The sequence below is a fragment of the Sinohyriopsis cumingii genome, chromosome 2 (assembly GCF_028554795.1).
Source record: "Sinohyriopsis cumingii isolate HCF-2022 chromosome 2, ASM2855479v2, whole genome shotgun sequence".
Lineage (NCBI taxonomy): Eukaryota > Metazoa > Mollusca > Bivalvia > Unionida > Unionidae > Sinohyriopsis > Sinohyriopsis cumingii.
The window spans coordinates 27264649-27369273 of record NC_142962.1 but is presented as its reverse complement, the minus strand read 5'-3'; the positions used below and the strand labels follow the sequence as shown (position 1 = coordinate 27369273).

The 104625-nt window shown below is 38.1% G+C and overlaps 2 protein-coding genes across 3 annotated transcripts; both read right to left on the bottom strand.

Moving 5' to 3' along the window:
• Positions 1–1149: 1149 nt before the first annotated feature.
• On the bottom strand, positions 1150–78311 carry LOC149804522 (uncharacterized). 2 transcript variants are annotated; one of them, XM_089941057.1, is made up of 4 exons: positions 47364–47426; positions 23121–23209; positions 8349–8414; positions 1150–7944 (listed from the first exon to the last, which is right to left on the bottom strand). In XM_089941057.1, exons 3-4 carry the CDS (start codon positions 8368–8370, stop codon positions 5276–5278), a joined length of 2691 nt encoding a protein of 896 aa, XP_089797183.1. In that variant the 5' UTR covers positions 8371–8414; positions 23121–23209; positions 47364–47426; the 3' UTR covers positions 1150–5275. The 2 variants fall into 2 exon arrangements, with proteins under 2 accessions (XP_089797183.1, XP_089797192.1); XM_089941066.1 differs by lacking the exons at positions 23121–23209; positions 47364–47426 and adding an exon at positions 78275–78311.
• Positions 58817–66084, bottom strand: LOC149804523 (uncharacterized). Its single transcript, XM_089941078.1, has 3 exons — positions 65965–66084; positions 65529–65594; positions 58817–65098 (listed from the first exon to the last, which is right to left on the bottom strand). Exons 2-3 carry the CDS (start codon positions 65548–65550, stop codon positions 62430–62432), a joined length of 2691 nt encoding a protein of 896 aa, XP_089797204.1. The 5' UTR covers positions 65551–65594; positions 65965–66084; the 3' UTR covers positions 58817–62429.
• Positions 78312–104625: the final 26314 nt, after the last annotated feature.

Below are 104625 nucleotides of genomic sequence, written 5' to 3'. Positions count from 1 at the left end.
AACCGAGAGCCTTAATGTCTCTTAGCGCTGGAGCATGGATTACTGCAATGGCTGGCAACCATACTGGCACCTCGCCTTGCTTTGTGCGCTTTGTTTCGCAGTGTTGAATTCCATCAATGTTGTGCTGTCAAGCTTGGTCAACGTGAATTTGTCAGCAGGGCAATATTAAAAGGGGCGACATCCCTATTTCACTTGCTGGGAGATTATACGGAAAGATACACTGCATGGTGCAGAGAAACTTAGTGGCTCTTTTCTAACAGGTTATTTTAAATTCCAAGTTGGATGAATGCAATAAAACTCTACATTTGGAATTTCCTGGAAGTTGATTCTGCCAACTGTTCTTTCATAGTGGAATTAACCATTTTGGAACGTTGGTCAAAATCGTCGTGTATAGATCTTTTATGATTGGTGTTACGATTATATGGTCTTAAACTAAGTAACAGGAAAGAGTTAAAAACAACAAGTTTTGTAAAATTCAACAAACAATTTTTTCCCTCGAATACAATGTGTCACAATGATATAATCCAAAATGTCTTTAAATGCATTTAAAATAATTGCAAAATAATTACTTTGTCCAAGAAGTATTAATGATGACTTTTCAATTCCAGTTAGCAATTTAAATAAATAAATGCTCTCAAATTAAAAACTGAACATAAACAATAAGACCTAGTCCACTTCAGATGTTGAGGTAGGAATGAACAATTCGAATAGAATCAACCTTAATATTAAAACCTAAGAACAATTTAAGAACCAAGATGGGAATCGTTTTCCAATCAAAATCATTTCCAGAATATTCCAAGCTGTAATTAAGGCCAGGTCTCTTCTTAAAAATGTAGTGTTGTTCGTCCTTCAAGTTCCAAGGAGACCTTAACATCAGAGACCAGTTTGGTTTCAAATATTGCGTGAATGGGTGATCAGGCCAATGTGTACACTGAACTGTCTGTGACATAACTAACGTAGCTTTATGGATCAGTAGTAAGAAAAAGCTATAAAAAAAATCAATAAAAAGCTAGTAACAATATAATTATCTTCAGAGTAAAACACACTCAACCAGACTGATTAGTAAAATGTCATCTTCAATTGTCTTCATCGTACGATGGTATATGTTATTTGATACAAAGGCAGAAAACAAACTGGAGACCAGAAACAGAGAATTTAAATCAAGTTCTTAATCGGCAAACGTTGTGTTTACATTTCGGAGAACATAACGATGATAAATTAGTGGTACATTTAATAAAGAACACTATGGTTCTAATAGTCTCCAAATACAAAAAAATCGTTATGATAAACCACCAGACAGTATATTATTTAGTATATTTTCTGTCTGTTTTCGTAAAACTAGAGCAAGCAGTTACTTTATTCCAGTGTCAAATGAATATAATGCGATCTTTTATTTAGTTGGAAACACAAATATGTTGGTATTCAATTTGTTCAAATATACAGTGTACGATCTCTAAGTATCAGTACAATTTTTAATTCATGCCACAACACTCACATATTTATAACGTACAGGGATACCCTGATAAATATAGACGAAAAAGATTTATAACGTACAGATACACTGATAAATATAGATGGAAAAGATTTACACCATAAGCTATTATACTTTAACAACAGGAGATACAATCAGTAGTATATATCCGACATTGTGGAAGACAAAATAGAGCTCGAGAAAAATGTATGTATGTTTTATTCCAGACTGTACACAAACAACAGAATGTAAAATACAGAAGGAGTTGGAGGAAGAAAAAGTTAAAGAATTTTGTAACATTACATAGGAAAATATCGATATATTATCAATGTTTAGTGGGAAACTGGATTTTCTCTATTATTATATGGAGTCAGATATTGCAACAGAGTAGCCAGATATTAGTACTCAATTTAAGATTAAAGTCTAAGATATCAGACAAATAATCCAGCCAGGAAGAAAGAAACAAAAGTGATTCTTGCAGCATGTCCAAAGAGATCCAAAAATGCTTCTAATTCAGGAAATAAAAAGACAATTTTAAAAGCATCTTAACATAGATTAATATATTAACAACTATTTAAAAATAACTAATCCACAGCAATACAAGTAAGTGTCTATCTTTGCATACAAAAGCTTTCTCTCCGACACAGGCAGTATAATATTACAATTCGTTTCACCATGCTATTACTGTTGCTAGACAAATGTTACATTCATTACAAGTATTTGAGATTTATACATTTCTTTTTTTTCTTCTAACTTATCTGTAGTAATCATGCCTGGATTATTTTATGTGGAGAATTCGACGTTATTTTTTCAGATATTTTATTTTATAACTGATGAAAGTTAAAAGCAAACAGTAGCAATTTTAGATTTAGTTTAAATCGATCTATAAATTACATTACTGACCATAAATTACATTACTGATCTATAAATTACATTACTGATCTATAAATTACATAAATGATCTATAAATTACATTACTGATCTATAAATTACATTACTGACCTTAAATTACATTACTGATCTATAAATTACATTAGTGACCTTAAATTACATTACTGATCTATAAATTACATTACTGATCTATAAATTACATTAATGATCTATAAATTACATTACTGATCTATAAATTACATTACTGACCTTAAATTACATAATTAAGAAAAACGATAAATATCACAATCATAGACAAAGGACATCTCTCCATAAATTCTATTCAAGTATGAGCTTTCTTTTTAGTTCTTTCCACTCTTTCTTTTTTTTAGCTTAATTTGGCCATGCTGTCCTTCATCTTCTGTTTTCCTTTTCTTTCGATCTTTTGGTACTTGGTGTTGTATAAAGTTAAACATTTGTTTAGCTAAAACTTTTGTTTATCTTGTAAAATGTACTTCGAATATTTACTTTTAGTTTGGTTATAGTTCGTTTCAAATGTAAAAGCAAATGATTGTTTTAAGGTTGTCTAAAGTTAATTTCTACCTTAGCTTAACAACTTTTTATAATTAAGGTTAAATGTGTCTAATCTTACAACATTGGTTAACAAAATTTCATATTAATTTAAGCTTACTTTCGTCAAGTCTTACAACATTGTAAAGTTTCCTTGCGGTCACTTGAATTTTATTTTTAAAAAGTGTTCTTTTGTCATTGAATAGCACGCATAATAAATAGGTAGACATAATATGGCAAGTCACAGAGATAGACTACACTAAGATATAATCAGGTAGGCAGAATATGGCAAGTCATAGATATTGACTATTCACTAAGATATAATCTGGTAGGCAGAATATAGCAAGTCACAGAGATTGAACTATACACTAAGATATAATCAGGTAGGCAGAATATGGCAAGGCACAGAGATTGACTATACACTAAGATACTTTATATCATTTTTGTATTAGTTTGCATTTACAGTTCATGTACAATTACTCTGTATTTAGTTTGCAAACACAACGCAGCACATGTCCTGAGTACTACCATATCTCGCCTACCTAACCAGATATTATTTATTTTACATATCAAAGCTGAAATAAAAGTCAGTTATTTATGTTACCTATTAAAGCTGAAATATATTATAATTCAGTAAAGATTTTGTACAGTTACTGACTTTTAGTATCTAGTTAAAGTACATATTTCAGTAATGAGTATAATTTTCTAGAATTCGACTAAACCTATCTTTAAATGGCGATTATTAGATACTTTTAGAACAATGACTAATGTTTCATTAAATCTGCAAAATACGTCTTCATGACCACACTGATATACACTTTAATTAAGGATTCGTTAGTGCAGTAAGAAAGAATAAACAAAAATGGCACGGAGCAATATCTGCTGAAATCATGAGAATATGTTTATTAAATTCGCCTTCTAAACTTTATATAAACTGCTGCATAACCGGAAGAATATTTAGCAAAGACGTTGTATTTTTAATATTTTCCTTGCAAAATAAATAACGCGCGCCCACGTTTCAAAATTGCTACGCATACCCATCTTGCACTGTAAAGGGTATATATTGTTGTATTTAATAGTTCCGTTTATTAATCATTTACCTGGTGATCAAACCAGCCCTTACAAAAATATATTTTATTCTTAAATATTGAATATAATCAACCCGATGTTTCCTTTGACCACTTGATATAGCTGAAATTAACTATCATCCAATTTTTTTAAAAAAACCAAAAGGTTCGAATTCTATTTGATCAAATGGTGAAAGTCAGGTACGTTTTTAAAAAATCGTGTTAACATATTCAGTTAACAACTTCATAATTTAGCGAAGGATATTGTAACTGTCCTTGTGAACGAAATTTGGGTACCAAATAATTATTGTAACATACCTGTATGACAAACTGTTGCCGTATTAAAATTAAAAGAATCACAAGCAATTGTACAATGCTTTGTAGTTACAACTCTGTAACACTCGACACAGTGATCAACACTCATTCGTACCCATTAGTGTTTTAGAACGATCGTTTAAAAAGTTTTGGGAGGAGGTGGGGGGGGGGGGTAACTCGTTTCCAGGATTAACATATCAGTATACATTTGAACTCGTGAACTGATATCAGCAAATATATATGAAACCTGAGGGTCGGTCGAAAAGGGCATACACAAATGAACAATGTTTACGGTTACGAGTTTGTCGTTCGAGGTGTGTAATTCAACATGTGTCTTCAAAAGCTGAAAAAAGTAAGTGCACCATTACAAAGAGTTCAAGCCGGTCTTATTCTTTGGGAAAAATTTCAAGCATTATCTTCATGGAGGGTGGTTCTTGATCAAGTTAGATCACCGCCCGCTGAAGTAGTTATAGCTTTCAATAACACAAAGGACAAATCTCACGATGGATTAAGTTGTGACACAGAATCAGTTTGAAATTCATCATCGTCTTGGAAAATTGCATCACTTTGGTCAGTGTAGTGTCATGATAAGACAGAAAACCGCCCAATCGAAAATAAATATGCAGTTTTTAAATGAGAAAAGCGTATCCAAGCACAACCAACTTTACCCCGTCCTGAATCATACATTCTTTTTAATAATACAGATTTAGTTCTTTGACAACCTGATATTAATCAGCAAGCAGTAAAGTACGAGGAAGGCACGTATGCGACATATCACAAAAGAGTGCCAGTACAAAAATTACAGGCTGTTGTATTAAATCAACTACAATTTAAATTAGCTGCAAATATCGGTGACACACAAATCTCAGAAATGGGACTTGAAATTATTACACATTTGGTAATATATATATATATATATATATATATATATATATATATATATATATATATATATATATATATATATATATATATAAAGAAGTCAGTTTTCACTTTTTTCTCTAAGAACACATGCTCTGCAAAAGTCATAGGACCTGTTGCCTGGTCCCCATTTCTGCTCTCCAACTCTGCTCTTTGCACGTTTCATCACTTCTTCTGGTGGGTACGCGTATTCTGGATCTGGATGATAGATATAAAAGCTCTCCTTATTTAGGTTCACTTTCCTCTCGTCTTCCAAGATTGTTCTGTTGGCGAAAATATGTTTTGTTCCATAATGAACGACCTTAATTTTCTCATGCCTGGGGTTGACTTCTGTCAAGATACCTTGGTGCCAGATGCAGTAGTATTTGAACTCCACGATGTGTCCCGGAATGAATTCATCCCACGATCTAACCGGTTCCATATACATTGGCCCCTTTTCTTTTCCAGTGATATTACTTAAGGATACAATTTGAGCAGCCTGCTGAATCGACGTTTGGTTCTGGTTTTCATCTGGGCAGTCTAGAAGAAGGCTCATTTCTGTTCCCCTCAAAACAAAGTGAATATCTTTACTCTGGGTATCAACCTTTGCCCAGTGTGCCAGATGGCTTGAGTTGTTGGAGATTGGGTGAAATTTTTGTTCACCCAATCTCTTCCGTGCTCTTTCGACAACAATATATCCTGGATAGGTAAAATATTCCTGAAAATTGACTTTACGAAGATTATTTCCTGCCAAATCGATAGAGAGGTTCTCTTCAACCACTGTCCGTTTGGCCAATAAACTACTTGCAGCATAGTGGATCACATTTATCCAACAATTCTTATCACTGGGGATTTTCACTATGGACACTAGTATAGCTCGATGACGTATACCCCAGTACAGAAAGGATACGATGTCGCCTTCGCCTAATTCAGATGGGTTGTTGATGACTTGCTCCTTATCTTTCAATGTTATTTCCTCTACCAAATGGCCCGAATTTCTATGTAACATGCTGTACTTTTTTTCTCCAATTTTCTTCCGGGCGCGGTCTATAATTTTCGTCCTACTGTATCGGTGGGCAGAATGATAATGAAAAATGTACACATTTTCGACTGACAGGTCAAAACTGAAGATCTCCTCTTTCACTTCTGGGATATCAAATGGTCCTTGGTATGCATAATGGACGACTTTGGTTGTCAACTTTCTTGCAGTATCAGTGGAGTGAACTTCTGTACAAACCCCATTGTGCCAGTGTCCATGATACCTAAACTGTATCGGATCACCGGCCTTGACATCCGATTTTATCTTGATCCAGGTTTTGTCGATCAATGGTGTTGAAGGAAGACGGTTGGCTGATTGATCTGTGGAAATCTTATGTGGAAGATCCGCTAAATCAAATGACGGGTATTTACCATGGTCAAGGGTTGAGACGGCATCAAAGCTCTCATTTACTTTGGCCCAATGGCAAAAATGACATGAACGATTGGTCAAGACTCCAAATTTTCTTTCTCCAACTCTCTGCCTCGCTCTTCTAACTACCTCCTCAGGCGGATGTACTGTGTATCTAGAATAGTCTAGCTTGAAAATTTCCATTTTATTCAAGTCAATTTCAAGCTCCTCCTCCATAATTTCTCTCTTTGAAAACAGCGACTGTAGGCCATAGTGAATCACATGAACCTTCCCAAGTTTGCAGCCAATACGATAATCCACCGACGAAACAATTGCTTCATGTAGCATATTCCAGTATCGATACTGAATGACGTCTCCCTCTTGAAAGTCCCATATATCCTGCATTCGTGTTTTTTCCCCTCTGAATGGAGATGTAGCAGTTTTATAAACTTTGTTGCTTCCCCACACTATGGCGAGCGACAGGATAGAAAGTGGCACGAGTATTCCAGCTAATGGACCACCAAACATGTAGAGGCCAGCTAGAATGCTAGCAATCGCTGGAACGCAAAAGAGGATGAAAGAGTACCAACTGCTTCTAACTTCAAAGTTGTAACAACTTTTGCATATTTGACGTTTCTTAAACTTATTGTGTAATATTGTATGTTTTACAATGTTTCTTATTAAGTATACAATTAGAGCCACTCCTGTAATTGCGGTAGCCACTTTATTCATTCTAAGTGTATGACTGCCGACATTTTCCACTGCGTTTACAACATCATCTGCTGTGATACCAACAAACTGCATGATAAGTTTCGCAATCTTTGACCCAGCTCCAAGCATAGAGTCAACTATATTTTTCATTATCTCCTTAGCTCTTTCAACCTGACAACTAAGTTCTTCTCCCGTAATGCACCATGTACAAAAATGTTCACAATTAAGGAAAGGCAGAGAATATTCAGGATCATGTTCCAATGCCTTTTGAGCGCGATCCAGTACCTGATTTGGCTGAAATCTGGGATACCTGTATCGAACTGTATATATTTCGTCCAATCTAAGATCTCGTGTTTCGCTTGTTTCTCGAATCTTCAGATTCATATCATATGGAGTGGTGTAGTAATGTATCAAAGTCACAACAGCACTGTGGTCGGTTCCGTTCACACAAATCACGTCTTTGACAATAGAATGGTGTGTGTATAAATACTTCTGGTTTCTGCCAAGGTATCGCATAAATGATCGTCCGCCTTGACAAATATGATCTCCGGGTTTTAGTTGCTTGAAGGAAACCAATCGAACTTTATCTGAACAGTAGGCACATCCAGTTGGTGTTGGCACGAGGTTTAGCTGTGCTTCATCTTCCGGTATGGCTATAAGGAAAGGAATTGTGGGTTAATGGGCCAATATTGAAGCCTCGTAAAGGCAGACACAAAACTAGACATATACACCAAAATGTTAACTAAGCAACACATTCAGTGTTTATCTATATATATATATATATATATATATATATATATATATATATATATATATATATATATATATAAATGCAATACTAAATTCGAAAGAAAAATAAAATTAGCCAATTATTTGGAAAACACAACCGTCACTAAATGGTCAAATTTAACAAGTCGATTTAATAACTGATTTAGTTTACAACTTATTTGTCCAACCATCCATCTTTGTAGTTCCTATCTGTGCACGTTTTCTGGCAAGTGAGGACAGGGATGTTATATGCGTGCAATTGGATCAATAGTAAAAAATGAAAACAAACCTTTGTCAAGCACGTTCCCCATTCTTTGTTATCAATAGAAAACGACCAATAATCTTTCCTTGGTGTCTGAAATAATAATAATAATAATAATAATAATAATAATAATAATGATGATGATGATGATGATGATGATGATGACTAAACGATATCAATATATATGTCCGCTAAACTTGCACTCATTAGATCGCTTTATTTGGTGTTTTGATCATCTAGATAAACAAGGTCTACTCGAAGCGGAAGAGAAGGGCTGTTGACAACAACGTTGAGGAGAAAGATGGGTTATCTGCTAATCAGTAAGATTAATTCAGATTTCGTTGTTGATAAAGAGAGAATCCAGTGTGAATAACATTGATATGCAATACAAAAGTAAACAATTTTATCTCATTCGTGGAGCCTGGAATGTCTGGATCCTAGTCAAGGAAAAACTCAATAAACTTTCACCTACTGTTAACAGATATGTTGCCAAAATGGGTCTGAATTAGATGTTTCGGTCCGGACAATAAAATCGTCACCACTGACTGAAAATGGAATCTGGACTCGATACACGCGTGCCTCTAAGCTTCAATGGAAGTAAACTGGAAAAACAGAAGTCATGAAATTCTGGGATTCAATTAATATCAGTAAAGAATATATCATATGGATAAGAAAATACTTGCCTCAAAGGGCAGGGCAGAGAAGGAGGTTTATTAGAAAATAAAAGACGAACAACATATATTATGGAAAGCAATACAAAGTTCATCTCCGTCATTCAGGAGGAAAGTTTGCGAGAATACAATTCAGAAAAGTACGAGTACAGCGTTTTCACAGAAGGTGTATAGAAAGAAAATCGTAAATGAAAGAAAGCCAATCCGTGAGATGTTTATATAAGAAACACAACCGGTCAGGGCAATCACGTTGATGGCTTGAACATTAAAAAAGTGAAAAAGAAAAAGACTGCAGATAAAAATGCAATACCATGGTCGACAAGTAATGAAAAAAGTAACAAAATCAGTCGCAATTTTGCAGATGTCCAGACCTAAAAATTCCAAAGTCTTTTATCTTATCAGTGTCGCATTAACCACGTGTGAGTACAAGAATCTAGTAATATCGGTAAACAAGCAACACGTTGTACGACTGCAGAGCAGCAAAAATTTGAAAACACCCTGGTGGAAATCAACTACAAAACAGGGTATAAAAAGCAAGATATGGGGCTACTATAGCTTTAACTTTTATGTCGAGTACAAGATACAATATAGAAGACAAAATATAGCGATGGTCCAACTTTAACTTGATGTAGAGTAAAAATCACAGTATTGAAAGCAAGATGTTGTCTTAACAGAACATCAACTTCCATGAAGACAAGATACAGGAGAAAGGGTAAGACATAGTCGTGGTGAAACTTCAACTTCCACAAAGACTTTAAGATGGCGCATAGAAGACAAGGTATAGTGCTGATGGAACTTTAAATTCCTTGTCGAGTACAAAATACAGTAGAAAAGACAAGACAGGTAAAGGTGAAACTTCAAGTTCCATGTCGAGTGCAAGATACAATATACGAGGAAAGTCATAGTGCTGATTGGCAAAACGAGAAGCACCGAATGGACATCAAGACCGGTGAATGTGCGAGTCTAACGCAAACGACAAATTAAATGACCAGAGAAAAGTCAGAAGTCACTTTAGTGGCATTAACATTTCACCAACTCGCTTATGCACAGTCTTGTAACTGTTTCAGCAACTTAAATATTCCCGTCCAGGATAAGCATGCCACACAGACCTTTACATACGTTTGAATTGAGAATATGTTCCGTAAAACAAAAAGTTACTGCTTTCACAACAACAGTAAATGCACTTTGATTGTTGTAGTTTTCCCCAAAACAGTAGTTTCGAAAGGTAAGATATCATGATAAAAGAATATATTTTATTTTAATTTCAAATTAAAGAGTTTGATTTGAAAACTTAACTTCCGGTAAGATATAGGAATGTGAATTCAGTACTGTACATGATTCCAAACAGAAGTTTCCTACATAGTACCAGACCTGACTGCCACCAACAATATATTATAAACTAATGGCACCAGATCTTATCTGAATAGGAAAAAGAAAAAGTTCTCTGTCCCAACTGGACGCATGCCATGTGTTCCAAATCATGTTCAGTGTTTTAATCAGGCATACTGTCCTAAAATTCTCTATGTATATTTAATTGGTTTAAAACTAAAATTATGTAATTTAGGATTTCCGTTAGTGTAGGTCTTCAAATTGTATGCCATATATTTATTAGAAGTGTCTCCGACATAGGTCTGAGCTTGGTGTGAATATCATGCTCGTAAGGGCATTTTATAATGCACAATGCAACAGAGATGGGTGTGGGATGGTACTCTGATGATGATGAAATGGCTAGAAAAGATTATGGTAATAGTGATGTCGCATGTCTTTCATTTAAATAGCATGCAACATTTTCAAGTGAGTGTGTGAAAGAATAACATATAGTAAAAACAATTCCATACCATTTTCCCACATACTTTGATGAAGTATATATCAATATGGAGTATGTATGTGGTGAACATGAAATGACTCAAACACTTTGAATAATTCATGTAGTTGCAAGGAGAAGTGGATTTTGAATAAAACTTGGAGAAACTGAGCATGGGCTGTTTTACTGCACACACTATTGCAGAAAAAAATGGATTCTAACCAGTTCTGAACAACTTTGACAGCAGTTCTTAAAAACATGTATGGAGACCTGTATAGGCCATAAGCAGTATTGTTTGATAAAAACAATAACAAAATTATCCATATATTATGGTAATAATAAAAATGACAATACTATCACTACTAATAATAAAATTAATAATAATAATAATAATAATAATAATAATAATAATAATAAATAAAGTCTCAAGCAGGCTCATTACCATCCACCTGAGGGCAACTCCTTTCATCATCACAATCATACACTCCTATGCACCCACATCTAACTATGATGACAACGAACTAGAGAATTTGTACAACCAAATGCAAGATGTCGTTGACAACTCACCCAAGAAGGGCATTCTGTTTGTACAAGGAGACTGGAATGCTATGTGGGAGTTGATTCACAGACAAACTGGCAAAGCACATGTGGACCCTTCTGCAGTGCAAAGACAAACGAAAGAGGACTCAGACTCTTTGAGTTTGCTGCCTACAACAATCTTGTGCTAGCCAACAGGTTCGGCTCTTACAAAGCATCTGGAAGATGGACCTGACACAGTCCAGATGGATAACATCACAAACAAAGTGACTACATCTTGGTGAAAAATCGATTCTGCACAGGAATTAATATTGCCAGAACACGAATTTTTCCAGGAGTAGATATTAGAAGTGATCATGATTTATTAATGAAAATGTTTCGCCTCCACTTAAAAATGATCGAAAAACCTAACCAACCAAGAAAAATTGAAAGATCCAAAAGTCGCAGAAGCCTTCTAAGCAATGATGGGTAGTAAATTTGCACCTTTGATAACTCTGGACAACCAAGACACAGACCTCGAGTCCTTAACAACCACATTCAACACAGATGTGACTAGCATATATCGTCGAACAAAGAAACTTTGGGTCACAACATATGTCCTTAACTATGCGACAAAAGAGGAGAACTGAAAAAGGGAAACAGAGACCATAAAGGAGCTAGAAAATTCAGAGAGATAAACAACATGATCAGGAAAAGCATGAAAAGGCAAAGGAAACCTGGACATTTAGAGTGGCCAGGTTAAGCCCCTTCTAACCCTGGAGATAAGGCCGGGCTGAGACTGCTAACGGAAGATTGTTCTAGCCAGGGAATCCTGCCACAAGGGTGGATAAAGCCGGGACGTCCAACGAACGTCGGGACACGGGACTCCATGTCAAAAGTACCCTATAATTCACTATTCAGTGGAGACGATATAGGAAGGCGCACCTACACAATGAAGGAGCCATTGGAGGGCTTATTTATGCAGTGAATACGCCATTGGAGGGCTTACCTATAATAATAATTGTTCAGTGCGAGAGTATCATTGAACATAAAGGTGCTCTTAAGAACTTTAAAAAAAAACATATTTAAGAACGATTTAACTGCAGTTATTTATTTTTCACATATTATTGTGCAATATGTTTGTTAAATTTCATCATAGTCATCTAATTAAATCCTCTTAATTTTTGTCTTTGTTGTGTCTAATTTCTCCATAATAGGCGTTCCATTCGTCTGTTCTGTGACGTTCGTGAAATTATAAATAGGTATAACATAATTAATAAACTGACACTTAAAGAAGCGATTATTTAAAAATGTTAGCAATTAAAACAATTGACAAAAGTAGAAAATATTTAAGACTAGTTTTGAAATAATATCTATACAATATATATATGTGCACATGCATAGCTGTCTTCAAACCCTGCTGTTCATCTATTCAAACCACAGTGGCCATCTATTCAAACCACACTGGCCATCTATTCAAACCACACTGGCCATCTATTCAAACCATAGTGGCCATCTATTCGAACCACAGTGGCCATGTATTCAAACCACAGTGGCCCTCTATTCAAACCACAGTGGCCATCTATTCAAACCACAGTGGCCATCTATTCAAACCATGGTGGGCACTGATGTTAAGGACGAGTAACCTCAGCATTATAATTATATTGTCAGGGGTTAATACAAAGCTAAATGTGAATCTTCGCTACTTTTAGTGATGTTTTAAAAGCTAAAAAATGTATTGTTATAGTGGCAATTGATAAACTATTGATTTTACAATTGCAATGATGCTGTCTATGTAGTTCTGTTACTTAGAACTAATTATAATGTTTAGTTTCTAATGTGCTCGCGTTGAGTCATATGGATAAATTATGGTCACCATAATGACTATGAAGAGCACGCTTAAATCTTAACTCACGAAATGGAGTACACCTAAATCTGAACTCACCAACTGCAGCACACTTAAATCTTAACTCATGAACTGAACACAAAAATCTTAAATCACGAGCTTGAGCACACTTAACTCTTAACTTCCGAACAACAGCAGCACGCTTAAATTTTAACTCACGAACTGGATCACACAAATCTTAACTCGCGAGCTGGAGTACACTTAAATTCTTAACTCACGATCCGGAACACACTTAAATCTTAAGTCACGAACTGGGCACCTAATAAAACCACGTGCAACTACAAGAAACTGAAACTCATGAAAGCATGTGATATATTTTCAAGAGCAAACTAGGTTAAAATTTGTGTATGTGGATGACAACGACATATCAAGCATGACAAAAATGGGTGAATCAAAAGCGGCACCGAAGGAAGATATATCCTTTTTAATGTAGTTGCTAGTGACGATCCTATATATAAATAACTTATTGTAAACAAAAGTTATAGCAGCTGCTTTTTGAAAGTCTGTGGTTTATAAAATAACTTAAATTAGTCTGAATGTAATTAATGCATAAGCAAACTTGATCTTTAAAATGTCTTGCTGAAACCAAACTGTGCGTTGGTGACGAATTCTATTATCATCTTGAATGTAACTATTTGAGACAACAAAGAAAGCAATTACTACCCAAACACTTTTCATAGTGGTAGTTGATTAACTTTAAAGGTTTAAGAATTAATGAGTTCTGAGAAAATGGCAGTTTAAGAAAACTCTCTGAAAATGTTGATACATTTTGTTAATTTCTTACTCGATGTAGATGTTCTTCTCATCTTTTCAAGAAGAGAAATATACCAATGGTTCACCAATTATAGATTAAGTTGTGATCCATTTATAATAATTTTCCCCTTTATTTCCAATTATCTGACCATCCATGCGGAGCGGCATGAAGGAATGTAAGTTTGTTTTTGTCGTATTCCGATGTGATCTTGCTGCCAATCTGAGAAAAATTATCTGTTCTATGTAAAACCTTGTATTACTCAGGGAATGTACATGCATGCTTGAAATGTTATGACCACATATGTTGCGTATATGAACCCGAGGGTAATAAAGATTTTGGTTATGTAATTGACTTTTGCGACACGAAGGCAAGATATTGTTTTACACAGAGATTATAAAGGTAGCAAACTATGAGGTAATTAAGATAAATATAATGATTATAGCGTGTGATCTCATTTCATGCGATCAGGTCGGACTACGCCTGCTACCGTAAATATCAGTAGACGATCCTACCTTTTACTGTGGACTTAGATCAGACAACTACACACAGCAAATTCGGGAAGTTTCTCTCTGGCAGAAATGGCGGACAAGCGGATATGCTCATCCTCCTGATTGCGAAGGCAGAAGACAAGGGCTGTGTGGAGAGCGCAAGGGACATTACTGTGTCATTGTATTCAGACAGGTCTGGACGAGCGATTGTGAGTCTTCTGAGCAACTTTCTCTCCTTTAAATCCTAGTCGGGCGCAATTTATGGCATCATTCCACTTTGCACGACCAGATACCTTCAAGCCGTATGGCGATGGGTGAGTGGCAAAGCAACAGGTTTGCATACACTTAGAGCTGTAGCTGAAGACCTGCACACAAGCGGCTCATGGCATAAGGTCATTTTTCACTGTGCTGAAGCAGAAGTGAAAATTGAGCGACTAAGCGGCCCCTTGTAGGACCATCCTACTCACCTCCTGAGCCTGAGAATGTAGCTAGAAAATGTGCTCTTAACATTACATGTTTCATCTCATCCATGCTCAGTATACTGCGGCTCACGGGGATCCCAACACGAAGAGAACAGTGACAAAACTAACCATCGGTGCCTTGAAAATGCGCACACTAATGGATAGTACATTAGCAGAGTGCTCTTGTTGTTGAAGGACTGATCAGATTCAAAATCAGATAGCATTCCTGAGTGAAACGTACCAAGCTGAGGAATGACAACGCACCGAAGAAAACAGCTGAACATTCTTCCGGAGTGACCAAAGTGAAAAAGATCAGCCAGCAGCTCGTATTGGGTTTGCTATCAAATCACGGGTATTCAGCAAGCTTACAAATCTCCCAAAGGGTGTGAATGGCTGACTAATGCGAATGGTCTCCCACTGTCCGATAAAAGACATGCAGCTAGCATCAGCGTAAATGAACCCACCATAAACAACCCAGATGAATTCATGGATATATTTTACGAAGACATGGAAAGGAGCAGTACTGAAGGTAGACAAATGTATCATCCTCTGTGACTTCAATACTAGAGTTGACACAGACCGGAATACATGGCCTAGTGTCACTGTCAGAAATGTCGTTGGCAAATGCACCAAACAACGGACTCCTCCTAATAAATGCTCTGAACATGACTCCCTAATCACCAACACAGCCTTCCGCCTGCCAAACCGGAAGAGGACGTCCTGAATGCATCTACGCTACAAGCTCCGGCATCTTATTTACTAAGTCATCCTCAGGAGAGGAGAAAGGTAGGATTTTAAAGTGATGAGACCCATGATAAGTACAAAATACTGGACTGACCACAAGTTCATAGACTCTAAGCTCAATATCCAGATGACCACAAAGCAAAAAGTGTCCTGAAAGCTCAATGTCTAAAACTGAAACAGAAGAATGTGAAACATGCATTTGTCGAAAATTGTGCAGTCACCTAGAAACAACTGATGTGAGTTCCGTGAATATTGAGGAACAAAAGGCTTCCTACAGAGAATGTGTATTTATCTGCATCCAAAACTCTAGGTCCCACCACACGTAAACATCAACATTGGTGTGATGAAAACAATACTACCATATAGAGATTACTAAATGAGAAACACAATCATCACAAGGCCTTTTTTGAAGGCAGCACATCATCAACTAAAAAGGCAGCCTTTAACAGCATCAGGATTGTCCAATGCAAACTCTGGGAGCTTCAGAAGAACTCCTGGCTAAGTAACATAACGGATGCGATTCAGTCATGCGCATACAAGATTAACATTAATAATTTATATGATGCTTTGAAGAAAATCTATGGGCTGCAGTCATCAGTAACATCTCAAATACTGAGTGCTGACAATAAAACAGTGCTCCCAGACAGAACAGATACTACAAAGATTGGGAGAACACTGCAGCAGCATCCTCAGTCTACAATCATCAATTAGTCAGGAGGCAATTGATTGAGGTCCCCATGTGGAAATCAAAACAAATATTGTACCAGCAGAAGTCTACTAACCCGAAAATGACATTAGAACTGACTGAACCCTTCCAGCCAATGTGAACTCAAAGAACTGTACCTTGGAGTAAAAGGATGCATTCATCATCCACTTGTAAGTACGGAAGGCACAGGTCAATTATGCAACGTCAATCTGCGCATCTCCTTGGTGTCAATAGGATGTAGAATCCTCGCCAGAACTCCACTGAACTGTCTTTTACATTGTTACGTTGTGACTTGCTCCTAGTGTTGCGTCACTGTGGCTTCAATAAATCACGAACGACCACATTTATGGTGTTTGTATCTTGTCAAATCCAAGAGATATACCAGGAACAGCATTCGAAATGCAAACGACTTTCATCGACCTGACATAAACCTTTGACACAGTCAGTCATGACAGCCTTTGGAAGATCATGACAAAATTCAGTTTTCCAGAGAAAATCGTAATGATTCATCAATTCAATTATGGCATGCTCGCTCGTGTCGTGGACAAAGGCGAATAACAGGAACCATTCCCAGTCGCAAAATGTAGTTAAATAAGACTGTGTTCTGGCCTAAACCATTTCAGGAAGATGTTTTCTACCATACTTACTGACGCCTTCCGTGACTTTGATTATGTCACTGGGATTGATTTCAGACACTGGACTGATAGCAGGCTTATTAATGCGAGGTGACCACGAGCAAGGACTACGTTACATGAAGTAACCGTTTATGATTCTAATTTCCTGGCGAATGTTCCTGATTGCTAAATCCAAGTCTAACATGCAACACAGTACTGAACGCTTCTTTTCAGCTTGCGACAATTTCGGTCTCGCAATCAGTATCAAGAATACAGAGGTAATGCTACAAAGTGCACCAGAATGACCTTACACAGAACTCACAACAGTAAATGATCATGTTCACAAATCTCGGCAGCACAGATACGTGCAGTCTACATTGATGATGAAAACAATGCAAGAAGTTATAAAGCAGGTGTGGCCTTTGGCAGACCACAAGCATCAGACGACAAATAGAAATGAAGGTCTGCAAAGCCATTGTGTCGCCGACCCTGCTGTATGCATGTAACACCTGCACTGTGTACATACGTCATGCCAGAAAGCTGTAATATGTTCACGTGGTCTGCCTGAGGAAAACGATCAGGATAAGATGGCAGGACGGTTTCCAAGACTTAGAGGTTATCACACGGGCATGCATTCCAAGGATACACACTCTGATGATAAAATCACAGATGAGATGGTCAGGTCACGTCACCATGATGTCAGAAGACCGACAACTAAAGAAGAGTTTATACGGCGAGCTTGATGGGAAAGCGATGTTGGTCAGAAGAAACGATTCTAAGATTCCCTCAAGTAATCCTTGCAAAATTCAACCAGATTCTGAGTGTTGGGAAGATCTCACACAGAATCTCTCCACCTGGAACAGGTTCACTAGTCCCATTCATACTGGAGCTACCACATTTGAACAAAGGAGAATTGCAGAGGCGGTGCAGAAGAACGAGCAGGGTAAATCTCAGGAATGCAGCACGTCCTACATTATTCAAGCAACCACAAATGGCATCTCATGTGCAATGTGTCACAAACGGTTTAGACAACAAATTGGTCTGATGAGCCAATCGCGAACTCACAGAAACTAAACCACTTGGGAATGCCATGGTCATCTCGAAGGACGAACATCATTTTTAAATAATGCTTAACAGAGATTATAAAATTCGGAAAACACAATCTAAGGTCCAACAAATATTTTTCACATATCGTGCATTACATGTATTTATCAGTTGCTTGTAAACTTTACTCCTGGAAATGCAATAATGAGGTATACATTTTTGTTTTTCATGATGAGAAAAGAACACAACAAAAGATAACTACATTCATCGCCTGTTTTGTTTTTGCGAACGAGGGAAAGAATATTGATTTACAGTTATAAACTTAATTAAGGGTTTTGATTTATTTTTTATAATCAGAATTTGATGTTCTTTAAATCCAAACTAGTTTAAATAACACGCAATTAGACCTTTTAGATGGCGCTTTTCAGTAAAATGGATTCGTCCGGCCATTAGATAACTTCCCATTTATGCGAAATACATGACCCAAGTACCTGTATGCATTCACAACATCAACATACCCATTTGTGTATCTTAAATTTGTATCTGAGATAGTTTCTGAACATTATTTTTCATTTTCTCTGTATTTGTTGTACGTTTCTAACATCTACAAGACATATAAAGGGTACATTGCATGTGTGCATGACTATCTGTCACCAGCGTGTAAAAGCAACATAACATTTTTACCTCTGTACAAAATCAGCATGTTTAGATAGTATTGCACAGCCTCTAAACCCATTTACAAATAAAAATGATTCAATGGCATTAGGTGATAAGGTGACCAATAATGGAGATAAATTCTCCCTTTGCCTTACACCTTCTTCACTTAAGAACAAAAACGGACAGTCATTATTTACACATCACATTATTTCATATAACATCAAAACTCTTTTCTTGATACATACATACATAGATACATAAACAGATAGCTACCTACCTATATACATACCTAGATACATACATGCATACATATATACTTTGTAATATATGTCTATATATTGTGCTAAACTTTTGTCCACCATTGTAGACTGTAAGGGTTATTTGCAAACAGCATATGGCATAACGAACTTGTGCTCATGATTGTAGATTATACTTGTAAAAATGATTATTTGCAAGCATGTTTACTTGGATTTGATGTCATGTCCTTTTTTTATTCCTGAAAATGATATTTGTCTTTCCTAATTTAAAAATTTAGAATGTTTCTAGAAAGCGAACTTAATGAATTTGATGGGTAAATGACCTACATCCTGGCATCTTATTGTGCCTTATATATATATATATAAATTATTAATTTCCATCTTAGCATCGGTTTTTTTGAGGAATCAACTTCAGTTGTATTTAGTTATTATTACAAAGGAATTATTATTCAAATTATTCATGGAAATTGCAAAATGCTTATTAACTATTCGACAAAAACACTTTTGTGGGAATATTGTAAATTCATTCAAGGCCATTGTGGATCATATCAATGTGATACATAAAAACTGTTGATACATCAAACTAATCAAGGCTACTGGTCCAACAGCACATTCAGGGCTAATGGAATTTATTCAGACACTATAATTTTTGAATTGTGATGATTATTTGGAATTTTGTTCACAATACTGTTAGTTCCTCTTAAACTGTCATTTTATAAATTAGAGAATGAAATTATATGTTGGCTTTTATGAAACATATTGGCTTTGGTTTTTCTGTTACTTTGTTTAAGACCATATTGTCGTAACAACATACATACATACATACATACATACATACATACATACATACATACATACATATTAATTGCAATGCCAGTAGCTGGTAAAGGAAAGTAACATTTCCATTGGTCAGGATGTTACCACATGAGCAAAATGAATTGTGTTTATTTCTATATTTACTGTAAGGAAAACTATTTTTCTAAGAATACCCACTTCTATAAATAGGCAAGTGTACAGCATAAGATAAACACTGCCAGTGAAGGCAGACAGGAAGTAAGCATTAAAGGAAAAGAACATTCTTACAGTTTAAAAACATAATTGAATAAATCTAATCTGAAACACTAAAGCAACCAATATTTCACATCTTTTATGAAGAAAATCATTCTTTCTTAAACATAAACAACAAATGTGTAACATTCTTTCCAATGTATCTTCAAATGTAGCATTGTCTGCTCAAGACTCTTCAGCAATACGATCTCATGCAACTGTAAATGTTCAAATGACCCCTACAAACCCAAACAGTACTACTCAAGAAAATGTTCAAATGACCCCTACAAACCCAAGCAGTACAAATCAAGTAAATGTTAGTACTGAATCTGCTCAAAATCCCTTACAAGCACTGTCACATAATACAATGAATTATATGACGGGTTTCATTACACAAGCCACCTGTCATTTCAGTAACTGCACCTTCCAATTTAGTTCCAGCTAAAAAGTGCAAACAAGTTAAGGAAATACATGATTAACAAGTTAAATGCCCTATCTCAACTATCAAGGCTAGAATAATAATTTACAAAACATCATGTACAACTCCTGGTTTTTATTATATTGCAATTTCCAATGAATAATTATAGACAAATTAAAAAAATGCATAACAAATAGTTAGATAAAAGTATAAATATTAATGTAGTAAATACATGAATATGTCCTACAATTATTTCATTTTTATAGTGATATTACATTACTGTATTGTAATTATTGTTACACTATACTCAATAACAATAAACAAAAAATTCAACAAATTAAATTGTCTTGCTGTTTTGAACCCCAGAGTTACAAACTCATAACTTCTTCCACCAAGAACATTCTATATCAGCCTCTGTTTGCATCTGTCCTTTTGTGTGTCTATTTTCTACACTGATGTCACACATTTCATGAGGGATCAGGTTATGAACCATTGTCACTAAATAAATCATGGAATAACTAGAGGGATAAAATAAGTACTCGATTATTTTATAACTGTGTGTGTATGCGTATGTTTGAACTAACAAAACTGATCACACACTTTATATAACCTAACCTCATACACCTACACGTATTAGTCCAGCCAGTTACACCGCTCTGGTGGCCTAGTGGTTAGAGCGTCCGCCTCGGATGCGGGAGGTCGTGGGATCGATCCCCGGTCGAGTCATACCAAAGCCTTACAAAAATGGTACTAACAGCTGCCTCGCTAGGCACTCAGCATTAAGAGGTTAGTGTTAGGACTGGTCGGCCTGGTGTCAGGATAATGTGACTGGATCATGCTACACGTCTGCGGCATGATGCCCCAGTGCTAGACATCACTATAAACTGTCACACTGCAGACATCGTAGCGATATGACTGAAAAATTGTTAAAGCTACGTTAAAAATCCAAATCACACATACACAAAATCGTACACACCAGCCTGTTTATAAACACGAAAATAGGTTTTGAAGAGCGAAATTAGATCACTCACGTGTCAGAACAGTGATGAATCTGCCAAATAAGATTCAGTGAGTCTACGAACGCATACATTCTTACAGCCATGACATTCTGACTTTAAATATTGAGCTCTCGCTTTGAATACACGTGTCCATTAAGGCAAAATATGAAAATCATGGTAGCATTGGTCAAATTCCTTACATGGGCTTCCATTGGTTGAAGGACTGGTATTATGATGACCTTATTGCGATCAAGCAGGACAATTCCAACTGCTATAAATAGCTACATAACAGAAAACCCCAAAGATGTATTACTACACTCAATGAATATTTTTGTTTTTTTTAATGATGCAAACAAAATAACATAACGAATAATTGAAATTTCAATTATAAGAGTTTAACGTTGCTTTTTCTGAGTGTATCGTGGTATAAACTGTCAGCTGCCGACTCACACAGTTTACATAACGCTCTTCGGGTGTTATATGCCGTGTGAGACGGCAACTGACAGTTGATACCACGATAAACTCAGAAAAAACATTAAACTCTTAATTGGTTTCGGTTTTTCTGTCACTTTGTCTAAGACCATATTGTCGTAACAACATACATACATGCATGCATACATACATACATACATACATACATACATACATACATAACTGAAACATAAATAAAATGTAAACTAAATTTTCAAAGATAACATTTATTTGCACGTTATGATTTTGAACTCTATAAGAAGCAATCTGTTTCTGTGTCTGAAAGATATCCTTCTTCGAATCCTTACCCCAAATAAAGATGTTCCTCCTGGCATCATTACCCGAACAAAAACAATACCAATAGTGTCTGTATGAGTTGACTGAGTCGACTCATGACCATGAAGTATTGTATTTACGATGATGCCCAATACATTCATAATAAAATGAAAGTAGTTATCGACTCTCAGGTTTATTCGAATTCAGTAAATTACATTACCGTCGTCAAGCTGAATTTAATGGCGACGATTTCCACATGTCAGAAAAGAAAAAGCATTTGTGCTGTTCCAAGAGACCTGGGGTTGTTGTCGGCAATGGTTGGTCTGGATAAATAAATCAGTTTTTGGTATAGAGATGCTAAAATTGGTGTGGATACAAATGGATCATCATATCTAAAATTAGATAGCAATGTTTCGCTAACAAGCGTTCCACTGAATGCCCTGCCTCGCCTGTGAACGGCTTCATGACACAACTTATGACAGACGATACAATACTCTTTGGTATAGCGTATCAGGTTATAACTTTAGACGGGCAAGACAGCTGGTCTTTGAACTCGCACATCGGGTTACAAACTTTCGACATATGTTAATATTCTACTAACCGCTACAGCTAAATACAGCCTCTTTAATGATGAAAACTACGGCGTACAGACTCCCTAACATTGCACCTTAAGATTACTGAGGCCGCAGCCGCCGAAAAGGTTATACGTAATTCACGCCTTTCCCAGACGAAACAATACCAGCAGGTAATAATCTGAAAGGTATGTTGGTGCCATATTGTTGGCGATCCGATCACTCGTCCTTCTGCAAGCTTCTACCAAATGGTTTAAACATAAACCGTACCATTGATGGCAAACTATTTCCGCGCCTCCCACCCCCAAAACAAGGTTTTCATCAATAAAGCAACATTAACAACAACAACAATTAATAATAATAATAATAATAATAATAACAAACAATCTACTCACCTATACTGTATCAAGCATAGTTTGCTCAATATTCAATGTTCAGCCAGCTATCTATCCAGTGACAGGTGTCAAGGCAGTCTAGCAATCAGCTGGGAAAAATCCAGAGAGGTTATCATGGGGTTCAGAAAAGACCTTCTCGAAAGAATGTTAAAAAGAAAAACAATAATCACAAACAAATACAAGGGTACTAGTTGTAAATTTACGACCCTGCAATTTTAGCAGTAACTGTAACATAAAAGCCAGGAGTAAAAGTAGTTAAATCTGAATAGAGCTTGTATTTATATATTGTAAACACTTAACCCGACCTTAAATATTGATTTTACTTGAACTTATGTCTGACGTTTTTACTAAATACAAACATACTCTCATAGACTCCATGGTGAAACACGTATATGGGCTTAGCCGCAAGCGATATGATACGAAAAAAGGATGAGTTTCATTTTTTATTGAAATGTCTGTAATACATGGGCTATAGATGCAGGTATATACCTAAATATTATTGGAGATATCCAATTATTGCCACTGCTTTCTGTAATTATGAGTGGATGATACGAAATTTCATCAATTATACTTTTATATTCTTTAAACTTCGTGGTGAACTATTAAAGTCAGCAACATAATCATTAAACAAATTTATTGAACATTTAATAAATGGTACGCTTTCTCAACCAGCCATATTAGCTACTACAACATTTCATAAAAGGTACGCTTTCTGTACCAGCCTCAATTAACACCTTAATATAGTTTTTAAAAATACACTTTCTAAACAGGTATTATTTAACACCATACTATTTAAAAAATAACACTCTTTCTCAGCCAGCCTTAATCAACTACGATATCATTTAATAAACGGTAGGCTTTCTCTACCAGCCTTAATCAACTACGATATCATTTAATAAACGGTACGCTTTCTCTACCAGCCTCAGTTAAGCACTATAAAATTTATGATATATTTAGCCTTTGCTGCTTCAACTGCTTCGGTTTCTAATAAAGAATACACATTTCGTTGTTTTTTACTATCGTTATTTTTCTTCTCTCATCACTATGTTAGCGAGCTCGTATGCAGTAATTTAAACCGATTCACGAATCATAATAATACAGATTTTTCACGCATAAAGTTGAAAGTTTTGACTATGATTCATAGTATTGCTTTTTATATAATACTGTGTGATTTGAAGATGCTGATTGATATCGTAAATTATTAATTATAGATCAGCCATTATTTCCTTTTGGTGTCAATTAACATTGTATATTTGTATTTTGAATACGGTCGATAGGCTAATATGCAATGACGATTCTATATAATTCTTGCCAAGAATCTAAAAATTAAATTTTATAAACGGAAACCATTTTTCTATTGCCGCCTCTTGATTCGAAAAAGGCATTATATATATATATATATATATATATATATATATATATATATATATATATATATATCTGTGTGTGCGTGCGTGCGTGTGTACTGTCATTTGTTAAAGATGTACTATTAGACTATTATGTATACATAAATCACCGTTGAATAGTAGCGTTTTATCAATCTTTCATCAATAACGGCTTTTTGATGCCCTTTTGGTCGCCCCCCCCCCCCCACTCAAGAAAAGTTTTACACCTAAGTAGGACACGGCATAAAGGTGCTGTAACTAGTACGCATGTATAGCTAATATAATTTCGTATGGCAATACATTGGGGCCCTAGCGTTAAAAGAGATCAATGTTTTAGGCCTTTGAGAAAGTTGTTGTTGTTGTGGGGTTTAACGCCATTTTTCAGCACACGATTGACTATGTATGGTGGCCAGTATTAATGGTGGAGGAAGAACCCGGGGAAAACCCAGTGAAGAACCACCAACCCACGAGAAGCTACTGGCAAGCTTTCTCACATACCCACATTGGTCGAATCCTAGACTCGAACCCACTCAGACAGAGATGAGATGGCAGTGATCCGTAACGGAGAGCGCTTTAAACCACTCGGCCACTCGGGGCCCCTCTTTGAGAAAAGCACTAGTCGCATATATATATATATATATATATATATATATATATATATATATATATATATATATATATATATATATATATATATATATATATATATATGTGTGTGTGTGTGTGTGTGTGTGTGTGTGTGTGTGTGTGTGTAATAAACTGACAATGAACAGTCCGAAACAAGTATCTAGCTAGCCTGAGCGCTTTTGACTCTAATGAGTTTATTCAAAGGGAAATACAAAACATAGACAAGACAAACAAATAAAACAGAAAACGGTTATGCCACCATATATATATATATATATATATATATATATATATATATATATATATATATATATATATATATATATATATATATATATAGAGAGAGAGAGAGAGAGAGAGAGAGAGAGAATACGAATCATATGGCGAATAACAATCCTTTCAAGTGCACTGGATCCAGCAAGGAATCACGTGTGTCAGGGATTGATTAAAATAAATGCAATGTACTGACAACGAACAGTGCGAAACTAGTATCTAGCTCTAATTAGTCTTTTTTAACGAGCTTAAATAAACTATAATACAAATATTTTCCAGTATCAGCAACAAGCTGAAATAAACTCGTTGACTCATAATATAGTTAAAAGTTAGAATTCCTGTAGAAATAGCCATGTAAAGTTTAGCAAACATAACCGTTGTGTATTGTTTTTGTATTGTCAGTGCACGAATATACGCTATTTCGCCTCTCTCTATCCCTCTGCATCATGTTTTAGTTCAAAATGAAATCTAAGGGATGTTTTCCTTCACGTACGCACTTCAGACACAAACAATTTGTCAGTCTGTCCATCTATCATGGTTACTTCTTGATTTTTTCTAACCACTTTAGATAAATTCTCACACACATTCTCACAAATATGTATGGGTATATGAATGGGTATATGTATGGGTAAATGAAGTTAAATGGCTGTTTTGCAAGACTGGAACAAACTTATTGAAATAAGATCGTACGTTTCTGACTAAACAATACATCGAATGCCATTGGTAAACACTGTTGTCATCATGATCATTTATTTTAGCAATGAACAATATTTTGCTAATCTCTCTCTCTCTCTCTCTCTCAGCAGCAGGGGGGGCGAATCGGACATTTTGTCCAATCGTCATTTGGTTTAATTAATACTTTCTGCACTCAGCGGATCCGGTGTCGTCAGCGCCTGGTAAAAAAAAAACGACGCGGTCGTCGGGGGGATCGTCCAAACGTCATTTGGTTTAATTAATACCTTCTGCGCGCCGATCCCAGCGTTGTCAGCGTCCGGTAAAAAAGCGCGACGACCGCGTCGATGTCATCGCCCCCCCTGCTGCTAAGGGTTACAATGATCTTATAAACAGAGTAACCACTAACTCTTCATCCTGTAAATCAATTAGATTATTTGACTGATCAGTAAGTCTGAAATTAATTCTCGTTAAAAACCGATTATGGCATCGCATATAGACCGGGTTAATCGGACTCTCAACGATTAAAAATCCCGGAGGGGCTGTTGGTGAAAATGAATAAAGGATATACTCCTGTTGAGCCTGATTTGATTGCTTGGTATCCACCTGGTAACTCCCTTCGATAACATCACACACTAGATTGATCGCTATCACAGACGTAATATTTACGTTGTATGGAGCAATATGCCTACCATCCTCTCCGTTATCGTGTCTGAGGATAGTTGATGGGGCGAGAAAATCATTAAGAGATTTTCTTAGTTCTGGCGCGTTGTATCCTGGAAACTTGAAATCGGGTAAATTGGCTTCTGTGATATTATACTCGGTTAGGAATTTTTGTTTATTATCATCGCTGTTAGCAGATATTGTTTTAACGATTCGCTCATTGATATATTCTATGTCTGATATAAGTTGATTTAACACCTCAACGTGTTTTTGTGCTTTTGTTTTCTGTAGCTGTTCTAGTTGTGATTGGTAATTACGATTAATCTCGGCAAACGCATCAGTGATATCATTTAAACTAACTGTGACCACGGCGGATGATTCAGGAGTTTCCTTATGCGGAAAATACCATTGCATGGTATTCCTGTCTTGAAATATAAACCTACTGGGTAATAACGCGCTTTTTATAATAGACAAACCATCTCGATACCGGGGGGTAATCTCATGATACGATTGCGCATTCGTGTGCAAGTCCTCGGGGATTCCATGAGGTGGATTCTTAGGCCATCCTAGTATGGTTCTTATTGAACTACCATAAATATCAACCATATACCCCGGTGTTCTTATTTCAATCGTCGACGATAACGTCGGTTCATGAACCGTAATAGCGATTTTTGATTCTTTTCCTGTGATCGATTTTATTCTGCGTTGAAATTCTTTATTGATTTGTTCTATTTGGTATGATCCAGTTGGTATTGTAACCTCCTTCCAGTCTGGGGTTCCATCGGGTTTATTTGTCCATGCAAAAACCAGCGAGTTATTAGGTTGTTGTCCGTTAAATGCGTCCGCTCGGATATTAGGCCAACTGTGATATATTCGCAATTTTGCCAGCGCTATTTCCTTCACTGGAACCGGTGATGGGAAGTTTACACTGAATTCGGGTTTTGTTGATGTTATCGATATCATACTTGTTTGTACCGGAGTGGTGTTTTCCGCGATCCGTTGAAGTAATTGAAACCCTTCGGTGTTCAGCGACATTATTATTATTCGTTGTTTTTAGTGTCTAATTTTGACACCGAATATTAACAACCTGCTTGTTTTCAGGAGAATGTTTTAAGCCATTGAAGTGGTTTCCGGCTTCCAGTTGAAAATTTTCGATTTTTGACATCGCGGAGCCATACAACTGGACCATCGTGGAGAATTCAACATCGGATATGAACGAATTATCAATCGACAACGAGATCAACCCGGATAATTTCGAGTACGCGTCGGATACTATTTGATGTTTTACTGTATACTCGTTGAGTTTTTTCTGAGAACACGATGATATCTTTTTAGTGATTGCGTTGGCGACTCCAGCAATTGTTGTCGCCGCGGAGATAGCGATTGGAACAGCGATCGGGGCCATCATGGTCACCGTGGATAAAATGACACCGGTACCAGCTACTATACCGGACACCGAGTACACGGCCACGTCGATGGCGGTTATTCTTCGGCGGTATTTTTTTATTTTTATACGGTATTGTTCGGAAAGCGTTTTTAAGCTCGCGGAGAATTCTTTTGCGGTATCGAATCGATATTGATGTGACGTCGGTGATACCTCCGATTCAATTGCCTTGGTGGTCATTTCTATTCTAAAAGAACTATTGTTTTCAATTACCTACCTAAATTGTTGCCACGAATTCCACATACAATGTAATGTTTATCCTAAATAGATTGCTATCAACGGCTCTAATTATAAACCGTTCGGTTGCATCCTTGTCAACGATTGTTGATATTGTATTGTTAAACCCGGATGAACTCGACGATGATATACTGAACTGCATCGCTGAAATCAATGTCAATCGATAAATGCCCTTAACAGTTGCGGTGATATTTACTATATTATGCGTAGGAGTCCAATCGAATGATCCGTGTTGAACCGTGTATACGCTATTGCCGATGCTCCCATGAGGTGTTTTCATTTTTTCGAGTTGCTCTGTCATTCTAGGTAGTCTGTCTTTAATCGCTGTAACATCAGTTTTGATCGTTCCTATTTCCTGTGTATACGCGTCTATATTATTCTTGTTCGCTGTAACCTTAGCAATGAGTGTATTTATTTCCCCTCCATACGCGTCTACATTTTTTTTGTTCGCTGCAACCTTAATAATGAGTGTACTTATTTCCCCTCCATACGCGTCTACATTTTTTTTGTTCGCTGCAACCTTAGTAATGAGTGTATTTATTTCCTGTGTATTCTCGCTTATACTTTTTTTGTTCGCTGTAACCTTAGTAATGAGTGTATTTATTTCCTGTGTATTCTCGGTTATACTTTTTTTGTTCGCTGCAACATCAGTTTTGATCGTTCCTATTTCCCCTCCATACGCGTCTATACTTTTTTTGTTCGCTGCAACATCAGTTTTGACTGTTTCTATTTCCCCTGTATGCGCGTCTATATTCCTTTTGTTCGCTGCAACATCAGTTTTGACTGTTTCTATTCTCCATCCATGCGCGTCTATATTATTCTTGTTCGCTACAATATCAGTTTTGATCCTTCCTATTCTCTGTTCATGCACGTCTATACTTTTTTTGTTCGCTACAATATCAGTTTTGATCGTTCCTATTTCCCCTGTATGCGCGTCTATATTCCTTTTGTTCGCTGCAACATCAGTTTTGATCGTTCCTATTTCCCCTGTATGCGCGTCTATATTTCTTTTGTTCGCTGCAACATCAGTTTTGACTGTTTTTATTTCCCCTCCATACGCGTCTATACTTTTTTTGTTCGCTGCAACATCAGTTTTGATTGTTTTTATTTCCCCTCCATACGCGTCTATACTTTTTTTGTTCGTTGCAACATCAGTTTTGATTGTTTTTATTTCCCCTGTATTCGCGTCTATACTTTTTTTGCTCGTTGCAACATCAGTTTTGATTGTTTTTATTTCCTGTGTATGCCCGTCTACATTTTTTTTGTTCGCTGCAACATCAGTTTTGATCGTTCCTATTTCCCCTCCATACGCGTCTATATTCCCTTTGTTCGCTGCAACATCAGTTTTGATTGTTCTTATTTCCCCTCCATACGCGTCTATATTCCCTTTGTTCGCTGCAACATCAGTTTTGATTGTTCTTATTTCCCCTGTATACGCGTCTATATTCCCTTTGTTCGCTGCAACATTAGTTTTGATTGTTTTTATTTCCTGTCCATACGCAGTGATATCATTTATAGTTGTTGTAATCTCATCCAGCTTGGTATTTTTTTACCAAAGAATTTATCAAAGTTGTCATCGATCCTGTTAACATTTTTTCGTAACGTGTAAAATTGGCCCGACAGCGTTGTAAACTCCGAAATAGTATTTTTTATCCCCGTAAGATTCGGTTCGGTTACCGTCGGGGCCCCAAAAAAACTAGCGGTAGTGAGTTGTATATCGGCGACAGATTTTTTCACCTCGGTGACAGATTTTTTCACCTGCGTGTCAAGTTCGGTCACCGATCTATCTAACCTTGTAAAACCGTCTCGGATTAATGTTATCGTCGATAGATGTTCACCCGGTTTGAGTCGTCCGTCGCTGGTATACAGCGCGATAGCGTTCTCGGCGGCGTCACGCTGTCGTGTTAAAACGTCATCCAGCGACACATTACTGGATTTCAATTTACCCTGGCGGTCTTGAAATACAACTATTTCACCTGGGTCAACACTGGTTAGATTCAACGTTTCAGCGATTTCATCCTCGATTAGTTTTTTTATGTCATCGGTGGCGGGCGTTTCCGTGGATCCTTTCAGCGCCGAAATAGGTCGTCCCCAAATATCAATCATCGTTATTGTAAAAAAAAACGGTGTTTTTAATTAACCCGCCGGGCCTCTACGACCCCACTAGTGTATTCGTTTACAACCACATGAGGTGGTTTCCGCGATGATGAAATCGCCGCGAGTACGTTCAATACCTCACGGCCGCATATCGGTGGGTCACTTAATCGCTGTGTTGGCAGCGTGGAATAAAAAACCGGGGCTGAACACGCCCGGATATACCGCATGAACTCGTTCGGCGGGGCTAACCCGTATGAATCAAAATAGACGATTGCACGCGGATCAATCGCGTACGCAACCCAATGAGTTCCCGCTCCGGAGGACCCATCGAGGTTAATTATGCCGGTTTCAATATTCCTTGGTGCCGCCGGTAATTGATCCCTCATAAAAACACCCCTGAGGTTTTTTATCGCTAACGCGTCGGCGGCATCTATTAAATCAAAATTAGACATAGGAGTCATTAAACGGTTCCCGGTAGTCTTAGACCCTTTCCCGAGTACCATGAATACGGGGTTCCCGGTAGTCTTAGACCCTTTCCGGCCACGGATCGTTTTTTTTTATAGCCTTTCCCGGTTGCCTTCTTCAATTGCATCCCCGCCGCGGTTCCAACGGCCCCCAACGCCGCCGCCTTAGCCACTGCTGGTGCGGCCGCGGCAATCAACGCTGGAATCGCAGCTAACAGCGGAAATATCCCACCGGTCTTTTCCATGTTTTTAATCGCTGCGGCCGAGAAATCTATTTGAATACCCTTTTTATTCTTCATCGCATCATTGAAATGTTTTATTTGACGCGCCGTCAACGATATCTTATGATTACCACCCGCCATCTGCGACGGCTTCAGCGTTATTGTGGTCCCGCATTGTTTAGTCGACTTTGATCGTAATTTCTTGACTTGACCATCGGTCAACTCTACACTGACAACACTATACGACATTTTATTGTAAACGCGTTTGTGTTTTCAATTACATGTTTTCCACTGGCGCATCAACGATTCTCATTCGTCCACCAACACCTTCTAGCAGCATTGATTTATCGCCGAGAATGACAGCAACCGCTCTATAATCGGCACCACCCGGGGCTATACGAGCTCGGAAGTGTATATCAACGACGGATTGTCTCGTTAAATCAAGATGTTCCAACGAAAAATAATAAATCGGATACAGGTTTTTAAAATCAAGTTGTGATATTTGCAAACCAGTGTCGACGTTTTGATCACGACCCATATATGACAGCAATCGATGGTACACACGTGCGACATGATTGTCGCCGTAATTAAGCTGTATATCCTCGGATGGTTCCTGTTGTCCGTTTATTCTCAGCGAAACATCCCTGACTCCTAATTGATCAAATATCATATGGCTGCGTTCTTGATTACCCAATCGATCCCTATTCTGTAGCGCTATAAAAATGTGACGCGGGGCTGAAACACCCTGTTTTGATGCCAGGTGCCATGTAAATGTATCAGCGACATTATCCTCTTTAGCATCAGTTGGGGCTGAAACACCCTGTTTTGATGCCAGGTGCCATGTAAATGTATCAGCGACATTATCCTCTTTAGGATCAGTTGTTACCGCTAGCCAACTCAACAACGATTTTCCCCCCTGTTCCATAAATGATAACAATCGTGCTTCCGTGGTAACTGATGGAGTCAACACCGGCATCCACAATGCTATTTTAGTTAAAACGACTTTACCGTTATCGACGCTAGCAGCACGCCATATTGCATTGTTATCATCACCCCTTCGCGTTAGCGCGATTGTATGCTTAGCCCCATAGATAACTTTTCTGACATTTATGCAAAATCCGAATATGTGATGGAGTGGAATCGCGCATGAAAACTGTCGGCGTGGTCTTTGCAACATCCCTATTCGTGTTGCGAATCCTAGATTGTAATTATTGTTGATACTTTTTATAACAGTGAAATCAGCGCCTGGTTTTGCTCTGCGATCTGGATTGGCTGCTTCAACCTGATCAACTGCGGTATTTTCTTTTATCAGCACGTTAATGTACTGAAGATGATCAGCGTTATTAGTGGAATCCTTCGCAAACATCATAGATGGGCCCGCCGATCTTGTATAATCATCCGAGTATCTCGCTAACCCAATTATCGTCGTTGCAACATCAACCTCGCGTTCTATTGATTCAATTTCTCGCCCGTCAATAAGATATCTGGCACTCTCAAATAACGCCATGATACCGTTGTTAACAAAGCCAACTCGAACACGATCGTCATCTGCGTACGGTGTATTAGCGGCAACATTTGTCACGAGTTCTCCCTCAATTTCGATAAACGCTTCACACGGCAAAAAGTATTTACTGGTATCTTGGACTTGAAGTTCAATTCGCGATCGTAGGTCGGCTTGTGGTGGTTGATAGGAATAAAATTGATAATCACGGACAGAATCATCCCTGCGCACTGGGGCATCCATATCAAACGCGGGATCAGCGGTTCGCGCAAACATTTTATTATTTATCATGTTGATGTTTTCAATTGCAATTCATCAACGTCGTTTTCATCGTAAATTCTTTGAATTCTGTTTAAGACCACTTCCCGCTATCGCGTTCATGAGCGCGTTGGTTGACGCATCGGCGGATGGCGGAGTCGCCATTGGCGGAGTCGTCATCAATGACTGAGCCGCCAACGACTCTAGTTTTTCTTCCACGGCGTTATTTATTACCCTGCTGACATTTGCAGGCATCACTGTCGTTGATGGCATCACCGGTGGTTTCTGTTTTCTTTTTCTCACCAACGACATTAGTTTGTCCTTTGCTGCAGAAAACGCCTTTCCGGCAACATCTCCAATAGCACTAATTCCCTTATCACGAATAACATCAATAGCCTTCATTCCTAATTGTTTGGCTAACGGCGCTACTTTTGGAGCCATTCTTGTAAATAACCCCGCAATGGTATTACCGAGACCATCTCCATAGTACGCGCGGTAAACAGACAATCGCGAGTTTACCACGTAGACGAGTACTGGTTTATCATGGTTGTAGTGTATGATCATCTTTATTATAAAAACACCAGTTTTCCAATTAGTGATTGATCACCCCCCTCCCCCACCACCGAATTATAAATTTTGTCAAAAACATCGATTTTCTCTAAATGATTTCCTGGGGTTTTCATCGGCGGTAAAAATCCGCGTTTTTTGTCAATTTTTGTCAATTTTTGTCGTATTTTGTCGATTTTTGGTCGTTTTTGGTTGGTTTTTGCCGGTTTTTGGTAAAAAACATCGATTTTCTCTAAATGATTTCCTGGGGTTTTCACCCGTAAAAACTAACCAAAAACGACAAAAAAACGACCAAAAACGACCAAAAACGACCAAAAAACGACCAAAAACGACCAAAAACTAACCAAAAATTAACAAAAATTAACAAAAACGACAATTTTATAATTTTTTTAATCATCCACTAACTCGTCTATGAGCGTTCGATATGCATTAATGTCCATGATACCGCCTGCAAATAACCGCTTGCAAATATCAGCGGCCTCATTGATTATTTCCGGAGAGTTATTTCCGGCTCGTTTTCCTCCGATTAGTACTTCCAGCCGTGATATATCACTGAGAACACTACCAGGACAGGTAACGCCGTAGGATTCTTTACCAACAGAGTATCCCTTTCCTTTTTTTGGTTTTTTACTTTCAACTTCCTTGTGGAATGCGTCGTAATCGGGATCACCACGATGTGGTAATGCATTCTCATGTTTACTCGCTAAATACACTATTCTTGTCCAATCCTTTAACGTCTTTATATTTTTCTCGTAACCGCTATTGATATGCTTTTTATCTCGTATGCTCTTAGCAAAATTAGAGGCAGTAAAATTAACTAATTCTTCCCTGCTGTTGAAGGCCCTAATTTGATCTATTGTGCTCTTTTTAAGTACATTACGGGGTATATTCCCCTTTATCTCTTCTTGTTCTTGTATTTCTTCCGGTATTTCTTCCGGTATTTCTTCTTCTGGTTCTCTTGCGGTAGCACCTAGTTCTTCTTCGTCGGCCATTGTAACATAAGGTTCTTGTGGGTCCATTATAGCGAGTGGTGGTGGCCTCCGTGTTGTTTCTAAAGACCTCTTCGTTTGTTCGGTCTGAGCCGCTATCTTTTCAAGTACGCCAAGCAGTGACGCCTTTTTCTTTCTTTCTTCGTCGGGAATATCCCCGTATATCGCTGTTTTCACATCCCTAGTCGCTTTAGTTACCGGGGCAAACAGTTGTTCGCTTCCAACAGTAAAATCAGTTTGTAGTTGCTACCGCGTTTGAAGTTGTTCTCGGACCCTGTCTCGTAACGGTATGAACTTTTTAAGCGCCGCCAGCCGCTCTCTGGCTAGCCGAGTAGTAAGTGATTCACCTACCATTATTGCAATTGCTCCGCAATTTCTAATTTCCCGCCGAGTGTACCATCGGGGGCTCCACGGAGTTTTCGTCTATAATCCTTCTAATGTTTTTGATCCTACTAGAAATCTCCCGGCGTCGTTCATAAACACGTCCAAGTTTTTTTCGTATTATTTCAACGGCAGTGAATAGTCCAATGAATGCATTTACGTCATTGTGGTACAAGTTTTCATTAATCGTATGTTGTAATCGTTTTATAAAAAAGTACTCGCGGGCCAGGGTAAAACGCCCCCGTTTCGATTGTTCGTTAATAATCTCATAATCGGATAATATTTTTTCGCTGTCGAGACCATCAGATAATTCAATTCCTTGATTTTTTAATTTTGAAATCTCGGCTAATATATTATTAATGTCTTCGATATTCATTATTCTTATAAAACATCTTGTTTTTAAATAAAAAAAAATGTTTTACAAAATGAACCCTGCGTATCAATCCCGAGGTGTGTTAACATTCGATGAAACATAAAACAGAATATTACAGTTGTTTATAAAGACAATTTATTCCATCAGTTTTCTTCCGGAAGAAACAATTTATTGTAGCGTTCGCACTGTCATGGTGACTTCATCAGCGCCATAGGCGCCGGTGACCTTGTCACTCGCTGATATTTGTGTACGAAAATCGAATTCTGTGCCCAGTCTTTTTTGAGATCACTGTTTGATATACTCGTTCTGCAACAAATCGTACCGAGGCTCTACAAATGTCGAAATATTTTCCTGCTTCATTCATCGACTGAAATATTTTTTCCTCGTGCGTTGATGTATTAAACGATTTGACACCCTTTGCTTGCTTTGAAAACTTACCAGTTTGGCCTTTTTTATTATTTTCACTCTGAGAGATGGCTTGCAGATTACACAGTCTGTTATTTTGAGGACATCCATCAATGTGATCAATAACAAGACCGTCGTTGATCAATCCGTTAAACGCTTCATAGATTATTCTATGAACAAGATAAATTTTCCCCCCGGCACCAAACACCAAGTATCCGTGATTATTTACGGTACCAACCGGCTTCTTCAGCCTGCGGTTTCTAACAATGCCGTCGCGAGATGCCTCGTAATTAACGAGCACAGGATGAGGTCTGAACTCTTGGTCCATTTGTATAATAATACTACTTGTCTAATTCATTATTTGGTTTAATTATAAATCTTTCAATGTAGTCCTGAGGAGTTTTGATGACGGAGTCAGCGGTGGGGTCAATGACGGCGTTTTTAATTCGTTTGTCATAATAGCGTTTTAACTCCCTGTATCGCTTTCCGCCACAATTGATACATAATTGTGATTTACCACGCACCCCAACGTGGCAAACCAAGCACGGGAGGGGGCCAAGAGAACCATTACGAACGCTTTGTAAATGATACCCGCAGAATTCACCTCTACATGATTTATTGCACGGGGTTGTCGACCCAATCATCAACCATTTGCATTTATTCATTATACTATATTCTTTTATTTAAATACTTGTTTTAATTATATGGATGAGTTCGAGAGATTAGCAGCAATTAAGCCCTGGAAAAATATTAAATTCAATCTCGATAGAGTCCTCAAGGACACACCAAAAGCGTTAATAAACGATAGAACCCTGTTGAATAAAATACGCGATTGTATCGATGAATTCAAGCGTGATGGTGCATCTCATAGTTGGTCAACATTTCGAATTGATGGCGTTGTTGATGCTACCATGAACGACAACCGCGCAGCAACGATAATATCACAACTTGGCTCCAGCAAGTATTTCTTCAGAGTAAAATTCATTGTCCGGGTGGAATCAGGTGATTGGATCATACGTGATAAATTTGAACCAGTTCTCAGCGACAAGAAAACAGTCACTGTTAGCCGCGACTCCAAGCCGGGGTTGTTAACCGGAATTGACAGACCATACTATGAACGAGCGTATCCTGAAACAGCAGTTGTTTATGGAATATACCCGTTAAATAAGAAACCTGATATCCGAAAACTGAAACCAATGAAACAGTCAACGGGGATAAATTGTGTAGCAGAACGAATAATAGAGCATTTTACAAATGCATGTCGAGGAAACAAATTGACTGATTTACGACGTAGCAAAATCAACCAGTGGGAACTAACCGTAAAAGAGCGTGGAGCAACCATCAGCGACATAGCGAGATTAGAAACGTCGTTGAGATTTCCAATAACCGTTACAACGATAACCGGTGAAGTATTATACGAATCGAAGTATAAATCAAATGGGGCCCCAATCAAAATTATTGATCATAACGAACACGCATGGACGCCCGCGATCACAATATTTCCACGGGATAGAACAGTAAAGTATATCCCGGGGAAATTTATACAGGACGGTTTTTTCGCGGAGAGGAAACTATTTGATGCTATTGCTTGTTTGTGTAAAAACGACCCTGTATCAGTGTGGTTACTTCGCAGCGCTGAAAACGATGCGGATACCTTTGATCAGTTTGTAAGACCAAACGGCGAATTATATCGCACTGAAGCGTTTCACAACAAGATGAAAAAAACCGCCATAGAATTTGAGGAGCATGATGAACAACTGCTAACAAATTGTTTTACGATTCCATCGGTTGCGGCTCATGTTGCAGCAAGAAAAAATGCGTGGAGCCCAACACGCAAGGAATTTCTACCGGATGTACAATCCAGTTGTTTGGAATACTATCACGGTGGACTATGGAACACTGAATACAGCCGCGACGCTATGATCTCGGTTGATATGGTTGCCTGTTATCCAGCGAGTTTTCTCGGGTATGGATCCGCCGCTGAGTACTTTAAACGATTTGGACACCCCAGACATGAAATGACTCGTGTTGCTATTAATGGACCACTGCCTGATTTTGATTTAACCGGATTCGCTCGCGTAGTATCATTTGAATTCGCGGCAGGACTTCATCGCTGTTGCTATATTTGGATCGGTAGACACATGGCTGAAAAGAGATGGCTTCCAATAGCGCTGCTACGGTATATGATTGATTGTAGCATGCTTGTATCGTTGATTGTCAGTGACGCGATTATATCATACCGGGCGCAGACTGAAGTCTGGTTACCAGAACCGGAGCGTCTAGATAGCATAATTGACGAATCCAGAAAACACATCGATGCCGACGAGGAATATATCATCGAATGGTCCAGGAGGATATTCAACCAACGAAACCGCGAGGCAAAAGATCTCGGTAGAAGAATAATTGGTAAGTTCACACAAGGTGGAAAAAACTGCGACTACAAACGATATTGCTCACGGCTGATTATAGATGACGCAGAATATGATTTCGTAATCAAGGACGCAGTGGCAAAAAATAGATACGTGAACTGTGAAGCAGCTTTCTTGTCCAATTGAACAAGGTTGGGTACAGTTGTTACCTACAGCGATGGAGACAGCCCAGCATACCCGCATTTGAGGGCATCTATGCTGGGTTATGCCGCTATCAATTTATTCTCGATGATAAATAGATTTCCTGACACCGCGGTTAGAGTAGCCGTTGATTCGTTTTATATTAACGTAAAGTATAAGGAAAACGTAGCCGAGTTTACTAGTCCGGACGAGAGTTGGGGTACATGGAGAATTAAAAATGAAATACGACGCGATTATTCCCCGTCAGCAGATGTCACCGTTGAAAACAATTACCTACGCGGTGATAAATTGTCAGAATGGTCTAATGCACCACCGTGTTCTGATCCAATTTGTAGACACAAAACAGTTTATTTAAGCGGCTGTGGCGGGTCAGGAAAGACGACTCGGGCAATTGAATTATTTCGAACGCGGGCAAGTATAATCGTGCTTACACCGACCCATAGACTAGCGCGAGAGATAAAACAACGAAATGTTGACGCCGTTACTTATCACAGCTTTTTTCGATACAGCGGCGGTGAGTGGACTCCTGATCGAATGGGTGAAAAATTTATTCCTGAGGTTATCATCTGGGATGAGATATGTACTGTTTCGTTAGACGTTTTACAAATGTTTCTTGAGTGGTTGCTGCTCGCGAATACAGCGGTAATCATGTGTGGGGATCATGGTCAACCACCACCATTTGTCGGCGAGGGTCCACATGATTGGTTAAGGGGTTTTGTGGACTATTATGAAGAAACCGATACTGATTACCGAGCACTTGATGAACAACTGCGCGAGGTTAAAAAATTAATCAGATTACAGCCGGATAGAATTCAATGTGAAATAATTCGCGAGGTGATTCCGGAAACGCCGTTAAATGAATTCTGGGAAACATGGAAACCAAACGATTTGATTGTAGCGAGTAGAAAGATAGTCAGAGACACACTTCAGCAAAAGTTGTTTACGTTGCATAAGGAAAAGTTTCCAACGCGTCCAGTGCCGTTATGTTATAGACCCGCGGATACACGGCGACAGAACATTGAAGTTGAAATCCCGGCCCCGACAGCGTCAGGGACAAAAAAACAAATTCTCGTGCTGAATGATATCGTGCTCGTTGATATCAGCGTCGTCGAGGACGCGCTACGTGCTGATAAATCCCCGTGGACGCTAGGATACGCAACAACAATACATTCCTCGCAGGGACTAACCATCACGGACACAATTGTTTGGATGGTTGATAATCGCATCGAATGGTCAAATCTAGTCTATCTTGCAGTGTCCCGAGTACGAAGGATAAATCAGCTTCGAAGAATTGTTATTGACGAAGCCAGTGACGGAGTCACCAACGACAACGACATCATCGATGCAAGCGTCATTGATAGAAAACTCTCGGGTTACCGCCAACAGGATAAAAAAAACAGCGGCGTTTTGATATTGATGCCGAATTAATAATTGCGTTACGACAACAACAGAATAATCACTGCGCGAGTTGTAATTGTGTAATGCGCTGGCGTTATTCGGATAAAGACGCTCGCCAATTTACCGTGGACAGGATCGATAACAGTCTCGGTCATGTCAAAAACAATGTAAGATTAACCTGTCTTGAGTGGAATAGACGCAACGGCGCTAGTTAAGACCACGCGGGGGTAATTGAATATCGTCAGGTATCACTTGTAGTTGCTCGCGTGTAAACCCCCGCTGTGGGGCAGTTGAATCCAGTCTATAGATCGGTGGTCTACCAGTTGATCGTGTTATCGTTGATATGTTATGTGTGGTAACACTCCAAATAGGATCAGTAGCTCTTTTTTTACCGCCTTCAAGCTCTCCTGGTTCATACAGATATCTAACAGTGACATCGCCGAGAATCGGCTTGGAAACACTATCTATTTTTGATCTTCCGGGTATATACTCGTATTTAATCGCGTCGCTGGGCTTCATGTTGAATGCTCGGGTAATCTCGTTATTTAACGCTGCAATTACGCCTGGCAACCTTTTGACCCATTCACGAGATCGTTTTTCTTGGATGAATTCCTTCGCGTATTGATATCCAAATAACCGTTCAGCAAGAGTCCGATTGAATCGTTCAACAATTGCCTGATCACGATGTAGCGCAGTATGACCTCGTCGTATCGCGACGCTATGATGTTTCAGCGTTGATAAAACAGCGCCGCGAAATTCACTACCAGGATCAACTTGTAATAGATTTGGCCAGCGCAGAGGGCCTCTTCGATAAATCCGCTCAAACGCAGCGGCTACTTCAGTTGCTGACTTTGTTTTTAACGGCTCCGCTTGTTTGTATCGACTCGCAACATCAACTACGGTTAGCGCGTATTTGTGACCGTTGTCATGCGGCAGAAATAGTATATCAGCCTGATGAACTTCATTAGGTACGCTGACATCAAAGCGCGAGAAGTTAATTTGACGGGGCGGTGGTAGATAAATTTGCCATATAGCCTGTTTGGATAACCAATTAGCCGCAGTGGCCTTTGTTACTTTTGCAGCGCTTGCAAGCTTACCAATTGCGGCCTTCCCCTTCCAGTATCCTCTCGGAGAATAATAGATGGATTCCATGTTGTTATTAATTACCAGCGCCCATCATTAATTTACCTTTCATAGCCGATTTTACCAACCATGAGGCCAATTTTTCTTTGACGGATTTATCAGGAATAGCATTTAACGCGTGAATTAATTTTACGTCCGCGATATGACGCTGTTGCAGATCGCTACTTTTGTAAGCAACATCATGAGCATGACACGCCTTATCGATAGCGTTTATTGGATACTCACCGGGTTTGGGCTGATTTTGATCATCGAGTCTGATATCTAATCGTGTTCCGGGGCCACAGTAGCTATATCCTGGGAGGTGCTTTTCTCCTGGATACTTTGCCCACGGGGTTCCGGGGAGTTTTGATAACCTGGCTGCAATATCACCTCCTCGCTTTTTTTTAAAACATCTCCGGGTCTAATAGAAATAAATCTAAATTTCTTTGTACCGCATTGTGCACACTTACCAGTAAGGGCCGATCTGTTATTTCTTGTTGTAGCGGTTGTCATATCATTTGTGCCAGTACGTACTCTACACTTCACACAATATAGATCCATAATTTATGTATAGAGATATGAATATAATTGATTTTTCGGCGACTAAAACAAGAGAACCAGTTAAGCATGTTGCAGCGTTACCAAACTCGATCCGGATGATTATCATCGGACCATCTGGATCCGGCAAGACGCAATTGTTACTCAATTTAATAATGAGATGGATGAAGTGGGATAAGTTGTATTTGGTTGCTCCTAGCGTAGATGATCAACGATGCTACGAGGTGTTGAAAGATTTCAACGAGAATGCATCAGCGATCGCTAAAAAAAATGTTATTGAGTTTATTACAGATATCAATGATGCACCAGGTATTGATGATATTGATGGCGACGTTAACAATCTAGTCGTGTACGATGATGTTATGTTAGACAATCAAAAAAACCCAGCTAGGATATTTTCCAGAGGCAGGCATAAAAACACTGACGTGATATATGTCACTCAACGATACACTCAGATTCCAAAAGTAATCAGAGACAACTGCAATATTCTTGCTGTATTCAACGGCGTTGATACACACACGCTACGAAATATTTGGCAGACATGGTGCGGCGGTGACATGGACTTCAATGTTTTTCGAAACTTTTTTAGTCATGCTCAGTCGACCCCACATGGATTCGTAACGATAAATTTACATGATCCTCGGACACGATATCGTATCGGACTTGACCAAATATTCGGTTAGTTGTAAATAATTTTCATTGTAAATAACCACTTAGCAGCAGAGGGGTCGATGACAACGACGCGGTCGTCGATGTGCTTACCGGACGCTGACGACGCTGGGGATCGGCGCGCAGAAGGTGTTAATTAAACCAAATGACGATTGGACGATCCCCCAACGACGACGTCGTTTTTTTTTTACCAGGCGCTGACGACACCGGATCCGCTGAGTGCAGAAAGTATTAATTAAGCCAAATGACGATTGGACAAAATGTCGGATTCGCCCCCTCTGCTGCTTTTAGTCTTAGAGGAATAAGATCTTTCGATTCAACAGTAAGTTCTATCATATAGTAAGTCTCTATTCTTTAGTACTTCCATATCATATTCGATTTTTTATTTTTATTCTGTAGTACGGTTCTGTTCTTTAGTAATTCCATATTATATTCTATTTTTATTTTTATTCTGTAGTAAGCTTCTATTCTTTGGTAATTCTAAATGTTATTCTATAGTAAGTTCTATTTTCACTTATTTTCAACGACCTTGAATATACAAATCATGATGCTTTCATATTTTAAGTCCATATGTATGCAGACGGCCCGTTACGGATCACTGCCAGCTCACCTCTGTCTGCGTGGGTTCGAATCTCGGGTTCGGCCAATGTGGGTATGTGAAAAAACTTGCCTGTAGCTTCTCGTGGGTAGGTGGTTCTTTTCGGGGTTTTCCAGGGTTCTTCCTCCATCATTTATACTGTCCGCCATGTATAGCCTATATTGTGCTGCAAAAATGGCATTAAACCCTACAACAACAACTTTCATTCTGAGCTGAATTGTTTTAATGAGAAAATAACCAGCATTATTTTGTCCGCGCAAAGTGAGATTTCGTCTTCATCTAATGTACACGCATGCAATGTGAGATATCGTCCTTGGTTAATGTACACGCATGCACTATGACATAATAATAATTCATCTCATATGCTGTGTATTCCAGCTTGAGTTTAATCAGTATTTTGTCACTGTCATTTACTACTAGTACAGAACAGGTCTCGGAACGTACAAGTATAGCCCTATTCATGATTATGACCCAGTCATGTACATAAAACTGAAGTGAAATGGCATCTATTCATATACCGTCTGGGCATAAAAAATGCATTGAAACTGGAGACACGTTCCAAACATGAGCACACATTAGTTATCCCCCATTAGAAAAAAAGCTCTTACATGTATATGTTTGAAAAATGTTTGGACTAAATGATGAAAGAGTAGAAAAGTAGAAAATATTCCATTTCCACCCAACGATCGTGCAAAGCTGATTATATAAATGAAAACTAAGGCATGTGCATTCGTAAAAACTGATGAAATGTAGTCAGTGACGTCAAAAGCACACACACACACACACACACACACACACACTCATATATATATATATATATATATATATATATATATATATATATATATATATATATATATATATATATATATATATATTGTAACGGCCAAGCTAGGTCCTGATAATACTATCTTGGAGTATCGCACCAGGGATGAGTATGCTTCTTATCAGCTGACTGAGGAGGGGGAGAATGGAGTAAACTCGAACTCTTGATTTCTTTTCAACCATAACACAAGATGATTCATTTATTAAGAAACAGCGAATAAAGCCAGTTCATGACCATGACAGTCTTGTTGTTTTTGTCCTAAGCCAAAATATTATCATTGTTTGAAGGTACTGTATGGTATATGATAATTTCATGCAAGGTCAGGATACACATTAGCACTATGCTATTAGTTCATTATATTATTTCTTCTGATGAGTAAAAATTATATTAGAGTTACCATATGTGAATTTAGTTGCATTAAAGGTTACTACAGAAGAGAAACTATGATTTGATTGTAATCGTGAAATGTAAAAATCTGCAAGGAAAACACTTGCTTGACTTTACACTTCAACCTTCGCGTAATACTTATTTGAAGTGTACTGGTATGAATGGAAGTAAATTGGATATCAAGTCAGTGAGGAAAACACTCACAATGACTTTGACAACTAATACATTATAAAATAGAAACATAACTTACATTGTTTAGATTGCCAGCATAATCAAGTATTGTTGAATTGAATTTAGAATGTCAAGTCGGTGAGGAAAACACTCACAATGACTTAGACAACTAGTAAATTATAAAATAGACAAATAACTTGTGTTTTATAGATTGCTAGAATAATCAAGTATTGTTGAATTGAAGTTAGAATGTCAAGTCGGTGAGGAAAACACTCACAATGACTTAGACATTTTATTTCCCCTAAGAACTTTGTGGGACCAATAATTTAAGAAAAAGGAATTATATATTTGTAATGTAGCAAAACTTTTCTGTATGTCTTTAGCTTCATAAAACTAATTAAATAAAGAAAATAAATAAAGAAATGAATAAAAGTACTGGTCTGTGAGGACAACACTCACTTGACCATATAACTGAATTTCAAATAACAAATGATAAAACAATATCTATGTCGCTTGTAAAATAAATTAGAAATGACTAGAATGTGCATAAGTTGGAAGAGAGAAAGGAATTAAAAATAATATAAAAAAAAACTTAAATAAAAATTGATTTGCACTTAAATAAACTTTATAAAAATATTTACTGTCCAAAATATTGCCTAAAGTTACATAATTCTCTAATAAACTAAACAAAACAAAACTAAAAAAAAAATAAAAAAAATAAAACTCACAATAACTGTGATGTACCTAGTTTGATGGCTGCTAGCTGACTGAACCCTCTCAAGCAGCCCACAAAGCCTTATATACTCCTGACAAAACCCACAATACCCACAAAACCCACAATACCCACAAAACCCACAACGCCCACAATACCCACAAAACCCACAATACCCACAAAACCCACAATCCTTGTTGGAATGTTCAAACCATCAGGCGCTAGTATTGAATGTATACATTTAGTAAATTTTCACAGTGATTATTTATGGAAATTACCAGCGGGATATTTTACACATTGCTACATTGCGAATGAATTGCCATAAGTAAAAATAGAAAAAGAAAAAAAATTCAGTTTTGCATTTCGCGGCACATACCGTGTTAGTCTGTCGCTATAGCAATGGTTCGGAAACCGTGTTATGCACTCTTACAATATTACCGAGGTAGACCGCATGAAAGGGTAGTCAACAGTTATGTACCAAATAAACAAAGAAAAGGAAAAACAAACTTAAATGCAATGACGTATACAAATGAAACCCCAGGGACTATAAACACATTGAGTATGTAGTGTACAGTCTTAAGCTATTAACTAGAAATAGCCATTAATCGAATTATCAAGGATGCCAGCCGCCGGCATGATACTCCCTATTTTCGCTATCACAAAAACACGTAGACTATACCAGCTAACTATTAATCGACAAGTAAACAAAACACAGGATCCTAGAAAATAGTAATGTCAACTCATTTGAGCAATTCACTGCTAATGCACAGATTTATACTTTAAAGAAAAAAATCTATACCGAATTGGACGGCTTGTTTGAATAGTGTTTACCGTATATATGCATGCATACCTCACTCCCTAAATGCAAGTTATTACAATATATATATATATATATATATATATATATATATATATATATATATATATATATATATATATATATATATATATATAATTTTCCTGCATTCTGCAGTGATTTAAAATATTTTAAACATCGATTTAATTACTTGTGATCCTACGCTTGGGATAGAAAGGAAATATGGGCGTATAAAAAAGTACTGAACACACACACACACACACACACACACCGAAATCTGCATAAAATAAGAAACTGTTTATCGGAACGATTTATGTGAACGTTATAAATTTTAACCTTGATACGTAGCAATTTGTTTCTGCATCTCAAAGCACTAGAGTCACTAGAGGGTGCGAGGGATACCGACCGCACCGGGTGACACCATCAGAGGAGAGTGACACCGAAATGACATTACTAAGGATTCTGTATTGTCTGTTACAGAAGGAGGTCCATGGGGGTGACACCAATCCTAGAGACGCCACTGACTCATTGACATTCTTCTTGGTACCAGTACCTCCAACAAAAGAGTGCACAGTCTATACCAATCCCACACGATAGAGTGTGCGGTCTATACTAGTCCCAAACAAAGAGTCTTCGGTCTACACGAGTCCCAAACAAAAGAGTGTGCGGTGTATACGAGTCCCAAACAAATGAGTATGCGGTATATACGAGTCCCAAACGAGAGTGTGCTGTCTATACGAGTCGATTGAATCGAACATTGGCAAATATTTGAATTAGGATATTAAAATTATGATGATGCCTGATACATTAAAAAATAAAAATTAAAATAGTTTTCAAATGATGAGTCACATGAACAGGCCAGTTTATGCAAGCTTAGAGTACTCATTGCCATCGTCGAGTTGAATGTAATAAAGAAGATTTCCACATTTGAAGAAAAAAATGTTGGTGTGATATCAGGAGACCGAGAGACAGTTATTTCAAAGCTCCGTCCTTCAAGATCGTTCCACAAAATTGTAGTTGGTGGTGGGTGGGAGGAGAAATAAATCAGTTTTGATATAAAGACGTTTAAATTGGTATGAAAGCTAAAATTGATAGTCATATCTCAAAAATATAACACGCACTTTCTCGAACAAGTCTTCCAGAGAGTGTGTCGCTCCGCCTATGAACGGCGTCATGATACAATTTGCGCAGTCATGACAATAGCTCCCTGGACTTGAATACTAGGTTAGAAACAAGGCAGACATGACAATGCTCCATGGACTTGAATATTAGGTTAGAAACAAGGTAGGCATGACAATAGCTCCCAGGACTTGAATATTAGGTTAGAAACAAGGCAGACAAGGCAATAACTCCCTGGACTTGAATATTAGGTTAGAAACAAGGCAGACAAGGCAATAACTCCATGGACTTGCATACCATGTTACAAACTTTAGACATATACTGTAATATAATAACTATAATATAGTAATATCGACGTAGGTATGTTAAGAAAAATTATGTCAATTTTGATGCAGACGATATATCAACTGTGACATTGCGACTTAAAAGTACTAATGCCATTGCCGCCAAAAAAGGGATACCTACCTAAGTCAGGCCATTCCCAGACGAAATACAATTGGTGGATAATGCAACGTATTGTAAGTTGGTGCCATATTATTTGGTTTATAATGCTATGTGAAGTAAGTTGGTGCCATTTTCTTGGCGATCCAATAGAATGTACCTACCGCTCGTCTTTCTGCAAGATTCTTCCAATCGGTTTAAATATAAACTATACCTTTACTGCAAACAAACTTTTCTTTATTAAAAATACCCAGACCGAATAACAATACTAATAATAATAATAATAAAATCTGCTCACCTATACTGTATTCGGCAAGCTTTGCTCAATGTTTACCGTGCAGGTATGCTGTCTCGCGATTACGAGAAGAAAACCCAGCGAGGTTATCATGGGGTTCAGAATAAATTATATGGGAAGATTGTTAAAAAAGAAAAAACAACAATTGCAAAACAACAACAACAAACACCCCACAAAAACAATAACAAAAGAAGGGCAATGTAAAATTTACAGCAAGCAATTTTTGCAGCAATTACAACATAAACGCCAGGAGTAACAGAAATTTAAGAAATTTTATACTTACATCCTGTAAACTCTACAGTGAATGACTGAATTCTACAGCATAACCTCTCAACAAACTTATCGACCATTTAAAAAAAGGTACTGTTTGTCAACCAGATTCAGTCAACCACATTAAAAGATGAGAAATATATATTTTACATTTGTTTCGTAACTACTTTTGTGAATAAACATTTACTCACTGTATCGTTTTCTTTTTAATTTGTTTGTTTTTATTTGCTCCTTCCTTCTTTCTTTTATCTTTGTCTTCTCCAGATTGTTAGTTAGCTCGTTTGTAGTAATTGATCTACATTGACAAATCATAATGATTCACATTTGATGTTTTCCTAGAGAAGATTTGACTATAGTAATATTATTGTATTTTTAATTGCAATGTGAAAATAATCATTTACGTTCCATATTGTTAATCTATGACGGTCATTACTTCACAAGGTATTAATTAATATTGTATATTTATATTTTTCAAAAGGCCAACAGGTGCCTGTACATTAGTGGCAGTTAGGTTCACGGGGTAATATGTACAAATCTTTGACCTAACCAAAGTCTCTTGTATACCTATTGTGAGCCCCACACATAACAAATTTAGAATCGAAAGTAGAAAACAGAATAATGGTTATGTCAATGTTACAGAAGGATCTGTAATTACTCAAATTCTGAGTGGACAAGCCATTAGTGCAATAGCGAGATAACTTAAAAATGTACATAGAGATTTCATACAATCTCTAAAGCTGGAGGGAACAAGACGAAGGCTGGTAGAACATGCCGAATGTTAATGCAGCATGCTTTCGTTCCTAGATGATATCTAGTTGCTAAAGCGAGCACACTCTTCAGCATTCCAGAACATGTCATTGGCATCTGAGCGAAAATCCCAAACAGGTTGCCCAAAGACGGCCTAAGAGTTCCCGATTACATCTATTTGACGGAATATAATTATGTGCATAATCTTCATTAAACGAAGTCCCAGTTTGTCATAGTGCAATGCCGAGTCCTCCGTTCAAACCACTCTGTCAAACTAATAGTTATATAAAGTATAACAAAACACAAGTTTGAAAGAAAGTTATCGTTAAAACCTCACGTATATAAAATGCAACACATGCGCCCAAAATCACGCTTGATCTCGTCAAACACAAATTTTCAACTGATTCTGAGTTCCATGTGTGCAAGTCAGTATTACTTTTATTATTCAAGTTGGTGACGTTTATTTTCAGCATGGAACATTAGATGCTGTCAGAGAAGCTTTCCTCCAATAGCAGAGCGAACAACCTATTTTTTATTTCCTTGGTACTCCAGTCTGTGACATTTGTGACCTAAGCGGAACAAACATAGTATTGTATTGTATTGTATTGTATTGTACTGTATTGTATTACATTACATTGTATTGTATTGTATTCCATTGTCTTGTATTGTATTGTGGAAAGGTGCCTTGTGTAAGGGTACTTGAAAAATGTCGCTGAATAATATGAACTGAGAAAGGGTGCCTTGCCTATAAAGGGACTTGAAACGGTTGAGTGAACAATCTGGACCGAGAAATGATGCCTTGCCATACATTAAAGGGACTTGACACTGTTGAGTGGACAATCTGGACTGAGCAAAGGTGCCTTGCCTACAAAGGGACTTGTATCGGTTGAGTGGACAATCTGGAATGAGCAAAGGTGCCCTGCTTAAGGGTACTTGAAGCAAACAGATGGGTCAGAGGCTTCAGCTTCACATTTAATTGAAGTGTCGGATATAAACATTTATTATATGGCTTTCTCTCTGGAAAAAGATAGCTGTATTTACAATGATGGGAAATTTAAAATATTTTGGAAAGCGGTCAAATATGGGTGAAAACATTGAGAGCGTAAATTTGTATATCGAGGACTTTTTCAGGTTTGTTGTAAGTTTAAGGAAAGTCCACTTCCTGCTGATCAGGGACTGAAATCCTTATATTACACCACTCTAAGCGTGATGAAGAGCTGTCGTTATAACAGGTGGACCGAATTCGATTTATCTGAAACATATTTGCATGTATCTTAAACTTTGAATAGGAAAGGTGGAAACATTTCACATTAGGTAACGCAATAGATTGTAATCAACATGGGATATTTATTTGAACGAAGAAATTTCAATCGATAATATATTGGATTAAATTGTCAAACACGTACAATTGAATACATTGAAGTTGTTATGATAATATGTACCAGCTGTGTATTAACAATATATATGATAAGCAATTGGATTATGATACGATTGGACTTTGTATTTGGTAATTGATTATAAATAATTTCATATGTTCTCAAAGAACGATTAAGAAATCATTTCAAAAGTTGGAATTCATATTTTTTTGAAAATTAAATTAATAGTTTTTTTGCAGATATTTTAAGGACGACTCGTCTTATAATATCATTTGCAAAACATGTAGTCAGATAATTTCAATAAACTTGTTTATAAATTTCTTTCTTCTTGTCATGGTCTTCTCGTTGAAATCGGCCGCTTGACCAGATTGGCAATGCTAAAGAGAATACATATTTTGTTTGCAATATTGATGTCACTGAAGAAGATTCTCGTATCATTTTCTTGAATATCCATATTACTAAGACGTAGAAGATAAGTGCATCAGTATATTGTTATGTACATCTGTATTTTTGTAACTCCTTACAAATGATTTTTTAAAATTTTGTTTCAATTTTTATTCATTGCTGGAAATTGTAATAATTTCCCATTATCTTTAGTTAGATGTTTCGTACGTATCAATAGTCTGTTTTAGAAATATTAAAATCGTAAAATTACATAGGATCTATAAATAGATACTTATGTATATATTGAAAATTATTAATAATAGCCTTAATAATAAGACTTGTCGACTTTGCGGTAATTTCTCATTGGCTGGTGGGGCGTGGAAGGTTCTAGAAGAATAAAGTAATTTCTCATTGCTTGGGCTCAGTCACATGATTAATTTCGAAAGAAATTGAGTAATATGATCTGTCACATGGGGACTATGTTGTGAAATATAGTCGTAAAAGAAGATGCATATAAGGAGAGAAGTGAGCAATCAGATTGATTCATATTTAGGAGTCATTTTTATTTCTTGTGTTCCTGTTGTAAGTCTTCAAACGTGTTTTATGTAGCACTTAGATATTATTCGAGAGGAGAAACATTTTCATTCGTAACGTTTGATAATTAAATTATTTGTTAAGTTTTAAAAAACTTGTTGGTTTTGCTTCTTTCTGTTTTATATGTTATGACCACAGAGTCGTAACTATATATATATATATATATATATATATATATATATATATATATATATATATATATATATATATATATATACTTTCATACAGTTTTTCTTTTGGTCTAATATCGAAAACTGTTTGGGAGTTTGATGGTTCGTTAGAAATAGTACTGATACACATTACACGGCAAAAAGCTATTAATAATTTTTATATTAAATTCTTTGTAGCTCTTAAAATTACCTTTTCACAACTATTTGAATGGTTTTATTAATTTTCGTTTTTATGTCTTTCCCATTTTTATTTTTCTGATTCTTGTTTTTAAAAAAATAAGTTCGTTTTTGAGCATCTGCCTAAATTAACTGGGGCCAAAAGTTTTAAAATTACTAGAAATGACAACGTAGTTTTCCTGTACTATCGGATTAGCAACACGATCCTTCGGAAAGGCACTTAGAAAGATACCAGTATACTGAAACATTGCAAATATGGCAGTGATGGGTGCTTTCCAAGCATGAACAAGCTTACTTTTAAAAAAAAGGTTTACCAAGGTTCGGAAAAAAATCTAAGGAAGCAAGTTACTCCGGGCACCTCGTGTTCATTGCATGATGTCGCACAAATGTCCTGTGGCATCTTAGACAAAATAGTATAGTATGGGGTTGAGAGAAATGAGTGTGGAAAGTGGAGGAGAACAAGCAAAGGTCCTTGATAGCTTTTAACCACTCGCGAATAGCGCCAACTTGGATCAATCCGTCGAATAACACGGCGAAAGATCAGATTCATCTCTGTTCTTTTATGCATACATTTTATGCGAGCATTGAATATCTGCCTTAAGTGATGGTATATATCTGTCATCGGTGTTTGCATTTAGAGGCGTTATTGTACGTGTAACTCCGGTAACAAAGAAAAGGGTGAGGAAAATGATGCTGTGCTCCTTTTGGATTTATATGTATACTTGTGATCAGAATTTATATTTAAAAACGAATCTTCCGTTGATACGCTTTATTTTACACACGTTGGTGAAACGGATATAAAGACAAAAAAAACTCATATATATTATAATACATATAAATGGGTGTGAAATTCGAAGAAGAAAAACGATTGACTAAACTGTTGAATGCAAACATGTTGACACAAGTGTTACGAAACCATGGTCTTAAACTAAAAGTGACAGAAAGAAGCGAAACAAACAAGTTTAGTAAAATCAGCAAATAAGTTTATTTTTCTAAGTTACAATGTAAAACTTTAAGAGGAACTTATAATATTATGAGTAAATTCCCAAATAATTTTAATCAGGTGTCCAAAAGTGTCTTGATGTATTACAATGATATTATCTAAAATGTCTTTGAATGAATTTACAATAATCCTGAAACGGTCTTTTGGTTTAAAAAGTCGATGAGAAATTTGTACTTTCAATGAATAGTTTTAAACGAATGAATCCTTTCAAATTTTATCTGAAAACAATAGTTAAAGATTCCACAGACGGAACTTAAAAGAGTTGTGAACACTTTTGTTTACCTCGCTCTTGCATGCTAATTTTACGTGACCTAACATACAACAATTTACCAATTCAATGGGTCACAAGTTCGCTTCCAGAACACTCCAAGTTTGTAGATAAGGCTAGACATTGAATAGAAAATTCAGTAAACAACCTATTTATAACTTACAAATATGGCAAAGGTCAGGTACACATACAACTATGTCGTCAATCATGGACAAAGGTTAAACTCACAATATAAATTATATATACATAACACAAGGCAGCACTTTGTGTCTTGTACCATGTTTCCTTTGTAGCGCTAATAGCCACGCTTGTTGACTATTGGATATTGAAATAAAAATAAATCTATATTTAGATATTTTGTGTTGAGTGTTACATGTACAACTCATATTTTACGAATTGTAATATGATAAAGGATATAAGAGTTTAAGCACAACAAACTATTTTCTTATTTGCAGAAAATGCCATACATCTTACATGCCACTGAATGTTGTCCAAGCAGACCGGATACCTAGAGATATCCATCAAAGAGAACTTTTGACGTTGAAGTTGCATAGCCATTGATTGATCCGGATAATCAAAAACAGAAGTTAGAATCTAATTGTTGTAATGGCTTGACAAACAACAGTTACTTACATCACTCAAAGCAGATATATCTTTCTGGAGACATAGATGTCAGATGGAATAGCTCTCTATTCTGTTTTGTATTGTGTCCCATGGAAAATGCTTCTTTTACACTGGACAACAAATTTTTACAAAAGTCATGTTACTGAAATAAAATTAGTCAATTCTTATCAATTTTTATATGCTGAACACGAATATGACAGTCAAATTGCAAAATTGGCTCTAGTTTTTTTGTAATCTGCAAGAAATTAATGTTTACATAACGAAATGCATTCCAATAGTAAAAGGTCAACTGTAATAGCCTACCTATAAAAAATCAAGTCATTGACTACATCTTAGATTTCTTCGCCTGTCTCTTGTACAGCTGTTCGGGAGCATCTCTGAGGAGTGTCCAGCAGTAGTCAGCCAGCATTGTAGTGGACCATTTTCCCTGGTATCTTTGTTCCATTGTTGCGATATCTTGATGAAAACGTTCGCCGTGTTCATCACTAACAATACCACAGTTGCTAGGAAAGAAATCCAAATGGGAATGAAGGAAGTGAATCTTTAGAGACATATTGCAGCCAAGTTTCTTATACTTCATCAACATGTCTTCTACTAGTTCCTTATAGTTTTCTGCCCTAACATTTCCGAGGAAGTTTGTAGAAACTAGGCGAAAAGCATTCCATGCTTGTTTCGCGTCACCTTCCAGCAAGTTGTTGAACCGGTCATCTTTGAAAAGCTCTCGAATCTGAGGACCCACAAAAACTCCCTCTTTAATCTTTGCTTCGCTGAGTCGAGGGAATTTTTCATGCAGGTATCGGAATGCTGGCAAAGTCCGGTCAATGGCTTTCACGAAGTTCTTCATCAAACCTAGTTTGATGTGAAGGGGTGGTAGCAAGATTTTCTGAGCCTCAACCAGAGCTGGGTGTTGGATATTCTTCTCTCCAATGGCTACATTCTGCCTGTGAGTCCATTCCTTCCTCATGTAGTGCATTTCCCTTGCTCGGCTATCCCACTCGCATAAGAAACACATGTATTTTGTATATCCTTGCTGCAGTCCCATTAAAAGGGCAACTACCTTCAAATCACCACAGAGGTGCCAGCTGTACTTGTTATACTCAATGGAATTCAGTAGCTGCCTTAAGTTATCGTATGTCTCTTTCATGTGGACAGCATACGCTACTGGAATAGATGGAAGAATGTTTCCATTGTGCAAAAGCACAGCCTTGAGACTCAGTTTCGAAGAGTCCACAAATAGTCTCCATTCTTGTGGGTCATGAGTGATTTTTAAAGCATTCATGAGGCCCTCAATATCGGAACAGAATATCAGATTACTTTCCTTTCTGAAGAAAGGCTCCAATTGCTGGTGGCGCTTTCGATATGCAGTAATTGTGACATCTTCTTCTAGAAGATTCCATTGTTGGAGTCTTGATCCTAGCAATTCTGCCTTGTTCTTTGATAAGTCCAAATCACGAATCAGGTCATTTAGTTCTTCCTGTGTTATTCTGTGTGGGGTTGATGATGCACCACAGTGAAAATCTGGATCACTGCATGCTGATGGACCAGGAGAAGAACAGGTCGACTCACCTTTGTCTTCGTCAGATGAATCAAGAGAATATTCTGCTGGAGGTTCTGGAATAGGAAGTCCCTCACCATGTGGAACTGGTCTCAATGCAGACGGAATGTTTGGGTAGACTATTCTCGACTTCTTTCGCTTCGTTATTCCGCCGGAAAGAGGAGAAACCAAGCAGAAGTAACAGTCATTTAGGTGGTTGCTTGGCTCTCTCCATACCATTGGGACTGCAAACGGCATTGATGACCTTTTGCAATTCAACCACTGTTAAAGCTGTGTTGTACATGTAGCACAGCATATATGCGGAGCCCAAGGCTTGTCTTGGTCACCAACCTTGCATCCGAAGTAAAGATGATATGCCTTCTTCACTTGAGAATTGATACTTTTCTTCTGGTTGGCAAATGTCACTTCCCCACAAATATAGCAAAAATTGTCCGCGGTATTAACACACTTTCGAGGCATTACTGTTCTTTATTGTACGTAAATGGATAAAATAATAAGTTTTATGTAACAGTAGCTTGAACTGTCTCGCACAACGTCTAAAATATTTTAAATGCTGAACCTATCTGATTGGGCTTTATATAGTACACTGCTTACGTCAGCTTCAGCAGCCGCCTGGCATTAGTATAATAGGCCTACACATGTATAGTACACTGCTGACGTCAACTTACTTCAGCAGCCGCATGGCATTAGTATTGCATTGCATCAGAAAATGATGCAATCAACTGTGGATGATGTGAGCATGATGGTATTATGCAATGTTACATCATTATTCCGGATGTTGCTGCAGTCCTACTGGAGAAATTTACACAGTGAAACATAGAAAATGAGGTATATGAATATCTTCAAAACGAGAGCCAATACAAATTGTTCACAGTTATATTCGTGTTCGGCACACCAAAATACTACAGATTAGGGCCTTTTCAAGTCAGTAATGATTTCACTGTTGACCAGTGTTATCAGCTACTACTACTAGTATTTTGGATTAAAGTCGGAACGTGCGACTGGTTGGTTTGTACACGTTTGTGTACTATTTGATTTTTGCGATTCTCCGCTATGAGTACAATGCCTCCCAAGCAAGCAGCAGAGGGCAGGGTTCCAGTGGGGCTCCCCAAATGATTCCAAGGCTGCCACCAAGTATACTTTACGATACATATTATTTAAAATCTATGCCCAGTTTCCTAATTTGCCGGGTGGTCCCTAACTTAATGCCAAACATGTAAAAGTCACATCCGAGTCAAATATTCTTGAGGTGTGAATTTGACTAATGTTCAGTTATATAATTTTCGTGTACTATGCGTACTTGTATTTTCGACAAAAAGATTCCAATCGGTTTGGCTCATAGTAGCCATGACATTTTTGTGATCTCCATTAGGGTCGCGATTCATGAGTTATTCAGCACCTTGCTAATCAGGATCTTTTCAGGGCCAGATTTTTCGCCTAAATGGACTTTTTTTTGGGGGGGGGGGGGGCAAGATGGAAGCCCTATGTAGGGATTTCTCCCCTAAGAGGCAATTCTGACTATGTCAGCAGTCTGAATGTATTTCAGAGGCTCTCATAGCCCCAGGTTTCAGCCACTGTATGTTGCTCCTCATACGTCTCTTTGGGTATTGCCTCATACCCATACGATTCTGCTAACGCTTGGGCTAAGTTATCCAGGTAAGTGAGCGGGGATTCCTCATAGGCTTTTGGATAATACTGCGATAGTATACGTTGAGCGAACAAACACTGCTGGGGTGTATGTCTTTTCTTCTTTCTAAGCGACCTCCAGGCTATGTACTTTACCGAACTGATAAAATTCTCGGCCTTTTTGGAGTCACTTAGAGTGTCCTGCAAGCCTTGTTTTTCTGATCGCTGCTCAATCGTAGTCTCCTCTCCGTTATCCTCACCAGTGTTTTCTGCTACCGCTGATATCTCTTCTGGGTGCTCTTTTTCCAATTTTGACAAAGTCTCAGTGATAGTAGTAGCATTCTTGGTGGTAATTTCCATCTGCGTTTCTGCATACTTCCGTTTCCTTTGCTGGTGACTGCTAGCATGGGTAGCTGTAGAAATTCTATCATTAGGGGCGCCTGTGTCGAGCGTTGATGTCCTTGTTTTCCACTTGAGTTAGTAGCCGGGGTATCAGAGTGGCTAGCCGCTTTGTTAAGGGCGGGTTTTCTCATCTGGTTACGTTTCCGTTTCTACTTTTTCGTCTGGCTAAACAATAGTCACCATCTCCACCGATTAAGTCCTCTTCCTCAATGTTTGAATATGAGACTAGAAGTAAAGTTGTTCTTTTGGTCCCAGCTCTCAGGCTCCAATTACAGGCTTGTTTTTTTTTTTTTTTTAAACCGAGAGCCTTAATGTCTCTTAGCGCTGGAGCATGGATTACTGCAATGGCTGGCAACCATACTGGCACCTCGCCTTGCTTTGTGCGCTTTGTTTCGCAGTGTTGAATTCCATCAATGTTGTGCTGTCAAGCTCGGTCAACGTGAATTTGTCAGCAGGGCAATATTAAAAGGGACGACATCCCTATTTCACTTGCTGGGAGATTATACGGAAAGATACACTGCATGGTGCAGAGAAACTTAGTGGCTCTTTTCTAACAGGTTATTTTAAATTCCAAGTTGGATGAATGCAATAAAACTCTACATTTGGAATTTCCTGGAAGTTGATTGTGCCAACTGTTCTTTCATAGTGGAATTAACCATTTTGGAACGTTGGTCAAAATCGTCGTGTATAGATCTTTTATGATTGGTGTTACGATTATATGGTCTTAAACTAAGTAACAGGAAAGAGTTAAAAACAACAAGTTTTGTAAAATTCAACAAACAATTTTTTCCCTCGAATACAATGTATCACAATGATATAATCCAAAATGTCTTTAAATGCATTTAAAATAATTGCAAAATAATTACTTTGTCCAAGAAGTATTAATGATGACTTTTCAATTCCAGTTAGCAATTTAAATAAATAAATGCTCTCAAATTAAAAACTGAACATAAACAATAAGACCTAGTCCACTTCAGATGTTGAGGTAGGAATGAACAATTCGAATAGAATCAACCTTAATATAAAAACCTAAGAACAATTTAAGAACCAAGATGGGAATCGTTTTCCCATCAAAATCATTTCCAGAATATTCCAAGCTGTAATTAAGGCCAGGTCTCTTCTTAAAAATGTAGTGTTGTTCGTCCTTCAAGTTCCAAGGAGACCTTAACATCAGAGACAGTTTGGTTTCAAATATTGCGTGAATGGGTGATCAGGCCAATGTGTACACTGAACTATCTGTGACATAACTAACGTAGCTTTATGGATCAGTAGTAAGAAAAAGCTAAAAAAAATCAATAAAAAGCTAGTAACAATATAATTATCTTCAGAGTAAAACACACTCAACCAGACTGATTAGTAAAATGTCACCTTCAATTGTCTTCATCGTACGATGGTATATGTTATTTGATACAAAGGCAGAAAACAAACTGGAGACCAGAAACAGAGAATTTAAATCAAGTTCTTAATCGGCAAACGTTGTGTTTACATTTCGGAGAACATAACGATGATAAATTAGTGGTACATTTAATAAAGAACACTATGGTTCTAATAGTCTCCAAATACAAAAAAATCGTTATGATAAACCACCAGACAGTATATTATTTAGTATATTTTCTGTCTGTTTTCGTAAAACTAGAGCAAGCAGTTACTTTATTCCAGTGTCAAATGAATATAATGCGATCTTTTATTTAGTTGGAAACACAAATATGTTGGTATTCAATTTGTTCAAATATACAGTGTACTATCTCTAAGTATCAGTACAATTTTTAATTCATGCCACAACACTCACATATTTATAACGTACAGGGATACCCTGATAAATATAGACGAAAAAGATTTATAACGTACAGATACACTGATAAATATAGATGGAAAAGATTTATAACGTACAGATACACTGATAAATATAGATGGAAAAGATTTATAACACACAGATACACTGATAAATATAGATGGGAAAGATTTATAACGTACAGATACACTGATAAATATAGATGGAAAAGATTTATAACGTATAGATACACTGATAAATATAGATGGAAAAGATTTATAACGTACAGATACACTGATAAATATAGATGGAAAAGATTTATAACACACATACACTGATACATATAGATGGGAAAGATTTATAACGTACAGATACACTGATAAATATAGATGGAAAAGATTTACACCATAAGCTATTATACTTTAACAACAGGAGATACAATCAGTAGTATATATCCGACATTGTGGAAGACAAAATAGAGCTCGAGAAAAATGTATGTATGTTTTATTCCAGTCTGTACACAAACAACAGAATGTAAAATACAGAAGGAGTTGGAGGAAGAAAAAGTTAAAGAATTTTGTAACATTACATAGGAAAATATCGATATATTATCAATGTTTAGTGGGAAACTGGATTTTCTCTATTATTATATGGAGTCAGATATTGCAACAGAGTAGCCAGATATTAGTACTCAATTTAAGATTAAAGTCTAAGATATCAGACAAATAATCCAGCCAGGAAGAAAGAAACAAAAGTGATTCTTGCAGCATGTCCAAAGAGATCCAAAAATGCTTCTAATTCAGGAAATAAAAAGACAATTTTAAAAGCATCTTAACATAGATTAATATATTAACAACTATTTAAAAAATAACTAATCCACAGCAATACAAGTAAGTGTCTATCTTTGCATACAAAAGCTTTCTCTCCGACACAGGCAGTATAATATTACAATTCGTTTCACCATGCTATTACTGTTGCTAGACAAATATTATATTCATTACAAGTATTTGAGATTTATACATTTCTTTTTTTTCTTCTAACTTATCTGTAGTAATCATGCCTGGATTATTTTATGTGGAGAATTCGACGTTATTTTTTCAGATATTTTATTTTATAACTGATGAAAGTTAAAAGCAAACAGTAGCAATTTTAGATTTAGTTTAAATCGATCTATAAATTACATTACTGACCATAAATTACATTACTGATCTATAAATTACATTACTGATCTATAAATTACATAAATGATCTATAAATTACATTACTGATCTATAAATTACATTACTGACCTTAAATTACATTACTGATCTATAAATTACATTAGTGACCTTAAATTACATTATTGATCTATAAATTACATTACTGATCTATAAATTACATTAATGATCTATAAATTACATTACTGATCTATAAATTACATTACTGACCTTAAATTACATAATTAAGAAAAACGATAAATATCACAATCATAAACAAAGGACATCTCTCCATAAATTCTATTCAAGTATGAGCTTTCTTTTTAGTTCTTTCCACTCTTTCTTTTTTTTTAGCTTAATTTGGCCATGCTGTCCTTCATCTTCTGTTTTCCTTTTCTTTCGATCTTTTGGTACTTGGTGTTGTATAAAGTTAAACATTTGTTTAGCTAAAACTTTTGTTTATCTTGTAAAATGTACTTCGAATACTTACTTTTAGTTTGGTTATAGTTCGTTTCAAATGTAAAAGCAAATGATTGTTTTAAGGTTGTCTAAAGTTAATTTCTACCTTAGCTTAACAACTTTTTATAATTAAGGTTAAATGTGTCTAATCTTACAACATTGGTTAACAAAATTTCATATTAATTTAAGCTTACTTTCGTCAAGTCTTACAACATTGTAAAGTTTCCTTGCGGTCACTTGAATTTTATTTTTAAAAAGTGTTCTTTTGTCATTGAATAGCACGCATAATAAATAGGTAGACATAATATGGCAAGTCACAGAGATTGGCTACACTAAGATATAATCAGGTAGGCAGAATATGGCAAGTCATAGATATTGACTATTCACTAAGATATAATCTGGTAGGCAGAATATAGCAAGTCACAGAGATTGAACTATACACTAAGATATAATCAGGTAGGCAGAATATGGCAAGGCACAGAGATTGACTATACACTAAGATACTTTATATCATTTTTGTATTAGTTTGCATTTACAGTTCATGTACAATTACTCTGTATTTAGTTTGCAAACACAACGCAGCACATGTCCTGAGTACTACCATATCTCGCCTACCTAACCAGATATTATTTATTTTACATATCAAAGCTGAAATAAAAGTCAGTTATTTATGTTACCTATTAAAGCTGAAATATATTATAATTCAGTAAAGATTTTGTACAGTTACTGACTTTTAGTATCTAGTTAAAGTACATATTTCAGTAATGAGTATAATTTTCTAGAATTCGACTAAACCTATCTTTAAATGGCGATTATTAGATACTTTTAGAACAATGACTAATGTTTCATTAAATCTGCAAAATACGTCTTCATGACCACACTGATATACACTTTAATTAAGGATTCGTTAGTGCAGTAAGAAAGAATAAACAAAAATGGCACGGAGCAATATCTGCTGAAATCATGAGAATATGTTTATTAAATTCGCCTTCTAAACTTTATATAAACTGCTGCATAACCGGAAGAATATTTAGCAAAGACGTTGTATTTTTAATATTTTCCTTGCAAAATAAATAACGCGCGCCCACGTTTCAAAATTGCTACGCATACCCATCTTGCACTGTAAAGGGTATCTATTGTTGTATTTAATAGTTCCGTTTATTAATCATTTACCTGGTGATCAAACCAGCCCTTACAAAAATATATTTTATTCCTAAATATTGAATATAATCAACCCGATGTTTCCTTTGACCACTTGATATAGCTGAAATTAACTATCATCCAATTTTTTTAAAAAAACCAAAAGGTTCGAATTCTATTTGATCAAATGGTGAAAGTCAGGTACGTTTTTAAAAAATCGTGTTAACATATTCAGTTAACAACTTCATAATTTAGCGAAGGATATTGTAACTGTCCTTGTGAACGAAATTTGGGTACCAAATAATTATTGTAACATACCTGTATGACAAACTGTTGCCGTATTAAAATTAAAAGAATCACAAGCAATTGTACAATGCTTTGTAGTTACAACTCTGTAACACTCAACACAGTGATCAACACTCATTCGTACCCATTAGTGTTTTAGAACGATCGTTTAAAAAGTTTTGGGAGGAGGTGGGGGGGGGTAACTCGTTTCCAGGATTAACATATCAGTATACATTTGAACTCGTGAACTGATATCAGCAAATATATATGAAACCTGAGGGTCGGTCGAAAAGGGCATACACAAATGAACAATGTTTACGGTTACGAGTTTGTCGTTCGAGGTGTGTAATTCAACATGTGTCTTCAAAAGCTGAAAAAAGTAAGTGCACCATTACAAAGAGTTCAAGCCGGTCTTATTCTTTGGGAAAAATTTCAAGCATTATCTTCATGGAGGGTGGTTCTTGATCAAGTTAGATCACCGCCCGCTGAAGTAGTTATAGCTTTCAATAACACAAAGGACAAATCTCACGATGGATTAAGTTGTGACACAGAATCAGTTTGAAATTCATCATCGTCTTGGAAAATTGCATCACTTTGGTCAGTGTAGTGTCATGATAAGACAGAAAACCGCCCATTCGAAAATAAATATGCAGTTTTTAAATGAGAAAAGCGTATCCAAGCACAACCAACTTTACCCCGTCCTGAATCATACATTCTTTTTAATAATACAGATTTAGTTCTTTGACAACCTGATATTAATCAGCAAGCAGTAAAGTACGAGGAAGGCACGTATGCGACATATCACAAAAGAGTGCCAGTACAAAAATTACAGGCTGTTGTATTAAATCAACTACAATTTAAATTAGCTGCAAATATCGGTGACACACAAATCTCAAAAATGGGACTTGAAATTATTACACATTTGGTAATATATATATATATATATATATATATATATATATATATATATATATATATATATATATATATATATATATATATATATATATATATATAAGAAGTCAGTTTTCACTTTTTTCTCTAAGAACACATGCTCTGCAAAAGTCATAGGACCTGTTGCCTGGTCCCCATTTCTGCTCTCCAACTCTGATCTTTGCACGTTTGATCACTTCTTCTGGTGGGTACGCGTATTCTGGATCTGGATGATAGATATAAAAGCTCTCCTTATTTAGGTTCACTTTCCTCTCGTCTTCCAAGATTGTTCTGTTGGCGAAAATATGTTTTGTTCCATAATGAACGACCTTAATTTTCTCATGCCTGGGGTTGACTTCTGTCAAGATACCTTGGTGCCAGATGCAGTAGTATTTGAACTCCACGATGTGTCCCGGAATGAATTCATCCCACGATCTAACCGGTTCCATATACATTGGTCCCTTCTCTTTTCCAGTGATATTACTTAAGGATACAATTTGAGCAGCCTGCTGAATCGACGTTTGGTTCTGGTTTTCATCTGGGCAGTCTAGAAGAAGGCTCATTTCTGTTCCCCTCAAAACAAAGTGAATATCTTTACTCTGGGTATCAACCTTTGCCCAGTGTGCCAGATGGCTTGAGTTGTTGGAGATTGGGTGAAATTTTTGTTCACCCAATCTCTTCCGTGCTCTTTCGACAACAATATATCCTGGATAGGTAAAATATTCCTGAAAATTGACTTTACGAAGATTATTTCCTGCCAAATCGATAGAGAGGTTCTCTTCAACCACTGTCCGTTTGGCCAATAAACTACTTGCAGCATAGTGGATCACATTTATCCAACACTTCTTATCACTGGGGATTTTCACTATGGACACTAGTATAGCTCGATGACGTATACCCCAGTACAGAAAGGATACGATGTCGCCTTCGCCTAATTCAGATGGGTTGTTGATGACTTGCTCCTTATCTTTCAATGTTATTTCCTCTACCAAATGGCCCGAATTTCTATGTAACATGCTGTACTTTTTTTCTCCAATTTTCTTCCGGGCGCGGTCTATAATTTTCGTCCTACTGTATCGGTGGGCAGAATGATAATGAAAAATGTACACATTTTCGACTGACAGGTCAAAACTGAAGATCTCCTCTTTCACTTCTGGTATATCAAATGGTCCTTGGTATGCATAATGGACGACTTTGGTTGTCAGCTCTCTTGCAGTTTCAGTGGAATGAACGTCTGTACAAACCCCATTGTGCCAGTGTCCATGATACCTAAACTGTATCGGATCACCGGCCTTGACATCCGATTTTATCTTGATCCAGGTTTTGTCGATCAATGGTGTTGAAGGAAGACGGTTGGCTGATTGATCTGTGGAAATCTTATGTGGAAGATCCGCTACATCAAATGAAGGGTATTCACCATGATCAAAAATTGAGACGGTATCAGAGCTCTCATTTACTTTGGCCCAATGGCAAAAATGACACGAACGATTGGTCAAGACTCCAAATTTTCTTTCTCCGACTCTCTGCCTCGCTCTTCTAACTACCTCCTCAGGCGGATATACTGTGTATCTAGAATAGTCTAGCTTGAAAAGTTCCATTTTATTCAAGTCAATTTCAAGCTCCTCCTCCATAATTTCTCTCTTTGAAAACAGCGACTGTAGGCCATAGTGAATCACATGGACCTTCCCAAGTTTGCAGTCAATACGATAATCCACCGACGAAACAACTGCTTCATGTAGCATATTCCAGTACCGATATTGAATTACATCTCCCTCTTGAAGGTCCCATATGTCCTGCATTCGTGTTTTTTCCCCCCTGAATGGAGATTTAGCAGTTTTATAAACTTTGTTGCTTCCCCACACTATGGCGAGCGACAGGATAGAAAGTGGCACGAGTATTCCAGCTAATGGACCACCAGACATGTAGAGGCCAGCTAGAATGCTAGCAATCGCTGGAACGCAAAAGAGGATGAAAGAGTACCAACTGCTTCTAACTTCAAAGTTGTAACAACTTTTGCATATTTGACGTTTCTTAAACTTATTGTGTAATATTGTATGTTTTACAATGTTTCTTATTAAGTATACAATTAGAGCCACTCCTGTAATTGCGGTAGCCACTTTATTCATTCTAAGTGTATGACTGCCGACATTTTCCACTGCGTTTACAACATCATCTGCTGTGATACCAACAAACTGCATGATAAGTTTCGCAATCTTTGACCCAGCTCCAAGCATAGAGTCAACTATATTTTTCATTATCTCCTTAGCTCTTTCAACCTGACAACTAAGTTCTTCTCCCGTAATGCACCATGTACAAAAATGTTCACAATTAAGGAAAGGCAGAGAATATTCAGGATCATGTTCCAATGCCTTTTGAGCGCGATCCAGTACCTGATTTGGCTGAAATCTGGGATACCTGTATCGAACTATATATGTTTCGTCCAATCTAAGATCTCGTGTTTCGCTTGTTTCTCGAATCTTCAGATTCATATCATATGGAGTGGTGTAGTAATGTATCAAAGTCACAACAGCACTGTGGTCGGTTCCGTTCACACAAATCACGTCTTTGACAATAGAATGGTGTGTGTATAAATACTTCTGGTTTCTGCCAAGGTATCGCATAAATGATCGTCCGCCTTGACAAATATGATCTCCGGGTTTTAGTTGCTTGAAGGAAACCAATCGAACTTTATCTGAACAGTAGGCACATCCTGTTGGTGTTGGCACGAGGTTTAGCTGTGATTCATCTTCCGGTATGGCTATAAGGAAAGGAATTGTGGGTTAATGGGCCAATATTGAAGCCTCGTAAAGGCAGACACAAAACTAGACATATACACCAAAATGTTAACTAAGCAACACATTCAGTGTTTATATATATATATATATATATATATATATATATATATATATATATATATATATATATATATATATATATATATATATATATATATATATATATATGCAATACTAAATTCGAAAGAAAAATAAAATTAGCCAATTATTTGGAAAACACAACCGTCACTAAATGGTCAAATTTAACAAGTCGATTTAATAACTGATTTAGTTTACAGCTTATTTGTCCAACCACCCATCTTTGTAGTTCCTATCTGTGCACGTTTTCTGGCAATTGAGGACAGCGATGTTATATGCGTGCAATTGGATCAATAGTAAAAAATGAAAACAAACCTTTGTCAAGCACGTTCCCCATTCTTTGTTATCAATAGAAAACGACCAATAATCTTTCCTTGGTGTCTGAAATAATAATAATAATAATAATAATAATAATAATGATGATGATGATGATGATGATGACAACTAAACGATATCAATATATATGTCTGCTAAACTTGCACTCATTAGAATGCTTTATTTGGTGTTTTGATCATCTAGATAAACAAGGTCTACTCGAAGCGGAAGAGAAGGGCTGTTGACAACAACGTTGAGGAGAAAGATGGGTTATCTGCTAATCAGTAAGATTAATTCAGATTTCGTTGTTGATAAAGAGAGAATCCAGTGTGAATAACATTGATATGCAATACAAAAGTAAACAATTTTATCTCATTCGTGGAGCCTGGAATGTCTGGATCCTAGTCAAGGAAAAACTCAATAAACTTTCACCTACTGTTAACAGATATGTTGCCAAAATGGGTCTGAATTAGATGTTTCGGTCCGGACAATAAAATCGTCACCACTGACTGAAAATGGAATCTGGACTCGATACACGCGTGCCTCTAAGCTTCAATGGAAGTAAACTGGAAAAACAGAAGTCATAAAATTCTGGGATTCAATTAATATCAGTAAAGAATATAACATATGGATAAGAAAATACTTGGCTCAAGGGCAGGGCAGAGAAGGAGGTTTATTAGAAAATAAAAGACGAACAACATATATTATGGAAAGCAATACAAAGTTCATCTCCGTCATTCAGGAGGAAAGTTTGCGAGAATACAATTCAGAAAAGTACGAGTACAGCGTTTTCACAGAAGGTGTATAGAAAGAAAATCGTAAATGAAAGAAAGCCAATCCGTGAGATGTTTATATAAGAAACACAACCGGTCAGGGCAATCACGTTGATGGCTTGAACATTAAAAAAGTGAAAAAGAAAAAGACTGCAGATAAAAATGCAATACCATGGTCGACAAGTAATGAAAAAAGTAACAAAATCAATCGCAATTTTGCAGATGTCCAGACCTAAAAATTCCAAAGTCTTTTATCTTATCAGTGTCGCATTAACCACGTGTGAGTACAAGAATCTAGTAATATCGGTAAACAAGCAACACGTTGTACGACTGCAGAGCAGCAAAAATTTGAAAACACCCTGGTGGAAATCAACTACAAAACAGGGTATAAAAAGCAAGATATGGGGCTACTATAGCTTTAACTTTTATGTCGAGTACAAGATACAATATAGAAGACAAAATATAGCGATGGTCCAACTTTAACTTGATGTCGAGTAAAAATCACAGTATTGAAAGCAAGATGTTGTCTTAACAGAACATCAACTTCCATGAAGACAAGATACAGGAGAAAGGGTAAGACATAGTCGTGGTGAAACTTCAACTTCCACAAAGACTTTAAGATGGCGCATAGAAGACAAGGTATAGTGCTGATGGAACTTTAAATTCCTTGTCGAGTACAAAATACAGTAGAAAAGACAAGACAGGTAAAGGTGAAACTTCAAGTTCCATGTCGAGTGCAAGATACAATATACGAGGAAAGTCATAGTGCTGATTGGCAAAACGAGAAGCACCGAATGGACATCAAGACCGGTGAATGTGCGAGTCTAACGCAAACGACAAATTAAATGACCAGAGAAAAGTCAGAAGTCACTTTAGTGGCATTAACATTTCACCAACTCGCTTATGCACAGTCTTGTAACTGTTTCAGCAACTTAAATATTCCCGTCCAGGATAAGCATGCCACACAGACCTTTACATACGTTTGAATTGAGAATATGTTCCGTAAAACAAAAAGTTACTGCTTTCACAACAACAGTAAATGCACTTTGATTGTTGTAGTTTTCCCCAAAACAGTAGTTTCGAAAGGTAAGATATCATGATAAAAGAATATATTTTATTTTAATTTCAAATTAAAGAGTTTGATTTGAAAACTTAACTTCCGGTAAGATATAGGAATGTGAATTCAGTACTGTACACGATTCCAAACAGAAGTTTCCTACATAGTACCAGACCTGACTGCCTCCAACAATATATTATAAACTAATGGCACCAGATCTTATCTGAATAGGAAAAAGAAAAAGTTCTCTGTCCCAACTGGATGCATGCCATGTGTTCCAAATCATGTTCAGTGTTTTAATCAGGCATACTGTCCTAAAATTCTCTATGTATATTTAATTGGTTTAAAACTAAAATTATGTAATTTAGGATTTCCGTTAGTGTAGGTCTTCAAATTGTATGCCATATATTTATTAGAAGTGTCTCCGACATAGGTCTGAGCTTGGTGTGAATATCATGCTCGTAAGGGCATTTTATAATGCACAATGCAACAGAGATGGGTGTGGGATGGTACTCTGATGATGATGAAATGGCTAGAAAAGATTATGGTAATAGTGATGTCGCATTTCTTTCATTTAAATAGCATGCAACATTTTCAAGTGAGTGTGTGAAAGAATAACATATAGTAAAAACAATTCCATACCATTTTTCCCACATACTTTGATGAAGTATATATTAATATGGAGTATGTATGTGGTGAACATGAAATGACTCAAACACTTTGAATAATTCGTGTAGTTGGAAGGAGAAGTGGATTTTGAATAAAACTTGGAGAAACTGAGCATGGGCTGTTTTACTGCACACACTATTGCAGAAAAAAATGGATTCTAACCAGTTCTGAACAACTTTGACAGCAGTTCTTAAAAACATGTATGGAGACCTGTATAGGCCATAAGCAGTATTGTTTGATAAAAACAATAACAAAATTATCCATATATTATGGTAATAATAAAAATGACAATACTACCACTACTAATAATAAAATTAATAATAATAATAATAATAATAATAATAATAAATAAAGTCTCAAGCAGGCTCATTACCATCCACCTGAGGGCAACTCCTTTCATCATCACAATCATACACTCCTATGCACCCACATCTAACTATGATGACAACGAACTAGAGAATTTGTACAACCAAATGCAAGATGTCGTTGACAACTCACCCAAGAAGGGCATTCTGTTTGTACAAGGAGACTGGAATGCTATGTGGGAGTTGATTCACAGACAAACTGGCAAAGCACATGTGGACCCTTCTGCAGTGCAAAGACAAACGAAAGAGGACTCAGACTCTTTGAGTTTGCTGCCTACAACAATCTTGTGCTAGCCAACAGGTTCGGCTCTTACAAAGCATCTGGAAGATGGACCTGACACAGTCCAGATGGATAACATCACAAACAAAGTGACTACATCTTGGTGAAAAATCGATTCTGCACAGGACTTAATATTGCCAGAACACGAATTTTTCCAGGAGTAGATATTAGAAGTGATCATGATTTATTAATGAAAATGTTTCGCCTCCACTTAAAAATGATCGAAAAGCCTAACCAACCAAGAAAAATTGAAAGATCCAAAAGTCGCAGAAGCCTTCTAAGCAATGATGGGTAGTAAATTTGCACCTTTGATAACTCTGGACAGCCAAGACACAGACCTCGAGTCCTTAACAACCAGATTCAACACAGATGTGACTAGCACATATCGTCGAACAAAGAAACTTTGGGTCACAACATATGTCCTTAACTATGCGACAAAAGAGGAGAACTGAAAAAGGGAAACAGAGACCATAACGGGCTAGAAAATTCAGAGAGATAAACAACATGATCAGGAAAAGCATGAAAAGGCAAAGGAAACCTGGACATTTAGAGTGGCCAGGTTAAGCCCCTTCTAACCCTGGAGATAAGGCCGGGCTGAGACTGCTAACGGAAGATTGTTCTAGCCAGGGAATCCTGCCACAAGGGTGGATAAAGCCGGGACGTCCAACGAACGTCGGGACACGGGACTCCATGTCAAAAGTACTCTATAATTCACTATTCAGTGGAGACGATATAGGAAGGCGCACCTACACAATGAAGGAGCCATTGGAGGGCTTATTTATGCAGTGAATACGCCATTGGAGGGCTTACCTATAATAATAATTGTTCAGTGCGAGAGTATCATTGAACATAAAGGTGCTCTTAAGAACTTTAAAAAAAAAAACATATTTAACAACGATTTAACTGCAGTTATTTATTTTTCACATATTATTGTGCAATATGTTTGTTAAATTTCATCATAGTCATCTAATTAAATCCTCTTAATTTTTGTCTTTGTTGTGTCTAATTTCTCCATAATAGGCGTTCCATTCGTCTGTTCTGTGACGTTCGTGAAATTATAAATAGGTATAACATAATTAATAAACTGACACTTAAAGAAGCGATTATTTAAAAATGTTAGCAATTAAAACAATTGACAAAAGTAGAAAATATTTAAGACTAGTTTTGAAATAATATCTATACAATATATATATGTGCACATGCATAGCTGTCTTCAAACCCTGCTGTTCATCTATTCAAACCACAGTGGCCATCTATTCAAACCACAGTGGCCATCTATTCAAACCACACTGGCCATCTATTCAAACCATAGTGGCCATCTATTCGAACCACAGTGGCCATGTATTCAAACCACAGTGGCCCTCTATTCAAACCACAGTGGCCATCTATTCAAACCACAGTGGCCATCTATTCAAACCATGGTGGGCACTGATGTTAAGGACGAGTAACCTCAGCATTATAATTATATTGTCAGGGGTTAATACAAAGCTAAATGTGAATCTTCGCTACTTTTAGTGATGTTTTAAAAGCTAAAAAATGTATTGTTATAGTGGCAATTGATAAACTATTGATTTTACAATTGCAATGATGCTGTCTATGTAGTTCTGTTACTTAGAACTAATTATAATGTTTAGTTTCTAATGTGCTCGCGTGAAGTCATATGGATAAATTATGGTCACCATAATGACTATGAAGAGCACGCTTAAATCTTAACTCACGAAATGGAGTACACCTAAATCTGAACTCACCAACTGCAGCACACTTAAATCTTAACTCATGAACTGAACACAAAAGTCTTAAATCACGAGCTTGAGCACACTTAACTCTTAACTTCCGAACAACAGCAGCACGCTTAAATTTTAACTCACGAACTGGATCACACAAATCTTAACTCGCGAGCTGGAGTACACTTAAATTCTTAACTCACGATCCGGAACACACTTAAATCTTAAGTCACGAACTGGGCACCTAATAACACCACGTGCAACTACAAGAAACTGAAACTCATGAAAGCATGTGATATATTTTCAAGAGCAAACTAGGTTAAAATTTGTGTATGTGGATGACAACGACATATCAAGCATGACAAAAATGGGTGAATCAAAAGCGGCACCGAAGGAAGATATATCCTTTTTAATGTAGTTGCTAGTGACGATCCTATATATAAATAACTTATTGTAAACAAAAGTTATAGCAGCTGCTTTTTGAAAGTCTGTGGTTTATAAAATAACTTAAATTAGTCTGAATGTAATTAATGCATAAGCAAACTTGATCTTTAAAATGTCTTGCTGAAACCAAACTGTGCGTTGGTGACGAATTCTATTATCATTTTGAATGTAACTATTTGAGACAACAAAAAAAGCAATTACTACCCAAACACTTTTCATAGTGGTAGTTGATTAACTTTAAAGGTTTAAGAATTAATGAGTTCTGAGAAAATGGCAGTTTAAGAAAACTCTCTGAAAATGTTGATACATTTTGTTAATTTCTTACTCGATGTAGATGTTCTTCTCATCTTTTCAAGAAGAGAAAGATACCAATGGTTCACCAATTATAGATTAAGTTGTGATCCATTTATAATAATTTTCCCCTTTATTTCCAATTATCTGACCATCCATGCTGAGCGGCATGAAGGAATGTAAGTTTGTTTTTGTCGTATTCCGATGTGATCTTGCTGCCAATCTGAGAAAAATTATCTGTTCTATGTAAAACCTTGTATTACTCAGGGAATGTACATGCATGCTTGAAATGTTATGACCACATATGTTGCGTATATGAACCCGAGGGTAATAAAGATTTTGGTTATGTAATTGACTTTTGCGACACGAAGGCAAGATATTGTTTTACACAGAGATTATAAAGGTAGCAAACTATGAGGTAATTAAGATAAATATAATGATTATAGCGTGTGATCTCATTTCATGCTATCAGGTCGGACTACGCCTGCTACCGTAAATATCAGTAGACGATCCTACCTTTTACTGTGGACTTAGATCAGACAACTACACACAGCAAATTCGGGAAGTTTCTCTCTGGCAGAAATGGCGGACAAGCGGATATGCTCATCCTCCTGATTGCGAAGGCAGAAGACAAGGGCTGTGTGGAGAGCGCAAGGGACATTACTGTGTCATTGTATTCAGACAGGTCTGGACGAGCGATTGTGAGTCTTCTGAGCAACTTTCTCTCCTTTAAATCCTAGTCGGGCGCAATTTATGGCATCATTCCACTTTGCACGACCAGATACCTTCAAGCCGTATGGCGATGGGTGAGTGGCAAAGCAACAGGTTTGCATACACTTAGAGCTGTAGCTGAAGACCTGCACACAAGCGGCTCATGGCATAAGGTCATTTTTCACTGTGCTGAAGCAGAAGTGAAAATTGAGCGACTAAGCAGCCCCTTGTAGGACCATCCTACTCACCTCCTGAGCCTGAGAATGTAGCTAGAAAATGTGCTCTTAACATTATATGTTTCATCTCATCCATGCTCAGTATACTGCGGCTCACGGGGATCCCAACACGAAGAGAACAGTGACAAAACTAACCATCGGTGCCTTGAAAATGCGCACACTAATGGATAGTACATTAGCAGAGTGCTCTTGTTGTTGAAGGACTGATCAGATTCAAAATCAGATAGCATTCCTGAGTGAAACGTACCAAGCTGAGGAATGACAACACACCGAAGAAAACAGCTGAACATTCTTCTGGAGTGACCAAAGTGAAAAAGAGCAGCCAGCAGCTCGTATTGGGTTTGCTATCAAATCACAGGTATTCAGCAAGCTTACAAATCTCCTAAAGGGCGTGAATGGCCGACTAATGCGAATGGTCTCCCACTGTCCGATAAAAGACATGCAGCTAGCATCAGCGTAAATGAACCCACCATAAACAACCCAGATGAATTCATGGATATATTTTACGAAGACATGGAAAGGAGCAGTACTGAAGGTAGACAAATGTATCATCCTCTGTGACTTCAATACTAGAGTTGACACAGACCGGAATACATGGCCTAGTGTCACTGTCAGAAATGTCGTTGGCAAATGCAACAAACAACGGACTCCTCCTAATAAATGCTCTGAACATGACTCCCTAATCACCAACACAGCCTTCCGCCTGCCAAACCGGAAGAGGACGTCCTGAATGCATCTACGCTACAAGCTCCGGCATCTTATTTACTAAGTCATCCTCAGGAGAGGAGAAAGGTAGGATTTTAAAGTGATGAGACCCATGATAAGTACAAAATACTGGACTGACCACAAGTTCATAGACTCTAAGCTCAATATCCAGATGACCACAAAGCAAAATGTGTCCTAAAAGCTCAATGTCTAAAACTGATGTGAAACATGCATTTGTCGAAAATTGTGCAGTCACCTAGAAACAACTGATGTGAGTTCCGGGCATACTGAGGAACAAAAGGCTTCCTACAGAGACTGTGTATTTATCTGCATCCAAAACTCTCGGTCCCACCACACGTAAACATCAACATTGGTGTGATGAAAACAATACTACCATATAGAGATTACTAAATGAGAAACACAATCATCACAAGGCCTTTTTTGAAGGCAGCACATCATCAACTAAAAAGGCAGCCTTTAACAGCATCAGGATTGTCCAATGCAAACTCTGGGAGCTTCAGAAGAACTCCTGGCTAAGTAACAAAACGGATGCGATTCAGTCATGCGCATACAAGATTAACATGAAGAATTTATATGATGCTTTGAAGAAAATCTATGGGCTACAGTCATCAGTAACATCTCAAATACTGAGTGCTGACAATAAAACAGTGCTCCCAGACAGAACAGATACTACAAAGATTGGGAGAACACTGTAGCAGCATCCTCAGTCTACAATCATCAATTAGTCAGGAGGCAATTGATTGAGATCCCCATGTGGAAATCAAAACAAATATTGTACCAGCAGAAGTCTACTAACCCGAAAATGACATTAGAACTGACTGAATCCTTCCAGCCAATGTGAACTCAACGAACTGTACCTTGGAGTAAAAAGATGCATTCATTATCCACTTGTAAGTACGGAAGGCACAGGTCAATCATGCAACGTCAATCTGCGCATCTCCTTGGTGTCAATAGGATGTAGAATCCTCGCCAGAACTCCACTGAACTGTCTTTTACATTGTTACGTTGTGGCTTGCTCCTAGTGTTGCGTCACTGTGGCTTCAATAAATCACGAACGACCACATTAATGGTGTTTGTATCTTGTCAAATCCAAGAGATATGCCAGGAACAGCATTCGAAATGCAAACGACTTTCATCGACCTGACATAAACCTTTGACACAGTCAGTCATGACAGCCTTTGGAAGATCATGACAAAATTCAGTTTTCCAGAGAAAGTCGTAATGATTCTTCAATTCAATTATGGCATGCTCGCTCGTGTCGTGGATAAAGGCGAATAACAGGAACCATTCCCAGTCGCAAAATGTAGTTAAATAAGACTGTGTTCTGGCCTCAACCATTTCAGGAAGATGTTTTCTACCATGCTTACTGACGCCTTCCGTGACTTTGATTATGTCACTGGGATTGATTTCAGACACTGGACTGATAGCAGGCTTATTAATGCGAGGAGACCACGAGCAAGGACTACGTTACATGAAGTAACCGTTTATGATTCTAATTTGCTGGCGAATGTTCCTGATTGCTAAATCCAAGTCTAACATGCAACACAGTACTGACCGCTTCTTTTCAGCTTGCGACAATTTCGGTCTCGCAATCAGTATCAAGAATACAGAGGTAATGCTACAAAGTGCACCAGAAAGACCTTACACAGAACTCACAACAGTAAATGATCATGTTCACCAATCTCGGCAGCACAGATACATGCAGTCTACATTGATGATGAAAACAATGCAAGAAGTTATAAAGCAGGTGTGGCCTTTGCCAGACCACATGCAAACGTGAAAGTGCAGAAGCATCAGACGATAAATAGAAATGAAGGTCTGCAAAGCCATTGTGTCGCCGACCCTGCTGTATGCATGTAACACCTGCACTGTGTACATACGTCATGCCAGAAAGCTGTAATATGTTCACGTGGTCTGCCTGAGGAAAACGATCAGGATAAGATGGCAGGACGGTTTCCAAGACTTAGAGGTTATCACACGGGCATGCATTCCAAGGATACGCACTCTGATGATAAAATCACAGATGAGATGGTCAGGTCACGTCACCATGATGTCAGAAGACCGACAACTAAAGAAGAGTTTATACGGCGAGCTTGATGGGAAAGCGATGTTGGTCAGAAGAAACGATTCTAAGATTCCCTCAAGTAATCCTTGCAAAATTCAACCAGATTCTGAGTGTTGGGAAGATCTCACACAGAATCTCTCCACCTGGAACAGGTTCACTAGTCCCATTCATACTGGAGCTACCACGTTTGAACAAAGGAGAATTGCAGAGGCGGTGCAGAAGAACGAGCAGGGTAAATCTCAGAAATGCAGCACGTCCTACATTGATCAAGCAACCACAAACGGCATCTCATGTGCAATGTATCACAAACGGTTTAGACAACAAATTGGTCTGATGAGCCAATCGCGAACTCACAGAAACTAAACCACTTGGGAATGTCATGGTCATCTCGAAGGACGAACATCATCATTAAATAATGCTTAACAGAGATTATAAAATTCGGAAAACACAATCTAAGGTCCAACAAATATTTTTCAGTTATCGTGCATTACATGTATTTATCAGTTACTTGTAAACTTTACTCCTGGAAATGCAATAATGAGGTATACATTTTTGTTTTTTAGGATGAGAAAAGAACACGACAAAAGATAACTATATTCATCGCCTGTTTTTTTGGCGAATGACAGTGAGAGAATATTCATCGACAGTTATAAACTTAATTAATGTTTTTGATATATTTTTATAATCAGAATTAGATGTTCTTTAAATACAAACTAGTTTAAATAACATGCAATTAGACCTGTAGATGGTGCTTTTTCAGTAAAATGGATTCGTCCGGCCATTGGATAATTTTCCATTAATCGAAATACAAGGGCTAAGTATTTGTATTCATTCACAACATCAACATACCCATTTGTGTATCTTAAATTTGTATATGAGGTAGTTTCTGAACAATATTTTTTATTTCTCTGTATTTGTTGTACGTTTCTAATATCTGCAAGACATATCAAAGGTACATTGCATGTGTGCATGACTAGCTGTCACCAGCGTGTAAAAGCAACATAACATTTTTACCTATGTACAAAATCAGCATGTTCAGAGGGTATAGCACAACCTCTAAACCAATTTACAATTAAAAATGATTCAATTCATTTGGTGATAAGGAGACCAATAATGGAGATATATTCTCCCTTTGCATTACACCTTCTTCACTTGAAACAAAAACGGACAGTCATTATTTACACAAGCATATTATCTGATATAATGTCAAAACCTTTTCTTGATACATACATACATAAATACATACATACATACACACACACACACACATACATGCATACATACTCAGATACCTACCTACCTAGATACCTACCTACATACATACATACATACATACATACATACTTTGTAATGTATGTCTATATATTGTGCTAAACATTTGTCCATCATTGTATACTGTGAGGGTTATCTGTAAACAAGATATTACATAACTAACTTTTGCTCAGGATTGTAGATTATACTTGTAAAAAATGATCATTCGCAAACATGTTTACTTGGATTTGAGGTCATGTCCTTATTTTGTCTTTTTGAAAATTATATTGTCTTGCCTAACTTACAAAATTTAGAATGCTTCTAGAAAGCGAACTTGACAGCGAATTTAATGGGAAAATGACCCACATCCTAGCATCATATTGTCTTTTAGTTATATATATTCATTCCAATCTTAGCATCCGTTTTTTGAGGAATCAACTTCAGTTGTATTCAGTTAATATTTGAAAGGAATTATTATTCAAATTATTCATGGGAATTGCAAAATGCATATTAACTATTGGAAAACAATTTTGTGGGATTATTGTAAATTCATTCAAGGACATTGTGGATCATATTATTGTGATACATCAAAACTGTTGATAAATCAAACTATTCAAGACTACTGGTCCAACAGCACATTCAGGACTAATGGAATTTATTCGGACACTACAATGTTAGAACTGTGATAGAACTTTCATGATTATTTGGAATTTAATTCACAACACTGTTAATTCCTCTGAAATTGTCATTTTATAAATTAGAGAATTAAATTATATTTTGACTTTTACGAAACATATTGGTTTTGGTTTTTCTGTTACTTTGTTTAAGACCATATTGTCGAAACAACATACATACATACATACATACATACATACATACATACACAGTGAAGTCTAAAGGCATGGGTACACTGAGCAGTTGCCCAGGGCCTCAAGCTTCTAGCCTTTTATTCCTGTGGGTGAGTAGGGCCGGTAGGAGGCCCCAGTGCATTGCTTTGCCCAGAGCCTACAATGTTGTTAAAACGGCCCTGCATACATACATACATACATAACTGAAACCTCACCTCTGTCTGCATGGGTTCCAGTCTAGGATTCGGCCAATGTGGGTATGTGAGAAAGTTTGCCAGTAGCTTCTCGTGGGTCGGTGGTTCTTCCCGGGCTCTTCCTCCACCATTAATGTTGGCCGCCATGCATAGCCTATCATGTGCTGAAAAATGGCGTTAAACCCCACAACAACAACAACATAACTGAAACATAAATAAAATGTAAACTAAAATTTCAAAGATAACGTTTATTTGCACGTTATGATTTTGAACTCTATAAGAAGCAATCTGTTTCTGTGTCTGAAAGCTATCCTTCTTCGAATCCATACCCCAAACAAGTTTATTCGAATTCAGAGAATTACATTATCGTCGTCAAGCTGAATGTAATGGCGACAATTTCCACATGTTAGAAAAGAAAAACCTTGGTGTTGCACCAGGAGACCAAGAGGGTAGTTGCCGGCAATGGCTGGTCTGGATAAATACATCAGTTTTTGGTATAGAGATGCTTAAATTGGTGTGGATAAAAATGGATCATCATATCTAAAATTAGATAGCAATGTTTCGCTAACAAAAGTTCCACTGGATGCCCTGCCTCGCCTGTGAATGGCTTCATGACACAGCTTACGACAGACGATACAATACTCCTTGGTATAGAGCGTATCAGGTTAGAAACTTAGACGGGCAAGACAACTGGTCTTTGAATTTGCACATCGGGTTACAAACTTTCGACATATGTTAATATTCTACTAACCGCTACAGCTAAATACAAACTCTTTAATGATGCCAAGTATGGCATACAGACGATCTCTAAAATTGCACCTTAATATTGCTGAGGTCGCAGTCGCCGAAAAGGTTTTACGTAATCCACGCCTTTCTCAGACGAAACAGTGCCAGCAGGTAATGATCTGAAAGGTACGTTGGTGCCATATTGTTGGCGATCCGATAGAATATACGTCTGCAAGCTACTTCCAAATGGTTTAAATATAAACCGTACCATTGATGGCAAACTATTTACGCGCTTCCCACCCAAAAACAAGGTTGTCATCAATAAAACAACATTACCAACAACAATTAATAATAATAATAATAATAATAACAAACAATCTACTCACCTATAATATTTCAAGCAGGATTTACTTAATGTTCAAAGTCCAACCAGCTATCTATTCAGTAACAGGTGTCAAGGCAGTCCAGCGATTAGCTGGGAAAAACCCAGAGAGGTTATCGTGGGGTTCGGAAAAGAACTTCTCGAAAAAATGTTAAAAAGAAAAACAACAAACACAAACAAAAACAAGGGTACTAGTTGTAAATTTACAACCCTGCAATTTTAGCAGTAACTGTAACATAAAAGCAAGGAGTAAAAGTAGTTAAATCTGAATAGAGCTTGTATTTATATATTGTAAATACTTGACCCGACCTTAAATATAGATTTTACTTGAACTTGATGTCTAACGATTATTACTCGTAAAAATATTAGAATAACTAAAATGCGACATACTCTCATAGACTCCATGATCAAACATGTATATGGGCTTAGTCGCAAGCGATATGATACGAAGAAAGGATGAGTTTCATTTTTGATATTGAAATGTCAGTAATACATGGACTAGAGATGCAGGTATATACCTAAATATTATTGGAGATATCCAATTATTGCCCATGTTTGGTTGTAGTTATGAGAGGATTATACGAAATTTCATCAATTATATATATATATATATATATATATATATATATATATATATATATATATATATATATATATATATATATCTGTATGTGCGTGCGTGCGTGTGCGTGCGTGCGTGTGTGCTGTCATTTGTTAAAGATGTACTATTAGACTATTATGTATAGATAAATCACCGTTGAATAGTAGCGTTTAATCAATCTTCGATCAATAATGACCTTTTGAGTCCCTTTTGGGCGCCCCACTCAAGAAAAGTTTTAAATCTTATTAGGGCACCGCATAAAAGTGATGTAACTAGTTATTCCTGGTTATACTGGCTATTTAAAAAAAAGACCTTGTATATCTTAGGTATTGTTCAAGGAAACGTTCATTACTTTATTTTGGTGTATGATTGATGGTTATAATATGGGTCATATAGTATACAGGTTGACCTTACTCCAGATGTGCTCCATTCAAAAACTGCTAGCTCCGCGTGGTCATTTTCACTTCCTAGACTTCAGAAGTAAATTTTTGAAAAAAGAGCCGATAACTGTTGTTACACTGGACAACAAATTTTTACAAAAGTCATGTTACTAAATAAAATTAGTCAATTCTTATCAATTTTTATGTGCTGAACACGAATATGACAGTCAAATTGCAAAATTGGCTCTAGTTTTTTTGTAATCTGCAAGAAATTAATGTTTACATAACGAAATGCATTCCAATAGTAAAAGGTCAACTGTAATAGCCTACCTATAAAAAATCAAGTCATTGACTACATCTTAGATTTCTTCGCCTGTCTCTTGTACAGCTGTTCGGGAGCATCTCTGAGGAGTGTCCAGCAGTAGTCAGCCAGCATTGTAGTGGACCATTTTCCCTGGTATCTTTGTTCCATTGTTGCGATATCTTGATGAAAACGTTCGCCGTGTTCATCACTAACAATACCACAGTTGCTAGGAAAGAAATCCAAATGGGAATGAAGGAAGTGAATCTTTAGAGACATATTGCAGCCAAGTTTCTTATACTTCATCAACATGTCTTCTACTAGTTCCTTATAGTTTTCTGCCCTAACATTTCCGAGGAAGTTTGTAGAAACTAGGCGAAAAGCATTCCATGCTTGTTTCGCGTCACCTTCCAGCAAGTTGTTGAACCTGTCATCTTTGAAAAGCTCTCGAATCTGAGGACCCACAAAAACTCCCTCTTTAATCTTTGCTTCGCTGAGTCGAGGGAATTTTTCATGCAGGTATCGGAATGCTGGCAAAGTCCGGTCAATGGCTTTCACGAAGTTCTTCATCAAACCTAGTTTGATGTGAAGGGGTGGTAGCAAGATTTTCTGAGCCTCAACCAGAGCTGGGTGTTGGATATTCTTCTCTCCAATGGCTACATTCTGCCTGTGAGTCCATTCCTTCCTCATGTAGTGCATTTCCCTTGCTCGGCTATCCCACTCGCATAAGAAACACATGTATTTTGTATATCCTTGCTGCAGTCCCATTAAAAGGGCAACTACCTTCAAATCACCACAGAGGTGCCAGCTGTACTTGTTATACTCAATGGAATTCAGTAGCTGCCTTAAGTTATCGTATGTCTCTTTCATGTGGACAGCATACGCTACTGGAATAGATGGAAGAATGTTTCCATTGTGCAAAAGCACAGCCTTGAGACTCAGTTTCGAAGAGTCCACAAATAGTCTCCATTCTTGTGGGTCATGAGTGATTTTTAAAGCATTCATGAGGCCCTCAATATCGGAACAGAATATCAGATTACTTTCCTTTCTGAAGAAAGGCTCCAATTGCTGGTGGCGCTTTCGATATGCAGTAATTGTGACATCTTCTTCTAGAAGATTCCATTGTTGGAGTCTTGATCCTAGCAATTCTGCCTTGTTCTTTGATAAGTCCAAATCACGAATCAGGTCATTTAGTTCTTCCTGTGTTATTCTGTGTGGGGTTGATGATGCACCACAGTGAAAATCTGGATCACTGCATGCTGATGGACCAGGAGAAGAACAGGTCGACTCACCTTTGTCTTCGTCAGATGAATCAAGAGAATATTCTGCTGGAGGTTCTGGAATAGGAAGTCCCTCACCATGTGGAACTGGTCTCAATGCAGACGGAATGTTTGGGTAGACTATTCTCGACTTCTTTCGCTTCGTTATTCCGCCGGAAAGAGGAGGAACCAAGCAGAAGTAACAGTCATTTAGGTGGTTGCTTGGCTCTCTCCACACCATTGGGACTGCAAACGGCATTGATGACCTTTTGCAATTCAACCACTGTGAAAGCTGTGTTGTACATGTAGCACAGCATATATGCGGAGCCCAAGGCTTGTCTTGGTCACCAACCTTGCATCCGAAGTAAAGATGATATGCCTTCTTCACTTGAGAATTGATACTTTTCTTCTGGTTGGCAAATGTCACTTCCCCACAAATATAGCAAAAATTGTCCGCGGTATTAACACACTTTCGAGGCATTACTGTTCTTTATTGTACGTAAATGGATAAAATAATAAGTTTTATGTAACAGTAGCTTGAACTGTCTCGCACAACGTCTAAAATATTTTAAATGCTGAACCTATCTGATTGGGCTTTATATAGTACACTGCTTACGTCAGCTTCAGCAGCCGCCTGGCATTAGTATAATAGGCCTACACATGTATAGTACACTGCTGACGTCAACTTACTTCAGCAGCCGCATGGCATTAGTATTGCATTGCATCAGAAAATGATGCAATCAACTGTGGATGATGTGAGCATGATGGTATTATGCAATGTTACATCATTATTCCGGATGTTGCTGCAGTCCTACTGGAGAAATTTACACAGTGAAACATAGAAAATGAGGTATATGAATATCTTCAAAACGAGAGCCAATACAAATTTTTCACGGTTATATTCGTGTTCGGCACACCAAAATACTACAGATTAGGGCCTTTTCAAGTCAGTAATGATTTCACTGTTGACCAGTGTTATCATGGCATTTATGTTGTGTGGTCTGTTGCTACAAAGATCTAGAGCAAAGTGCTTAAGTGTGTTTAGTTTTCTTTTTTCAAGACCTACAAAAGAATACCAAGTTTATCTTGAAAGAGGATTGAAACTCGGACATGAAAGTTACGCGGACGTGATGGAAAATTCCCCTTTGTCTCGAGAGTTAGCTGTCTATGTGTTCATTCGAATCATGATTGCCTTATATCTTTGTGTTTTAAGGGTCACATTTCTTCTTAAGTAAATGCATGCATTAAGAGACAGACAGTTTGGGTAATTATCCCTGACGTTCACTGAACGTTAGCTTCCATACTTCATACAAACCCCAAATTTAAAAGTTTGACCAAAAAAAAAAAAAACACAAAAAAACCATGCCACTCAATACTGTACCACTTCTGACTCTACCAATGTGAGTGCGAGTGTGTATCTTAAAATGTTTAAGTGAGATATAAAAAAAATTGTCAGCTTGAAAACGCAAACCAGTACTGTGACCGTTTAGTATTTGATGTGGTAAGAAGAAATGGTATAATACACAACAGAGGAATTGTAAGTTCACATTCCAGCCTGTCTGCAGTGCAATGATAACAAGGCAAGAGCATAGGCATTATTTTGCCACACTATCTTTGAACAAAATAATGGATCACTCACCATAAACTATTTCGTTGGCTAGATTTATTTTCTTACCGCTTTCGCTTCGAATAGACTTAAGTAGCTCTTCGCACAGTAACGTGATAGGTCGTGCTTATCTGCGTCTCACCGCTAGACGATTTACCAACAAAAAAATAACAATCAAAGCTGACGCACGAACAATCGTAATCTGGGTGATCCCATGGAAATTGTGTCAGTCTTATGGCCAAATACATCACAGCATATCTGGATAAACTATTCTGTGAGAACTTTACATCCACGTTATCAAAAAAAGGAAGAAGTTGTAGTTGCCTACATCTTCAGTTCACTCTTGTGATATTTTATAAAGATGTATTTTTTATATGGATGTAATTCTGTTAGTGGAATGTTTCTTTGAAACTTTATGAAAATATACCATAAAACAAACATGTCGTGATTTTTTTACAGTAGGGATAACTCTCTCTCTCTCTCTCTCTCCGTCATTGTGGTTTTGATTGATATCCTAATGGTATATGTTCCCGTTTGAAGATACCTCTCAAAAATGTTGATCAGTGGTCACCAAAATTATGTGAACTGTTCCGTTTGTCATGTAATTTGTTTTCAAAAACTTACACCCGTAAAATTGTAATTCAGTAACTCGCTGGATGAAATAAAATCTTAAGTTGAATTGAGCCTGTACAATTCAGGTATCTTAGCTTTATCCTTATTTTGGCACTGCAAAAATGCAGGCCCGGCCCTAGGGCAAGGCGAACAAAGCATCCGCCTTGGGCCCCGCGCTTTCAGGAAATCAACTCTGCAATGCAATTATTTTGCTTGGGGCCCTAGGCATCGCTTGCTGCCTTGGGGCCCCTCATGCTGCCTTGGGCCTCGCACATCCTAGGGCCGGGCCTGGCAGTGTGTCACGGGAATTTGTTTTCTAGCATTAGGCCTTAGATTTAATGTTTTTCAGAAAGGAAACAAACACGATTTTTTTCAAGAAAGACGCGAGTGACATGCCAATGGTTTACTATGAATTCTAAAACTGAAACAGGCGTTGAGAAAAATGTAACAATGTTCAGCCTACTTTCTCTCAGTTCAGACTGTCAATTCAACAAGGCGCATTTTGGTGCTGCTTGTTTTCATTATTTTTTGCCCCCATAGATTTGTGAAAACCTTGCAACATTGCTTGTAGCGAGTGCTGCAAAACACAGGACATTCCTTAAAGTTGGAATATACAGCAAATGTTAAGCAGTCAGACGACAATAAATATCATATTAACTTTGTATGAAATTCATAAAATGAATGAAAATTCATACATAAAATGTATGGTTGTCTTCATTATCTTTGTCATATAATACCGCAAGAAAACAACAGAACCAAAAATGGTGTGCTTCTTTTTTTTTACCATTCTTTCTTTCTTTCTTTCTTCCAGTGATGCTAATTATGTCTGTCCATCTCTCAAAACACTAGTCTCCAGACTTACTGTCACCCAATGCAGTAACACTTGTGTGCGTACGTATGTGTGTTAGCTTTCGCTTAAACACATATTGTTTGTACACAAATATAATAAACAAAGAAATAGCAACCATTGACGTAAACTATTTAGTTTCACCGTGTATGTGTATCTCATTGTTCTGAATTTTTCTGCAAGTCACTTCTGGGGTTACTAGATTGTACAAAATAATCTTCATGAGGTACCAAGCGAATTTATTTCTTTGCTGTTTTTTTTTGTTCTGTCATTCTATCAGATTTACCACCGTTTATTCTCTCAGTCTCACTCTGTAATGCACATGGTATTGGATATGAGACAATCATGTCTTCAAGATCGCTAGTACAAACTTCTACCAACACATTTTGAAACGTATTGTGTGACAGGATTGTCATTGTTGCTTGGTGTCTGCATTCATCTTGATTACAAACTTTAACTAAGTTTTGCACACTACTTGAATTTATTTACATGTCATGGTGTAGGTGTAAGCCTTCGTTCTCAATTTTATGCAAGTGCATTTCTGCGTGTCTCAATTGTCACAGTACTTTTAGGGGACGAACAAATTTATTTTGGGATGAATCAGGACTCTCTTGGTTTTGTGACAGAAGTGCAGGACATTGATTCAGGCTCGCTCGTGTCATCTTCAAATGATATAGAGCTAACGCTTCAGCTCCTCTGTGTGTGTGTGTGTGTGTGAGAGAGAGAGAGAGAGAGAGAGAGAGAGAGAGAGAGAGGCGAGAAGTTATGATGTTGCCTCTTACTTTCTTTAGGTTTCTCACCGCAACCAATTCATCTTGTTTGCAAAAATTTTGTTTGACTAGGTTTCTCACGCAGCAGGTCACTATATAAGATTAAAGTTTTTAGCATATTCCTCCAGTTCTCAAACAGTCAAGAAGACGGAAGAGTCATCACAGATCGACCTGCTGATCAAAGATTTGCTACGGGTCATACGAAAGCATAATTCACAAGCAAAAGTGTCAACCAAAACTTACCATTCTGGTCTATGATTTGATGAGATTCACAGAAAAGTGTATAAATCCTGATGAAGTTTGCTATATCTGTAAGGTACATGGGCATTTGTCTCCAAGTCCACTTCCTCCAATAAAGAGAGACAAAAGTCAAGATACATGTTATCGTTGTGAGAAGAAAGGACACAGGGCTTCAGAGTGTCTTAAGAAAAAGAGAAGAAACAAGAGGTGAAAGTGGAGATGGGTTAAGAAGAAGAAAGTGATGATGATAATGAAGAACATGTGGCAGTGAAGAGATGGAAATGGAAAAATGGACAATTTGAGCCAATATGTTGGCCTTTAGCTTAAAAAAATGGGAAATGATGTGATGTGAAATTTCATTGCAAATTATAAAAAGAGAATATACCAGAAGAAAAAAAAAGTGTCTCTTGGTCTTGATTTTAATATTAAGAATGGTCAATATTGTAATGGGCAGGAAATCTAGCCTCTAATTTTTGTTTAAAACAGTTACAAATCAATTTCATTCGTTGTAAAGCTTTCGGTGGTAAAGCAGCATGAGTGGTAGTACTAATACTAGTAGTGCCTCTACTTCGTAGACGGGGTTACAACATCGCAGCTAGATGGGTGGGTGTTGTCAACACTAATGGACAATATTAATTTATTCATTAATAACGTTACCTACTGTTATTCAATACCAAATGACGATTGGTATGATTCTCGAGTATATTTCATATTCCCATATAAATTGTTAATAAATCATCCATTTAACTCTTTCATTTCATGATGTTATTATGCCAGGAATGCATGTATAACTTTCCTAGGTATTGGAATCGGTTCACAATTAATACGTCCAGTTCAGTACCCACGAGTGTAGTTCTAGTCTATTTTTAGAACATTTTTTCCTCTCATTTTGGTGGTGATAGAAAAGTTTTATTTATGCATTTTTGGTAGGGGTTTAAAGGTAACTGTTTATTCTTGATAATATGAGCTCAGGGTGTTGTTGTCTGTGTGTATTTCGGCAACAGTGCACAGTGAGTAATAAGGCCTTGGTGATGATCCGGAAGTGAAATCTGTGTTCTGTTTACATGCTGCTATGTTGACAGTCCAGCATCTAAAAAAGAGCAGGTCAACCTATGACGAGAACTTCACCGTGAAGTCATCTTTGAAGGTATTTTAGATTAACATATGATTTGTATTAATTGGCACACAGTGGAAAGGTCAGTACTGAGAAACATATGTAGAGAACATATAGTAAAATTAATTGTGTCCTTTGTCCTATTTGCCTCGTTTCCAATTTTGGCACATCTGGAGTACTCCAGTCGTTATCTCGCATAATAGTTAGGGGTCGCTTACGACATCACTAATTTTTAAAGCTAAAACATTTATTCGTACTGCAAATTTTGACCACTGAGGAATAAATTAGTTTTGTATGCACACTTTAATAACACTCTGGGTTATATGGGTTTTCAATTACAATTTTTAATTTAGGTGTAGTTTTGTTGCTATCAGTAGCAGAGTACAGTTGCGCTTGCAGAAGTTTTCCTTGCGGTTGCTACTCAGCGAATGGCAGAATTTTCACTGACAAGCGCAGAATTCTGCAGAAGGTATAAAAGGCTTGTCAGTGTCAACACTAGGACCTGTTCGGGTTTTTTAGGGTCACGTTACGAGCTCCGTACATTCAGAATACCATATAAGGAAGTACGCCAAGATAAGGTAACTCTTTTGTTTATTATTTTCCGCGAATCAGAATTCATAGTTATTTCACAATATCTATCTAAATAAATGCTGAGAAAATAATATTTCTTTTATAGAACATTTTGGATAGATCTAAAACTAAGTTTTGAAATCTACATCTGTGTACAAAATACCTTTATGGATATTTATTCATTCATTATCATGTTTTAAATCAGCAACTTCAGGTTACATATCTGCTTATCAGTTAAATAGTATTCAGACAGTATTTTTATGATCCTGTGAGGTCAAGTCAAGGGTTTCTTGTAGACTTGTTTTGAATAATGATGTTTATTACAATTCAATAGGAATAGGATATCAAATAATAATAACAATAATAACAATAATGATAATAATAAGTGCACGTTTGAAAAGAGAGCAAATGAGTGTTTCTCAAAGCTCTCTCTAATAGCTATTTATTAAATTGTAAAGCTGCTGAGTGCTTCTCAAGGTTTTGTACATATGCTCTTAGTTATTTTGTTACAGCCACTGAGTGTCTCTCAAGGCGCTGTTTGCAATTAACCTATATGAATTTAGTGAAAAGCTAGACAATGTTTCGAAGTCTATAAGTAAACCATAATTTTAAAATCTGAACACTAAACTTTGACATTGATAAATGTTAATATCAACTTCTGTCACGAAAGCTGTTGCTTAATTTACTTATGTTTGTCCAACTGCACACTACCACTGTGATGTAAAAATTAATGAGTTATTATTTGAAGTGATGTACCTGATGTTTGAGCCGTAAACTTTTAATACCATACAAGTCTGTGACTTAATAAATCACATGAAACTTAAATCTGAGTCTGCATTTCATCACTAGTCCTATTCTTATTGTAAGGATTCCTCACTTCATCACTAGTCCCATTCTTATTGTAAGGATTCCCCACTTCATCAGAGAATCAGAGACCTCTTGGAGTTAAGGTCTAAGTTCAACTGGGCCTTTACTCTAATGAGAGCTTATCAGCCATAGAGAACATAGGGAGTCATGGAGTGGTCACTGCAAGTTTAACGGCCGAAGCTACCTCGTAACAACGTTTTGGTGCCAAGCAGTGGGATCTACTTAATTTAAAGAGTGGATCCAGAGACTGAACCCAAGCCCAGGACAAGCACAACACAGTGAGAAGACTTTTCAGTGGAAATATTTTGCTGTTTGAGATTAAGTTTGAATCAGATCTGCACAAAACATAACCAAGTCCTGAGTTACCTGACAGAAAAATGGGTAAGAAGAGAACCCAAGTCCAAGGAGTTGACCCTGTTTTAACGGACAAGAACCAGGTTCAAGATGATGGGATGTCATTCGAGTTGGAAATGAATGCTGGTGCTAGATGTCCAGTGGTGGAACTGTCAGAGAGTAGCAAAAGTGGAGTTGGCAAGGACTATACTTTGGATTACAGGTCACCCAGAAGGGGGGAAGAGTTACATGTGAGTAAAGAAGAAGCAGACATGATAATAAATAATGAAGAAGCAGCAGAATCCAGTACAATGGCAGGAAGGTGTAGGTCTTTTGATGAGGGAGAACATACATTAAGAAGATTTGGTACTTCAGCTATGTTGCAGACATGGGGAGACAAGTCGAAAAATTATGGAGATACTGTAACTGTTGATGAAGATGTAAGACAACACTCTATAGATCCAAAAGAAAGCATTGCAGCTGCAGTAAACACAGCTGTGACTGGGGTTATGAAAGAGATGTCTGGGGCCATGATGAATATTGAGATATTGTTGCAGGAGATGAAGACTAGGGCAGAGCCGTCAAGAGGAGTTACTCCTGCTGGGGCGCCAAGAGACACACTTACTGAGACAAGAAGAGATGATAGAGCATTGACTTCAGCACAGGCTAGAATGTCAAGGATAAGTATAGGCAATGCTGATGAGGGTAATTTAAGCTCATCAGATGATAGTGAATCAGAAGAAGGAGATATAGCTCGGGCATTTCTGGATCAAATCTGAGTAGAAGTCATGCATCAACAAACAGAACTACTGGTATTAAGTCATGCATCAACACACAGAACTACTGGTATTAAGACCAATGGTGTAAAACTTCCTGCATTCACTGGAACAGAGAACTGGAAAGTGTGGATCAATCGTTTCACAGCAGTAGCAGAAAGGAGAAAATGGACTGAAGGAGAGAAATTAGATGAATTACTTCCACGCTTACATGGAGCAGCTGGAGAGTTTGTATTTAGTCAACTTTAGGAGAAAACTTTGAAAAGTTTCAACAAATTGGTGCAAGAGTTAAACACATGATACAGAGTTATAGAGACAGCCAAGACCTATGCAGGACAATTAGTAGATGAAACCAGAGACCCAATGAATTGGTGGAAGAGTACGCTGCAGAGCTGAAACGTTTGTATGATAAAGCTCATCCGAAAAGATATCAAAAGACATGAAGAGAAGATCTACTTAGGAGATTTATGGATGGACTACATGATGAAAATGCCCGCTTTCAAGTTGAATACATAAAGGAACCAACTGATGTTGATGAGACTGTGTACCATGTGGTGAATTTCAAGCAAACAAGAAAAAGGGACAAGGGTAATGAATTCTGCTCTGACAGAAAGTTCAAGAAAATGGCTAGAAGGGCTGCACAAAAAGAAACAGGGTCAAATGAAAATGAGGAATCTGATTCATCAGTTGAAGAATCTGAGATGAATGAACACGTTTACAGAATTCCCACCAGAAACAGCAACATAAAGAACCACAATCTTGCCCATTCAAGTGGAAATAATGGGAATCCAGAAAAGAAAGTGAAATCCGATATGCCAAATGAGAAACATCAAAAAACAACAAAGATTATCAGAAACTAATGAAAAAAATCGAAAAGTTAGAGTTCGAATTGAGATATGGTTTATAAAGAATGGACAATAACAAGTTTACCAATCAAGGAAAGTGTACAAGGAATGAGCAAAATTATGCTTGTTTTACATGTGGAGAGCAGGGCCACGTCGTACGAGACTGCCCATTGAGAATAAAAAAGACCATAGTGCAAGCAAATGTCCCTGAACGGAGAAACAGAGAATCTAAATATCTGGAGAGACAAGCAGTCAGTGCAAGAAACAATGATATCCATACTTTAAACTAGGAAAGGCTGGCCTTAAGGGTCAAAGTGCAGCCTTACTTACAACTGGCCCATTGAATAACTTCAATAAAATCTCACAGAATGAAATAACTGTTGTATGTCGCAGACTTCCAAAATATGAGGGAATCTACCTGAAAGGAACTATAGAGGGAGTAAAACTTATTTTTACGGTGGACACAGGGCAACAAAAACCATTATATCAGAGTTTACAACAAAATATCAAAAGAGAAACGTCCACAGTTGCAAAACTCTGCAAGTCTAGCAGGAGCAGGTGGCACACCACTAAAAGAATTTGGGAAAGCTGTTTTCCATATTGAGCTAGGATCACTGAAGCTTGACAGAGAAGTGATCGTTGCAGAAATAGAAGATGAAGGGCATCTTGGAACAGACATCCTACAAAATGAAAAAGAAGGCCCAGCAGACAATCTACTTTGTAATGGAATCATCAAATTAGGCGGTGCTTCAATACCATGCATACAAGTTGGCCTCCATGATGACAGGGTGAGAAAAGTTCGGGCAGCAGACCATTACATTATACCAGAATACAGTGAAACACTGATTGCTGTTTTCATAGAAGAGGATGTTGATGAACAAGCCACCAGCCTGGAATTTATTGAGGAGCCTTGTGAGAACTTAGCTGAGAAATATACAGTGATCATGGCTCCCTGTCTGGTTGACATAGGGGTATGTCCAACTAAAAAGGTCAGATTGTTAAATCTGTTTTCCACAGCTGCATCCATAAAACAAGATGCAATAGTGGGCCAGGCCTACAAGCATGATGGGGTTCACACTACTATTTATAATATGGAAGATGCAGAAAAGCCAGTAATTTCCATGCTGTGCGACGAATGAAATGTAAATCCATTGGAAAGAAATATAACAAAGGGAAAATAGAAACAATAGAAATTGCAAACAATAATAATGAGCTGTCAGAGCTGGCATTGGAAGATGAAAACTATGAAGTACCAGATTACTTGAAGGAGTTTTATACCAACACAGTGAAGACAAAGGGATTTAGAGAAGCGAAAGCAATATAAGGATTACTGAGTAAGTTTCAAGATGCTTTTTCTCGGGATGACAATGATTTGAGTTTAACAACTCTAATAGAGCATACTATAGATACTGGCGATGCCAGGCCCGTTAAACAACCACCACGAAGAGTGCCTCTGGCCTTTGCTGAGGATGAGAAGAAGACAATACAAGAGCTAGAAGAAAAAGATGTCTTAAAGAAATCTACATTACCCTGGGCTTCACTTTTGTGTTGGTCAGAAAGAAAAAAAAAGGCAAGGTCAGACCATGTGTAGTTTACAGGAAACTGAACACCCTGACAAGGAAAGATGCTTTCCCTCTACCAAGAATACGTGATTGTCTTGATGCAGTTGCAGGAGCATCATATTTCTCAACCCTTGATTTAACTTCAGGATACCATCAGATTCCAGTAAAGACTGAAGATTAGCAAAAGACTGTCTTCGTCACAAAATATGGACTTTCTGAATACAAGACAATGCCAATGTTGTTAACAGGAGCCCCTAGTACTTTTCAACGTCTTGTCGAGTTGGTATTGCAAGGTTTGCAATGGCAGACCTGTTTAATATATATATTGATGATATCATTGTTTTTGGTCGTAGCTTTGAGGAGCATCTGTTGCGTTTAGAAGAAGTCCTGGTTCGGATATAAATGGCTGGCTTGAAGCTGCAACCCGAGAAATGTCTGCTTTTGCAACCAGAAGTTGAATTTCTCGGGCATACTGTCAGTGAAGAAGGCATGAGGTCCTGCCCAAGAAACATTATCAAGATATTAGAGTGGCCATTGCCAACGAATGTCACAGAGGTTCGTCAGATTTTAGGTATGGGAAGCTACTTTCGCAGATTTGTGAAGGATTTTGCCCAAATGGTGCGGCCACTGGTTGAGCTTACACGGAAAGGAAAACCTTTTCAGTGGACATATCTATGCACTGCAGCATTTGAAAATCTGTAAAAGGCACTAACTAGTCCAGATATTATGGCCTATCCAAACCAGAGGGTCAATTTGTACTGGATACAGTTGCATTCGCTATTGGCACTGGGGCTGTTCTGAGTCAACACCAAGATAGTCAAGAACTGGTAATAGCTTATGCAAGTCATGCCTTAAATCAGGTGGAGAAGAACTACTGTGTGACTGACAAAGAACTTCTGGCAGTACAATACTTTGTTGAATATTTTCGTCAGTATCTACTGGACAGAACTTTCAAGATCAGAACTGATCATCAAGCCTTGGTATGGTTATTTAAGCTAAAGGAATCAAAAGGGCATATTGCATGATGGATAGAGATACTATCTGCCTATGATTTTAGCATTGAGTATCGACGTGGTACTAAGCACGGGAATGCGGATGCTCTGAGTAGATGTTTAAATCTCAGAGACTGCACCTGTGCAGAAGTTGACATGATTGAACCATTATCTTGTGGTCCATGTAAAAAGTGTCAAAAGAAGGAGCAAGTGATGATGGGAAGTTTAACTACCCAACAGGTATCGAAACGAATGATTTCTGGACAAACAGTGGGTTCAGAGAGGGTCATCTCTAATTTCAAGCTTGACCTAATAGGTTCAGGAGAAGCAGAGGGTCCAGAATTTCCTGATCACCATGCTACTTCGAAGTGTGAAAACACGATCTCAGTCTAAAAAAGAACAAAGAACAAAGAGAAAGAGAACACGGAGGTTGTCACTTCTGGTGGGGATCTAAGCTCTAAATGTGATTTTTGCATACCATGGGGAAACTATGGCATACAAAAGTTGAGTAAGATACAAGAGGCGGATGAAGACATAGGTCCAATCTTAGCCGCAAAATTAAAGAATACACACCCAACAATGGCAACCACCAGTCCAATTTCGTGACACTACTGGTTACTGTGGGATTCACTAGCAGTAATGGAGGGTGTGTTATTCAAGAAATTTTTCGGACGAGATGGAACAGGAGAACATTTACAATATATTGTGGGGCCCCGCGTGGCCGAGTGGTCTAAAGCGCTCACCGTTCTGAATCACTGCCATCTCACCCCTGTCTGTGTGGGTTCGAGTCTCAGGCTCGGTTAACGTGGGTATGTGAGAAAGCCTGCCAGTAGCTTCTCGTGGGTTGGTGGTTTTTAAAACTAGGAGTCCAGGACTCCCATTTTGGTAAAAATAGGAGTCCCACCATCAAAAGTTGCAGTCCCTTCTTTCCTACAGACGTGAGTGCATCTATTATTAGATGGAGAGGTTTTCATAATGTAATTACTCATAATAATATAGCTTCATTACCACAGTTCATTGACAGGATTGCAAATTTATGGTTTATTTACTTGTATACGTACTTGTAGTAATTTTAGGCAAATAAATAGTATCTGATTTGCTGGGTTTATTTCCGTATTTTCGCAAATACGTGTCAAGTCAGAAAACAGCTTAGACCTTAAAGCGCATCTCGCAAATTCCACAACATAGCATTGTCCCATAAGTTTCTGACCAAGATAATTTGCATTTTAAAGTTAAATCTTTAATAAAATAATACCTAGGCTTTGGTTTCAATGATTTGTATATTTTTTCGGAATATATCTGCCCAATGATTTACGAAAACAGATAATCTAATAAACTGGTACATCCCAGACTTAGCGAAGTCCGCCATTATTTCCCGTTAGGCATACTGGTTCACTTACAGTTTCAAATTAATTTTATGACGAAATAGTGTATAAGAGGCAGTTAATATATATCCAGATCACCGATTCTGATTTTAAAACACAAGTTTGTATGTTTTAACATCAAAGGATAGGATGCAGGAAATTGACAGTTGCTACCTTACTCGGAAAAGGGTAAATGGTCAATCAGCTATCAAAACATATTGCTTGTGAATGGGCAAGAGTTTGTTTGTCAACGTAATTGATATAAAAACTAGGCCTAGCTACTGATGCCTTGATGAATACATTTCACTACAACACTATAACTAACTGGGTTAAGGCGAAGGGCATTTAAAAAAATATGGTATGGTCAGTCAATGTACCTCTTAAATAATCACAGGGCAAAGTTGTTTTTTGCTTTCCTAACAGAAGAAGGCAAAGTTTACATTTTTAGGCGACTTGTCACCCACTTACGAATGGCATTTTTTCTAAGTCTCAACATCTCTTGATTCTGAGGTCACGTGCACTGCTTATTCCGCTACATTCGGAAATGAACACAATAACGAAAGCTAAAGTTGTTTATTTTGATGTACTTTAATAAATGACCACATCTACATCTCTGGGTTTAAGTAGTTAAGTGGGCCACATTAGGGACAATGGGACTTAGCATTAAAAACACCCCTGGGCCACTTTAGGGACAATGGAAATTTAACATGGAGAAAAACGCTGGGCCACTTTAGGGACAATGGGAATTTAACATAGAGTTTGGGTCTGTCTAGAGACAAGGGAAATTAACATGGAAATAGAGTTTGGGTTTGTCTAGGGACAAGGGGAATTGAATATGGGATTTTTTTTTTTTTTTTAAAGTTTTTTTAAATTTAAATTTAAATTTAAATTTAGAAAAGGGGTAGGCAATGGAAAGGCTATCTCTTTTCGAAAAATATGGCTGGCCCTGAAAAGGGCCTTTGGCTTTATGTTAATATTAATATCAACATAGATGGCATCTGTCACATCTTCTTCTTCTTCTTAAACTCCTTCTAACTACCGGTCCATACACAAGTACCCTCTTGAGACATCCTTGTCTTTCTATGTAAACTCTCCTCATCCATTGACTAGTATCTGTCCTATCAACAACAGTCCACTTGGACCTGACATACATGAGCATGTCCGTCCTAAACATCATGGAAGACACAAGGGTGGATGACTCAACTGTGGTCCACATCTTGAAGCGACGAGAATAGGTGAATCAATGCAGTGAACTGCGCTTATTTATAGGTACAGGAAGGATTGAAACGGATTGAATTCATTCACCAATCCGAACACGCGTTACAAAATTCAGTCAGCTCGCATCCAATCCGAAGAGAGCAGTCTGTGACGTCACGTGGTCTATATAGATTCGTTAGCGCTTGTGTGCAGTCAATCTATGCGACAGTGATTCAACAAGACGGAAACTCAGAAAACGATCCATTGGGGTGCACCAGCAGGGGAGACTGCCCAAGGGAACCCGGACTTACTTTCAGAAGAGGTACACTGGGATTTTGTGGATTTTCTTACCTCGCAAGAATTTGTTCCGGAACCTTCGTTACCTTCTTCATTACCGCAAGTGGAGAATTTTAGACTGAGACAGAAAGAAGAATTGGAGAAATTTATGCAACGACAAAAGGAAGCGGAACAAGCTTTTCTCCTACAGCAACAGCAACAGCAAGAAGAAGAGGTAAGAAAAAAACAACAGCAACAACAGCAAGAAGAAGTAGCAGCAAAGAAACAAGAGGGTGAAAATCAAACGGCTACGGTACTGTTGGACATTTTAGCGGAGTTAAGAAGTCTGAAACAAATGTATCAGACTTCTTTATCACGACCGAAGAGAATACGACCTTCCCGAGCTAAACACGCCAACCCTGTGACTAAGCCTGTCGTACCACCCTTAGTGATTTCAACCCAATCATCAGAAGTAGGCCTTGGCCGTGGCAAAGGCTTAAGGCAGTTAAAGTTGATTGGTTAAACTCACCCCTACACCAAAATAAAAAGGCCCTTTTCAGGGCCACCCACATTTCTCGAAAACAAATACAATTTCAATTTGCCAATAACTCAAAAATAAACCCCACCCATTTTACCCTTATAGTACGTGTCTGTGTATGAGTGCGTGAGTGTAGCTTCTTATTTTAAAATCAAAACTCAAAGACACTTACCTTATATCATTCATGTATTCTTTTATCCATTTTTTTACAATCCAATTCACAATTCACCACAGAACACTTTAATTAAAAGTTCATTGACTTCTTCTTTCTCCTTGTTTAGTCTCTCTGTTTTTTGAATTTCTTCACCGTTTTTACCTCATTTTCTTCCCTTCTTCTTTTCTTCTCCTGTTTCTTTTTCTTCACCTGTCTTCTTTCTTCCTCTTCTTCCTCTGAAGAATCCTTCTCTTCTTCCGAAGAATCCCTCTCTTCTTCTGAAGAATCCTTCTTTTCTTCTGACTCCTCTTGTTTCTTTTTTGGGCAATCTGGAGACCAATGTCCTTTTTCTTTACAATAATAACAGGTATCTTGACTTTTGTCTCTTTTAGTCCCTGTTTTTGTTCTTTTTTGACGGTCTGGACACTCTGAAGACCAATGCCCTTTCTTCTGACAGATATAGCAAGTATCTTGACTTTTATCTCGAAAGAAAGGAGAGTAGTCCGTCGGCTGGTCTGAAGAGAATTTTCTAATGACCCCTCGCAAAGCTCTGACGAAACGTTCCATCTGGGTAGTCTCTTCGATCGTTGTGCTCGGCTTGAGAGTGAAATGAATAGTGAAAGGACAAGACACACACCCTTTTTATATACGCTGGTTTGCCAAGACTATAAATTAGTCTGTGGTGTTTAAACTTGAGTCATTTGACGTTTTGCACTCAAGATGAAACGATCCCATTCATTCGAGAAGAAAGAAGAAGAAGAAAGTAAGAGGCAGAAACGTGATCTATCGCCTCGTACCAGGGCTGAAATCTTGGCACAAATTCATGCCAGTGATTTTGAAGAGGACATGAGTGAACCAGAATCCGAACCCTCTAAACCAAGTTCACCACCCTTAGTCAACCCTGAAAAGTACTATTCCATTCGAGAGACGGAAAAGCGCTCCTCTAGAAAATTTAGAACCACGGCTTACACCTACACGGTGAAGTTTAAAGATTTCAAGGCCGACGTACCCTTGGAGAAAGCAGAAGGGTTTATCACCGAGATGTGGGATTCTTTGCTCACCTCACTAAAGCGACAATGTCAACCCAAAGAAGACGATCGCTTGACACTATCCATAGATCACGACGCTTTGAAATCCCCTGTTTGGATCGAGTTTAGCAGACCCGCAGAACTGACCCCTTCCAAAGTCATGGACAAGATTCAACACGTACAACAATCTAATGACCAGTTTGACATCACCGATGGTAAAGCCACACTGAAAATGGCTCACGTCTCTCTTCCTCAAGGGACAGGACGCAAAAAGATGTTATTGGTGGACGACCTTCGCAACACCAAAAAGAGTCTCGTCCGAATTAACAACCCTCAAGACCAGATGTGCTTAGCCCGTGCCATCGTGGTGGGACGAACCTATGCCAACAAGAACGACACGGTAGAATGGAAAAGAACCTGGGAGAACATTCGAAAATCGAACCGAACCAAACAACGAAACGAAGCAGAACTGCTGTTGCAACAAGCTGGCCTGTCCAAAGACACACCCTGTGGCATTCCTGAGATGCAAAAATTGCAAGATGCCCCAGCTCCACGCTACACCTTGAAAGTGCACCCTCAAGAAATGCGCGGGTCTCTGTTGTTTCGAGGCGAAGACTTTAAGGACGGAAAATACATTCATGTTTATCATCACGATGACCATTTCGATACCATTACCAGTATCACCGGATTCCTGGGATACAGATATTACTGTGAGAAATGTGACTATGGTTATAATAATCGAGAGCAACACAAGCATTGTGGATGGAAATGCCCAGGATGTTTGGCCTCTCCACCCTGTCTGAGCGAAGAACCAGTGCCTTGTTCGACTTGTCTGCGCACGTTTGTCAGCCCTACCTGTTACCAACAACATTTGAAAACACAAGGTTCACAGAAGAAATGTGCTTGTCAACTCCTGAGATTGTGCCCTACGTGTAGACAAGGCATACGTACCAACAATGCCAAGGCACACGTATGTCGAGGAAAGAAAAAATGTCACAGTTGTCACCACATCGTGGACTTGGAACACGAATGTTACGTGCAAAAATACCAACCCCCACCAGAGAAAGAGGACGGTCACAAGAAGAAAGGAAATTTCATCTTTTTCGATTTCGAATGCATGCAAGAGACTGGCATTCACATCCCTAATTTCTGCGTGGCTCATCGGGCGTGCGAGAAGTGCATTCAAGAACCTATCTTCAGTCATTGCCCTCACTGCAGCAAGATTCCTGGAGGACGTGAAAAAATCTTTCGGGGACCAAACACGTTAGCCGATTTTGCCCAATGGGTCTTAGACCCCATCGACAAGACGTGGAGCCAAGAGGACATCGAACGTTACGGAGATTGTCATCGTCATGCCACGGTGATGGCTCACAATTTCTCCGGATACGATGGACAGTTTCTTTTGAGGTACTATACGGAACATGGCACCGAACGTCCTAAAGTGATTTTGAACGGAGCCAAAATCATTTTCATGCAAGTGGGACAAGTACAGTTTAAAGATTCGATGAGTTACTTGGCCATGCCTTTGAGCCGAATGCCTAAAACGTTTGGAATGACAGAAATGGCTAAAGGGTACTTTCCACACTTTTTCAATAAGGAAGCCAATCAACATGCTGTTCTACCCCATTTGCCTGAGGCTCACTATTACGACCCCGACAACATGCGTACCGAACAACGAGAAGCTTTCTACGCTTGGTACCAAGCTCACGCCTCGGACCCTTTCGACTTTCAGGAAGAAATATTAAAGTATTGTCGTTCCGACGTGGACATTTTACGACGTTGCTGTGGAAAATTTCGAGAACTGTTCATGGAACACGGAGGGGTCGATCCTTTGAAAGAAGCTTGCACCATTGCCAAAGCGTGTTCCTTAGTGTACCGCCAACGATTCATGCCTGAAAACACCGTGGCTGTCATCAGTCCTCAAACGACCCACTATGTCAAGCGTCAATACTCGGTCAAAGCCCTACGTTGGTTACATTACTTGTGCGACAAGGAAGACAAATGGATTCAGCATGCCAGCAACGGAGGAGGCGAAAAGACCATCGGAACGTATTCGGTCGATGGCTGGGACTTAGAAAACCCCAAGATCGTGTACGAGTTTAACGGTTGCTTATTTCACGGATGTCCCGTCTGTTACCCTGACCGTGGCACTAAAAATCAGTTTTTGCAACGAACCATGGAAGACTTGTACCAGGACACTTATCAGCGACGCCTAAAGTTAGAACAGCAAGGATACCAAGTGGTGGAAATGTGGGAACACGAGTACGATCACCGTTTGAAAACCGATCCCGAGTTTAAACGCCTCGTGGAAAGTTACCAGTTCATGGACCCGCTGAACCCGAGGGATAGTTTGTACGGAGGAAGGACCAATGCCACCTGTTTGCTGTACCAAGCCGACGAAGAGAAAGGAGAAGAAATCAAATACTTGGACGTGTGTTCGCTGTATCCCTACGTGTGCAAATATTGTCGCTTTCCTGTAGGGCACTCGCAATTGTTCACGGAACACATCGACCTGAAAAACATTCGACAATACGAAGGCTTGATCAAGTGTAAAGTTTTGCCTCCCACGAACCTATACCATCCCGTCTTACCTCACCATTGTCAAGGCAAACTGATGTTTCCCTTGTGCCGTACTTGTGCCGAAACGTGCAACCAGGACCAACCTTGCCATCACAGCCAGGAAGAACGTGCCTTGACGGGAACCTGGGTCAGCGTGGAATTGTTCAAAGCTCTGGACATGGGATACCAACTGTTAGAAGTGTACGAAATTTGCCACTTTCCCAAGACACAACAGTACCACAAGGGTGACCCTACTCAGAAAGGCATTTTCGACGACTACGTGGATGCCTTTTTGAAACTGAAACAAGAAGCCAGCGGCTATCCTTCCTGGTGTCACACTCCCGAAGACCAAATACAATTCAAAGAGAAATACTACGCACAAGAAGGCATCTCTTTAGACCATATCGAAAAAAACGAAGGCAGGCGATCGTTTGCCAAAGTGATGTTAAATTGCTTGTGGGGTAAAATGGCACAACGACCGTGTTTACCCAAGACCGAATATTTGACAGAACCTTCCCGCTACTTCCAGATGATTCACGACAAAACCAAATACATGAAACACGTGGACGTCGTTCGAGAGGATTTGATCTTGGTCAATTACGAAGAAGATCTGGACTTTGTACAAGACGACCCTTTTGGAAACGTCATCATTGCGGCTTACGTGACAGCTCATGCTCGCTTAAAATTGTACGAAGCTTTAGAACTGTTAGAAGAACGCGTCCTGTACTTTGACACGGACAGTTGCATTTACATCCATCACCCGATTCAACATCACCCTGACATCGAAGGAGACCGTTTAGGAGCCTGGACAGACGAGCATCCCGACGACAAGATTCTAAGTTTCGTCAGTGGTGGTCCCAAAAATTACGGCTACGAATACCGGGACAAACAAGGAGAAGTGCACACGACGTGCAAAGTGAAAGGACTGACTCTGAATCATCGTACCAGTCGAGTGGTCAACTTTGGGGTATTGAAAGAAGCCTTGCAATCGGGAGAGGATGGAAACTTTAAAGTGACCACCTATCAACCGAACAAGATTGTACGTTTACCCACTCACCACATCGTCATTCGACCCTTGGAAAAAGTCTATCAAATTGTATACCAGAAGCGAGTGCGACTTCCCAATCACTTCACCTTACCGTACGGAAACGTTGGTATTGGTCTGTATATGAAAAGGAACCCTAGGCAAGATCGATAGTTCATTGTTCATTGAAGTAACTTACCATGTCATTGACGAAGAAGAAACCAGATTGGTTAGGTGTCAAATGTTGGACATCACCGAGACCAGGGTTTTGAGGCTTGGACACAAGAGGTGGCCCAGTATGCACGAGAGTTATTCAAGGAAAAAAGTTACTTTTCAACCTGTGTTAGTGACGGTGCCAGAAGAACCCGTCACCCAGGACAGGACTGTCGTGGACAGGCCTGAAAGACCCTTTCGGGAGGACACTTGTGTGACCTTACCCCTACTATAGAACTGGTTAGAACTTTACCCAAAACATGTTGTACAGACACTTGTGTTTATTCCACGTTCATGGTTATCATGTGCCTTTTATTCTTGTACTTAAGCCTTTGGCTTTTATGCATTTTTGTCTTTCGTATTCATGTTTGAAACATTCAATAAACGTGTTCTGAAAAAGTATATAAACTCTTGTCTTGTTTGTTTTTCGTGTCACAAGTGACATTTCTCACACCATGGCTACCTCTGCTGTCTCTGCTCCCTCTTCCTCTACTGTCAAAGTCATCGACGAACACTTAGATCGTGCCAGTTGGGAGGCTTTGTATCTTCGCCATCCGTTTAACATGCTCATTGCTGGAACTAGCGGTTCAGGCAAAACCGAATTCGTCAAACGTTTGATCGAACATAAACATCATTTGATCGATCGACCCCCTCAACGAATCGTGTGGTGTTACAAAGAGTGGCAATCGGCGTACAGCCTCTTGCGAGAAAGTCAAGGCGATTCCATCGTGTTTGTGGAAGGCATTCCTAAAGAAGACGATGGCATCGTCTCTGACTCCCGTCTAACCCATTTGGTCATTTTCGACGACATGTTAGGAGAAGACGAAGAAGAAATTAAACTGTGGTTCACGCGCAAAGGGCATCACCGTAATGCCAGTGTCGTTAACATCACCCAAAATTTGTTTCAACAAAGTAAAGCCCATCGCACCATCAGTCTCAATGCGCATTACGTGGTCTTGTTTAAAAGCCCTCGAGATAAATCGCAAGTGCAAGTCTTAGCCAAACAGTTAGGAACGCATTGGCTGACTCAGGCGTACGACGATGCCACTCAAACGCCACACGCCTATTTACTCGTCGATTTGAAACCTACGACTCCTGAGGATTTGCGATTTCGTACCCACTTGTTTCACCACTGGTGCCAAGACGGAGGGCCTGTCCTGTACACGTCTCCGTCCTCTACTTCATTTCACTCCACATAAAAAAATCTATAAAAACCTCAGACCCTTTTTCGTCTGTCTCACTCTCAGTGCGAACATGACGTCCCTTCAGTCGCATCTTCCCGTCAAATTGATTCGTGCCTTGTATGGCATCAGCCGAGAAAAAGATCCACAAACACGAGCTCGTGTCTTAGAAGCTAGTCTCAAAGAAGTCTTACGATGGTTCACGGTGACGGCACGTCAATTACTCCAAGGAATCATTCAGATTCCTCATCAAACCAAACGCTTTTTCGATCGAAACAAAGTCGCTTTGGTCCAACTGGCCGATCCCCGCATCGACACTCAAACCAAAAAACAAATCATTTTGAAACCTGGAGGGAGCGGTACTCTAGGAGGGGTCATCATTCGCTCACTATTAAGATGGGATCCTAATGCCCCCAAAGTTATCCCCAAGACAAAAGTCCAACGAAGCCCCAAGAAGAAAAAGACCAGGTCCCCAAGGAGAACTTCTCCAGTGGCAGGACCCTCCTCTGACCAGACACCACCACCACCCCGGAAAAAGAAAAGAAGCCCCCAGAAAAAGAAAAGTCCACAGAAAACTAGTCGCAAGAGAGGCACTTCGTCCAGGACGCAACCTTACACTCGCAAACCACGACCTGCCACGGCGGTGACTGCGTCTCCGGCAGCTTCACGTTTGTCCACTTCTCCGTTAATGACACCCAGAACTGAAGAGTACTTGGAGACGTTGATCACACCAAGAACTTCTCCGTTGATGACCCCCAAAAGAACTTCCCCAGTGGCAGGACCTTCCAATTTAGTGGCAGTGGCTGCTGCTCACAAAGTACCTTCTCCCAAAATCAAAGTTCAAGAAAGATCGGGCATGTTACAAAGTTTACTGGATTTGTCCAAGCAAGAACTGGCTCGATTTAGTCCGTTACGTACCCCTGCACGACGTGTCATGCCTGTCCTCAAACTGATACGACGTAAAGACAATCAGTGGCGACGCGTTCCAGTATAAAAAAGGCCTGTGACCAAGTCGGGTATCAGTGTTTTTTTGGTGCTCCTGAAGACTCAAAGATGTCACCCTCCAGAAAACCCCAAGGAAAGAAAAGGAAAGGACTGCCACCACGTTTAGCCAAGCATGGGGACATGTTATCTGTCCTGTCCAAAGCTTCTCCACCCCTACGAAAAAAACTCATTCAAACAGCCTCCAAAGAGGTCATCGATACCGTGTGCGAATGTTGTTTGAACGTTTTGAAAGGCACGATCCCTTTGTCCAAACACCAGAAACAATGCTTAGGCAAACATCGTCACGTTCTTCGCCAAATGGTTCAAAAGAAAATTCCCATTCGTCAAAAAAAGATGTTAGTGCAACGTGGAGGTATTTTACCTCTCTTGTTAGGCCCCATACTGAAAGGAGTCTTGGGAACCATGTTGGGAGGACTGGTGGGAGCAAGATAAAAAGGCCTCGGAAGTTCCAAGATCTCAGAATCGACCCCTGACAACCCCATGGAAGGACGAAAACTAGCTTTAGTGCCTTACAAACGATGGATGGAATACCATCGGTGGCAAGAACAACACACCCCGCATTTACCTCCCAATCCCCATTTGAGCGAGATGTCCCAGTTACAACACGAATTGCAGTCCTTGATGGATCGCCAAGATTTGTCCGAAACAGAAAAATCGCAAAAGTACGGTCAACTCTTGCAACGACTGCAACTCTTTCACCAGAAAGCTTTAGACGAAACAGCTCTACCCACTCTGAAAGATTTTAAGACCTTGATGAAAAGTCCAGCACCACCTATTGCTGGCCGCACACGCAAAGCATTGCAATCGAAGAAAATACCCCAAGAGAAAAAGAGTAGCATCCTCCAAGAGTGGGTGTCTTATTAACACACCAACCAACACAAAAAAATGGAAAAAGTCTTAGCCAGCATTTACTACGATCCCTCCCATCCTGCAGGTTACGCAGGAGTTCAAAAATTGTATCGTGCTGCCAAAACGCGACTGAAAAGTCTCCGTTTACCTCAAGTGCAACGATGGTTACAAGAACAAGCTACCTACACTTTACACAAACCCATTCGACGCAAGTTTGCCAGAAGTCGCACCCGAGTGGAAGGCATCGATCATCAATGGCAAGCCGATTTAGCCGATGTCTCTCATTTGGCCAGCTACAATCGTGGCTACAAATATTTGTTTTGTGTCATCGACGTCTTTTCCAAATTTGCCTGGGTCGTGCCCTTGACTTCCAAATCCAGCAGCGAGTTAGTGCGAGCCCTGCAACGGGTGTTGAAACAAAGCGGTCGTCACCCTCTTCGATGGCAAACGGACAAAGGCACCGAATTTCTGAACCAAGCTTTCCAAAAAGAATTAAAGAAACGTGACATTCATTTTTTTACCACCGAGAATCCCGAAACCAAAGACAGCATCGTGGAACGTTTTCAACGCACTTTGAAAGAACGCATGTGGAAATATTTTACGCATCACCACACTCTGAAGTACATCGACATCTTACCGCTCCTGGTGCAAGCGTACAACCAATCTTACCATCGAAGCATCGGACGTGCCCCGCAAGACGTGACTCCCGACAACGAAGTGTTGGTGTTTGAGCGTCTGTTTGGTACGTCCCCGACGAGGGCTGTCCCCGAGAAAAGTGGAATGTTGGTCGTAGGAGATTGGGTGCGCATTGGCAAAACCAAACGCACTTTCGACAAAGGTTACTTACCTAACTGGACGACCGAATTGTTTCGCGTCACTGGACGAGTGCATGGCCGTCATCCTACCGTCTATAAATTGGAAGACATGAACGGAGAAGTGCTCAAAGGAACGTTTTATTTGCCCGAGTTACAACGTGTCACCAAAAAAGAAGACGACGTGTACGACATCGAAAGCATTCTCGAACGCAGAACCCGTAAAGTGGGCAAACGACGTGTCAAAGAAGTCAAAGTACGTTGGAAAGGATATCCACCCAGTTTCGATTCTTGGATCGACGCTTCGCAAGTCATCGACTATAAAAAGAAGTGACCATCATGCCCTTTCACACACAGACGCAGCTACGTCGACCACTCCTCCTTCACCTAGTTCTTCTGTGCAAGATTTACAAAAACAACCCTTGTGGGTGTGGTGTGGAGAACGTGTGCCTAAAACGCAAATCGTCTTTTTCTGCCAAA

Coding starts and splice junctions, on each gene's coding strand:
- LOC149804522 (XM_089941066.1), bottom strand. CDS start 8,370: ATGGGGAACGTGCTTGACAAAG. Junction 7,945..8,348: donor GGGGAACGTGCTTGACAAAG/GTTTGTTTTCAT, acceptor CTTTCCTTATAG/CCATACCGGAAGATGAAGCA.
- LOC149804523 (XM_089941078.1), bottom strand. CDS start 65,550: ATGGGGAACGTGCTTGACAAAG. Junction 65,099..65,528: donor GGGGAACGTGCTTGACAAAG/GTTTGTTTTCAT, acceptor CTTTCCTTATAG/CCATACCGGAAGATGAATCA.